The following is a 144,179-nucleotide window of genomic DNA, read 5'->3' as shown; positions in this document are numbered from 1 at the left end:
GGGTTCTCAGAGACCGTTACGCAGGTGAGTTCACGTCGCTGCAATTTTGACGTACACTGATTACTGGAGTCGACGGTTTCGTGAAACTTCGTCTGCGCTGGTAGAATATTGAAGAAATCAAGACAGAAACCAAGACGAAGAAATTATTAAAATACTTGACGAGACATGTAAGGACAGGGTACGCGTGTTCGCAACAAAAAGAAGTTTGTATCGGGGCCTTTTTTCAGTCGCTATATGTATCCAGACAACTGCGCAAGTGTTTAATAGATATAACGCAAATCTCAACCCGATCTACGCACGCACCATATGTGATGTGCTCAACCGAATATAATCTCGCGCCCACCCTGTTTACCCTTATTTGTGAAAAAGGTCTCCGTGTCAGGGCGGAAACCTCAAGTTTTTAATAATTTCTTCACCTTGGTCGCCGTCTGTTTTGTTGATATATACATTCGCTGCACCAATGCGGCACTGTAACTCAACCTAATACGAGATGTTCAAAGTGCAGCCAATCGGAACTTGTTGGATGAACTTTCTTTTACCTGTGCAAAGCAGGAATGTTCTACGAAACCGAGTTTGGACGTATACGTAACATCGCGATGCAGTGCTCCAAGTTCACTTAAGTTATTCTGGGATGTTGGCTGAGAAAGGTGCAAAGATAACATTCGCCATAGAGACAGCTAAAGCACGGCAAACGACGGTTGAAAAAAAGTCACGGGGCGATTATCGCAGCGATAAGTGATTGCTGAAAATAAAGTTGTCCCATATCCTAGTACACTGGCGCCTTCGTCACCCGGACGGACGTGCATTTAGCAAAGGCTAATTTGTTTAAGGTAATTAATTTTGCCATCCTCATCCTGAAGAGTTCGGGTGTTTATCCCTACTCCTTGTATGTATTCGCATTTAGAAACCCGCCTTATATTTTTTTCTTTTACAGTATTCTGTTCTCTGTGTACGCGCTTATGTTGTGGGGAAAAATAGAATGCGTCACTTGAACAAGATGTAAGGGTCTGACGCAATTTTGCGAAACCAACATACAAATCGACAACAGTGCGGAGATATCCCACAGGCATTACATGCTTTCTTTTTTTTTTACTATGACTAGACCAGCCAACGCAACTTTTTCTTATTCTCTCAGAAGAGATATCCGAGAAAAAGCTTTTCAGATACTCGAGGATCTCAGGTCCAGAAATTTTAGACCTTGCTGGCTATGTCACCTCAATTACCACTGCAACCACGTGACACCAGCTTGCGTCACTTTCGAAACTTGATGTGGCTCGGTTGTCGAAACTTATTTTTTAAAAGCCGCATATACGCTTAAGGCGCAGTCGTGCCTCCGGCCGCTGAGGACGTGCCGGAACGAACGTGGCATCACGCGAGGGCTCAATTAAGGGGTGTTAGGGGAAGAGGAGGAGGGCGATGTACGCAGCCTAAGCGGCAATTCCGCGCTGTTTACCTCCGTGCCATCACGGCGAACGGCATTCGATACACGAGCCGTGCCGGCCACTCACCCGTCCGTGAGTGGCACGCTCCGCAGGCGTTCTTCACTCCCACGAGGTGTCTTTCTTCTTTCTTTTCCTTTTCTTGCCTTTTTTTTTTGTACTTCTACCTTCGTGATCAGCGAAATCTGCGTATACGTACAGGCGTCTGACGCGCTGCAGCGCGTCATTTAGTTCTCTGTGAGTGAGTCACAGCTCCGCGCGAACGTGCAGAAATGCTTCTCCACTACTGCAGCTGGCCTAAAGATATAGTCGGTGAAAGACGCCGCCGGGGAAATTACCTGTCTGAACGGCCGAGACATGGCGAAACCAACTACAGAACAAGTGTTTCGCAGCTGTAATAGTCCATCAGAGCGTGAGTTACGAATGGAGAAGTCGTCAGAAAAGCGAGCTTCAGTTCCCCTGACCGGCTGTTTTCCCTTTAAAAGGCAAAAGAGCGCCCGTATGTTCGCATGCGATAAAGACGTTAGAGTGGAAATGTCGTGAAAACAAAAAGTCTGGTAGATGTTGCTCGTATGTGGCGAAGGAAGGATGGCCGCCTCGCTGATAATGGGGCGCGTGTACGTCAACGCAGTGATTTGCGTTCGTATCGTTACGCATGCAATACGCTATGCGAATTGCGGAGCGCCAGAAGCAATTTTGTTGCAAGCCTGGCGTTGTTACGACATCCAACCGGTGCCAGCAGTGTTACGAACTTGCACCGCTGCACCACGATTACGGCTTTGTGGTCCCGTAGCGCTCGTCACCCGTTTCGTGACAGAGCGTTGGTAGCGAAGACTCCGAGCCTGGCGTCGATGAGAATAACAAAAGGGACTTTATACATTATATACAGGTTATCATACAGGACATGAACGGGTCGGCACTGGGGCCGAGTGCTCACAACAAACGCGACTGTTCTCGCACGACGACGTCCGGCGAAAACGCGTGACACATCTCACCCCAGTCGGGAGCGACACTGTCTCCCGGTGGGTCGGCGGATCCTGTTTTCGAGGCGGCCTCCTCGCCGCTTTATAATCCCCGAGAACCATTGTCACTCAAACGGCCCAATACAAAGTCAGCACACGACGGTCGTCCGAGGGGTCCAACCAGCGACCGCGCTGGCCACCCGGTTCAAAGTTCGCGCGCGCGGTGACCTCCAGGCAAAGGGAGGTGCGGCGCCGGGCTGTCTGGCACACGCGGACACGTCCGAACACGCTGCTCGCCGAGGCTTCTCCCGCAGGACACCGCTGCCTGACGGCTCAGCATCTTGCCTTTTCAAGGGAGAATTTGGGCGCTCGCAGGATAGATTCTGCATCTTGCAGATTCGGAATCCGGGCTTGTGGTAATGGCACAACAGCATCCCCGCCCTCAGATAAGGCGCCGGGAAGACGAGCTGCCTCCACGTGGCTCGGATGCCGGGCGCGCACGTTCGTCAGGCTCGTCCAAGTTCACGTCCAGTGTCGGGACGCCAGGTAACTTCACGTGCCCAGGTCCGACTCGCCAGGACAGGAGCTCTGCTCACCGCGTCGTCGCCAAGGCACCTTGACCAGCTCCGCTCGGGTCGTTCCTAAGACCTTGCTTCTCGCCACTGGTCCCGCTTGGTCGTTCTGCAGCTTGCAAAACCGACCGGCAAAAGGCAACACCCAACACGAACAAGTGCCCTCTGTCTCCCGTCAAACACCAGACAAGGCCATAATTCAAATCATTCTAACTAAATTGCTATCCCTCTTTTTGCTCCCGCTGCAACAAGAGGCAGGTGTACGATCTGGTACACAAGGATCAAACAACCAGTTTTCAAATCAACAACACACCAAAATAGAAACAATTATTAATCAGCAATAATAATTACAAATAGAATGGTCCCCTTGAAATCACTTGGACCGAAAACATACTTCTGAGGAAGCAAATGAGGTCATTCATTTTTCCCGGCGATATTTTCGCGGAATCCGAAGCTGCTTATATTTGCGACCCTGCTTATCCGTGTAGCGGCGGTACAATAAGCCAGATTCCTTGCCAAATGAAACCCCTTTTTTTTTCACTCCCCGTTTGATGCTCTTCCTCAGATCGGCTAGTGAACAATCTTCCTGTTGCTCGCGAATCAGACTTTCTCTTTCAACTGCAGCCTGCTCCTGCCGGCTGGCGGAAACCGGAGCGAGTGTGGAGCCCGCGTCGCCTAATTGCGGCGTCGAGTCTATATCGCGGCTAGCACTGCACGCGTCACTCCCACTCACTTCCAGGACCCGCTCGTCTAGGCCAGCCTCCGAGCTCTGCCTCTCCCGTGACTGCTCGCAACTCAAGTTACCTTGATCGGTCCGGGTGCCGCACCGCCTTTCGCTCACCGACGCAAAGTCAAGTTCTCTCGACAGCGGGCGCGCTTTGGATCGCGTGAGCGCCATGTACGCCACGTCGGCAAAGAATGACTTGCCCTGATCCCTCAGCAGCTGCTCCGAGTTATTTGAGAAGAGGTAGGAAAATTGCTCCGGGAGGGCGGCTGACACAGCGGCTTCGGTGTTAAGTTTCCCAAACTCTCCTTCAATGATAACCGTTTCGATCGGTAAACAGACACTCTCCTTCTCGGCCACTTGCCGTATCCTAACGCACTCTCCAGTAAAATCACTCGAGGAGACGAAAGACGGGTGAACAACGTCCATAGTTGCTGCAGAGTCCCGCAGTGCTCGGCACTTCTTGCCGTTTACCTTAATTTCCTGCACATAGGGCTCCAATAGACGTATGTTCTTGTGAGTTTCCTGTATCGTTGCAAAAGCAATTCTCTCTGGGCAGCTTGCAGCGATGTGCCCTTGCTTTTTGCAATTGTAGCAGGTTAACGGTTTCCGTTTTTCGAAAGAACGCGTCGTATCGTTTCGCTGTTTCGGACCATCGTCATCATTTTGAGATGCATTCTGTCCTTCCCTTACAGTTTCTTTGGGAAGGGACTCGTCGTCCCGAAACTCGCGACGCGTGATTTCCTTCCGTTCGTCGGGCTTCCCGTAAAACCCATCTCTTTTATCTGCTTTTTCTACACGCACTGCCTTGCTGTGTAAGCTGCGGCGGGTGTAATACTCTTCCGCTAACTCTGCTGCCTTGTTTAGCTTAACCTCCTTTAGCCTATCTTGCAGCCAGAGCCGGACATCCTCATCAATGCAACGGTAGAACTGCTCCAACGCGATGCATTCGACAATTTTGTCGCGGTCGTCGTAAACCTCTTCGCCCTTCAGCCATTCCACCAAGTCGGCTTTTAGACGAAACGCGAAGTCAACATTCGACTCCTTGCCCGTTTTTGCATACCGGAACCTCTGCCGGAAAGCTTCGGGCGACAATTTGTACTTCCGCAGTAGCGCTTCCTTCACATCACTGTAGCTCTCAAACGCCTCTTTCGATAAGCAAGTTATTACGTCTGATGCCTCCCCAGGAAGCAAGGCTAACAGATTCTGTGCCCAAAGGGATCGCTCAATGCTATTCCGTTCACACACGTGCTCAAATTTCACGAGGTATTTGGCCATATCCTCTCCGACGACAAAGGGTGGAAGTTGATCGCGTATTCTTGGAACATTAGAAGTGAGACTAGGCGCTGGCGAGCTATTTCGGGTCTCCAACTCTTTCATTTTAAGCTCGTGCTCACGAATCTCTCTCCTTTCCTCCTTTTCCTCTTCGCGACGTTCCTGTTCTCTCCTTTCCTCCCTTTCCCGACGTTCATGTTCTCTCCTTTCCTCCCTTTCCCGACGTTCATTGATACCCGCCAAGGCCTCTGCGGCTTCCTCAGCCGTTACGTCCCCAGTCCTCATGACCTCAAGGATCGCATTCTTTCTTTTGGTTGAGCCCAACTCAATGCCCAACTCCTCACAAATTTCGAGAAGTTCCTTCACATTGTACTTCTCCATCGTTCACACTGTCCTCCTGCTGTTTACCCTTTTTGAATATACCTGCCGTACGCTACTATAACACTACTAGTAAGACATATGCAAGTATATCACACACTGCCCTGTTTACCCGCTCAGCATCCCCTGGTTTTCAAAACACTCTTACTAGGCTTGAAACACACAAGGTTATCACAATGCAACGCCAAATCCTTCCCTAAGCTACTATAACCTGTGTTATAGAAAGTCTGGTGTTTGAGGTAAACTTCAGGCACTCACCGCGCCGAGGTAGCTGATGCCGGTCAATCCCGTAGCTGCCATCCAGTGTTACGACATCCAACCGGTGCCAGCAGTGTTACGAACTTGCACCGCTGCACCACGATTACGGCTTTGTGGTCCCGTAGCGCTCGTCACCCGTTTCGTGACAGAGCGTTGGTAGCGAAGACTCCGAGCCTGGCGTCGAGGAGAATAACAAAAGGGACTTTATACATTATATACAGGTTATCATACAGGACATGAACGGGTCGGCACTGGGGCCGAGTGCTCACAACAAACGCGACTGTTCTCGCACGACGACGTCCGGCGAAAACGCGTGACACATCTCACCCCAGTCGGGAGCGACACTGTCTCCCGGTGGGTCGGCGGATCCTGTTTTCGAGGCGGCCTCCTCGCCGCTTTATAATCCCCGAGAACCATTGTCACTCAACGGCCCAATACAAAGTCAGCACACGACGGTCGTCCGAGGGGTCCAACCAGCGACCGCGCTGGCCACCCGGTTCAAAGTTCGCGCGCGCGGTGACCTCCAGGCAAAGGGAGGTGCGGCGCCGGGCTGTCTGGCACACGCGGACACGTCCGAACACGCTGCTCGCCGAGGCTTCTCCCGCAGGACACCGCTGCCTGACGGCTCAGCATCTTGCCTTTTCAAGGGAGAATTTGGGCGCTCGCAGGATAGATTCTGCATCTTGCAGATTCGGAATCCGGGCTTGTGGTAATGGCACAACAGCGTGCTACGAGGAAGACAGCGAATATATATTACACCTAATGTCCAATGAGCGTGCAACCGCCACTGCTTCAATGGATCGGTGCCGTGACTTGTTTATTTCTGTAAGCTTCTTCGATGGGGAGAGCCATACATGCACTTACAAGAATGCCTTGAAATGTATGGATACACGATTGCGCAAAATTTCGCCTCAGTCAGCGATGATAATTATTCCATCAGCTGCGTATGTGTGTTATTAACCCACAGCGCCAGAATCTCAGACGAGCGCCGATGGAATCGGTCCACTCGTCTATTTAAACAGAGTTCTGAAACCTCGCAGAGTGCTTCGGTAGCATGCATGACGTTGTCTACAGCGTACATTCCTAATTGATATTCGCTTCATTGTTCATTTAACCTGCAGATTACAATCTATAGACTCTTCGCTGAAGCGTCAGCAGTCAAGAACTCAGCTACGGTGGTCGTACTGCGAAGGGCGTTTGGATTCGAGTGAGAACGACGAAGACTCGCTGCCACAGAGAGGAGTGGCCTCTCGATTTTTCAGTGCCGAAGCTTCGCGGGGCGCGATTGTTCATTGATGTGCGGCTAATGGAACGAGCCATGGTTATTGCTCTCGGCCTGCTTGCTAGGTAGCATGGAAGCCTTCGTGCTCCGGTCCTTCGATTACGGAACTGGGATACCGCCTTCTCTCGTGGCGTCAGCTTCAGAGGTGCTTCTTCTAACCGCAGTGTGCGTGTGTGCGAGCGCTTCCACCGTGCAATCTACTTGGAACAATCGTCTTCCCACGGGAAGTGCGCGCTTTGCCACAACGGGGCGCTCGCATCGCAAAAAAAGAAAAGAAAAGAAAAACTCGTCCTCCAAGGTAACGTCGTGAGCTTCCCGGCTCTGTGTTCTGTGTACCACGGCACGCGGCAGGTCAATGTCGTCGCTCCGCCACACCATCGAGAGTCGACTGAGGAGGGAGAGAGGATGAGGGGGAGGGGGAGGGAGAGATGTGTAGGGCGGGCTCTCGAAGTTTGCCGTGTAGCGCGTCCCAGTTATTAGAGGCTGGTCCACGGCGTCCATGCCTTCAACGTCGGCAAGGGTTCATATATACGTCCATGCACGACGCGCATACTTATCGGAGAGGACGGGTCGAACGAACCCGCACTCATCTACCTATTCGTGCCGTGCCCCCGCGATCGGGTCAACCTCTGTGAAGCGTTTAGCTTTTGAGGCGCTTGTTCTGGGGAGGGGAAAAAAATCAATCGAGCAAGCTGTTTTCCCTTCCGGTTCACTGACTGAGCAAGGCGGTACATTGTGCCGTAGTGGGACGCAACGGACTAAACGCTCGTCGGTGGTGTCGAAAGCGAAATTCGACGCTGGACAGCGGAGCGAATCATGAAGTGTAGGGCGGACAAGTACGAAAAATATGGCGTCTGCGATGAGCTGCGAGCGCTTTCACACGCCCTGATGTGTGCAGCACCCATTCGCGTGTATATGCGCTCTCGCCTCGGGGTCCCTTTGCGTAAGAGGTGAAATTACCGTTTGACATCTTTCTTCAATTGCAGTTCGGCGTCTGCCGCATATCCACCGAGCGTTGCCTCTGGATAAGTGGCTCTTATAGAAGCATTCGGCTTCCGAGGTCATCACGGTGGTAAACACTCGGCAGGCCGATATCAGGGCTGACGAGGTAGCGAAAGTTTCTTGTGAGAACGCCGCGGCTTGTGGCTCCGGTACATCTCTGTTCTCAATTCGCTCTCCAATAATCAAAACGACAGAGAGCCCAAATTACAATATGCAGCGTCGGCTTAATGAGCTTACAGCGTCCTATAGTGCTGTTGGCAAAGTCTACTGTTCGCTCATTACTAACATGGAAGAGGCAGAAAGAACGAGAGAGAGAGATAGAGATAAGAGAGAGAGAAAAGCAACAAGGTTGGACAAAGCGTTACTCAGCATTTATTGCTTCGTATGCTTTTTCCAATTCCTGGTTGGCTGGCCGTGTACAGCATTTGTCAGAACAAAAGAAGACATTGCGCGCACAATCGCACACCTCACTTTGTCACGACCAGTCGGCTAGCTGCCACTGCATATGAACTGCTGTAAAACTCTGCGGAGGGAGGCGAACTCTCATCCTCGCCTCCCACGGTTTTCTATGGCGAGGAGTTAGACACGCGCAGAATGATGCAGCCGAGAACTGTATTCTCTCCCGAGCACTCTCGGTGGTACTTTATTTTCTCACGCGACGCAGTGTTTAGCAGTTCGTCTGTCTGGAACGACGGGACCACCGTCAATGTACTCAAGAGCCCACAGCCCAAAACAAAACAAAACAACTTTGATGAGAGATTTGCCAGTCCATTCGTCACACCCAGTTCCGCTTGCTTTAGCCATTCACCGCACAGAGAAAGTGATGTCCCCGAAACAGACCGAGAGAGAATATGGCGCAGGACTCGGCACTTGCACGTTCCTCGAAGTTTCGTTTTCTTCTCGACATAGGGGGGGGGGGGGGGGGCGGCAGTATGCATAAACAACGCCAAACTCAGTGTCGCGCGCTTCCGTCTCGGGGCGCCGCGTGCGACCTCACCGAGAAGCCAGCCTTATTTACGGTAGCTCGTTTCGCGTGCCTCAGACCCGTCGCTGCCTTCCGCTTCGAAGGCTTCGCGGGCGCCGAGCCCTTGCTCCTGGTTCCACGTAGGAAGGACGAGCACCCGGCGGTGGCATCCAGCGGCCCGGTTCCCGCGCGTCCCGCTTCCGCGCGGCCATACATGCATTCAGTATACGTACTATACGCTCGCGCTGGGGCTAATTCACGGCGGCGGCCGTTCCCGTTCCACGTTCGGCGCGTATAGTCGGCGTGAGAGCCACTTTTCTGGTGCTCTCACGTTTTCCTTCCTCTTTTTTTTTTCTTCCTTCCTACCTCCGTTCGCCCTGTACTCGCGTTCGGCTTCCCTGCGCGGCTCGGTCGAGGTCGCGAGACGGCGTCGCCTGGGTCAAAGCAGGTGCCGGCGCAAAAACACTTTCTTCTTGTTCGTGCTCTGCGCGCACTTCCCACGTCTTCTCCGGGTCTATGTATGCGCGTGTTTGTGTACGTACACGTTGTCCCGTTTGCTCCGAACGTCTTTCTTTCTTTCTTTCTTTCTTTCTTTCTTTCTTTCTTTCTTTCTTTCTTTCTTTCTTTCTTTCTTTCTTTCTTTCTTTTCTGTACCGCGCCGCCCTCTGACTCGGGCGCCGCGTTCGGCGCCGAACTTGGATTGATCGACATCCGCGCGAGGCGTGCGGTGACATTCAATTAATGCGGCGTGCATGGCGCGAGCACATCAGAGCTTGTGGAGACGCCGAACCCTGCATATGCAGAAAGCGTCCCGCGAGAGTGATTAATGAGGGGATGCGCTGCGGCGTCTCGGGCGCGCAGCGACAGCAGAAAGACGCCGTGCTCCCCTCTGTACTAAGTAAAATGCCGAGCAGACCTAAAAACAGTGCAGCGCGGCACGTGGTCTTTACTTTTTTTTTCCTTCTTTTTTGTCGCTTCGCGCGGGTGGTCCGGATAGCTACATAGTGGAGGCCTGCTATTTTTCTCTCGTCACCCGTTGTGACCTCGTCCTACCAATCGACCTTCTCTTGCCAGAATCAGCGTTCTTACTTGGTGGTGAAGAAAGGGTATTAGAGGACGTTGGATTCGGTTCGTCGCGCTGTGGCGCGACGCTTCGGGAAAGCTGATTCGCCTCGTGGTAAAAGACGGGCTCCTTTTGCCTACGGCGTTATTTATCAAGCCTGCGTTGCAGATACGTATAGCGCCGCGGGGGAACGAAGCCGGGAATGCGCCGCAATTAGTGCGAAATTAATCGCGGCACGCAATCTCATTCACGCGTGACAACTGCGGTCTACAGGGCTGGCTTGTTACCTTGTGTCTGCCGGGAATAGAAGGGTAGTTGAAAGCGAGAACCACTTATATACTCGTTTATTTTCGGGCGCCCGACACTAAAAGAAGCACCGAATATGCGTGTAAAACTGAGAGCGCCGCGGTAAATTGTGGCGGCGGGTGGTTTTATTCTGGAACCTTGTTTAAGTATGTTCCGGGTGCGAGATTCACGCCGAGGCAGAGACGGGGTGTCATGCCAGCATTTCCTCGGCTTTCTATCTGCGTTCTCAACGTAAAGCAGCTGTGGGTGGGCGACACATCCTTTAGGACTGTATGTGCGGATAAGCGCATATCCTTGGCCGTAAGGCGCGAGCTTTGCTTTTGCCGTTCGCAGTCGCGAGAAAGGAAAAAAAAGAAAGAAACTTACTCTTAATATTTAGGACACCCTCGGCGTCCACTACGCGTTTTATTTCTTTCGCAGTTCAGCGATGTAGACTAAAACAGGAAGGTGTCGTTAGGTTGTCCTATTCCTGGTGTAGCTATGCTCTTGTAGTTAAGTGATTGACATTTCAATGTTGCCTGCGTTTGCTTTTCTAGGCTTCAGTCGCTTGACGCGGACTTACGGGCCACAGCCTGAAACTCTTGTTTAACGGCTGAATAGCGGACATCTGTTCGTGCTTCACTTTTGCTCATGTATATAGTTCACACAAAAACAGCAAAAATTTACTGGGCTTCGGAAACGCCAACTGTCCAGTCCACAAACGAGATGTGCGCTGATATGAGCCATTCCAAATGCTTTTCCTGCACCCTTTCGTGCAAGATCGGCCGATGTAATCTGCGAGATGCGGTGCCGACGCGCGAAGCTAATGTAGGCCACGGGAGCGGAAATTACTTTGAACATGCACATTTGCGGGCAGCCGCGTAATTAGTTTGCTGCGAATGGCCGAATCTAACATCTCTAGACTGCTTTTGTTTCGTTTGTGCTTTTGTAAGCGCATTTTGATTTCATCGCTTTGAATGAGCTTTCACGGGAGAGGTAATGAACATATTTATTATGTGAATGCAGCTTTGGAGAGGCGTCCTCATTACAGAATGCCTTGAGCTCGGTCCGTGTCCCGGGCCCTCGCGATCAACCATTGCAGATTGTTGAGGTCGGAGCTATCCATCTAAGGCTCTCTCCCAATGCTCGTTAGTGTGATAAGGGTTTGGAGGTTTTAGTGGTGCCTGCCCGCAACCAGCTACTATATCTCTAAGGAAACCGGGTTCTCCGCAGAAGCGGCATTGCGGAGACAGAGATATAAAAAGAATGCAGGGATGTTAACCAGTCAAGAATCTGGGTGGCTACCCTGCGCTGGGGGAAGGGAAATGAGGAATAGAAAGAAGGGAGAGAGAGGATTGTGTAGGGGCTATGAGGTGATTTCTAGTTGGGCGGGATAATGGAAACGGCGCTGCAGGCCGGATGAGGATATGCCAAGAGAGACACGTAACCACCAGTGGTTATACACTACTGAGCTGTGCTGCAGATGTTACTCGACCTGATGTGACACGCGTTGTGCTGCTCTATACTTTAACTTGTATCCGTATTAAGTTTACTTGTGAGTCAGCGCTCGTATGTGCCAGGTTGTTCTTCGTGTCTTCTCGCATATAAACACAGCTTCCATCTAAAAAGTATCCGAAGATAACCTTGGTATACCACTTCTACGTGCAGGACAACATGCTATACTTGTTATTTCGTTTGTCGTCTGCTTGACCAATCAGATTTAAGTTCGAAACCTGCCGTTGAGCGATAAGAGAAGCAGCCGTGCAAGGCTCCGGATGATTTCAACCACTGCAATATTTTGTTTTTCTATTCACTCCAGGTTTTGCGTTCTGTCCCAGTCAAAGTGCGGCAAAACACTGGAAAAGAATCATACACACGTCCGATTGTATGAAATTCTCATGCAGATAACTGTGCGCTATTGAGCAGAACGCCAGGGCCGTTAGTCCACCAGGTGGTTGTTTTCATGGACATTGTGCTGGTTACTTGCATTCAATGTCTCTCAGAAATTTTGAAACCACACAATAAACTAGAACACCACAAACACTGGATATATGAGTGTTCAAAAGTGTGAAGTGCAATGCCCCTCGTGAGCTCTGGGGCTTTGGAGCTGATAATATTCTATAGTAGTCCCAATATAAGCTGTCACAAAAAGTTCAAGCATGAGTGCCATGGCGTCAAAACTTGAGCATGGCAAAGTATGTGCTGTGCCTGTGCGTTCACAAACTGCCTATACGTATTGAAAACGCGTTTGTTTGTTTGTTTATTTCTTTCGTTGTTTTCTTTCTTCTTCGGGTAGATTTATTTTGTTAGCTGCTGTTCGGCATTACCGGTTTCAGCGGGGTTAATTTGTCCATCACGGGCCAGGAAATAACCAGCAACATCATTGCGCGTTTCCTTGGTCGAGCGACTGAGACCCTGACGCGCGAGTTCATTTGCATCCGCGCAGCCCACCCATGAGGATCTCCGCCAGAGCATCAACTCTCCGATGCCGTACGGCTTCAAGTACGAGGCGTACGGCGACGACGGCGGCGGCCACACGCGCGAGGAGTCGGCCGACGAAAGCGGCCGCGTGGTCGGCTCGTACACCATCTTCAGCCCGGAGGGCTACCTCAGGCGCGTCTTCTACGAGGCCGACGAGAACGGGTTCCGCGCCCGCGTCGAGACCAACGAACCAGGCACCAAGACGTCCAACCCGGCCGACGTCACCATCGTGTCCACGGCCTCCGGCGGACCAGTCGGCGGCGGACCAGTCGGGGGTGGACCAGTCGGCGGTGGCGGAACGCGGGACGCACCCCTGCCCGGCGCAGCCACGACGAGGCCCGTCAAGACCACGTCACCGGCTGCCGGGGGCACGACCGTGAGTACGCTTTGGTCTCGCGTATGCGTCATGTACGTTGCGGCTGCTTGCTTGCAATTCGCCTCGGCGCGAAGGATATGCAAGCGTATGGTAAACGGATGGGCGCCGCTTTGAAAGGCGATTCGAAATGCTTCTTCGGTGCGGAGCGAGCGGCGGGAAGCCTCTGCGGCTAGCCTCGTGCGCGCGAGGGAATCGGGGTAAATCCTGGATTCTGGAAAACGAGTTCAGGGCTGAGTGGTGTATTCTGTCTACGTCCATCACGCCGCCCGTCCCTTTTCGACTTTTCCCCGAGACGACTCGTTTAAAGCCAAAGAGGTTTCGCTAGGTTCCGTCCGCCGTGACAGCACCAGTGAGATCAGCCACCGGATAGGAACGTGGGTCTTATGCTGCCAGACGCTTTCAGTGTGGCGAAACTGAGATGTATCCAAGATGTGAAAGTTAACAAGCCAAACGGGCGTCGTGATGCAAGCACGTATTCTTTATTGTAGTTGGACAGCCGCTGTCAAAGTGTATTCGTCTTAGTTTACAGTAGCTTAAGCTTGACGTTTCTTGGCGTGTTAGCTTTTCGTATAAACGTCTACAATATTTAACTTCGCGGCCTGCTTAAGGCGTCTGACAGATAACTGTTAGTGAAGGGAGACAATGTCTTCCGACACATGCAAACGTAATGTAGAACGTAAGAAGAAATGCAGTTGAACCAGAAGAGTTAGCTGTTTCTATACTACTGGAGGGTAAATGTTGAAGAGACGTGTTCACCGAACACTCGCACAAGCAATAAAGAGTTCTTAAAGCATGACAGTGCAGCGTACGCTGCACATTTTCCGAAAAAAGAAAACCCATCCTAGCAGCGTTTGTCAGCTGTAGAGCTCCCGTTTAGCTCTATCTCGCAAAATGCTTGTCGCTAAAGTGTTGTAAACACATCAGGATGATATAAGTTTGGATGCAAGGATGCAGTATCGTTCATTATGAAAGGCCGCACAACTAACAGTCTCTTATGCATAGCTGAATCACACCAAGAACGTTAACTGAACCGCATTGTAAGTTACCGGGCGATTGTTTGTTCTCTAAAAAAATGAAAGGAGTTCTAGGGATAACGAGGACTAAGCGTAGCAGCTCTATTGGCAAACAGTTCTCCAGGCATTCGTAGTTATCGGTTCGCACTTCCATTGTGGTTTGTTGTCTTATCCCATAAAAAGAATCTCCTATACTGCGACATCCTCTATCCTTGTGTTGAGCCAATGTGTTAATGCGCACATACAAGAAAACCCATCTCACGGCGATTGTAGACGGTAGACGTTAATTAAAGCAATGTAGCGGTGTACCGTATTGCCACCGCCGAAACGCGTCATGTATGAGCCGTGTACTCCAGCCGGGTTCCCCTCTCGCGCTTGCTTCTGGACACACTTCGTCATCTGGCGGCGCAACCGCAAAGTCCACACGGAGTATCCCTCATTTTGCTTGACTACCGAGGTGTGTGTGGCACCGGTGGGTGTTAACGCTGACAATAAAACCCTCACTGGCCGTGGCGCATCTAAAAAAATGGCTGTGGCTTAGGTAAGGTTAAGCCCAGGATGCGAAGCATACTAGCCTTTATTTTAGTTGTTGAACCACTGTTTAGCCTGGTGAACTGCTGTTGCTTGGCTATATTTGGTTCGGCTAGACGAAGAAACAACTCATGCATTACTTCTTCGCCTTCAAGAGTGGAACGCGACAGCGTTCCCGTCGACCCGCCAAGGGGTGTAAGACAATGGGCTACAGGGCAGCGACTACGCGCCCCGCATTGGACGCGGTGAGCGTCGAGCAAAGCAGCGTTCGGCGCGGCAACGAAATGTGCGCCTGAGCAAGAGACGCATGCCTTAGAAACAGCTCGTTTCTAAGGCAACACCGCATTCACTAGAGGCGCTTTTGTACCGCTTTGAAGCGTCGTACTCGTGGCTCAGTGGTAGCGTCTCCGTCCCACACTCCGGAGACCCTGGTTCGATTCCCACCCAGCCCGTCTTGCAAGAGTTGAGCCAAAGGCACTTCTCCTCTGTCGTGACGTCACGGTGTCACGTGATTTCATGGCGACACCGCCGCGCCTGAGGAGCTGGGTTGAGCTCTCGTAATATGCTTCGCATAAAAAAAATCATTTTCATACGGGCCATCATCATCATTTTTACTAATGTGTTCATACACATTAAATGTTTGTATGCGCTCATACACGAGCTAAGCACTTTTATAGCATGTATAAGAAAAGTCATTTGCGTATGGTGTCAAATGTCACAAGCGGTTAATAAGGCTCAAGCACGTGTATTTTACAGCAGTGCGACAAACCTATCCCGGAGCCCCCTGGAGTCTCTATTAGAACTTCTACAGAGTCGGACTCTTTCTCTCTGCTTATTTATTTCTTATTTTCAATGTTTTTTTTTTTTTTGCTTCACGCAGAACGAAGTGCCTGAAACGACCACCGGCTTGCCTCCCGGATACGTGCTCCCTGAACGTTACCGACCCAACGCATCCCGACGGCCCTCAGGCGCCGAACTGCTGACGTCGCGGATCTTGACCCTAGACCAGCCGGTCGACGGTGATCAGCTCTACCCGGGACGTCCCGGGTTTGATTCGGACCCCAACTCCCTGAATCCGCCACCACCTGGTATTCACACGGGATCTCCACCTACTGGAATTGTGCCCGTAGGTCCCGTACAGGTGACTCGTGTTCCATCACGACCTGGTGCAGCGCCGGGTCCCAGGCCTCGCCCTCACATCAACTACGTGCCTTCTAAAGACGCTTTCGGGCAGTTCGACGGTGGCCTTGCACAGAGTGGTGGGCCATATCGCCCTTCGTTTGATGGATCGTTTAGGATACCAGCTGGTTCTACCGGCGGCATATTTTCACCGTCCCAAGTGGCACCTAAAGCAGGCGTTTCCGGGCCTCAAGATCTCGGCCCATCTTCAGGTCAAGGTGGTGGGGTTGAAGACGGTAGCTCGGGGATCTCGGGTTTCGGCTCGAAGCCGGCTTTCCCCAACGCAGGCACTCCACAAGGTGCGGGACCACATCAGTTCGGACCCCACAGGCCTACTCCAAACTACCCGGGTGTCTTCCGCGGAGATTCCGGTACAGGACAGAGTGGGTCATCCGGGCCAGCCTACCAAGGCGGGGCCGGGCAGCAATATCAGCCCCCAACGCTCGGGGCTCCGCTGTTCACGCGAGTCACGCAAGGCTCTGGAAAGTTCCCTGGGCGAGTAGACTATGGTTCCCAGCCAGGATTCTCCGGACCTGTTCAACCAGGGGTTCCAGGTGCGCCCGGCGTCTTCGCGAGACCGGCTGATGGAGGAAGACCGTCTTTTGGCGGTAGAGCGCCCTTCGGAGGTCCACGTTTTGGTCCCGGTGGCAGCTTTTCGAGAGTTCCTGTAAACCAGTTTGATACCAACGAACCTGGCAATAAGCGCTTTCAGGGCCCTGCACAGCCATCGTTTGCAGGTGAGAATCTGACCCCCCCGACTTCCTATAATAATCTCCCAGTTCCTATAATGCAAAAGTGGGAGATTTTCGCGTAATAATTTCGTAATAATTTCGTCGTATGAGCATAATTTTCAGGCAATGCTTTCTTGATGACAACAATGCCGTTACCTATCTTCACATGCTAAAAGGAGTTTTCAGCGATCTGTTATGAAAGTCCCACAACATTGGCGTCCCTTTTGCTAAATTGCTGGTCGCAGAGAACACCATCATAGTGGTGGAGACTTTCATGACAAAAGTGGGACATTTTTCGCGGTGTGAGCAACACCGGTGGTTCATTTTAGCCTCGAAGTTTAAAAAACTTTCAAAGTGATTACATCATGGTAATAAGCCGTATAACGCTCCTACAAGACTGCGATGCACGTTCTGTAAAGACTTAAGCTCAGCCATACTTGCCGAGTTGTTGAGGAGCCATATTAAAATCAAGTTACATCCGAGTGGTTGAGGAGCCATATGGCTCCTCAACAACTTAGATGTAACTTGACATATGGCTCCTCAACAACTCAGATGTAACTTGATTCTAACTGCAACCCCCGGATAGAACATTCTGCCACCCTCGTATGCGGTGCCAATCCTATAAAGCTGCGCTGAGAAACCGTGGTGTTCATGTGTACGAAAGCAGGCATGGAAGACAGTCAGGCGGATGTCCTTGACGTCATTATTTCAGAACTCGATCTGAAACCTCGTCGTTCACACGGGGTGCGCACCGGATGTGCTTTGATATAGCAGGAGCTGCGGAAGCACGTGGACGATGATAACAGACGCAATAACGGTTTAATTCGTCGGCCTGCTCGTTCTGTGCGTGAAAGCCGACGCCTTGCGTGTCTCTTTAAAGGAATGTAGTACGTCACGATTTCGTGCACGCTGCTCCCCTTTTCTTTTTCTTTTTTTTACTGCACGCTGCTGGGGTGCCAGCCTAAGACTTACTATCGCGTCTTGTGCACGCGTGACGTTTGTTACGTTCCCAGCAAGGCGTAGTTCACGCTGAAAACCGAGCCATTTGCTAACGATGTCATTTATATAACATCACGTAACTAAGCGTAAGTACGAGAGCTGGAATAGAAACTTGTGCCAGCCGTAATTAATTGGCGCTAGTGCGAATTGCATGGTACAGAGGGAAGTGTTCGTCTTCATTACCAGCAAGCGTGATTATAACGCACTTATAATATTGCTGTTGTTTTTCTTACGTAAAACCGCTACACTCTTGAAGGCATATAACTTTTTAAAAGAAAGTTATCATTGAAAGAATCATAGCACCTCTTGATCAAAATTCGTTCGAAAGTTCGTGGAGGTCCTCTCCAATGTGAAGCACTACTCCTCGTTCAAGATTCTCAAGAGTGATTGTAAAAGCTGCTGACATCTCATCCTGAAAGGGATAAATTGTCATCCACATGTTCGTAGCACAAAACTACAACTCTCATGCGAACGTGGATCTCGCGTGACGAAATTCAACTAAAACCTGTTCAACGTCCGAACTTCTGGCTGTGTCTGTGTAATCGGTGGGCATAGGGCAGGGGCTGGATTGGATGAGCACCTTTTTTGCTCGTATAAATACAAGGCGTTTCCCTTCTTGTGTTCGAATGCGTGTTTCGTAACTAACTAATGCAGCGTTTCTTTTTCTTTTCCTTCTTTCTTTTTTGTCTCCCTGAAAACATCGCCCATGCTTCGTTCTCGATTCAGGTGGTCAAACGGGCAACCAAGGATCTCAACGTGGAGCAGGAGGTGTCATTGGAGCTGATGTTGATGGCGGAAACAGCGCTGTAAGCATGATCTCATTCGCATGTGGTGCGTTCGATAAGCGCAATAAAATACTTGCGTACGTTAACTAAGCAGGTAGCTCTGTTATAAGGCAGCAAATTTTACAGAGCACCTTATTATGTGCCAATACATGTGACCTGTATAAAGAGTAATGTGGGCGCATCGCAGCTCAGACAACTGAGATACGCGCCAACACTTAGGCATTTCCAACGCAATAACAAAGCAGAAAAAAAGCCAAACAAAAAAAGAAAAGTGAGGTACATTCTAGGTACAAGTACTTTGGCCTGTAAACAACTTCTAAGACTGACGGTGTTTCGGAATGTAAGGAGTTAGAATATCCGACGTACACTTATTAAGCATACTACTACGTGGTAAATGCTGCTGATTTTACACGATAGCTGAAATACAATATACGTTAGTTGGATGAATGGGTGTCCAGGAATATGTCAATTTTCAATCATAGTGTATTCAAGTGTAACATAGTCACGACATTGGTTTATCTCATAATATTGAAGAGATTACGAAGTATAGATGTAGTTTTGTAGGGAGCTGTAGGAAGCGCGTATTTTTTTAACGCTTTTTGTCTTCAGTTCCACCTGAAATCACCCAAGCACCCAAGTGCATCTTCATAAACACAAAACAGTGATTGAGAATGTATGACTGATGAAACGTTTTTGGAATAGCTAAATAAGAGCCTAACGTAATCAAAATTATAGTCTATGCAATAACCTTGACGCATCCGTCGTTTTCTTCGCGCCTGTTCTTCTGTGTGCTTTTGAAGTGCTGCAGTTCTAATGCGTGTTGAGTGTAGACAGTTCGCTAGATACAGCGAAAATAAGACGCTTCAAATGTGTCTACAGCCAGACGGCAACTATGTAGGGTCAATGTAGTTACGTATTCGCTCTGACCAGTTGTATATGTGTTTACAACCATGTAAGGATAACGGTGGTGAATTAAATTATACTGTGTCTCTTCTTGTCGTGTCGATCTCATCCAGTTGATCTGTACCTTACAAGACACGACACTGAATTGTTTTGAACCGCAGAGTGTACAGAAAACGTTTTCTAACACTTATGAAACATATTACTACATGGCAACTATTTCTGATCTTGCACAATTGCTGAAATACAATATACGTTAGTTGGATGAATGCGTGTCCAAGAAGATGTAAGTATTCAATCATAGTGTATTCAAGTGTAACATAGACGCGACATTGGTTCGTCTCACAATAGTAGAAGAGATTACGAACTATATCGCAGACGACATTCGTCTGCGATACAGTACAACTAGCATCTCATCTCGTGTGAGGAACACGTAGTGGAACTGTGGGCTTCTTCGAACGTGAACCTCAAATCTGTTTTGTTTTTGAGACTGATTTATACACACTACAGTACTACGCTTGCTCGCTAAAGCAGTATTGCAATGTCTCCGTTTTTAGTAGCACTTTTCCCATCAAGCGTTTTGTCCCGGGTTCTTGCTAAGACTCCATTTTTAGCAGCGCCTTTCCCATCATGAAACGTGCCACGAAGGCACCCAATTATTATGCCTCCTTTCTTATGTTTCAAAATTGGGAATCAACTTATACAGTTCTGTCAGTTCATTTCATGTCTCTCCACAGCCGCAGAAAGCTGTCTTGCTACAGACCGCACTTTTCTGTATTTCGGTAGTGCACCTTGTCGCAATCGTGTATTATGGGGTTCCATATCCGGCACCGTGCGCTTTACACTGCACGGCTGCAAGAGAACACAATGGGCGAGGAGATGGGCGTCTTGTAAATAATCAATGCGTGTTTTAGACGGCCCTTACTGTGCTGCCTGTCGGATAACATGAGGCAGTTAAAACATTTTCATTTCCTTTTCTTTCTATCAGGATTCAAGCAACGAGGATGGCTTCGCACCAAACGACCCTCGGAGGCCGTTCCTCTTCAGGAACGAAGACCAACGACCGGCGACTCCCTTCGGTACTTCGACTCGTGGTGGCGCTGGCCAGGAAGACGGCGCGTATGCCATCCATGCCGACAACGGAAAAATTCAGTCAATCGACTTCCGCCCGGGTAGCAGGCCCTTCCAGCCTGCGGGTCCGGGCAACCGTTTTGAGGGCAACCGGGGCAACGTACCGCGGGGACCTTTCCGGCGGCCGGGATTCGGAGGAACCCGTCGTGACGACCCATTCAGACCCTACAAGCCTCCTCCTCTTGAGGTACTGCTTTAGTTTAGTTCTGTGAGCGTAGAGCTTGAAAGACTGCCGGATGAACAAAAGGAAACACACTTTGTCTGCTGCAGTATACAACAGGACTGTGTTGAGGCTTTGAAGTATTTCGGAATAATACGGAGCAGCAACAAAGTACTCAAAATGTCATCAACGGCAATGCTTTGCAAGTGTCATATGCATGAGCAGTGAATATGTTTTTTTTTGTGTGTGTGTGTGTCGGATCATAAAATGTTTATGAACTCAGGATTCGGATTCAGGTTTATTTGAGAAGATTTCATGAGATATTACAAAGTTTACATGAACAGTAGGAGGTCCTGTGGTTCAAGAATTATGGGCAGAAGCTCCTTTCAGAATGAAAAAGGAAAATAAAACCAGCCCATTAGCGATAAAATGTTGCAAGTGTGAAAATACAAATGAGAATAACATGACATTGACAAGAAATAACAGGCTAAACAACGAGAAAGAACTATTAACGAGATAAGTCGATTTCAATTTAGTCTTAAACAATTTAATAGATTTAGCTTCTTTCACATTAGTGCCTATAGAATTCCAAGAGGTTATAGAAGAAAAAAATACTGTTTGTATACCATGAGTACTTATATTTTGCAAAAGAAGATTGTGCTTCGCGGAAAAGCTAGTATTGTTAGGACTATAACGCAAGTCAGTTGGAATAATATCTAAAGTAAGTAGGCGTTGTCAAAGTTTAAGTAATAGTATACCATGAGTCGTAGAGATATGTTTTGGGTAGGGGCATAATTTTAGGTTGACGCAAACAAATAGGAAGAAACGATGACAGCCAAGACCCGTAAGTAAGGATTTGAACTGTTTGTTTTTCTCATTTATATAATGGCCAAGTGTGATTAAAACACGAATTTCCGTAATATATAATACTAATAATTAACGTGGCTGTGCACAAGAGCACAATATAACACGGTGAGGGTGTACGCCATGAAAAATGACCTAGCTTTGAGAAGGGCTCCTATCTCAAAGGAAGCCTTTCTAACTGATGTAGCATGATCGTGAAGTTTTAAGTGAGAGTCGACAATGACACCCAAAAACAGTGTATTGGAACGGATTGAAAACAATACCAAAAAACGAGAAAGAAAACAATATTTTCGACCGGAACGATAACGTAACCCAAACATTATTTATTATTTTGTTTCGGAGGGAAACCGAAAGATTTTTTATCGGGTTTCGGTTCAAGGGGAAATATAATAATTATGGGGTTTTACGTGCCAAAACCACTTTCTGATTATGAAGCACGCCGTAGTGGAGGACTCCGGAAATTTTGACCACCTGGGGTTCTTTAACGTGCACCTAAATCTAAGTACACGGGTGTTTTCGCGTTTTGCCCCCATAGAAATGCGGCCGCCGGGGCCGGGATTCGATCCCGCGACCTCGTGCTCAGCAGCCCAACGCCATAGCCACTGAGCAACCACGGCGGGTTCAAGGGGAAAGTCGGTAATCCGAAACAACCGATATGGTCACGCAACGTCAGCGTTAGCGCGCACCTCAGGCAGGCATAGCGCGAGTGATGGCTGGTCGAGCGCTCCACTAATCTAAACTTGCCGCTCGGTGCACTAGCAGAACGACACCGTAGCGAAACCCAGAGCTGGCACGCTGAATATCTTATTGTTTCGTTTTCTACGGGTACAACGTTTTGTAACCGAAATTTCATCATTAGTTTAAAGTTCGTTTTATGGAAGCAACGCTCTCGCATTTCGGCGCGTACGCTCGATGACGTGCTGCTTCTGAGATCATGCTCTGTGCTTTGACTCAACGCACTGAGCATGATCTCAGAGCTCGTAATTCGCCTATTGAGAAAAAAATATATACTATATTTTTATCGTTACTTTGCTTCTAAAAATTTCTCATGCGAAACAGAACCATTACGAACCGTTGCGGATCATCTCTTTTTTTGGTTGCGGAGTAGAACCGGAACTGAACTTTATTTTAGTGGAGCGAAACTAACGAGAGAACGAAAAACATTTCGCTCCAACACCCTGCCTAAAAATAATTATTGTCCCTGTATTCGTATTTATTCTTCATTTACGTGATGCATCTCAGTGACGTCTATTTTTATTTTTCAGGAAATGGAAGGTTCTACAGCTACTATTAGAAGCATTTATATACACCTAATTTTACGCAATCCATTGATGGAGCGAAATCAGGTTTTTTTTGCAAGTGTGACATAATTGTTGTGATGAAAGAGTGCCACAAAAGAATTGTAGTGTCGCCGGAATAAAGAATACACGAATAATGCAATAGACGAGGTGGCAGATCACTTAAGCACAATAAAAATAATCAAGGACCCAGGATCGAACCTTGGCACATCCCTTTGTTAAGAGGAAGCTTCAGCTCGGGCCCAACTCCGACGCGGCCTATTCGAATACATGTAAAACGCAGAAACGTTTTCCTGAGATAACCCATCGACCGACTTTAATGAAACTCGTTGCATTTGAAAGGAAAAGTTAAATTCTAGTGACCGTTGCAAGCGGAATTTCCATTTAGGACCTGAATTTTGTTAAAAATATTTTCAAATATTCGACCGTTTGGAAAAAATAGAAGGACGAAGTTTCCAAATTCATAGCTCTGCATCAACAACAGATATCGCGGTTCTGTAAACGGTATCCAGTAGATCATTCAAAGCGGACAAATCGGATATGTCATTTTACATCTTACGTGAATTTGTTACGTTGGTTACAAAGGTTCTGCAAAAGTTGTATTTGCATGTTACTAAATTTTTTATGTTCATGTGCGTATTAGATGCAATTCACATTTTTTTTCCTTTTTCGTTGTTGAGTTACAATGTTGTAAAGTTGATAGTTTCGTTTTCTGAAATTTTTCGATTTTTGCCGATTTGTACTAAAAAATTCACAACCTAACTCAAAATTCGAAACCAGGAGTCACTAGATTTTATGTTTTTCTTTTCAATGCAACAAACCTCGTCAAATTTGGTGCAGTGGTTGACGAGAAAAATGAATTCTCCTTTTACATATATTTAGATAGGAGCACTCGAGCTAAAGCTTCCTCTTGACAGCTGCAGCATGGGAGGTGAAGTTCTTAACAAATACTACTTGGGGCCTGTTATATAGAAAGCTTGTTAGTGACGTGAGGCTTGAAGGCTGTTATACCACGCCACTCAAACTACCAAAATAGAATGTTACGGTCAATGCACTGAAAATCTTTTGAAAAGTCAATAAAAAGTAAACCAAAAATATTACCATTGTCAATGCAGCATTTAGCTTTATCAATAAAACAAGCATTCGCTAAATCCGTTGAAAGACCCGGCCTAAATCCAAGCTGATTAGGTGTTCGTAAGTTAACCTTTTTTAGGTACCCTGAAAGCGTGACATCAAGTAGTTTTTCAATTACGTTAACCATGAACGATAGCACAGAAATCGGTCTGTAATTGCCCATGTTATTTAAGTGGCCTTGTTTAAGTATGGAGCACAGGAATTAACTTTGCGGCTTGAAACCTTTTTAGAGAATATGCCTGTTTAAAAAAAATACGATTGAAAATGCAACTTAAGACTGGGGAAATAATAAAGATACCAATTTTAATACGTTTGCTGTGGATATTGCCAAGCCGTGGGTTAGTTGGTTTTGAGTTCGAAATAACAGGCTTAATTTCCTCTGAGAAGGTTGGAAAAGAATAGATATATTCATAACTAAAAGAAAAATGAGAAAAATGGGCAATAGCTTTAGACTATCCAGTATTAGAAACGAAATTCCTACTGCAGGAACTAGCAACGTGCAATGGGGCACTTCAAGAGATGCTGCTCAAAATAGACTTCACAGTATTGAGGATCAGAGGCATTGAGAAGTTGGGGAAGTAGTCGTCACTCTTTTTTCGTGTCGTTACCACATAGTTTCAGTTGAAATTTATGATAATCGCAGTTCATGAAATTCATAATAATCAGGGTGTTTGCTTGAGTCTATTTGATGTACAATAACGTAATGTTTCCATACGAATGGCTAGGAAACTAAAAAATACCTTGAAAATTTCTTGTTCCAACATAAATGTATCATGCTGTCTACCTCACAGATAACTTTGTTTCTTATGATAGAAGTTGATAGCTCAATTGCAATAATGCTGTAAGTGCGTCAGAAAAGCCTGAAAACGCAGCGAGATATTAGGCCTCATTCAAGACGTATTGGAAGCAACAGATCTTTGTAGCAGTGCCTTTGTGAGTACACCATTCGCTGTTGCGTAGAAGCATTGAGAAGTTCAAAAGTCACTACCTACAAATAGCTGTATTTCTTTCACGCAGAGCGGCCACAGGGAGCCCGTCTTCGTGCCACAGAGCTTTTCTGGATCAGGCAGCCCTACTACTTCATTTGATGGCAGGGACCCACAGCGCATCGATGGTTTCAAGTCTCCGCAGCAGACCCCAGGCTTCGGCGGGTCGAACTCTCCTGGTGGTTTCTCCGGCAACTACCCGTACCGCAACACATTTTCTTCCGGTGGTCGGCAGCCTCCATCCGGACAGCAAGACCGGTATTCTGGAATGCCGCAACAGCCTTTCTCTCCATTCGCACATGGAAGGCCCGTGCCACCCGTACCCGCTGTAGCCAATGTGGCCAACATGCCCAACCCTCGGAACCATTTCGCTAATCGGCTGTTCGATCGCACTCCTGCCGGAACCCGGGGCCGACCGGTTGGACATCCTCCCGGACTTAACCCTCCGTCTTTAGTTAGCATGGAAGTCGTCAGTTACGGCCCACAGGGTCCGCAAGTTCACCAATTCAACGGTAGTGCATTGCCCGGCACGTTAGCACCTCCGGAAAACCAGCAGTTTGGTGACCCGTTTAGACCGACGGGATTTCCCGGCAGCCCTCAGAGCATACCGTTTCTGGCTAACAGGCGTGTGCCTCGGCCCCCGTTGCCAAGCAGAGGTAACGCGAACCGTGTCTTGTACAGTGAATCGCCCCAGCAGGCGACTTTTCCGAGAAGACTAGGCGCACCAAAGGGCAACGAAGAAGACTTCGGTGGCGCTTTCGAAGGTTTGATCAGAGACGAGCGTCCAGACCTTTTGGAGCTGAAGCGAAAGCAGAAGCCGTCTGGTTCTGCATCATCACAGCCTGGAGGCAACCTTGACTTCCTGGACGATCTGCTACCGTTTTACGAGAAAGACTTAGACATTGCGAATAAAGCTAACGACGCCGCAGATGGAGTAGACAAAAAACCAGTAATTCACCAACCGATAGTGCCGGAGCATCGAGATTTACTTTGCGATGACGATGACCCAATATTCTCGGACCCAAGACAACCATCTCCTGACGGTCTTGTGAGAAGACCTGAATGTATAAAGACGCGCACACAGGAAGGTGGTAGTTCCAGTGAAGGAGCGGAACCTGATAAAAGAAAGGTTGAAGCGCCAGTGAACGATGATGAAGAATTTTTGAATTACAGGAATCCGTTTTCCGGAGTTCTCCCATCTCCTGACCGTAGCGGTCCAGAAAAGGTTGACAAGGACAGCAAGGAATTCCAACGCCCATTCCTAGACAAAGACAAGAAAGTTATTCCAGTGCTAATTGATCAAAATCGACCTGCTACAGGCGTACTGGATGGAACCATCGGAGTCAACAAAAACGGACTTGGCCCTAGTACTGGTGAATCTGACATTCCGGAAAGGTCTGCTCCTGAACTCGGTGCTGGCAGCCCCGTTGAAGGAAGACGAGCATTGGACAACAATGGAGTCTTTCGAACGGGCTTTGGAGCGTTTCCCGGTTCTTTCAATGAGCAATTCGGTCCTCGTGGTCCCAGTCCCGTGCAAGGCTTCGGTGGGCCAGGCACCGGCAAAGGTAGTCCATTTCCCACGCGACCTCAAGACGGGAACTTCCTGAGGTTTCCAAATGGTCCGAACCGCGGCATAAACGATTTGAGAAATGCTCAAGACCCTTTCAATCGAAACTTTGGACAACCCTTTGGACAACAACCTTTCCAACCAACACTGCCGCAGCAAACGCTACGATTTGGACAAAGATTGAGTGGTGTGAGAAATCCAAATTCCCTCGTTCCTTCTCAACGACCACCGAGAGTACAAACTCGGATACAGCAACAACCAGAAAGCCGGATTGTTTTTCCCCCACCACCACTACACCGAAAAGCCGTACTTTCTCCTCCAGATGGTGCAGACAGCCCCGGGAACTCATTTAATGGTCGGGTGCCCTTTAGTTCCCCTCAGAATCAAGGCGCGTCTCGCATAGGACAACCAACAGTCGGATTCGTCCAACCCCGTGCCGGAGGGCTGGGAAATGTCGGAGCCGCACCGCCACAATTTGGTTTCGTCGACTCTAGGCGGTTTCAATTAGGTGCAGGAAAAGGGCCTGGGAAAGACGTCGCCTCGGGAAGGGAGGACGCGGGCCCTGACGTGGCTACCGAGCCGAAGTTTGTAAACGATAACAGCCCACCGCCAGCATCGTTCACCTTTTCAGACGCTAAGAAGTCGCCCCTAGTTCCTAGTCGCCCGCCACTGAGCGCTGGAAGAAGAAAAACCATCAAGGGTTCACCCGACGACGCAGGCAAGCAAGGACAAGGTCAAGTTGAGCCGGAAACGCCTGTGAGTGCACCAGGACCGGAGACCGCTAACCTATTGCGAAAGCCACTCCTTGAGGGCAATGCACGCGTCCCCGAGGAACTGGAAAGGAGAGCACCGAATGCCGTGCCAGGACCTTTTAATTTCGTAGACAGGCGCATCCCATTGGACATTGCTCGGCAGGGGGTCATCCAGCGTAGACCAGAGGTTTTCGATTCAGGGCGTGAGCCCGATAGTCGACCTGCGCGAGTGGAAGGACTCGCTCTGCAAGGTGTTCCTGTAGACGGCAACTTGAATAGTGGCCGGCAAAGCGGTTTCCTCGGGGCGCCGAAAGATAGAACGAGACAGCTTTTGCCGACGAGCCGGCCGACTGGTGTTGCAAATGGAGCTGACGAAGGCCCAGCGGTCCTAATCCCTCGAAGGGGTCCTGTGCGTCAGCCAGTTCGGGTGAGCACCTTTTGTTTAATTCACTGTTCTACGAGCCTAATACCCAGCCTTCTCGCTGCATAAACCGTTAAATTCTTGATATAGTGCAGTCGTAGTATGTTATCAGCATGCCTATTCATGCGGGGCATAATATTTGACTTTGCGGAAATTATTGTACCCTCATACAAATACGAGTTTACTTCTCTATCTCAAGTGCATTTCTCGATAGAAAAAGGAAATGCTAGATGGCAGCCTAAAAGAACCTCTAAAGTGCTGTGTGACTTTTTGTGAATGTCGTCACGTTATTCTACGCATTTTAACAGCAGGGTATCACGATATTTTTTTTGTAATGTATACCTGATTTTATTTTGTAGACGTGCTTTGCTTGTCTGTTATATCTTTATGTCCACATGTTTTAACGCAGTACTACCTCACTAATTCCTATCCTCGCCCGTGCTGTCACGCCCAGCTAGGTGGGCGGCGGGCAGCACTGCTTAACCAGGACCTCGCGACTCAAGATTCATGCGCGATAAGTTAGCCGAATTGACAGTCATATCGAATCTCAATCGCTAAACGCTCTCTCAGGCTGCATCTACGCTTTAGGCGCAGTGGACGATTTGGTCCAAATGATAGCCACTATATATTCGTCAACGGGACTGTGTGTCCAGCTTTGTATTCGAGTGAGTTCGCTTTATGATACAGTGACGTACAAATTAACTCCAACAACGTTTCAATTTTCCAGACTACCCAGCCCATTCTTCTGAATGTAGAGAGGGTGCCGCTTGGAAGAACTGCCGTCGCTGACCAACTGATAGCTGACAAGAACCCACAAGATATTCAGGTATAATACCCTCGATTTTGGGCCGGTTACAATATTGAGCACGGTAGCATCGACTACAAAGCGGCTACATAAGTCTGAAGCAAGAAGAGCCTGCCTCCGGCTTAGAAACTCTTGGAAAGGTTTTTTTACAAACTCCTTGCAGCTACCTTGGGCAGATGTTTTTAAGATATGGAGCTGAAAGTAATGGTATATACCAAGGAACGTTCGGTATGCCGCTATTGGTCTTGCTTAGGAAGAGCGATACCTTGGAAACAAGCGGTCACCCACTAATTACCGGCTTGAGGTTCCAGCAAATGAAACAAGGTATTTATTATATGAAGTGTACAGCGAAACACTGCTGTACTTTCTGCTGGTATTAGCCAAACACGCATTTGCCGCACTTAAAAGTCCCGCTAGTTTGTGCAGTGCGCTCCCGTGTCAACGGGCGCTGATAGGTTTATCAGGATATAAAGGAGCGCACTTAGCAGCAGCAAAGATGTAGATCTTTTTGTCGTTAAAGACTTCGCGGGCGAAGCTAAACCGAAAGTGAAAGCATATTGCACAATGGGTTTGTCGTGAGCCAAATGCCTAGTGCGTCAACAGTGCGAAATGAGCACGGAAGCTCCCAGGTATCTTGTGTTTACGCCAAGCAACAACCAAAGGACACCTTGTTTTCTACACTTGCACTGTAGTGGTTGGCTAGTTCACCAGGTCATATCACGCCACCTGGGTTCATTATTCCGGAACTGCAAAAGGAAATTAAAGTCAAGAAGTGTTGCGGCTGGAAACATGCAGCGATTCGGTTTCAAATCAGCCAAAAAAGGAGAAAGAAGCCCGGTGGGACGGCGAGAGGTGATAATGATGATGACGACCCCTTATTTAGTGGCATAACCTTACTGTGCGGGATAGCCTCGCACTGTGTGCCCAGCCTTGGCCCTCCGGCTTATTCATCTAATAAACACGAGATAAAGACGTGCTGTCTCTATGCTCCCTTAAACCAAAAAAAGAGCAAAGCACGAAAAACAAGAGCAATGGTATTGCGGAGCACTTAGATAAGTACTGCAACGAAAGCGGGTGCCGACCCTGTTGTGATAACCGAATTTTGTACCGTGATACCGATCAGTGTGCTGGGTGTGGTCAACCGGTGGGATATGCGGCTGACTATAGAAACTGCTCGGCTAGAGCTAACGAAATTCAGGTACTCGAGGTAATTGACAGGCGACCATGTTCGCGGCGAGAAGCTATTGAAGTCGTCAAGGAAAGAGCCTTTGGATACGCTGGCGTCACTGCGAGGCAATCTACTTTACATGAAGACAACTTGTCGAAACTCATTGAATCGGCCGTAGAAAAGCAATGACAAAGGCTATGCAACATATTGTCACAAGTGTTACCGAATGTCTTTCCCAAGTGTTTACTGCGCAGATGACACAGCTGTTGCAAACAGCTGCAACACCAATCACCAAATCGATTGCTTGTGCTGCAGAACAGGTAGCCAGTTCAGTCCTAGTGCCGAGTACCTCATCGGACCCAACATTTGTAGGATCCGATCCTTGTTCTTCGCGTCAGTCAGACTCGCAGGTCGACATGGAAACAAATCATGATACCAGGCCGCAAAAGCGAACTGGGTCTCCAGTAACTGTTTCTTGTCCATATACCAAAAACAAAAAGGGTAATCCAATTTCTCATTCTGGCATCCAAGCAAGTTCATTGCGACGGTAGTCGCTGAAGTAATTATATGAATTAGATCATCACCATAGCTTCTTTAAAAGTGCTACAGTGGAAGTGTCCTTCCTTGTTTTCTGCTTCAACAAACTTAAATTGCTTAACAACTCACCTTAATCCTGACGTCATAATCTTACAAGAAACCTGGCTTACTCCTGAGAAAAAGTTTCATTTTAAAGATTTTCGATCTTTTCTATAAGATCGCCTTTCACTAGGAGGTGATTTAATGATTTTGTTGTCATCTAAATTCTGTCATAAGGCGAAAATAGCTTTCAAGTTAATGTCTCCGGAATGTGAAATTTTGGCAGTGCACCTTAGCATCCCAGGCTAGCGCTCATTTTCGATTATAGATGCTTATTTCCCTACGGGCGTGCACAGTACATACCAAATGGATAGTGCGCTTGCCAGCTGCAAAAGTGAAGTCATCCTTACAGGTTACTTCAACTCGCATCACGTGTCATGAGGTTACAAAACAGATTCATGTGGGACACGTCTGTGGGACTGGACCATAGATAAAAATCTTTCATGCCTTAATATCAGACGACCTACATTTGTCCATGGACAATCTCGCTCAGTGTTAGATTTGACGTTTTCTAGGACAAGTGTCGCTGTGACATCTTGGACGATTGATTTCTGTACAAACAGTGATCATCTCCCGGTATACTTTGAAATTGCATGCCCTTTAACGTCAGTTCAACGACACGGCAGAATATTTGTGAATTGCAAAAAATTTAAAGAATGCATGCGCTCCACCATTGCGGCACTAACTAATAGTAATGACGAAGAAATTGGCTTGAATATTTGTTCAGCGTTACAGATGTCCCGACAAAAGTCTGAATTTGTAATTCAGGCAGCCAAGCGTTCCTCATCTAGTCCCTGGTGGAACAGTGAGTGCACACGAGTTTATAGAAGAAGGAAAGCTGCTTGGAAAAAACTTCTACCTAATCAGAGCCCACAAAATTGGAAAGATTATCAATTTATTTCAGCAACCTTCAAACGTACTATTAAACATGCAAAATATGAGTACGATAAAAACCATTTTGATTATCTATCGAAATCCAAAAACAAACGGGCCTTACTTAATTACCTTCGTTTTAGAAACAAATTCCCAATGAGCCTTAATGTAGACTCAATCGTCTATACCTCACAGGAAATGCTGGAGTCCTTAGAACTTCAGCTAAACGACTGGAGAGCCGATTCGCAACGCGCCTTCCAACTTCTGTTTTTTCTCCTGCATTCTCGGGCTACAAGGAGATATCCAATTCGGAAGTAGCACAGGTTATGTTACAGTTGCCAACTACAGCGCCTGGCCCGGACGACATAACAAATGCAATGTTAAGGATTTTCCTTCAAGATGCTCCACGTGAGCGTCTGAAGTTGCTAAACTACTCTGTTAGTAATGCATGGATTCCACAAGAATGGAAGATCGCAAACATTATTCCGTTACTTAAAAAACAAGGAGCAGGGTATACTATCGACAAATCAGACCGATTGCGTTGACATCAAATATAGTGAAACTTATTGAAAGGGTGTTTCTCGGACATATAATAGAGTTTATTGACGACAATCGATTATTGAGTCCGTGTCAAATAGGATTTCGATCTGGCTTATTCAATATGGCACGCGCTTGTAGACCTTGAGATTCGCATTAACATCGCCAGACAGAAAAAACAATACGCAGCTCTAGTTACCTTAGATATATGTAAAGCTTATGACAGCATTGAACATACAATTTTAACGAATCGGTTAGAGAGCTATTGCTTTCCAGGCTATATTGAAGCATGGGTGCATCAATTTTTAAAAGACAGGGAGTTCTATTGTTTTCGAAGCGGCTATTCTTCTTGTAAACATAAGTAAACAAGAGGTGTGCCCCAGGGATCGGTACTTTCACCAGTATTATTTAATATTTTAGTGAGCAGAATCCCCGTTCACCCAAATGTCAGTACATACGTTTATGCTGATGACATTGCCTTTTTTGGTATGGCTAGTGACATATACTCTCTTTACGAAATACTGCAGTCGTATCTAACGGAACTGGAAGGCTGGCTGGATAGCTTACACTTAAACCTGAATGCTAATAAGTGTGCTATCCTTGTTTTTCCCGTTAAAGACTCAGTATACATATCGCTTAATTATCATCTCGAAGATATCCCACAAGTAGAGTCACTCAAATACCTTGGAGTTATTTACAACGGAAATCTTGACTGGCGGCCGCATATCGAATATATTGCAACAAAAGGAGCTCGTTCAGTAGGCATCTTGCGCAAGTTGAGCAATCGAAGAACAGGTATGCGAAGAAAATCCCTCTTGTTGGTATATAACATGTATGTTCGTCCGGTGTTAGAATTTGGATGTGTTTTATTCTCAGGTGTTCCATCATACAAGCTTCGGCCACTAGTTTTGTTGGAATGAGAGGCGCTACGTTGGTGCTTAGGCCTCCCAAAATACGTTTCGAATGCCGTATTATACCTGGAGGCAAGAATCCCACCCATATTATGCCGATTTCACCTTCTGACCGTTCAGACTTTGTTAAGGCTATATGAATCAACATTAAACCATCCTCAAATTATTTTCCTCTCTGATCGAGAATTATTTTTTCCTATTCATCGGCCCAGGTTTCATAAAACACAGATTATATTTGTGCAAACATTACTTGAACCCCTAAATGTTCAAATTCGCGAGATGCTTCCTAATAATACGCATTCAAATTACCCAGAGATCAGGTTCGTTGACATTTTCCCAAACCATGCGAAACTACTCCCTTACAGCATCTTAAACGTCATTTTGCAAGACCACCTAAGCGCTGTAGAAACAAACAGAGCGAGGAAAAAGCTGGCATTGGAATATTTTGTCCTGCACTCGACTGGTCTTTTTCTTTAAAATTGCCTGATTTTGTGCCTATTTTTCTGGCCGAGTTTTCAGCAGTAATCCTAGCTTTACGTAAACTAGATAAAATGATTACAACGGCTGCTATTCTTACTGACTCCCTTTCTGTACGCTCTTGCCTTACCGCTACTAATGGGTCACCCATGCTAAAACTCTTCCACTTACTAGTTCCTGCCCATGTGCAATGTGTTCATTTGATTTGGGTGCCTGGTCATAAAGGTTTGTTTTTTAAACTGCCGATTCACTGGCAAATGCATCGCTATCCGGCCCTGTTCTTCCTATTCTACCAGTGATAGCACAGATCACGGAGGCAAGATTTCGGATGCGATCAATAAGATTAGCCTTATCAAACACACATTTTACTGCTTCTCCAGAGTATAAGCACCTGGCATTTCCCTGGCATAGCGAATCCTGTGACACAAAGATGCTTGAGGTCTGCCTCACCAAATTACGCTGCCGCATTCCCTCGCTGAATTTCTATTTACACAGGTCGGGTTTGGTTCCCTCCCCCCTCTATTCTTTTTGTAATGAGGAAGAGACGATACAGCACTTTCTTCTATCTTGTCGCCGCGTTACTGCGGTGAGAAAAAGATGGTTGGAACTACCTTTTCGAAGAATTGGCCTGGACTTGACAGAACCTGCAATTCTTTCTTTCGGAGCGTCCACTTTGGGATTCAGCCACAGGGATGCATGCTTCGTGGTCCAAACATTCCTTACAGAATCTAAACGAACGCCTTGCTAAATTCTTTTCTTTTTGTTTTGCTTTTAAATTAATTATTACTCATTCAATATGACCTCCCTGATATTATTTCACAGGTAATTCTGCACTATTCAATGCTATTTCAATAGCTATTAGGAAATTTATGCTCCATATTAATTTCAAATAATCCACCCATTTGTTGCCCAATCCCCCATCGTGGGTAGGAGCCACATGCATCACAGGCTACAACAACAACAACATAGGCGCCGGCGAAGTGCAACGTTGGCGAGGTTGTACGTTATAAAGGCAAATCAACCCACCAACCGACATTGTCAAATGTGCCTTGGGAATCACTCGGAAAAGAAAGGGGCGAGATTTCTGGGCGGTGTTGCGTACTCCAGGGTAGCGTATCGTACTGCTCCCGAGTTGTAGCGACGCCTGCCTATTGAAGCTCGACCGACGTTACTTAATAGGTCGCGTGGCGTTGTCGGCGGGCTGCAGGCATCCGGTAGATCATGGCGACCAAGCAAAGGCGAAACGATTTCTAGTGCGAAACTTGTACGGTTTATTCAAAGGTAGATTAAAGAAAATGAGAAGAGCATGAAGTGATCAAAAGCACATTTTGGAGCCCCTTAAATAGGCTCTCTACAATCGTGGGCGGGATCTTGCTTCCGTCGACGACACATGACCGGCACAGAAAGAGGGCCCCTACTCCTCTGGTTATACCGAGCCTGCTGAAAGGAAGATATTGGCCCGCCTCCTGGAACTGTAGACGCCTGTACACCTCTCCTGCGCGTTGCGGGTACGCGGAAGTTCTCCTCTAGGTCCGATTCGAGAAAAGGGTCTCTCTAAACTCGCACACCCACACACACATACACACACAAAAGAGGCCTGTACACTGCGGGGCTCCCGGCAGACAGGCAGACGCTCGATATGTTCATGGCGAATTAGGAAGTCACGCTTCATTTCGACGAGGCCTGGTGGAAGAAGGTCGGGTGAGAAAGAGTTCTTTCTGCACGTGTGCGGGACGCCAACAATAGCAGGCGAAGTCACGCCTCATTTCGACGAGGCAGGGTGAGATGGTCGGTTGAAATTCCTTTCAACACGTGGTGCCAGACGCCAACCCTAACAGCGGTTCATACTCGAGTGCTTGTTGCTTTACCTGCTAGCACGTTAAGTCTGAATTTCTTTGGTTACGCGGTTCGTACGTCTTTGCGCTATTTATGTGAAGTTTCTCACAATAGTAACAGTGGGAAGTTAACGCCCCTGTCGCTTGTCTGTTGCCTTTACCTTCACGTATATTTTACACTGCCTGTAGGCACGATTCCCTGCCAACTATCGGTCGGCCGTAGTGCTGACAGCTTACTTCCTTGTATAAGCCCACGAGATGTCCGGACGATCAGCCTCACGCTATTGCACCTCGTGGTTTACTGGCAATATTAAATATCTCAAAAGACATTTAAATTATTCCTTGCATTCATCTTAACTGGATAGACTTTTCGTCGCAGTGTCCTTTTTTTTTAATGCGAGGATAAATGCCTCAGGGCATACAAGGGTATGGGATGGGGGTGAACAAGGATGATTAAATGAATGAAAATAGATTTGCTGACCTAATGAAGTCCAAGAGGGATCGATAATGCGGTCCCTGCGTCCAAGCAGTGTAATGGCTGAGATTATGCGGCGAGAGTCCCGCTGCTGCGAGGTGCCGGAGCCTCGTCGGTTTCAGAGCAGGGCAAACCCACAGCAGGTGGTGTCCTTTTTAACATTTGCAGAAATTCTAAAACACTGGCGTTCTCTTGCAATGCCCCCATTGCAGTGTGTTCGTCCCGAAAGAAATCCGAGCCAAGCGCCAAAGGCTCGGAGGCACTGCGGCGAGTAGGATTAAATGAAGAGAGGCGTTGCACAAGGCTTTTTGTAGGAATTTAATATGGGACAAGTAATCCTGTGCCCAGCTGCGAACAACCTGGCGCGAAGAGAAAGTCCCACGAAGTCCGTGACCACGAGCTGACTGCATTAAATTTTGTTAACCGGCGTCCATCACGCCCGCCTGCTCATCGTGGCACTCTTTCTGCCCTGAACGCCATCATCTCGAAACGCAGACAGTGACGGCGGCTGACGTCACATATGTTCTCTCGAGCTCGCTCGAGTGCAGGGCAAAGCGCACAAGCGGCCCTCGTCGTCGGGATTGTCCAAGTTCACCACATCGACCACCACGGCGATTGGCGTTATGGCGACTTGTTGCGAACCTTGTCGCGAAACACGACCTGAGCGGCGGCGATCCAGGTAGTGATTTGAGCGGCGATCCTGTTGGGGACACGCGTAGCGATCCATCTGTTGGCCTGAATAGCGATCACGACTGGCACAACGTCCTGGCATTACTTGAGGAGGGCCGCGCTCCTCGTACTCGTAGTACGAGCCCTCTTGACTCTCGGACAAGCTTTGGCCGTCGAGGATGAGCTGACGCTGACTCGTCGAGCTTATTCGTCGCTCGATTCGCTGCTGCATCGGCGCAGCCCTTCCGTCGTTCTGCCGGCGCGACTGCTGGCGGGTGGGCGGCGCATTCGTGTAGTACGTGTGTCCCCGCTGGTGTGTCACTCCCCTGCGTGGGGTTCTTTCTACAACGTTCATAGCGGAAGGGCGACGCTCGTACACCTGCACCTCGACGTAGTTACGCGCCTCGTCGTCGTCCTCGTACTCGTCGTTGAAGTATCGCTCGGCGTACACGGGACCCGTGTCGGCCATGGCCCTGCGCATCGTCTCCGACGGCCCTGGAGCCATGTAGGGGCTTGTCGACTTGTCCTTGGAGCGCTTCTCGATGCTCTTTTTGGACTCGGCGGAAGCCACGGAGACATCGCTCTTTTCGGAGGCCTCGCTCTTCTTGGACTTCTCGGATTTTTCAGATTTTTCAGATTTTTCGGATTTTTCTTCCTTGGGCGGGCGCGCCGAAGCAGGTGTCTTGGGCGGGGTTCCCTTAGCGGAACCCTTACCCGAACCCTTGCCCGAAGGTTTGCCGCTCTTGGGGCACTTGTCGTCCTTGCCCTTGTCCTTCTTGTCGTCCTTGCCTTTGTCCTTCTTGTCATCCTTGCCTTTGACCTTCTTGTCATCCTTGCCTTTGTCCTTCTTGTCGTCCTTGCCTTTGTCCTTCTTAGCGTCGTCCTTGCCGCCCTTCTTTGCGTCGTCGTCGTCCTCGGGCATGGTGGCGGCTGGTCCCCGGGGTGGCGGTGGTCTAGGATGGAAGCCCGACGGACGAGGAAAGAGCTGCGGCGAGGTCCCGGGAACCAACTGGCCGCTTCCGGTGTTCGAGCGCCCCCCGCGTGCAGGCGCCCGCCGCCGTCTCGCGCCTCGTCGCCTTCCTCTTCTACGAGCGCTCGCCTTCCTCGAGCTTCTCGTTTCGTTTCATTTCGTTTGGCTTCCCAAACACTGGCGCATACCCACTATGGAGGATCGGTCAAGAAGCAGGCGGTTTTCCGTATGGTTAAAATTAAAGCAAAACTAGATTTGAACAGTGGAGCGTGGGACTAAAGAACTGTGATTTAGTAGTGCAGTGAAAATATTGTTAAGAATTTTGATAAGATAAGCTAAAATAAAGAATTGAAATAATAGAAATAATTGATGATTTTAGAAATTCAGCAAGGTAATCTTTTTGTCTCTGTAATAAAACTTTAAACTGCAAGAAAAGCATCCCTGTGGCTGGATCCCAGTGAAGTGGCCCCAAAAGAAAGAATGGTTGGCGAGGTTATCAAGAGGCCAAGTTTGGTAAATGAGTATTCTAATAGTTTTCTTTGTCTTAGAAAGCGACGGCACGAGAGGAAGTAATGTACGATAGATTCAGGTGCACTGCAAAAACAACGTGCAGGGGACATAGCACGAACAGACCTGTGTCGGTAAAAATTTAGACGCGGTATAGGGCATCTCAATTTTGTAAAAGATACTTCTAATTGCCTTGATGGACACCAATTATTATAATTCCGTGGGGAGCCAAGATGGATATCGCAGAGTTTTGTGATATAGAGAAATTTCTGCACCTAGCCGCGGTGATATAAGCTGCTGTTGGCAAAACACATATGATAGGGCCATGGAGGGATGCTCGTGCGAGCGTATCAGCCATTTCGTTCGTTCAAGTGCAACCCACGATGTCCCGGTATCTAAAGCAAACATACTTTTTGTAAGTACGGAGGTACCATCTAACGAAATGTTCATTGAATTCTTGAATTTAAAGATGCAGTAAGTGCTGTGCATACATATAGCGAGTCGGTCATAATAACAGCTAATGGATAATTTGGGAGGGTTTTGGTAATGCTAATATAATCGCTCATAATTCGGCCTGAGGTATGGGTGTGAAGTCGGGAAGGTGAAGGAAGTAAGACCATTGAAGAGATTCACAGAAGATCCCCCTCCTGCCTTCTCTTTGCGCACAGAAGCGTCAGTAGCTTTTAGATTGTCAGTGTTTGGCTGGTGTAGGTTTTCGCCGTGTGGGATATTAAATAAATGTCTGCTTGTTGATAGTTTAGCATGATTTGGAAATATGTCCTCGAACTCACTTTGGAGGTCTGGTATGGCATCATTCGAATGGCAAACTTGGCGTATGAACACATTCAATTTTTGTAACTGTGCTTGCAGAAATATTATCTGTGACTGTGTAATCTCGACCATGGTATTTGAAAAAACCATAAATACATATTGCTCACGTCCTTTCAAAAAGTCATGAAATTTTAAAAATGTCTGAACCGTAAGCATGCGGAATCTGCAATATAAGGTGGGTATATGAGCTTCCTTATGTAAAACCGTGTTGGCAACAAATCTAGGTAGCCCGAGGCATAATCGTAGAGCTTCCCTTTCTAAGAGTATGAGAGGTTAAATTTTGTAGGCGGGACCACCGGAAAATGTTACACAGCCGAATTCTAATATAGGGGGAACATACATTTTATATATCATCATAGAATCATCCCAGCGTAGTCCAGAGCGACGGTGGCTGAGCCGGCGGAGAGTAGCTACGGTACGTTTTGCCTTTGTTTTAATATGATCAATGTGACGGCGCCAGACGAGTTTTCCATCGTAAATAACACCAAGGTACTTGACTTCGTCAACTTTAGGAATGATTTCCTGTCGGTATTGTAAAGATATATGCACCTGTGCAGTTAACGGGAATACTAATACCCCACTTTTGCTAATATTTAACGACATACATAACCCCTCTAGCCATGTTTCCAGCATTCCTAAGTAATTCTGCAACGACTAGTGCAGCGAATGTATATTATTTGCGGACATAAAAAATGCGATATCGTCCGCATAAACATAAACATGTACTTCCGAATACAAATGAATTGTACTTAGCAAAATGTTAGATAATATAGGGGAAAGAACAGAATCCTGTAGTACATATCTTGTCTGCTGGTGTTTAGACGTCGAAATACCATGTTGGTAACAATAAAACTCTCTATCCCTCATAAATTCATAGATCCAAGCGGTTATATACTTCGGGAAATCCGCAGACTGAAGCTTATTGAATAGAATAAAATATTCTAGAGAGTCGTATGCTTTTGCTACATCTAGCGTCACCAAAGCTGCGTACTCTCGCTTGCGGCGAGCAAGGTTAATGCGGCTCTCTAAATCTACATAGGCGCACCATATGGCGTAGCCGGCACGAAATCCAATCTTACAAGGACTGAGAAGGGTATCATCCTCCATAATATTTGTGATACGGCGGTGAACAACCCTTTCTATTATTATGACGACATTGGAAACAAGAGAAATTAGTCTTATGTTGTCTAAGGCAAGTCCAGTTGCTTTTTTCTTCAATAGTGGAATAATTTTAGCTACTCTCCACTCTCTTGGAACCCATGAATTTTTGAGAGAGAAATTTATTATATTGAGCAGGTCCTGAGGCGCGTAATCAATGAAAACTTTTAGCACTCCTGTTGTAATGCCATCTGAACGTGGGGCTGACGCCGGTAACAAACTAATAATGCCCTCAAGCTCTGTCGCTATTACTTTTAAAAAGTCATCTCCCAAGGGAGGTTTCGTTAGTTCTATCGGCAATTTATGCTTGAAACGTTGCGCAAGTCCTTGAGCACTTTGCTCAAGTGATTCTAATGATTCTTTTGTTGAGAGAACGACAGAGTCGATATTCACGGGCGCCGGTATGACTTCATGGGATCGAAGAAATTTAAACAGGGCCATTTTATTGCTAGACTTCGAAAGATATGTGTAGTGCTTGGAATCATAATCCTCCTTAGCTTTTGAGACTGTTCGTTTAAATATAGTAGCCATATATGTATAATCAGCCCAATTAACAAGGCATTGGTTGTATGAAAGTGTTTTTTTTTTCACGCAGCATTTCTACGTTTAAAATCTCGCTCGCAGTCAGAATTCTACCAGGAACAATATGATCCACCTTTAGTAGATTGCACAACAAATTGAACATTTTATGGGAATTGTTTTAGAATTGAACACTGGCTCATTGCTTTAATGTCCCTCTTCATGCCCTTCTGAGCGTTCAAAGTTGATTTTAGCGCATTTTTAAATTTTGCGTAATTAACAAGAGTGCGCACATGACTATCTAAACTGCTTAACGGGGTACGAAGTTCAAAAATTATAGGGAGGTGATCACTGTTACCTCCGGAATCAACAGTCTTCCAGGAGGTATCGGACATGGTCGAGGTAGCACACATGAGATCTAGGGCGACAGTTCCACTGAATTACTGTTAAAGTTCCTATCGTGAATAAATCCGAGTAGCAGAGACTGCTTGGTATAAAGCGCTCTCTTTTAAGAAGTCCTTCTTAGTTGGAATCTCTCTAACGTACTTTTTTGCCTTGGAATTGGTGGGAGATCTAACCTTTTTCTCTATCGGCGACCTTGTTCGTTTAAGAGGTCAGGGGTCCATATATACATTTTGATTTTCCATTCCATCTATGTCGGAGAGACAGATGTGGTCAACTTTCTCATACGCTGCTGGCTTTGATGAATCGTTTTTAGTCAATGCCTGCGCCAATATTGAAGTCAATATTTCAATAGGTGGATTACGCGGTAGACCCCACACCTGATCCGCAATGTTCGTTTTATTGGTTAGGTGAAGCCACGGAGCTAGTTGTGAGCACAGCACCTCAACAAGGGAGTCGGTGAGATTTGTCACAATGCGCTCCGTTGTTTTCTGCAGCGCCTTTTTTATGAAATATGCCACAGCCTGAGAGATCGAGTTTTCCATACACTATGTTTGACGGGTTGTTATACTAGCATACCCTTGAGTCCTGCTCTAAATTTATCCAATGGCCTCACGACGAGAGCATCGACTTCTGTCAATTACTTCGAGGATTTGCACTTCTTTTGACCTCGCAGGGCAGTTAGGCTCATCTGCAGGGTGAGAACCACTGCAAAGGCCGTAGGACTCATTTCGGCAAGAACAGTCATTTCAATTATGGCCTTCTCCACAAATCCGGCATCGTGTGTTAGACTTGCAACCTTTTATAAGGTGCCCGAACTGCCAGCACTTTAGACACTGAAGGACGCGGGGGGATAGAGGCTCAACTCGGTACATAAGTGCCCATGCCTTGATTTCCGATGGGCGATTCTTTCCAGAAAATGTAGCAATGACTGTTTCTATGGGCATGCGCTTATTAACAACGACACGGCTGCAACGATACACTGAAATCACGCCTGCCACTGAAAACATTTCCAAACTTTCTGCAGGACATAGACTTATGTCGACACCGCAGACTGGGCCTTTGGTACATGCAAGGTGATGAGGAAGGAAACTGCTCACCGGATGTGTCGCAAGAACATCGCACTTCAGTAAACCTTGAACACAAGTCTGGTCTCACGAACAGCAAAGAATGCCCCCTTAGCCAACCTGTCGAACCTCGGTGATTTGTTGAAAATTAGCCTTGGCCATTCGGAGTTCGGTTTAAATTGCCTTAGGATTCTTCATGCGAACCATTCCGCCATCACTCGGAACCAAAGGAATAGGTGCGCTGCTCGTTCCACTGCGCAAGAAAAGCTCCACCGGCAAATCAGAGCAAGGAATGGAAGCCGACCAGGTGGAGGACGCCTCCTGGCCTGGCCATGAGAGAAACAATGGAGAGAAATAGGCAATTACTCTGGAAAGTTAACAGATATTGGAACAAAAGACTCAAAAACATTTGGTAAAAGACACAGAGCAAAAACACACCCTTAGCTACTTGACCAGAACAAGCGTCGTGTGCTTCTCCAGCGTATAAAATTTTATCTTCCTCTGGGCTCAACATTTACAGTAAAAGCTCGTTAATTCGAACCGCAAGGGGAAGCCGCTTCAGTTCGAATTAACGAAAGTTCGAACTAACGAAAGTGAAGGAGGGCAACGGTACACTGCAATTTGGAAGCAGTAGGGCATGTCAGAACTTTGGCGTGTCAGAAAGTGATCAAGTCGAAGCTCTGGGTCCGACTGTGCCACACCACCGATGTCCACCGAAACGAACGTTCGCCGAGGCTTAACACCATCACAATGAATCGCGACGGCCGATACCTCCTAAGCTGAAAACAGAGGTGCAGAGCTGATGAAGACTGCCGAGACAAAGAGAGAGAGAGAGAGAGAGAAGGGAAGACGGAAAGGCAGGGAGGTTAACTAGACTGAGTCCAGTTTGCTACCCTACGCGTGGGGAGGGGAATGGGGAGTGAAAGAGAAAGAGAGAGAACTTAAGTGTAGGTTGTCTATAGTCGGGCACTCAAGTGCCGAGACAAAGACGCTGAACATGTGAAGGCGGCGAAGGCCCTGATTCGTTGGTTCTTGATTGCAAGCGCAGCTGCGACGCACTTGATTCTCTGTGTTTTGGAGCTTGCCGTGCCATCTCCGCACAACATTAGCAGCTGTACAAGATTTGCAAAGCCTCCGAGATTCGCAACGGGCAAGAAGTCTCGGAGGTTACGCAAACCGGAGAGGCGGCAGCCGCCGCTGCCTTCTGGCTGACCCTGCGCCGGTTAGATTTTTTTCCGATTTTGCCTTCTCTCGCCGTTCTCTCCGTTTCGGAGGCAATACAGCCTTGTGTGTAGGCAGTAGGCTCGTTTCTCTGGCCGGGTGCCAGGCGAGCGTAGTTCGAATTATCCGTGAGGGAACGTTCTCGCGTTCGAATTAACGGACTTTTTTATACATAGACTTCTGTGGAGCTTGGCCGGACCAAATCGTGCAGTTCGAATTATCCATAAATTCGAATTATTGAAGTTCGAATTAACGAGCTTTCACTGTACTAGTCATATTTTTTTTTCTTTTTTTGCAACACCGTTCCTTCTCGTTCCCCAGAATGCCCTCTAATCGATTTAAAATGATAAGCATCCATAAATGTTTACTTTCATTGACCTCAAACACGTTTATATTTGTCATCGTTCAATTCAGCATAGTACGCAAACCATTCCCGCTATATAATATACTATGACGAGTTCTCACCGTTTCTATGATGGAGATACTGTTTGTAGTGCGCTAGTTCTTTCTGAACCTGCTCACAATTTTCTTTTCTGTCCTGGGAAGAGAATTAAAGATAATTCTATGAACTTATATACTTTTTTCTTTTTATTTTTCCTTCTCGCACGTCTTTTCGCGCTCATTCTCTTCGAGCAGTTTCGTTCCTGGGTATGTGAAGTATTTTGATGGCAAAAGACAGCACCAATAACATCCGAAACCATCAGACATCAGAGCCGTGGACAGATATGAAGTCTTCGTTAAGTGGTTTGGCGATACGAATAAAGAATCTCGTGAGGAACTAGATGGCTTGGTGCCAGCAGATTTAAGACGCCCGCTTGTAGGCAAAGAATCCATGTATTGAAGAAACAAGTGCTGTAGGACCGCAGAACATTCCTGTGCTTGCTTTAGTTTGCCCGAAACACATATTTATTGTTAGAAATTGTATGAGTTTATTTGTCACTGTCCCACCGTGGGCACATCGCTGTACAAAGATAAGAAAAAGATGTTGAAGTTAATAAGTTTGTTGCATAAGAATCAAGTTTGTTGCAGTTCGCGGACGTAATTAGTCGATTCCAGGATCTTTTACGCGTAAGCGAATATTACCAATAATGGCTCTGAAATTAAACTTTAGAAGAAAGTCTTTGGCGTCTCTGTCATCAGTGCGATTCGTAGCCGCATGATCAGGTCGTTGGTGGTAGTAATAGGCTTCGCGGTGTCTATCTTACCGAAAATCATCGTCGCGTCCACATATATCGTCGTTTGCTCCGAATGCTGATACCTTGAATGCCTCGGCGGGCTAGAAGTTGGATAGCTAAAACCTGCTATTCTGTAGGGCTTTATTAACACCAAAATGAACGCTTTGATGGCTGGGTTAGAATACAGCTAGCAAGAAATTTTGGGGCACCTTAATTGGAGATGCTTCTTTTATAAGCATTCGGGAGAGTTCTTGGAGAGCTTTGTTAAATAGGGCGGAAGTTTTTTTTTTTCAGAAAAAAAGAAGCCGTGAATTCAGAATTTCAGAATTCAGAAGCCGTGAATATGAGCGAGACAATTATAATTCCATCGCGATTATCATAAATATTTGCATAATTAAATTTTGGCAAGTTAATGTTTGCCGTTACGTGTAGGAGCTACACCCTGAATGAAATTCTGAAGTACCGATAATTGTTGTGCTGTGTTTCATGGTAAGTGGATGATGTACAGTTCAGCTGAAAACACGTAGAAGACAACCGCCACCAGAGGAACTCGCCAGAGCTGAGAGTTGATCTCTCTTTTTTTTTCGTTCCTTCACATTTGCAGGCTTTTCAGCATGGTCCCGAACAGAAACTCGGCCAGGACATCTCCAGTCAAGAGTTGCTGCGTCGAGGGGTGAATTCGGCGGGAGTCAGTGATGATGGAGGCCGAGATGAGGTATGACTGAGAGCTATATGCAAATTTCTGAAAATCGGACTGGCCCATCTTATCCATTTGTAGGCGACCCGTGTGACATTACAATGCGTAATCTTGTTCTGTACACCTGGGCTCTCATTCGTTAGTATTCAAAGGCCGTGTGACGAATGACTGCCACAAGTTATTGATAACTCTGCTTAAATCTCAGTGATGAGTCTTCAATGTAGTGAATTTTCGGAGAGAAATCGGAACATCTGCTTTTGTCAACTCTTGCAGCTGCAAATTACAGTGCCAGTCTGTTCATATAAGTTTTTGTGTTAGCGAGAAAGGCCAGATGGATTAGTAACAGTCTACAGAAAGAAACTTTTCACTACCACAGGAGTCATAGTATCGTGACGACACAGAATATTTGTTTCTTCAAATGAGGCGCTACAGCCTCCCTCTTTGCAATTGACCACCATAGCTAAATGTTTAGAATACACCTGTTTTGGTCTTCTACGAATGACTCTCACAGATTTTAGTTTCTCTTTCTAGTGTGTAAATCCGCTTTCTAATTTCACTGGCCGCGTCCGCCATAGTTCCTCTTGTGCTAAAGGTGATCCAACGGCCCACTTATTATTCCACGACTAAATCAATGTTGCAGATGATGATTGATGACAATGATAAAGATGACGCTGAAAAAAATGACACACACACACACACACACACACACACACACACACACACACACACACACACACACACACACACACACACACACACGCACACACGCACACACGCACACACAAAACTGCAGAACTTGCAGCTGGGATGCCAGGAGCTGTGACGTTGTTTCACTTCCACCGTCTTCACTCTCGCCCTTGTTCTCTTCTGATACTGCCCGTCTTAATTATTTGCAGGACGGCGAGCAGCAGAGGGTGAACCCTTACTCGTTCGGCTACTCTTCGTACGATGGCCTCGGCAGCAAGATGTCGCGGCACGAGACGAAAGACGACACGGGGCGCGTCACCGGCTACTACATCGTGGAGGACGTGGACGGCCGGAAGCGCACCGTGCACTACGTAGCCGACAAGGACGGCTTCCGGGCGACCGTGCACACGAACGAGCAGGGCACTGACAACCAGGACCCCGCGAGCGTCAAGATGCACGTTGAAAACAGGATGCCCCACCCTCAGCCAACTCCGGAGTCTCCGTCGCCTGAGAAGACGTCAACGTCGCCAGCGCTAGGCGACAATGTAGACGTTCCGGTTCTGGACGCGGTGGACCAAAGTGTGAAGAAGAGCTAATGGTCGCTCGCCACTACTTGGCAGTCGGAGTCCACGCAATTCGTACAACCCCTTGTTCGCGGGACTACTCCCGTCCTTGCACAGCTGCCAACGCAGTTCTGAGACAGGCGTGTTGCGTCTTTAGCCGGCTTAAGGTCCAACGTAAGGTTTTGGGACAATGCAACGACGTCCGCAAGGAGACACGCGTTCGCTTAATGTAAAGACATGAACCTCGTTCGCCACCAGCGGAAACTATCATCGACACGCGTTTCCTGTGCATTTAAACGGCGTGGATTGTAGCTTTCAGGCGTGTTATCGCTTGCAAAGGCAGCACAAAGGAATAAAAAACACGTCTTGTTTGTTAAGACCTCTTAGACTGTTCGCGTAGACTAGAAACTCGTCGTGACGTCCGATCTACATGAATGTGTTTTTGTCACACGGGGATGGAGGCGTGATTTGTAGTTGCAAGGACATATGTGATACGCAGCTATACGTACGCGAATATTTCGGGACAAGCCATATTTACCGGTTAGTGCCGCAGAAAAGTACACGGGCGTGTACATGTGAGAAATAGCTGAGATTCCGCTCGAAAAAATTCTTGATACAAGAAGTCTTCCACTTGTGTCTCTCAGGTGTTGTCAGACAAGCGATAGAGGGTAACGTTTAGAGTTGGTAAATATGTACTATTTGCTCGAAGGTAAATGTAATCAACCATAATAAACACGGTTGCTCACTGCCACTCGTCATCAACGGTTTTAGGCGCCTTACGTAGTGTTTTCACCAGAACTTACTTGAGTGCTGGAAATGTTACTGAGCATCGCAGTCGTGATGTAGCACCATCGACGCGGGAAAGTTCTCAAAAGCTCAAGACGAGAGAGTGCGCAGCACGCTTCAAAACATTGGCTCTCTGCTGGTATAATAGTGGCCTATAGCAGCAGGTCTGGGGGTATGGGTGCGTGTGAGGGATGTTTTTGGGCAGCCTTTGTAGCTTCTTTTAAACATTTTTATTGTTGTTTTGTTTTCACCATTTGCACCTTTTGCGTTTTACAAGTTAGAAAACACAAAACTTAAATAAAACTCGCGTGTGTCATCTTTTTCAGGGCATTCACTTCTTTCTTGGTTCAGTGACATGTCCATATGCTGGATGAGACAACCTTAGTGGTCTTGAGACTACTTCATTGCAACTCATGCTATAATAAGTTGCTACGAGGCTCTAAAGTGCGTTCGACTGCTTACAATTAGTTTCTAATACTATGCACCGGAATGACCTAAATATCACTGCGTGCGTGATCTGCGAAGATGTTATTGCTGCGTTTGACACCCTTTATTGTATGTATGTGTGTATGTGTGTGAAACAGTCATAACGCTTTTACAATTGATCTTAGTGATTACTTATTCAGACATGGGATGAGCAGTATTAGGCATAATAACTGCAAATAGCTTCAAACAATGTCATATTTTCATGCTAATGTCATGCCTTCTCGCGAGCCTCGGAGTCATACTCCGCGTACGCTGTCTAGGTTTTGCTCATCGCTGTATTTATAGATTTATCAGAATGGCATCTGGTTTCCATTGCTTCAGTCGATCCAAAACAAATTTTCGACTCACAGATCTTTCATTTATGAGTATATGGCTACACATTCAGCTCTATATTGGCAAGTTTATGTATAGTCATTCATCGGTGGCATTCAAGGCTGTCTCATATGTGCTGAGATTGATGAAGTGAGCTTATTGCCTTATTTATGCCATCATTGCAGTGCCTTTTTGTCATCACGGAATTCTGCCATCTAAGCAACTGTCTTTCTTTGTAAGTTTTACATACGCAAGTTTTTTTTCACTGAGCCACAAAATAAACACATGTTTGAAACATATGTCTCTGCGTGGTGCTTGTAACTAACTACCTGATGGGCATATCCCCCATTATTCTTACGACCATAGTTTCTATTGAGTACGCTTCACTACATCTACGATGAAGTACAATGTATGACCCTGCCGAGTAGGTGGGCTAAAAAGAGGCATAGCTCTGAAACCAGGAGAAGTTCTATAAAAAAAGGAAATCCAGTGAGCAGAGGCTGTGCTTTGGGAAAACACCTTCACCAGGCTTCAAGGCAAAAGGCAAGAGATCCTTCCACACAACACTGGAATTATCTATGTGGACGCTTTCACGAGGTATAAAACTGACATGAAAACAGTGAATTCTGAATGCAGCAGCTTCATTAACCGTGGGCGGCCTAATTTGAGTTTCATTATATGTTGACTGCTGTGCTTACGAATGTAATAGAATTTTTATGAAGCTGCTTTATATTTAGAACTTTCGTTGAGACTATCCTCACGCGAGCATTAAGTGAAAAATTTGTGATGATACTGCGAGCGAAATTTATTTTGTTTGTTTCTTTATTCTTTACTATCGTTAATTAACATTTGTGGGCAGCTTCACTACCCCTTAAGTGTAGACAGAAAGATATGCCCGGGACAATTATTCTTAAATTATGAAAAAAAATTCAGCTGCTCACAGTACCAGCCAATGCTTCTTGGAGAATGACTATGTATTTTGAGTGTATTAATAGCATTTTTTGAGACCGAATCAAAAAAGAATCGAATAGTGCCAGAAGCCAATGGAATATTGAATACCTTTGGAAGAATTTGTGAATAATTTAGAGTCTTTTTATTTTTAATATTGAACAATTTTTAACCGTGCTAGTTTTCGCAACAATCGCATTTTCCTGTCATTACACTGCGTATTATAAGGAACGCTTTAATAGAAGCACAGAGGAAGCATCAGGAACAACTAAGCAGGTTGTTCAAAAACTCGTACGTTATCATGTAAAGTTTATGAAGGTGACTCTGTGGACCAAATCATATTTGTGTATACCATTCGCCAGACATGCGTATGACCTGCGGTGACGACAGAATGAAAAAGAAAGGAAAGCACCTTTTCTTTTGTTCCACTTGGCGCGGCAACTGGTGGCACTATTGGCACCATGTGCTGCAGTGAAATGTATTTCGATTTAATCCGATGGGAGGACACAGGTGCTGCGTCTATATATAGTAACAAAGAATACCCACTGCCTAATGACGGGTCCAAACGTTTTATTTCTAGCGATCGTGTTTCGCCGGGAAAGTATGGCCGGCTGAACGACGCAGCGTGCTCTAGCATGTTATGTAAACTGCTGGATGGAACGAAATGCACAACAAAAGGGTGTTCTAACTGAGCTAGTTGGTTCATTCGTCGAGGATTGTAGCAGCAGAACTTGTGGAACACAGACAAAGAAAGGAACGAATAGACGCAGACGCAGCTGCGTCTACGTTTATTCGTTCCTTTAATGTGTCCGTGTTCAGCGAGTTCTGCTGCTACAATCCTCGATGAAATGCGTCGCGTATTTGCTTCAATGTCATGTTTGATAGTGTGCAGTCGGCGGCGTAGCGCATATGGAAAATATTCGTATTTTCAAGTAGCGACCATTTGATTCGGCACCTAATCGAGTCAAGACTATTCGATTCGGTTCGATCAGTCATTCGATGGTTTCGGATATTCGCATGCCCCTACTGTATATAGAGTTAGAATAGGTGTTTCGATGCGTCACGGAGTGCAGGATGTCGTGTTGCTTATAGTGTGTTGTATATAGCGGGATCACTATGTTATACTTGAAGAATCTGTTACAACCGAGTCGCCAACGTTTGACTCGTTGAGGCTCTCGGAAAACTGCGGTCAGAGGTGAGTAAATAGTGCCGGCATAAAGGAGTGAAATGTGTAAAAATAAGTTCTGTAATATGACAGAAAAGGCAAACGGAATATTTTACCGAATCTATTGAAAAATGGGAAACGAAAGAAAAGAAAGCAGAAGAGTTATGTCGCTACAGTTGCCATAATTTCCCTGAATTTTTTACCAGATGTACGGTTTTTTTTTTGGTGTAACAGCCACCCAAATAAAAGAATATAGAATGTACCAGCGCACTTACTGGAACTTAATCTGAGAGCACATTGTCAGGTTCAATTGAAATTCTGTGAGCGATTTGATACAGCAACTAAAATATAAGTACTTAGAGAAAGCTTAATTCAAATTTTAATCATATGTTTAGCGCCAATGCAATTCAATCCTTACTAAAACACCTAAAATTTTTTTGTGAGGGTCTGCTTATATGAAGAAAGAGAAAGGAAAATGTAAATAGAACACGCTTCGATATTACGCTAATATACAGAAAACAATAATAACAGTGAAGGAAAACACTTGTAGCTTCACAGCCTGCTCCTTACGCCTCGCAACTGAAAAGTTTTAAATGAGCTTCGAACTCACGTAACACGCCGATTTTTCCATTCATAATAAATTTTAGATTAGGCGGATGATGTGAAAAAGCAGGGCCTAACCTAACCTAAGCTTGATGGGCCCAACGGGGCGAACATTCCTCAATGGGCGAGTATTCACCCGAAATTAGCGTCAATAACATGCGGCAAGTGGTTTTCTTTGAGTGACGCTTACTCGTGCTTGCGTCAACGAGAGGAAGCTACCGGCCTCGAAACGGAGTGTGAGAGAAGTGCACACTGTAGCTATAATGATGACTGATGTTGTGTGAATGCCCGTTGAGTACTGACGCGGCATTTTCGACGTTCTTTCTTTTTTGCGTTAAATCAAGGTCCTGATACTTGAAAGCCCAGAATAGCCATTAACACGACTTAGAGCAGTCTAAATAATTTATAATGCTTCCCTTTCTACGGGACAGTTTTGGTTTCGTTTACCGAACGACGTATGTGTCATGACGTCATGACACGTACATCTCCTGGGAAACGATGCCGATACTGCCTGTAAAAAAGCCAATATAGTAAAGTATATAGGGCACCCTGAGGCTTCCAAAATATTTTTTTTATTGCTTAGAGACACGGAACCTTCACCCACCAAAAAAAAACAAATTAAAAGGGAGAAATGTCACTTATGCGCACTCCTTTAAGCGCACTTCACAATGTAAAATTTTCGCGAGCCTGTATTGTTTTCCTGCGTTTAACGCCCCGTGAAGGCAACAATCAGCTGCTATTCTCTGTAACTGCCCCAGATCCCTCGTGCAGATGCTTCACGAAGAATGTAAGACAGACTTCGCCTTGCAGCCGCGGGATGGCGCACCTTGTCCACGTGTACCCGGATTGTCTTACACTGGCAATTACCATGGCAAGTACACTGTAGTCAAACGTGAAATCAAAGCTCAAGGCGTCCGTTGCCGATAAAAGGCAATCCGGTTACACGTGGACAGGCTGCGCCATCCCACGGCTGCAAGGCGAAGTCTGTCTTACATTCTTCGTGAAGCATCCGCACGAGGGATCTGGAGCAGTTACAGGGCGTTGTTGTTTCCGAGCGTTTTTTTCGCGCTGCGCATTAAACGCGGGAAAAATCCGCAGTGACTGGTGCGACAAGGGCGCAGCAGAAAAAAGGTGCCCTGAATGTCTACTTTCACCTATGACGTCACGTCTACTGTAACTCATGATGTCACATCCGTCCTTCTCCGTGGCGTGTGTCTTTCGGGACCGGTTGCTCTGCAAAGCGGTCCGTATTCCGTGTCCGCTTACAGCGTGAGTAATTCATATTTCCACGCTATATGCGTGTAATAAAGGCTTGGGGCTGTCAGCTGTTTGATGCGTTACCGTTTCAAAGTTGAAAGTTACAATGAAATGGTCTCAAGACCACTAAGGTTGTCTCATCCAGCATATGGAAATGTCACTGACCCAAGAAAGAAGTGAATGCCCTGAAAAAGCTGACGCGCGCGAGTTTTATGTAAGTTTATTGTTCCCTAACCTGTAAAACGCGAACGGTGCCAACGGTGTTGAAATCGTAAAAAACAATAATAATTTTTTTTTTAAAAGCTACAAAGGCTGCCCAAAAAAATCCGTCACACGCTACCACACTACCTGACCTGCTGCTATAGGCCACTATTGTACCAGCAGTGAGCCAAAGTTTAGAAGCCTGCTACGCGCTCTCGTTTTGAGCTTTCGAGAGCTTCCCGCGCCTGTGGTGCTATATCACGACTTCGATGCTCAGTAGCATTTCCGGCACTCAAGTAAGTTCTGGTGAAAACACTACACTCTAAGAACAGTTTACACCCTTTGGCTTGCCCCTTCTGCCACACAAAAATAATCGTCATCTGCCTTGATGCGTTTCCTTTCTTTATCGCTGTGAGCCCAGAACTTTCCAGTAACGAACGGCACGCGCGTTATCAGCATAGAACAGTTCACACCCTTTGGAGTGCCTCTTCTGATAACGCGCGTGCTGTTCGTCACTGGAAAGTTCCGGGCTTGCAGCGATAAAGAAAGGAAACGCATCAAGGCAGATGACGATTATTTTTGTGTGGCAGAAGGGGCAAGCCAAAGGGTGTAAACTGTTCTTAGAGTGTACGTAAGGCCCCTAAAACCGTTGATGACGAGTGGCAGCGAGCAACCGTGTTTATTATGGTTAATTACATTTACCTTCGAGCAAATAGTACATATTTACCAACTCTAAACGTTACCCTCTATCGCTTGTCTGACAACACCTGAGAGACACAAGTGGAAGACTTCTTGTATCAAGAATTTTTTCGAGCGGAGTCTCAGCTATTTCTCACATGTACACGCCCTTATACTTTTCTGCGACACTGACCGGTAAATATGGCTTGTCCCGAAATATTCGCGTACGTATAGCTGCGTATCACATATGTCCTTGCAACTATAAGTCACGCCTCCATCCCCGTGTGACAAAAACACATTCATGTAGATCGGACGTGACGACGAGTTTCTAGTCTACGCGAACAGTCTAAGAGGTCTCAACAAACAAGAGGTGTTTTTTATTCCTTTGTGCTGCCTTTGCAAGTGATAACACGCCTGAAAGCTACAATTAACACCGTTTAAATGCACAGGAAACGCGTGTCGATGATAGTTTCCGCTGATCGCGAACAAGGTTCACGTCTTTACATTAAGCGAACGCGTGTCTCCTTGCGGACGTCGTTGCATTGTCCCAAAACCTTGCGTTGGGCCTTAAGCCGGCTAAAGAAGCAACACGCCTGTCTCAGAACTGCGTTGGCAGCTGTGCACTTGTATGCAAGGACGGGAGTAGTCCCGCGGACATGGGGTCGTACGAATTGCGTGGACTCCAACTGCCAAGTAGTGGCGAGCGACCATTAGCTCTTCTTCACACTTTGGTCCACCGCGTCCAGAACCGGAACGTCTACATTGTCGCCTAGCACTGGCGACGGTGACGTCTTCTCAGGAGACGGAGACAGCGGAATTGGCTGAGGGTGGGGCATCCTGTTTTCAACGTGCATCTTGACGCTCGCGGGGTCCTGGTTGTCAGTGCCCTGCTCGTTCGTGTGCACGGTCGCCCGGAAGCCGTCCTTGTCGGCTACGTAGTGCACGGTGCGCTTCCGGCCGTCCACGTCCTCCACGATGTAGTAGCCGGTGACGCGCCCCGTGTCGTGTTTCGTCTCGTGCCGCGACATCTTGCTGCCGAGGCCATCGTACGAAGAGTAGCCGTACGAGTAAGGGTTCACCCGCTGCTGCTCGCCATCCTGTAAATAATTAAGACGGGCAGAATGAGAAGAGAACAGGGGCGAGAGTGAAGACGATGGAAGTTAAACAATGTCACAGCTCCTGGCATCCCAGCTGCAAGTTCTGCTTCTCAACGTTCTCAATTTGGTGACTCTGAGGAGGAGGAGGAAAGAACTTTATTGTGTGCCCTGCGAGTTGGTGGGGAGGGCCAAAGGGCCCGCCTAGGTGACGGCCAGGAGTTCTTGGGTCCTGGCGGCATCCTCGGCCCGCTGGACGGCCCATAATTGATCTTCGAGGGCGGGGCTGAGCAGCGCGGCTTCCCAGCGCGTGCGAAGGCTGCTGCTAGAGGCCGCGTTTTCTTTATTGCTATTTAGCCCTCGGCATTCCCATAATATATGCTCCAGAGTGGCTCTGGATTCACATGTTCTGCATTTGTCCGTAGGATATACATCCGGATATATGATGTGCGAGAGCGCAGGATTCGGGTACGTCCTAGTTTGTAACTGCCGCCATGCGACAGACTGCTTTTTTGTCAATTTTGCGTGAGGTCGCGGGAATATGCACCTGTGTAACCTATAATGTTTCGTAATGTCATTATATTTATTTATTTATTTATTTTCAATACTGCCAGTCCCATCAGGGACCATAGCAGGTGGACATACAGAAATGAAAGACATGGTAATACACGTGCACATACAAATTGCGTGTCAATAAGCCAAACAAGGAACGTAAAGGAACAAGGTAAGAATACATAAAAGAAACAAATATAGATAACACATTTCTAGGAGACATGCGCAGCAATACAGATAATACATCATGAAAAAAAACAGCAAACGGGAACAAAAATAACAGTAAACACCCTCACGATAATCAGCATGACTTACAAGAATTACAAAGCATATTATGTGAATGAGACTGCGTTACTGATTACTAGATGTGGATTCTAACCGTGATGCGAACTGAGATAATGAGTCTGCAGAAATGACTGACGGATCGAGGCGATTCCATTCCCTTATCACGAGGGGGAAATAAGAGTACATGAATGTGTCATTATGGCATGAATATTCTGTTAAAGCGTGTGCATGTTTATGTCTCGATGATCGTGACTGCGAAAAACATATGTATTTTGTTAGGTCAATCTTATAATAATTGTGAATCAAGTTAAATAAAAATTTTAGCCGTGCTTGCTTCGCCCTTGATGAGAGCGTCCCTAAACCCGATATAGCCGCAAGGTTAGTGGGTGAATCTGTACGCTTATACTTGTTGTGAATAAACCGCAGCGCTTTTCGCTGTACTTTTTCCAGTTTCGTTATGTTAGTTACTGAGTGGGGAAACCAAACTGTGTTAGCGTACTCCAAAACCGGTCTAACGAAAGTAGTATACGCGAGAAGCTTAGTCGACGTTGGTGCAAGGCGGAGACATCTTCGGAGATAAAATAGCTTGCGTAATGCCTTCGAGGTCACGTTGGCAATGTGCGCGTCCCATCTCAGGTCAGAAGTTAGAGTGATGCCTAAGTATTTATGCTGGTGAACTTTCGTTAGCATTGTGCCGTTAATAAAGTATGGAAAGTCGTAAGGTTGTTTTTTTCTTGTTACCGTCATGCAAACTGATTTAGTTGTGTTTATCGTCATTTGCCATTTTTTGCACCATTCATTTAGCTGGTCTAGTGAGTTGCTAAGCGAAACATGATCTTCGTAGGTGTTAATTGTTTGGTAAAGGATGCAGTCATCAGCAAACAGTTTGATGTTACAGTCAATATTTCTGGTTATGTCGTTAATGAAAATTAAAAATAACAGTGGCCCCAACACGGATCCTTGGGGGACGCCTGATGTGACAGGCACTGTCGCAGATTCCACATGCTGAAATAGTACGAATTGTGTCCGGTTTGTTAAGAAATCTGTTACCCAGTCTAAAATTTCCCCATCCCCAATAAAACCTCGCAATTTTGTTAATAATTTACTGTGACATACGCGATCAAATGCTTTGGAAAGGTCTAATAATATTATATCAGTCTGGCTACAGTTATTGATGTTAAATGCGAGGTCATGCACAACTTCCGTAAGCTGCGTGACGGTTGACAATCCATGGCGGAATCCGTGCTGGTGTGGCGTTAATAAGTTGTGAGTGTCAAGAAAGTTTGTTAGGTGTTTAAGGATGATATGCTCGAGCATCTTGCAGGCGGTGCTAGTAAGAGATATTGGTCGATAATTAGAGGGCAATGAGGTGTCTCCTGTTTTGTGTATTGGGATGATTTTCGCATTTTTCCAGTCGTCGGGTAAGGATGATTGTGATAGGGATTTTCGAAATATGAGGCCCAAGTATCGGCTGCACCACTCTGCGTATCTTTTTAGAAAATGGTTTGGAATTTCATCTGGCCCGCATGATTTTTTAGGGTCAAGGGTGAGCAACATGTTAAGGATACCCGCGTCAGATATGATTAAAGGATCGATGCGCGATGTTGAACTGCTACTCAAGTCTGACAGGTTACCGTCATCTTTTGTGAAGTTCGAGTGAAAATAGTTATTGTACGCATTAGCGTTGTTAGTTTTTTCCTCATATGTTGTCATTCTGTCCTCCCACTCCCACTCATTTACCACACCGTCACGTCCGGAGGGTGTCGGGGCGTCACTTGCGACTGCGGCTCGGTCCGTAAGCCCTCGAGCCGCGTCATGTGCCGCCTCGTTGTTGCCGTCCTCCGCGAGGGTGTGAGCGGGTGTCCAGGTGATATATATCTTTCTTTTGTAATTTTGCCCTCCTGCAAGAAGAATTCGTAGTGCCTCCGGGGAGATTCGGCCGTTGGCAAAGTTTCGTATTGCCGTCTGAGAGTCGCTGACTATCACGGTTGCGTTAGTCTGAGCTGCTGCGAGCGCTATGGCTACTTCTTCAGCTATCTCGTTACTTGTGGTGCGTATCGTCGCGCATGTCTTGCACCGTTTATCCCTATCGATTACGGCTGCCGTAAATCCCCGTCTGCGACTGTATCGAGCCGCGTCTACGAACACTGCGTCCTTGTCGCTGCCGAATTTCCTCTGTATTTGCATCGCTCTGTTCTTTCTTCTGTCCTCATTGTGTTCTGGGTGCATGTTCTTTGGTAAGGGAGGTATCACCAATCTTTCCTTTGTATCTCTGGGGATGTCCACCTTGACACCATGCTGTTTGTGGTAACCTATGTCTAATCTCTCTAGGATGTGTCTGCCTACTCTAGTCTTAGAGAGGCGTTCATATTGTGCCGTACATTGCGCTTCAATGAGCTCGTCTATAGTGTTGTGTAGGCCTAATTGCAGCAACTTGTCCGTGCTGGTGCTGATCGGTAGTCCTATGGCTAGTTTGTATATTTTCCGAATGAGGCATTCTAGTTTTATCTTTTCCGCGACCTGCCATTTTAAGTACGGCGCTACGTACACTATTCTACTTATTACGAAGGCCTGTATTAACCTGATCGTATTTTCCTCTTTCATCCCGCTATGTTTATTTGTTATCCTTCTGATTAGCCTCATGATTTGCGCTACAGTTCCCTCCAGTCTTCTGAGGGTTTCTCCGTTGTTGCCCTTGGCTTCAATGAGGAGCCCCAATACCCTGATCCTATCGACCTTGGGTATGGGTTTCCCATCGGCCGTCTTTAACTGTATCTCCTCTCTATGAGTGAGCTCTTCCCTGTAGTTGCCTGGTTTGCGACCTCTGCGAGTCGGTCTGTACAGTAACAGCTCCGATTTCTCTGCCGAGCATGTTAGCCCTGTCCCCTCTAGATATTTTTCGATTGTTTCGACCGCTGTTTGAAGCGTTTGTTCTATCTGCCCGTCACTTCCGTTTCTCACCCATAGGGTGATATCGTCTGCGTATAAGGTATGATTTAGACCCTCGATTTCTTGTAGCTTGGCTGGCAGCCCGATAAGCGCCAGATTGAATAGCATCGGTGATAAGACCGAGCCCTGTGGCGTACCTGCGCTGCCTATCTCGATATCCTCCGAAACTAGGTCCGCTATCGTGATCTTTGCCTTTCTGCCCGTTAGAAAATTGCGTACATAATCGTACGTGCGTTTTCCCAGTCCTAGTTCGCCTACTCTATCCAGTATCGTTGCATGTGTTAGGTTATCGAAGGCCTTTTTTAGGTCCAACCCGAGAATTGCCTTTGTCGATCTGCCCGAATCGTCTATGATCTGATGTTTAAGTTGTAACAGAGCGTCCTGTGCTGAGAGGTTTCTCCTGAATCCTATCATCGTGGGCGGGAGCGCGTCGCAGTCTTCGAGGTAGGTGGTCATCCTAGCTAGGACCACGTGCTCCATGAGTTTCCCCACGCAAGAATTGAGAGATATGGGTCTCAAGTTCTCAATTTGCAGTCGCTTGCCCGGTTTAGGTATTAACACGATTTGTGCCGTCTTCCATTGCTGCGGAATCTGCCCTGCCTCCCAGCATTCGTTAATATATTCGGTTAACTTAGCTATAGACTCATCGTCCAAGTTCCTTAGCGTTTTATTCGTTACACCGTCTAGTCCGGGTGCCGACTTGGTATTGAGTTTCTGCAGGGCTGCCCTGACCTCTGACTCGCCGATTTTGCTGTCTAATTCGTCATTTACCTGCCCTGTGTAGTCAGGGTGTACGACGGGCAGCACTTGCGAGATGTATCTTTTCTCGATTTCCTTGAGGAAGTCCTGCTCTGTCCCTCGGTACGTTTGTATTAGCCGATTTATATTTTGCCTATGTGCCGACTTTGTCCCGTCCGGGTCTAACAAATATCGAAGGATGTTCCACGTTTTTGCCATTCCTATCTGACTGTCCATGTTGTTGCATTTTTCCTCCCACTGTTGTTTGCATAGCTGTTGGGCGTACTTTTCTATGTCCCTGTTCAATTTGGCTATCTTTCTACGAAGCGTCCGGTTGTGTTTTTGGTTTTTCCATTTCCGTTGCAACCCTGCCTTAGCTTCCCACATGTGTAGAAGCTTACTGTCTACGTTCTCTAGATGCGCCTCCGGCGGGACCATTTTCGTAGCTGCCGCCACATCTCCCTTTAGTTTTTCGGTCCATTCCTCAATACCTTGTGTCGTGTCGTCGGCCTCCTCCCTTATTTTCCTGAATTTGTCCCAGTCGACAATCTTAAGTGGTCTACCCTTTGTCTTGCGCGGTCCTGCCCTTACCGTTATTTCTAGTATATTGTGATCGCTCCCAAAGTCGTGTTGCGTATTTGTCCACTGCGCGTCCCGTATGTTCTTGGTGAATGTTAGATCTGGCGTAGTATCCGCGCAAACGCTGGTACCTATTCTCGTGGGAACAGATGGGTCGGTCACGAGGGTCAGACCTTCCTGCTGCGCGTCTAGCCATAGGTTCCTGCCTTTTTGAGTTTCGATTTTGTAACCCCACGCCGCGTGTTGGGCGTTAAAATCGCCTCCGATCACTACCGCTCGGTTGTCCGCTATGGCTAGGGTTTTTTTAAAGAGCGATCGAAATTTATGGTGTCTGCACTTTGGACTGCTATAAATATTTAATACAAAGAGGCTGTCCTTCGTTTTCCGCATGGGTATTAGTTCTAATAGAATGTGATCGATTGACTTAACTTCCGTGTCGTGTTGAACGACCGAGTGATTTCGCTTTACCAATGTCGTTAGCGCCTTCGTCTCCCCTTCGGCTCTACCAAAGGACTTGTAACCCGACAATTTTGCCAGCCCATTTGTTTCCTGCATCATTATAATATCCGGGTTTTCTTTGTCTTTAAGGTGTTGTTGCAAAATGTATCGTTTTCGATCGTATCCTCTACAATTCCATTGCCAAATCGTGTATCTAGTTCGTCTGTCCATGGCGGCGTTACAGGTTCTCCAATCCCTCGGCGGGTACGGGGGGCCGCCGAGGGATTGCCGCCGTGTACGGCTTAATGGCCGTCTTAACCGGTCCCCCCCTACTTGTTTGCGGTCCCCATATTGCTAGTTTGGCTTCGAAGTCAGCCATCATTTGTTGCACTTGCTGTAGTATCGCCTTTCCTAGCGCCTCCATCTTTGCCTCTATCTTCGCCTCAAGCCTCACTTCCAGTTGTTCTAGTTTAGTTCTCAAATTTTGTTTCGTTGTGTTTGATGCTGGTTTCGATTTTCTGTTCAAATTCCTCCTGTCTTCTTTGGAGCGTCGTGGCTGACTTGGGTTTCTTTACTCCGGTTTCAATCGGAGCGTTCTCGGTCTTACGTTTAATGGCGGTGAGGGCTACGTCCTCTTCCATTGCTGTCTCTTTTTCCGCCCTTATAACTCGCGAGCTTTCCTCGTTGCGTGGCACTTTCCCGCTCCTCAAACGGTCGTTCTCTTGCCTGAGTTTTTTAATTTCATCCATGAACGCAACATTGCTCTGCCTGATTTGCGCCAATTCTTTCTCTAGCGTCTTAACTCTATTTTGAAAAGCAGCCTCTGCCTCCGCACGCGCCCCGGAAGCCGCGTCCGCCCAGCTCACCTGTAAGGGTCCTGCGGCGTCGTTGACGTTGCTCTTTCCTTTTGGGCTCTGCGATCTTCCTCCCCCCTGTGCTCTGGTAGATTCGGTATTAGTGGTCTTGGGTCTGGATCTCGATCTGGACCGCGATCTCGATCTGGTTCTATTCGACGTCGAGCGGCCCCTTTCCCTTGCCTGGAGCTTGGGGAAATCTTCTAGTCCAGATCCGTCCTTTGTCCGATATTCCGACCGCTGTCTCCAGTCTTCCCGTCCTGGCCTGTACAGTCTTTCAGCTTCCCTTTCGTGGTACATCGTTTCTTCTTCCTCTCGTCTGACTCGCTCCCAGCGGCGCCTCTTTACCAAATACGGTAACTTGTATCTGGCATTACACCGGCGATCCGCCGTAGGATGGTCTTTGCCGCAGAGCTGGCACTTCGCTTCGCACTCGTGGTCCTGTGGCGGGTTCTCCAAGCCGCAGCCTCTGCATATCCTGCTGTTCGGGTTCGGGCAGCCATCGGCTCTGTGACCAAGGCGTCCGCACTGGTAGCATATGTCTATTTGCTTCCGGTATAGTGAACACTTGACCAGTGCTCTTCCGTATCTCACGTAGTTTGGGACGTGATGGCCGTCGAAAAGGATGATGACATTCGTGGTGTTTCCCATCCTTTTGGCCATGAGGACCGTCGGATTCTTTGGTGTTACAAGCATCTCCACTATTTCTCTAGGAGACACCTCGTGCGTTACTCCTCTTATCACTCCCTTAGATGTATCCTCCGGAGCCGACTCGTACGCGTTGGCTTCGAACTCGTTGTCTCCCATCCTCAGTCGAGTGATAGTCCTGTATTTTTCGGCGCGCTCCTCCGATGGCGTGCTGATCACTAGAATGTTCTGTTTGTAGTTGGCACACACCGTGTCATCTTCTGATTCCTTTCTGGGGATTCCCGCGGCGTTGGCGACGCAGCATTCTAGGCGATTGATCCCATAGTTGGTGACGTTGAAGCTGTCACGTGGGCGCACTATTATCTTGTACTCCGCCTTCGGCAAACTGGGCATCCTGCTTGCTGCCATGATTTGTCTTGCTTTTTGTCCCTTGTTCCACCTATTACTGAATGCGTTCTTGCTGGAGAAGCGCGCTGCCTGATCCTGGGTTCCGTGAGATTTTGTCCGCTCACTGGCACATCCTCCTCTCTTCACAACACGCCAACCTGCTTCGTCCTCATACTCTTCTCTCGGTATATCATCCCCTTCGACGCTCACCGTTGCCATCTTGCAGCTCTAACCCGAAAAGAGACGGGGCTCCAGCCACCGGGGCTCCAGCCACCAGCTTCGTTGGGTCAGGCTTAGCGGCCGTGTCGGCGTGGCGCTATATAAAGTGGTCGATGTGCCGAAAATAAACGGTCCACCTACTTGAGAATGATATCAGGGTGGTCCGTGGAACTTGCACTTCCTTCTCGATAATAAGGCGTCGGTGAATTCTTCGAATGTACGCCGAGAATCATTCAAAATCTGCGGAGCCGACGCGACACAGATCCGCACTTTGCGTCTTCTTCTTCTTCCTCCTGGTGACTCTGACCGAAATTTATATACCCACCACATTCTGTTTGCTTACTCCTTCAGATTGTTGGCCCACACCAACCTATGCGCGCGCGCGCGCGCGCGCGCGTGTGTTTGTGTGTGTGTGTGTGTGTCATTTTTTTTCAGCGTCATCTTTATCATTGTCATCAATCATCATATACACCATTGATTTAATCGTGGAATATTCAATGGGCCGTTGGATTACCTTTAGCACACGAGGAACTACGGCGGACGCGGCCAATGAAATTAGAAAGTGGGTTTCCTCACTAAACAGAGAAACTAAAATCTGCGAGGATCATTGGTAGAAGACGAAAACAGGTGTATTCCAAACACTTAGCTATGGTGGTCAATTGCAAAGAGTGAGGCTGTAGCGCCTCATTTGAAGAAACAAACATTCTGTCTCGTCACAATATTATGACTGCTCTGGTAGTGAAAAGTTTCTTTCTGTAGACTGTTACTAATTCATTTTACCTTTCTCGCTAACAGAAAAACTTATATGAACAGACTGGCACTCTAATTTAAAGCTGCAAGAGATGGCAAAAGCAGATGTTCCAATTTCTCTCCGAAAATTCACTACATTGAAGACTCATCACTGAAAGCAGAGTTATCAATAACTTGTGGCAGTCAGTGGTCATACGGCCTTTGAATACTAATGAATGAGAGCCCAGGTGTACAGAACAAGATTGTGCATTATAATGTCACACGGGTCGCCCACAAATAGATATGATGGACCAGACAGACTTTTAGAAAATTTCATATAGCTCTCAGTCATACCTCATCTCGGCCTCCATCATCACTGACTCCCGCCGAATTCACCCCTCGACGCAGCAACTCTTTACTGGAGATGTCCTGGCCGAGTTTCTGTTCGGGACCTTGCTGGAAAGCCTGCAAATGTGAAGGAACAAAAAAGAAAAAGAGAGATCAACTCTCAGCTCTGGCGAGTTCCTCTGGAGGAGGTTGTCTTCTATGTGTTTTCAGCTGAACTGTACATCATCCACTTACCATGAAACACAGCACAAAAATTATCGGTACCTTACTTCAGAATTTCATTCAGTGTGTAGCACCTACACGTGGCGGCAAACATTAACTTGACAAAATTTAATTATGCAAATATTTATGATAATCGCGATGGAATTATAATTGTCTCGCTCGTATTCCCGGGTTTTGAATCAACCAAAAACAAAATAAAGTCAACTTCCGCCCTATTTAACAAAGCTCTCCAAGAACTCTCCCGAATGCTTATAAAAGAAGCAATTCCAATTAAAGTGTAGCAAAATTTTTTGGTAGGTGTATTCTAACAAAGCCATCAAAACGCTCATTTTGGTGGTAATAAAGCCCTACACAATAGCAGGTTTTAGCTATCCAGCTTCTAGCCCGCCGAGTGACTCAAGGTCTCAGCATTCGGAGCAAACGACGATATATGTGGACGCGACGATGATTTTCGGTAAGATAGACAACGCGAAGCCTATTACTACCAACAACGACCTGACCATGCGGATACAAATGGCACTGATGACAGAGACGCCAAAGACTTTCTTGTAAAGTTTAATTTCAGAGCCATTATTGGTAATACTCGCTTGCGCGTGAAAGATCCTGGAAGCGACTAATTACGTCCGCGAACTGCAATAAACTTGATTCTTATGCAACAAACGTATTAACTTCAACATCTTTTTCTTATCGTTCTACAGTGATGCCATGTACCCGTGATTGGACAGTGGCAGATAAACTCGTACAATTTCTAACAATAAATATCTGTTTAGGGCAAACTAAAGCAAGCACAGGAATGTTCTGGGGTCCTACAGCAATTGTTGCTTCAATACATGGATTCTGTGCCTACAAGCGGGCGTCTTAAATCTTCTGACACCAAGCCATCTAGTTCCTCACGAGATTCTTTATTGTATTGCCCAACCACTTAACGAAGACTTCATATCTGCCCGCGGCTCTGATGTATGATGGTTTCGGATGTTATTGGTGCTGCTTTCTTGCCATCAAAATACTACACATACCCAGGAAGGAAACTTACTGAAGAGAATGAACGCGAAAGGACGAGCGAGAAAAAAAAAGAAAAAGATCAAAAGTACATAAGTTCATAGAATAATTCTTAATTCTCTTCCCAGTAAAGAAAAGAACATTGTGAGCAGGTTCAGAAAGAACTAGCGCACTACAAACAGTATCTTCATCATCGCAACGGCGAGAACGCGTCACAGTTTATTCATATAGCGGGAATAGTTTGCGTACCATGCTGAATTTAACGATGGCAAATATCAACGTGTTTGAGGTCAATGAAAGTAAAGCTCTATGGATGTTCATCATTAGGGAGTACCCTGGGAAGTGAAAAGGAAGGGTGTTGAAAAAAAGAAAAAAAAACGACTAGTAAATGATGAGCCCAGAGAAAGATAAAATTGTGTACGCACGAGAAGCTCGAGGAAGGCGAGCGCTCGTAGCAGAGGAAGGCGACGAGGCGCGAGACGGCGGCGGGCGCCTGCACGCGGGGGGCGCTCGAACACCGGAAGCGGCCAGTCGGTTCCTGGGACATCGCCGCAGCTCTTTCCTCGTCCGTCGGGCTTCCATCCTAGACCGCCGCCACCCCGGGGACCAGCCGCCACCATGCCCGAGGAGGACGACGGCGATAAGAAGGGCGGCAAGGACGACGGAAAGAAGGACAAAGGCAAGGACGACAAGAAGGGCAAGGATGACAAGGACAAAGGCAAGCAGTCCAAGAGCCCCAAGGGCGGCAAGGGTTCAGGCAAAGGCTCCGCTAAGGGAGCCTTGCCCAAGGCGCCTCAGCGCACCCGCCCAAGGAAGAGAAGTCCGAAAAATCCGAAAAATCCGAGAAGTCCAAGAAGAGCGAGGCCTCCGAAAAGACCGACGTCTCCGAGGCTTCCGCCGAGTCCAAAAAGAGCGTCGAGAAGCGCTTCAACGCCAAGAAGTCGTCGGGCCCCTACAAGGCTCCAGGGCCGTCGGAGACGATGTGCAGGGCCATGGCCTACGCAGGTCCCGTGTACGCCGAGCGATACTTCAACGACGAGTACGAGGACGACGACGAGACGCGAAACTACGTCGAGGTGCAGGTGTACGAGCGCTGCCCTTCCGGTATGAACGTTGGAAAAAGAACCCCAAGCAGGGGATTGCAACACCAGCGGGGACACACGTACTACACGAATGCACCGCCGACCCGCCACCAATCGCGCCTGCACAACGACGGCAGGCCACCGGCGATGCAGCAGCGAATCGAGCGACGCATAAGCTCGACGAGTCAGCGTCAGCTCATCTTCTGCGGCCAAAACGTGTCCGAGACCCAGGAAGGCTCGTACTGCGAATACGAGGAGCGCAGCCCACCTCGTACTCACCAAAGAAGCTAGCTCTATTGAACTGTTTAAGTTTAAATTGAAATCGACTTAGTTGATTTATAGTTCTTTCTCGTTTTTAGCCCCTTATTTCCTGTTAAGGTCATATGTTATTCTCCATTGTATTTTCACACTTGCCAAGATTTTATCGCTAATGTGCTGTTTTTATTTTCCTTTTTCATTCGTAAAGTAGGTCCCGCATATGGTTCTTGAACCCCAGGACCTCCTTCTATTCTTGTAAACCTTATAATATTTCATGCAATCTTATCAAATAAATCTGAATCTGAATCCTGAGTTCATAAACATTCTATGATCACACACACACAAAAAAAAAAAGACGGATTCACAGCTCATCCACACGACTCTTAACGCATTGCCGCTGATGAGTTTTGGAGTACTTTGTTGCTGCGCCTTATTTTTCCGAAATACTTAAAGACCTCGACACAGCCCGGTTGTGTATTGCTCTAGGCATGTGTTCTTTTTGTCAATCCGGCAGTCTTTCGCGCTCTGCGCTCACAGAACTAAACTAAAACAGTAGCTCAAGAGAAGGAGGCTTGTAGGGTCTGAATGGGTCGTCGCGACGGGTAGCTCCAAATCCCGGCCACCGGAAAGGTACCCACGTTGCCCCGGTTGCCCGCAAAACGGTTGCTCGGACCCACCGGCTCGAACGGCCTGCTGCCCGGACGGAAGTCGATTGAGTGAATTTTTCCGTTGTCCGCCTGGATGGCATACACGCCGTCTTCCTGGCCAGCGCCACCACGAGTCGAAGTACCGACTGGAATCATCGGTCGTTGGTCTTCGTTCCTGAAGAGGAACGGCCTCCGAGAGTCGTGTGGTGCGAAGCCATCCTCGTTGTTTGAATCCTGATAGAAAGAAAAGGAAATGAAAATGCTTTCAACTGCCTCGTGTTATCCGACAGGCAGCACAGTAAGGGCCGTCTAAAACACGCCTTGATTATTTACAAGACGCCCATCTCCTCGCCCAATGTGTTCTCTTGCAGCCGTGCAGTGCAAAGCGCACGGTGCCGGATATGGAACCCTATAACACACGATTGCGACAAGGTGCACTACCGAAATACAGAAAAGTCAGGTCTGTAGCTAGACAGCTTTCTGCGGCTGTGGAGAGACTCGAAATGAACTGACAGAACTGTATAAGTTAATTCCCAATTGGCAAGCATGAAAAAGGTGGCAGATAAATTGGCTGCGTCTGTGGTACGTTCATGACGGAAGAAGCAGGGCCGTGCGAATATTTGAAATCTTCGTATGACAGATCGAACCGAATCGAATAGTCTTTAATCGATTAGGTCCTCGAATCGAATGGTCACTACTTGAAAATACGAATATTTTTCATACATTTTACGCTGTCGACTGTACACGATCAAACAGGAAATTGGAGCAAAAATCCGACGCATTTCGTCGAGGATTGTAGCAGCAGAACTCACGGAACACAGACACATTAAAGGAACGAATAAACATAGGCACAGCTGCGTCTACATGTATTCGCTCCTTTCTGTGTGTGTTCCACAAGCAGAGTTATCAATTAATTTGTGGCAGTTATTGCTCACACGGCCTTTGAATGCTGATGAATCAGAACGCAGGCCTACAGAAAAATTATGATTAATTGTAATGGCAAGCAGCTCGCCTGCAAATGGATAAGATGGGTCAGTCAGATTTTTTGAAAATTGCATATAGCTCTCAGTCATACCTCATTTCGGCCTCCATCATCACTGACTCCCGCTGAATTCGCCCCTCGACGCAGCAAGTCCTCAATGGAGACGTCCTGGCCGAGTTTCTGATCGGGACCTGGCTCAAAAGCCTGCAAATCTGAAGGAGCAAAAAACAATGAGATCAACTCTCAGCTCTAGCGAGCTCCTCTGGTGGCGGCTGTCTTCTGCATGTTTTCAGCTGAACTGTACATCATCTAATTACCATGAAACGCAGCACAAAAGTTATCTGTAATTTATTCCAAAATATCATTGAGGATGTAGCACCTACACGTAACGGCAAACATCTACTTGACAAAATTTAATCATGCAAATATTTATGATAATGGCGATGCAACTATTTTTCTTTTGCTCATATTCACGGCTTTTGAATCAGCCAAAATGCAAAATAACATCAACTTCCACACTATTTAACAATGCTCTCCAAGAAATCTCCAGAATGCCTTAAAAAAAGCAATTTGAATTAAAGCGCCCCAAAATTTGTTGCTAGCTGTATTCAAAAACAGCCATCAAAGTGCTCATTTTGGGGTTAGGAAAGTCCTACATAATAGGAGGTTCTAGCTATTCACCTTCTAGCCCGCCGAGGCATTCAAGGTATCAGCATTAGGAGCAAACGACGATATATATGGACGGGGCCATGATTTTTGGTAAAGTAGACACCGCGAAGCCTATTACTAACACCAACGACCTGATCATGCGGATACAAATGGCACTGATGACACAGGCGCCACCGACATTCATCATCATCATCAGCATCATCATCATCCTGGTTACGCCCACTGCAGAGCAAAGGCCTCTCCCATACTTCTTCAACTACCCCGGTCGTGTACTAATTGTGGCCATGTTGTCCCTGCATACTTAATCTCATCCGCCCACCTAACTTTCTGACGCCCTCTGCTACGCTTTCCTTCCCTTTTAATCCATTCCGTAACTCTTAATGACCATCGGTTATCTTCCCTCCTCATTACGTGTCCTGCCCATGCCCATTTCTTTTTCTTGATTTCAACTAAGATGTCATTAACTCGAGTTTGTTCCCTCTACCAATCTGCTCGTTTCTTATCCCTTAACGTTACACCTATCATTCTTCTTTCCATAGCTCGTTGCGTCATCCTCAATTTGAGTAGAACCCTTTTCGTAAGCCTCCAGGTTTCTGCCCCGTAGGTGAGTACTGGTAAGACACAGCTATTATACACTTTTCTCTTGAGGGATAGTGGCAACCTGCTGTTCATGATCTGAGAATAACTGCCAAACGCACCCCAGCCCATTCTTATTCTTCTGATTATTTCAGTCTCATGATCCGGATCCGCGGTCACTACCTGTCCTAAGTAAATGTATTCCCTTACAAATTCAGTGCCCCGCTGCCTATCGTAAACTGCTGTTCTCTTCCGAGACTGTTAAACATTACTTTAGATTTCTGCAGATTAATTTTGAGACCCACGCTTCTGCTTTGCCTCACCAGGTCAGTGAGCATGCATTGCAATTGGTCCCCTGAGTTACTAAGCAAGGAATTATCATCAGCGAATCGCAAGTTACTAAGGTATTCTCCATTAACTCTTATCCCCAATTCTTCCCAATCCGGGTCTCTGAATACCTCCTGTAAACATGCTGTGAATAGCATTGGAGAGATCGTATCTCCCTGCCTGACACCTTTCTTTATTGGGATTTTGTTGCTTGCTTTATGGAGGACTACGGTGGCTGTGGAGCCGCTATAGATATCTTTCAGTATTTGTACATACTGCTCGTCTACACCCTAATTCCGCAATGCCTCCATGACTGCTGAGGTTTCGACTGAATCAAACGCTTTCTCGTAATCAATGAAAGCTATATATAAAGGTTGGTTATACTCCGCACATTTTTCTATCACCTGATTGATAGTGTGAGTATGGTCTATTGTTGAGTAGCCTTTACAGAATCCTGCCTGGTCCTTTGGTTGACGGAAGTTTAAGGTGTTCCTGATTCTGTTTGCAATTACCTTAATAAATACTTTGTAGGCAACGGACAGTAAGCTGATCGGTCTGTAATTTTTCAAGTCTTTGGCGTCCCCTTTCTTATGGATTAGGATTATGTTAGCATTTTTCCAAGATTCCGGTCCGCTCGAAGTCATGAGGCATTGCGTATACAGGGTGGCCAGTTTCTCTAGAACAATCTGACCACCATCCTTCAACAAATCTGCTGTTACCTGATCCTCCCCAGCTGGCTTCCCCCTTTGCATATCTCCCAAGGCTTTCTTTACTTCTTCAGGCGTTACCTTTGGGATTTCGAATTGCTCTAGACTATTTTCTCTTCCATTATCGTCGTGGGTGCCACTGGTACTGTATAAATCTCTATAGAACTCCTTAGCCACTTGAACTATCTCATCCATATTAGTAATGATATTGCCGGCGTTGTCTCTTAACGCATGCATGTGATTCTTGCCAATTCCTAGTTTCTTTTTCACTGCTTTTAGGCTTCCACCGTTCCTGAGAGCATGTTCGATTCTATCCATACTATACTTCCTTATATCAGCTGTCTTACGTTTGTTGATCAACTTCGAAAGTTCTGCCAGTTCTATTCTAGCTGTAGGGTTAGAGGCTTTGATACATTGGCGTTTCTTCATTAGATATTTCGTCTCCTGCGATAGCTTACTGGTATCCGGTCTATCGGAGTTACCACCGACTTCCATTGCACACTCCTTAACGATGCCCACAAGACAGTCATACATTGCTTCAACACTAAGGTCCTCTTTCTGAGTTAAAGCCGAATACCTGTTCCGTAGCTTGATCTCGAATTCCTCTATTTTCCCTCTTAGCGCTAACTCATTTATCGGCTTCTTATGTACCAGTTTCTTCCGTTCCCTCCTCAGGTCTAGGCTAATTCGAGTTCTTACCATCCTATGGTCACTGCAGCGCACCTTGCTGAGCACGTTCACAGCTTGTATGATACCAGGATTAGCGCAGAGTATGATGTCTATTTATTTATTTATTTACAAATACTGCAGGCCCTATTCGGGCCCAAGCAGGAGTGGTTACATCAATAGTAACAAACAGGGCTAGAAATAATAACAAAAAAAACAGAATACAGAACAATAATAAAGATATATAGAATATAATATACAGGAACATCAGCCTTTGAAATTTAGACCTATGAACATGAATACGATATAGGAACAACAGTTGTAGTTTGCAACTCAACAACAAGTACTGACAAACCATGTACACACAACAGGTCACTCAATTCAGCATGTTCACCTAATTTATTACAAAACACAGACAATGATTAATTAATTTCTTTCCCTATGTGCATGCTATTAATCAAAAGAAAAACCATTCACAAGGTGAACAAACGATTGTGTGGTATTAGCACTAACTATTTCTTGTGGTAATTTATTCCACAATGAAATAGCATGAGGAAACAGGGAGTATTGATGCATGCTAAGGTGACTGAATGGTTGCCTAACTGTTTTGTTGTGTTGTGTACGGGCAAAGCGTATTGGCGGCTCGGTTATGTGACGTTCGCGCTGTATGTTAAAGTGACCATGGTAAAGCTGATAAATAAATTTTAATCTGGATACCATTCTGCGATGATCGAGTTTTTTCAGCTTCGCTTTGTCTCGAAGAACTGATACGCTGGAGAAGCGCGAATAGGTAGAATAAATGAACCTCAATGCCATGTTCTGCACCCTTTCTATTTTTTTAATTAAATATTGCTGATACGGACTCCAGATTAGGTCCGCATATTCTAATTTTGGCCTAATGAGAGCTTTGTATGCTGTTAACTTTACAGCAGGTGACGCATGACGTAGTTTTCGTTTTAAAAATGCCAGCTTTTTCAGTGCGTTACTGCAAACATTATCTATATGAGGTTCCCAACTCAAATTACTTGTGAGTGTAACACCCAAATACTTCACCTGGTTAGTTTTTCTAATATAAGCATTTTTAATGGTGTAAGCAAATTGTAAAGGTTCTTTTTTGTTACTAAATGTTATGCTTGCCGTTTTCGAAGTATTGAGTTTCAAGCCCCATTTATCACACCATGCACTGATTGATTGCAATGCATCATTTAGTCTGACTTGATCAGCGTGTTGATTTATGCTGGAATAAAGGACACAATCGTCCGCAAACAGTCGGATCTTTACAGGAGGTTGCACTGAAAAATAGATGTCGTTGATATAGACCAGAAACAACAATGGACCGAGCACCGACCCCTGTGGTACTCCTGAGTGTACATCTAGTGTATCAGAGATGCAGTCGTTAACGGCCACGTATTGTTTCCTTGAAGCTAAGTAACCTGCTATCCAGCGAACAATGTTGTCTTCAATACCAATAGCATGCAGTTTCGTTACTAAATCATCATGTGGAACAACGTCGAACGCTTTTGAAAAGTCTAAAAACACTGCGTCAATCTGACCCTTCAAATTTAGGGAATTTACGAAATCATCGGTTATCTCGGCTAGCTGAGTTGCAGTGGACAGACCGGACCTAAAGCCATGTTGATTGTCATGAAGCAGTTGGTTATTTTCTAGATGTATCATAATCGCCTTAAATATAACATGTTCTAACATCTTACAAATTGTGGATGTTAGGGAAACTGGTCTGTAGTTGTTTAATTCTAATGGTGATCCAGTCTTGTGAATTGGGACTATCCTTGCGGAGCGCCAGTCATCGGGTATCACACAAGATTCTAACGACACTGTATATATTTTATACAAATACTCTGCTACCCAGGTCGCATATCTGTTAAGAAACACGTTTGATATTTCGTCAGGACCGGGTGATTTTTTTATATCAAGTGTACGCAAAAGGTGAAAGGTTTATATCAAGTGTACGAAAGGTCATTTCTAGTCTCGCCGTTCGGGCTCCTCCACGTCCACTTTCGGCTATCCCGCTTGCGGAAGAAGGTATTCATTATCCGCATATTATTCTGTTCCGCAAACTCTACTAATAGCTCTCCCCTGCTATTCCTAGTGCCTATGCCATATTCCCCCACTGCCTTGTCTCCAGCCTGCTTCTTGCCTACCTTGGCATTGAAGTCACCCATCAGTATAGTGTATTTTGTCTTTTGACTTTACCCATCGCCGATTCCACGTCTTCATTGAAGCTTTCGACTTCCTGGTAATCATAACTGGATGTAGGGGTGTAGACCTGTACAACCTTCATTTTATACCTCTTATTACATTCGTCTTACGTTTAATTCCAGAGCCATTAGTGGTAATATTCGCTTGTGCGTGAAGGAGCCTGCAATCGACTTTGACGTCCGCGAATTGCTATAAACCTGAAGCTAATGCAACAAACATATTAACTTCATCATCTTTTTTGTCTTTCTGCAGTGATGGCATGTACCTCTGGTTAGACGGTGACAAATAAACTCGTACACTTTCTAACAAGGAGTATGTGTTGAGGGCACACTAAAGAAAGCATAGGAATGTTCTGCGGTCCTTTGTGATCTTTCTACAGCAGCACTTGTTTGTTCAATACATGCATTCTTTGCCTACAATCGTGCGTCTTACATCTGCTGGCACCAAGCCATCCGTTTGTTCATGATATTCTTGATTTGTATTGCCCAACCACTTAAAGAAAGCTTCATATCTGAACACGGCTTTGATGTATGATAGTTTCGGACGGTAGTGTGCTGCTGTTGCGCCATCAAAATACTGCACGTACCAGGAACGAAACTGACCGAAGAGAATGAGCGCGAAAAGACGTGCCAGAAGGAAAAAGAAGAAAAAATGTACATAAGTTCATAGAATAATCTTTAATTCTCTTCCCAGGACAGAACAGAAAATTGTGAGCAGGTTCATAAAGAACTAGCGCACTACAAACAATGTCTGCACCATCACAACGGCGAGAACTCGTCAAAGTATACTTACATAGCGGAAATGATTGTTGTAGCATGCTGAATTGAACGATGGCAAATATCAACGTGTTTGAGGTCAATGAAAGTAAACGTCTATGGATGCTCATCATTTCAAAGAAATTAGGGAGCATTCCGGAGAGCGAGGAGGAAGGGTGTTGCAAAAAAATGAAAAAATAACGACTAGAAAATGATGAACCCAGAGGAAGATAAAATTTTATATGCTCGAGAAGCTCGAGGAAGGCGAGCGCTCGTAGCAGAGGAAGGCGACGAGGCGCGAGACGGCGGCGGGCGCCTGCACGCGGGGGGCGCTCGAACACCGGAAGGGGCCAGTTGGTTCCCGGGACCTCGCCGCAGCTCTTTCCTCGTCCGTCGGGCTTCCATCCTAGACCACCGCCACCCCGGGGACCAGCCGCCACCATGCCCGAGGACTACGACGACGCAAAGAAGGGCGGCAAGGACGACGCTAAGAAGGACAAAGGCAAGGACGACAAGAAGGACAAAGGCAAGGATGACAAGAAGGTCAAAGGCAAGGATGACAAGAAGGACAAAGGCAAGGACGACAAGAAGGACAAGGGCAAGGACGACAAGTGCCCCAAGAGCGGCAAAGCTTCGGGCAAGGGTTCGGGTAAGGGTTCCGCTAAGGGAACCCCGACCAAGGCACTTGCCTCGGCGCGCCCGCCCAAGGAAGAAAAGTCCGAAAAATCCGAAAAATCTGAAAAATCCGAGAAGTCCAAGAAAAGCGAGGCCTCCGAAAAGAGCGATGTCTCCGTGGCTTCCGCCGAGTCCAAAAAGAGCATCGAGAAGCGCTCCAAGGACAAGTCGACAAGCCCCTACATGGCTCCAGGGCCGTCGGAGACGATGCGCAGGGCCATGGCCGACACGGGTCCCGTGTACGCCGAGCGATACTTCAACGACGAGTACGAGGACGACGACGAGGCGCGTAACTACGTCGAGGTGCAGGTGTACGAGCGTCGCCCTCCCGCTATGAACGTTGTAGAAAGAACCCCACGCAGGGGAGTGACACACCAGCGGGGACACACGTACTACACGAATGCGCCGCCGACCCGCCAGCAGTCGCGCCGGCAGAACGACGGAAGGGCTGCGCCGATGCAGCAGCGAATCGAGCGACGAATAAGCTCGACGAGTCAGCGTGAGCTCATCTTCGACGGCCAAAGCTTGTCCGAGAGCCAAGAGGCCTCTTACTGCGAGTACGAGGAGCGCGGCCCTCCTCAAGTAATGCCAGGGCTTCGTGCCAGTCGCGATCGTTACTCGGGCGAACAGATGGATGGTTACGCGTGTCCCCAACAGTATCGCCGCTCGAACCACCACCTAGATCGCCGCCAATCAGGTGAGCGCATGGACTCCTGCTCACGTAGGGTTTCGCCACAAGGTTCGCAACAACTCGTCATAACGCCAATCGCCGTGGTGGTCGACCTGACGAACTTGGAGAACCCCGGCGACGACGGTCCGTTGCGCGCTTTCGCTTGCGCTCAAGTGAGCTCGAGAGAACGTATGTGACGTCAACCGGGGTCACTGTCTGCGTTTCGAGATGACGGCGTTCAGGGCGGAAAGAGCGCCACGACGAACAGCCAGACGTGGTGGACGCCGGTTAACAAAATTTATTTCAGTCAGCTCGTGGTCACGGACTTCGTGGAACTTCCCCTTCGCACCAGGTTATTCGCAGCTCGGCACAAAAAACTTCTCCCATATTAAATTCCTACGAAAAGCCTTGCGCAACGCTTGTCTTCATTTAATTCTACTCGCTGCAGTGCTTCTGAGCCTTGGGCGCTTGGCTGGGATCCCTTTCGGACGAGCGCACTCTAATGCGGGACATCGCAAGAGAACGCTAGCGTTTTGAAATTCCTGTAAATGTTAAAAGGGACATTGCGACGAAAAGCTTATCTAGTTAAGACGGATGCAAGGAAGAGGTTAACTGTCTTGAGATGTATAACAAATCCAGTACCTGCAATATTGCCAGTAAATCACTAGATGCAGTAGCGTGAGTGAACTTTCGGTCATCTCGTGGGCTTATACAAGGAAGTCAGCTGTCAGCCCTATGGCCGACCGATAGTTGGCATGGAACCATGACTGCAGTCGGTGTAAAAGGGACGTGAAGGCAAAGGCAAGAGGCAAGCGGCACAGGCTTTGACTTCTCACTGTTGTTGTTGTTTTCCTGAGTGACTGTGGCACATACCTGTTGTTAATGTGAGAAACTCTACATAAACAGCGCAAAAAGAGATGGACCGCGTAACCTGAGAAACTCAGACTTCACATGCTAGCACGCAAAGCAACAAGCACTAAAGTATGGAGTGGCCAGAAACCTCGCCCGTTTCTTTTCCGAGTGATGCCCAAGGCACACTTGACAATTTCGGTTGGTCGGTTTATTTGCCTTTATAACGTCGCCAACGCTACACTTCGCCGCACACACTACACCGCTTGGTATCACGGTACAAAATCACAACAGGGCCGGCACCCAGTTTCGTTGCAGTACTTATATAAGTGCTCCACCACACATTTGCTAATCTTGTTTTCGTGCTTTCTTGGATGGTCATTCGCGCAGAGTTTGCTTTAAAGGAGCATAGAGACAGCACGTCTTCATCCCACGTTTATTCAATGAAGAAGCCGGATGGCCAAGGCAGGACCCACAGCGCGAGACTATCCCGCACTATGGGTTAGTGTCATTAAATAAGGGATCATCGTTATCATCACCACCCGTCGTACTGCCGGGCTTCTTTCTCCTTTTAATTCCTGATTCGAAACCGAATCGCTCCATGTTTCCTGCCACAACACTTCCTGACGTTAATTTCCTTTTGGAGCTCCGGAATCAAGAACCCAGGTGACGTGAAGTAGCCAACCACTACTACGCAATGGTAGAAAACAATGTGTCCTTTGGTTGTTGGTTGGTGAAAACACAAAGGCCCTGGCAGCTTCCGTCCTTGTTTCGTCAATGTTCACGCACTAGGCGTTTGGCTCACGACAAACGAATGGTGCAATATGCTTTCACTTTCTTTCGTTTTAGCTTCGTCCACGAAGTCTTTGGCGACAAAAAGGTCTCCATGTCTGCCGCTAAGTGCACCTCCTTTGTATTCTGGTAAATCTATCAGAGCTCGTCGACACGGGAGCACGCTGCACAAACTAGCGGGACGTTTAAGGGCGACAAATGCGTGTTTGGCTAATACCAGCAGAAAGTAATTCAGTGTTTCGCTGTACATTTCGTATAATAAATAACTTGTTTCATTTGCTGGAACCTCAAGCCGGTAATTAGCGGGTGACCTCTTGTTTCCAAGGTATCTCTCTTCTAAGCATGCCCAAGAGTGGCATACCGAACGTTCCTTGGTATATACCTTTATTTCTAGCTCCATATCTTAAATACCTCTGCCAAGGTAACTGCAAGGAGCTTGTAAAAATAACTTTCCAAGAGTTTCCATGCCGGAGGCAGGCTCTTCTTGCTTCAGACTTATTTTCCCGCTTTGTAGTCCATGCTACCGTGCTCAATATTGCAACCGGCGCAAAAATGAGAGTATTATATTTATTTATTTATTTATTTATTTCGTGTACCCTCAAGGCCAGGGAGAATAAAGAGGGTAGTGGTTACATCAAATACAGAAAAAAAGTACAGTGCAGCAAAATTTTTAATAGTACAGAAATAGATTGGGGGGCGGGGGTGCTCTCGGCTATACAATGTTATCTGAGTGTTCTTGGGGGGCTGATTAATAAAATGAAATACTGTGCATGCAGTGCAGTAATACAGTGTTCCGGTAATACAAAAACAGTGATACAGTCGGTAGTGCAAAAACATTAATGCAATGCTCCTCTTTATACAATGCTATCTAATACTGCCATGAAGTGCTGATGGTCAACAATAGTAGCGGTTGAGGTGGGTAGGCGATTCCACTCAGTAGATATACGCGGAAGGAATGAATGAGACATGACATTGGGTTGGCATAATGGAGTTCCAACTTTGTTATTGTGATCTAACATTGATGAAATGTATTGAGGAGGGGAGATAAGTTGATCGCGAAGAGAAGGATGATGAAATATCTTATGAAAAAGTGAAAGCCTAAGGCCTTTACGGCGACAAACTAAAGATGGCAAGTCAAGGTTTAATTTCATTACAGAAGTGCTGGCAGTTCGGCTATAATTACAAAAAACCAAACGAGCAAAGTTATTTTGTACCATTTCTAATGAGTTAATTAGGTTTTTCTGAAAGGGATCCCAAACTGCTCCGGCGTACTCAAGCTTTGAGCGGACTATTGACTTGCATAGCATTAATTTTAGGGAAGACGGTGCCTTAGTGAAATAGTGTTTTAGGTATCCCAGCATGCGGTTAGCGTTTTAAATTACGTAAAAAGCATGCAAGGACCACGAGAGGTCTCTAGTTATATGGATACCATGATATTTGTAGTATGAAACAGGGTTTAAAGGGAGATTATTAACGCAGTAAGAAGGAAGCTGGTTAGAAGTTCTGGACACGCGCATAAATTTACATTTGTTTATATTTAATTCCATGGTCATAATTGGCACCAAGTAGAAAAAGCGTTAAGGTCGAATTGAAGAGAAGATATATCAGTGTCGCATGTTATTTCCCTGACCATTGCGCAATCATCGGCGAATACATGAATATTAGAGGAAACACAAGAGGGTAGATCATTTATGTAAATTAAAAGAAGGAGGGGACCAAGTACCGGCCCTTGAGGTACGCCGGACTGTACTCTGCTTGGTTGTGAGTTTGAGTCATTAGCAAAGACAAACTGTGAATGGTTAGAAAAAAAAAAACACTCAAGCCATGCAAGCAGTCTGGGATCAATGTTAATTCGATGCAGCTTAAACATTAGAAGGTTATGGCACACTTTGTCAAACACTTTTGAAAAGTCTAAAAATATACAGTCGGCAGTTGAAGAGCGGTCAAGAGTGACGTTTAGCTTATGCGTAAATAAAACTAGTTGTGTTTCACATGAATATATCTTGCGGAAGCCAAGTTGTGATGGGGAAAAGAATGAATTAGTTTCAAGAAAGCTAGCGAGATTGCCTCGCTAGCTAGCGAGGCAAGTATATGTCCTAACATCTTACATGGAATGGAAGTGAGCGAGAGAGGGCGGTAGTTATATGGAGAATGCTTATCACCCGACTTATGGAGTGGGATCACCTTTTCGATCTTCCATTCAGCAGGTAAAGAACCCTTATCTAGCGATTGTAGGAATATCATTGCTGGAAAAATTGAAGAGTAATAGCTAGTGCTTTTCAAAAATTTCGCGTTTATTAAATCGTGTCCTGGAGCCGAAGACAGTTTTAAAGATGAGATAATTGGTACGATGCCTGCTGGTTCAATCATTATGGGAAACATTGCTTCGTAATCGTAGTCGTGCGTGCATGGAAGAGTAATGTGTGTAGTTGATGAAAATTAGGTTGTGCATGAAAACATCATTAAGTGGGGATGCACATTCAATAGTTGGAATAACATTTCCAGAGCTGTTGATTAATGTTATCATGTCATCCGTGCCAGAATTTCTTGGTGTCGGTTTTAAGCATTGATGGCAAGGTATTGCCAAGAAAGTGATCCTTGGCTTGTTTAAGTGCGGCTACATACTCATCTGCCGCCAGTTTGTATTTGGTCCAGCGGTTTACGCTAGGTGAACGTGTGGCTAATTTGTGCAGGCGTTTCTTTTTATTAAACAGGCGCTTGACACGGATGTTATACCATGGGGCGTTTAGATTACATGCAAAGGTGTGCAGTGGGATGTATTTGTTTGTTAGTTCAGCACTTTTTGTAGCAAACATATTCCAGTTGGTCTGAAGTTGTTTAAAAAGAAGTCTAGAAAAGCAGATAATTCGGCGTTGATGGCTTCAAAATTTCATTTCGCGTAATCTTGAAAAGATTAGAATTTTTTACCGGCTTTTGGTCGCAAAATATTTATGTCAAACGAAAGTGCCGAATGGTCGCTCAAGCCGGGTAAGTAGGTGATGTCGGAAATTAGGTCAGGCCGCGATGTTAATACAAGGTCAAGTGTGTTCTCAATGGATTCCGTAGTTCGTGTGGCTTGCGTAACAAGTTGCGAAAGTGAAAAGACAGCACATGTCTAAGAACTCATTGGCTGATAAAGAAAAAGGGTGTAAAGTTGGAGGTTCAGTGTTCCATATTATGTTCGGTAGATTAAAATCGCCAAGCAAAAATAAAAGTAATGTAGGATGACGGGATGTAACAATGTTAATGATATCATGCATCTCGTTTACGAAATTAGATGAATAAGTGGGGGGGGGGGGCGGTAACAAACACCAATGGTTATCTCCTGGCGATTTATTTCAATGACGGCCCAAACCGTTTCGAGGTCAGTATTGACATGAATGCACTGAGGTGGGAAATCTTTAGAAATGGCTAAGAGAACGCCGCCTCCCTGACGCATTGTACGGTCACAACGATACAGTGAAAAATGGTGTGCAGTTTGAGAAAATTCGTTATCTTGAATATGTGAATGTAGCCACGTTTCGGTAAGCACAAAAACGTCGGCAGTGCAAGCCTCCAAGACAGATGCTAAGGAAGTGCGCTTATTCATGATGCTTCGAATATGAGTAAAGAACACAGATACGATGCATGATTCTCGTCCACATCCCCTCACGTTTTCCTAACTGGGCATGTGCTGGGAATTTACATACCGGCCGTTATCTTGTGGTTCATATGGCGCATGCTCGTTGATGGTGTCTGTTGCCGGGTCATAGACGAACTGTTTTTTATTCATTATTAGTTCGGTGTACCTTAACTGGAAAAGGCGTGGATGGGGCTGGCTTTTAGCGTACTCAATTAGTTTTTTACGGACGTGACGGGTAGCGGGCGAAAAATCTTCGGAGATATAAATATCCTTTTCTTTAAGCTGTGCGCGCATGGAAAGTACTTTGTCTTTTATTTTCGTGCTGGTGAATTTAACTACAATTGGGCGACACTTACTAGGCGTGTAGTGACTAATGCGATGAGCACGTTCGATTGCCGTGTCAGGCAGGCTGTCGATTACGTCGGTTAGTGCGTTTCTTATGCGTGATTCGGACTGCTCCCATGATCCGCGAGAGTCACGGATGCCATGAAATACGAGGTTATTGCGTCGCGATCTGTCCTCAAGTTCGTCAACGCATAGAAGTAGAGAGTCAAGCCGAGTTGTTTGGGCTTGAGCCCTGCCTGAATTCCAGTCATTTCTTCATCGAGATGGTCTAAAACATTTGTTTTTTCTTCAAGGTTGTCCAATCTTTTCTGGATACATTCCATCTTGGTCTCGATGTTCTTTTGACCGACCTTAATAGCCTTGACGTCATTAACCAACTCGGCCTGGCCCTTAGCAGATTGTACAGAACGAGCCTGAAGGTCTTTTAACAGTCGGAAAAGAACTTCCCTCTGCTCAGAAGCATTTGAGGGGAAATTCTGCAGCTCAAGTAATGCCTCAGTACGCGTAGTAGGACCCGGATTCCGTGCTACACCCATGTTGAAAGGGTGGTGTCTGTGTTATATCCATATAGGAAGGGTTTCGTTTCTTTTGCAGCCATGTCTTAAAGTGTGCTTTTTATTTAACACCCATAGGCAAGGTGTCTTCATTTTAACACCATTTCCTTTGTGGGGTGTTACTAAGCACGCTTTGTTTGAGGTGCAGCAGTACACCCAGAAAGCGTGCCACCCATGGGACAAGTCATTTCCACCCTTAAGGATGTTAACAATTTTGAATGTATTCTTCTGTCGTTCTCCATTGCGTTTCTCTTCTCTTGGTAACCATTCTGTAATCCTAATGGTCCAATGGTTATCTAACAAGCGCATTACATAACTTGCCCAGCTCCATTTATTTCTCTTGATGTCAATTAGAGTATCGGCTATACCCGTTTGCTCTCTGATCCAAACCACTCTCTTTCTGTCTCTTAACGTTATGCCTGGCAATATTTGTTCTAGCGCTCTTTGCGCGGTCCTTAACTTGTTCTCAAGCTTCTTTGTCAGTCTCCAAGTCTCTGCCCCATATGTCAGCACTGGTAAAATGCACTGATTGTACAACTTCCTTTTCAATGATAATTAATGAGAAAGGGGGTTAACCGAGGGGCCCGATTTTTAATAGTCATGATAAGACGCCAATAAACACTGACACCAAGGACAACATAGGGGACATAACTTGTGCTTAATAAATGAAATAAAGAAACGATAAATTAATGGAAATTAAAGTGGATGAAAAAACAACTTGCCGCAGGTGGGAACCGAACCCACAACCTTCGCATATCGCGTGCGATGCTCTACCAATTGAGCTACAGTGGCATCGTTTCCCCATCCACTTTCTTGAGTATTTATGTACTCTAGTAGAACCCTGGGAGTGTTAGCCAGCGCCACCACTCACAGACCTTGGCGGCGGACGTGGAACGTCCTCTTGGCCGCAGGCATCATGAGAACGTGACGCCTGCGGCCAAAATTTCATTCATTAAGCACAAGTAATTTCCCCTATGTTGGCCTTGGTGTCAGTGTTTGTTGGCGTCTTATCATATGATTTTTCAATGATAATGTAGGAGGGAGGGAAGAGAAAAGTAGAAGGCAGGGAGGTTAACCAGAATAACGTCCGGTTGGCTAACCTACACCGGGGAAATTGGAAAGGGGAAAACAATGTATTATAAGCTTCCAGTCAGGAGCTGGCAATGTCTGCCTCATGCGATCCAACCCATTTTTATTCTTCTGTGAATTTCCTTCTCGTGACCAGGGTTCCCTGTGATTAATTGACCTAGGTAAACGTACTCCTTCACAGACTCTACAGGCCGACTGGCGATCCTGAACTCCTGTCCTTTTGCCCGGGTATTTATCATTATCTTTGTGTTCTGCATCTTTGTCCTCAATCATTTGTTGTAACTCGTCTGCATTGTTGCTGAATAGAACAATGTCATCGGCAAACCGAAGGTTGCTGAGATATTCGCAGTCGATCTTTACTCCTAAGCCTTCCCAGTTTAATAGTTTGAATGCTTCTTCCAAACACGAAATGAATAGCATTGGAGAGATTGTGTCTCCCTGTCTGACCCCTTTCTTTATAGGTATCTTCCTGCTTTTCTTGTGTAGAAGCAAGATAGCTGTAAAACCTCTGTAAATATTTTCCCAGGTATTTACGCAAGCATCCTGTACTCCTTGATTACGTAATGCCGCTATGGCTTTTGGTATCTCCACTGAATCAAATTCCTTCTCTCTCTCTCTCTCTATCTCTCTCTATCTCTCTCGTAATGAGCATGAGTATGGAGAGAGGCACGTAAGCAATCCAAAAGCTTCAGCCTCGTTAGAGAGGAAATGAAAAGCCTCGCTTTTATTTCTTTGTTTCTTTCTAGTTTATCTCACTTGAACAACGCTAAAAATTGCGTCTAAAACATTTCGGAAGCAGGGCGCGAAATCAGCAAAACTGAATGCACAGTGCCCATGTCTTTACTGTTATTGCGCAAAAATTTAAATTCACGAGTCCACGCTTTCTCCAACACCGTCCTCTTCGCTAGCATTGTTTGTGACGGTTTTCGGTGACGCCGTGCAAACAAATGGTTGATGTATTCATCGAGTGGCCAGTATTTACTCCACCCGCCGTGGTTGTCCCGTATAGCTCGCGTATAGCGCTGCTGAGGTCGAGGTCGTGGGGTCGATCCCGGACGCGGCGGCTGCATTTCGATGGGCGCGAAATTTTTGACTACCTGGGGTTCTGGGGACCACCAGACCACCTGGACCACCTGGGGACCACCTGGGCTTCGAATTAATTTTGACCACCTGGGGTTCTTTATCTTTTACCCAAAGCACGGTACACGGGCGTTTTTCCATTTCGCGCCCATCGAAATGCGGTCACCGTGGTCGGGATTTGATCCCGCGACCTCGTGCTTAGCCGCGCAACACCATCACCGCTACGCCACCACGGCGGTGAGCAAACAAGTACTTTCTTCGCATGCAAAGTACTCTTCAGAGAGTTCGAATGACCGCTGCATAGCCTGTAAAGTATGGCTACCTAAGCGACATAGCCTGCTCCACTACGCAGGTGCTCACGTTTTGCATCTACGTATGCCCGCGAGGGTGAAAATTTACCTTACTTTCGCTCCAATATTGTGTTTCATTAGGCGCAGTTGACGTTTGAGATATTTGAAAAGTATTCGAAAAATATTCGTGTTTACAGGTAATGTCTGTTCGATTCGAAGGTCGATTCGGATATGATAGTATTCGATTCGTTATTCGAAATTTTCGAATATTCACACGGCCCTCAGTATTTGCGATTATAGGTCTGCCTAGAGCTAGTGACACAGTTCTTTCTCCTCATCATTGTAATCACAATCCCGACGGCACAACAAGCTTGTGTGTTCGCACGCTTGTGTTTTGGTATGCTAGATTTACCATAACACCATGGTTAGCATGATTACTGCGTAATATTATTATGTCTACATCTCTCGAGCGCCTACCACGATGCAATCCATCTTAAATGCGTTTTCCGTTTGCCGCCTTTATGGGTCTCGCTCGCGTCGCGAACTTGCGCACTAAGGCTTTATTGCATTGTACAAATTCGATGGACCTGCTTAAATGTAAAGCAACTTTTTTTTAGTTACCGTGAAATGGGGATCCCACGACACACATTGCACCAAAGCAACCGCTTCTTTGTATCGGTTTCCTTTTCCTGTCCTGCAGAATTAGCCGACCTGCTGCATCGAGCCCGTTGACTCACGTGCCACATCCGCGATCTCCCGATGGTAATGTGGAATTATAGTGCGCATTTTAACACGCAGGCCCTTTTTTTTTTTCGCTCGAAGGTGCGTGCTCTGCGCTCCCAGAATACTTCCGGTTCAAGTACATGGCTCATGATTTTGGGAAGAGAACAATGTGCTTCGTGTTGTATCTACTTATGGCGCTAGCGTTTTTGCCTTCTATGACATAAAATGGGCCTGTTATAAGCGCAAGTCTTTTGTTTATCCTACTGGGAGCTTTTCGCGTCAAGAACTACATTGAAAAACTGAACGATTGGCGTTGAGAAAATGCCGTCACGAGGAGCAGCCGGCACAAATGTGTCGCTGCGGAGGGCCGTGTCATTTTCCAACGGGATAAATTTAGCGGATATCTTTGTCGGGCGAGACCGGAAGTCGCCCGGGAGTTTCGTTTGCAGAGCACGTAAGTGTTACAGCACATGGGAGCGTGAGGGCACTAAATAATTCCGGCCGCGAAAAAAAAAAAATCCTATCTTGTTATTTTTGGCGCTTTGTATTGCGAATAGGAGACGGGCGCAGACGTAACGCACTTTTACTGGAACTAAAATTACGAACGTATTGCGTAATCTTCTAGAAAAAATAATCTGAACAAGAGTGCCGAATCCGTACATCTCACCGCGGAAATTCAACGTCAGCAGGATGGTTTAACCTTTCCTCTTCTTTCTTTCTTTTTTTTTTTGCTGCAAACAGCTGAAGTAAAAAAAAATATGCAGGCACAGTGCACATGCTGTAATCTAGGTGAAGCGATGTTCTGGTGCAGCGCTTAATTAAATGCTACGCAACTGAATGCCATGCGTACAATGCCACTCACTAGGGAAGTAGCCCCAATATTGTCACGTGGTAGTGACGGTTGAGAAGGCAGCAAAACTGTGATTAACGAAACGAGCGTTTTATTGGGTGAACTTGTGCCCTCAAAAACAGGCTACACTCAAAGAAGGATAGTAGCGGCGAACACGATCGGCGGTCGTCGAAAATCGGATGAGCGGGTCAAGCGCGTCGGCTTTTATACATCTGTCGTCGAATGTTCAAGAGCAATCGCTGGGACACGCGTGCCTTCCACAAAGTTCCACATTATTCGCGTCGCGCACACATGCAATCAGATAACAGAAGTTGCGGTGAAAGGCAGTGGATGGAACCATCGATAACATCTCGGAAACTTCTTTTACATGCAGGCGCGTCCTGCGCTGTGCGATAACATTTGTTAGGCGGCGAGAAGTGGTCGCCCGATAAAGATAAAGAAGTACACGTGTCAATATAAACAAAAAAACATGAAAGTCGAAGAAAATGTCGAATATAAAGGGCTATTCGACTGACAGGTTTGTGCGCTTTAAGGCTCAACCAGACGTACGCGTTCCCATGCGTCCGCACACGCCGCGCTGACTCGACGTCGCGTCGCGCCCGATGGAGGAAGAGGGCGCGCACCCAAACGATGCACGAGTTGCCGCGCGTAGCCGCGCGTCTCGTCGCGGCGGCGCAGTGTTGCTAGCTTGCCATGTTCAAGGCAGCCTAGCCTTCGCTTAACGGCCATATGCTAAGCAATGTGTTACATATTGCAAAAAAACACAATAATTTTAGCTTAAAATTTATTTTTATATTTCAGAAACATATTTTACGACTCCTTGTGGGTCATTCAGCTCAACTGTGACCTAATAAGAGTATTGTGAGCCCGGTGAAACCTGCAGCAGCATCGGCATAGCATCACCAGGTACTGAAGCAGCTTGCCCGGGCTAGGGTGGCTAGCCACCCTACCCGGGCTTGCCTGAACGTCGCGCGAAGAGTCGTTCCGGAAGTGACGTTGGCTTGCCGTGGTCATGTGAGGTGCGTCATGCTACTGACGTGAGCGGCAGCTTCCGGCGCGGGCGCAAAAATCCTAGCGGTTGTAGGTCTCCACGCCGCCGCGCGCCGACACGCGAAACAGCCTCCGCGCCTGACGCCGTACGCGCCCAGGCGTGGTGCGGCGCGTGCGGGCGCATTGGAACGCGTACGTTTGGTTGAGCCTTTAGAGATACCCATGAACTTCATCAAAACTGGGAGTTGGGAGAGCTGGTGTGGTTCCACCTTAACAAAAAAGTGCGCATGGTGCTTAAAAAAGAAAGAACGAGAGAAATAATGGAAGCTTTTTACATGTTTTTTGGAAGGTTACGCATGCATCAGTCAACCTTCGATGCTTTGTCGCAGGCAGAAGTGCCTACCTACGGGAGTGTTTTCGAATTAGTTCTTGATTAGCCAGTCTTAGGGTCGCCAAGTGTATGATACTTTCCTTTTCGTGCACGCATGAGAGGGTGTCTGTTATCCTTTCCGTGTGTTTTTCTACTTACTCTGTTTCTTTGGAAATAAACTGTTGCGACTGAGCGCCCGTGTTCGTCGTATCTCGCTCGTTCACGTTTTTTTCGCGCAGTGTTTCTTTTTTTGTTGTTGTTGTTGTTAAGGTGATACTTATGAAGCTGCATTGTATGTACAGGTTTTATGCCGTGATGTGCAGTCCAACAATTCTTTAACCGCATACCACGCGAGCATCGACTGGCCAGCGGCTCCGCGCCTTCTATAACATCGCGAAGCGGCGAGATCCGCAGGAGTAGCGCATGCGCACCAAGTTCACTAGAATCACAAGTTTCGTCTGCTAGGCTCTGCCCACCAGCACGGCACAGCCCCTGGCACGATTAACTCGGTGCAAGCCTCCCGGCTTGTCGGGAATAACGGCTTCCAGTGAGCTTGGTGCGCGTGCGCTACTCTTGCTGACGTCGTCGCTTCGCGCTGTTAGAAGGCGTTGACCCGCCGGCCAGTCTCAGCTCGCGTGGTACTGTTTAAGGATCGGTCTACTTAGCTGCTTGATTACGTATAACCAACGTGGGCCACTGGCACCCATTCATCGGTCAAAATTCCGTGCTGTATAGACTAGAGCAATAGATGACAATCTCATGCCCAGAAATGCAGTAGCTCGCACGATATTTAATGAAATAGAGAAAGTTCTTGAATGGCATGCGTAATTACACTAAGATGAGTGTGCGCTTTAGAGGCAGCCGACATTTTACGTACAGGCTTTGTGTCGTTGATTTATTGTCTCTCTACGCAGAACAGAGAGAGAGAGAGAGAGAGAGAAGGGAAGACGGAAAGGCAGGGAGGTTAACCAGACTGAGTCCAGTTTGCTACCCTACACGTGGTGAGGGGAATGGGGAGTGAAAGAGGAAGAGAGAGAACTTAAGTGTAGGATGTCTATAGTCGGGCACTCAAGTCTGTTGCCCTCAGGTAGCGAAAAAGCGCTCGAACTGCTTTCTGGGCCAATGAACTGTGAGGCCAGGCTCCCAAGATCTTCGCTTCCGGAAATGGCCTGTCATCCAGTCTATTTAAGGCACACTGGAGAGTCTCACGTTGATTATCGAAGCGAGAACAGTGGCACAGAAGGTGACTGATGGTCTCTTCACACTTGCACTTAGCGCACATTGGTGAATCCGCCATTCCAATACGATAGCTGTAGGAGTTGGTGAATGCTACTCCTACCCACAGCCGACACAGCAGTGTTGCGTCACGTCGTGGAAGGTTCGCTGGTAATGTAAGTTTCAGTGATGGGTCGAGGCTGTGTAAACGACACTTAGAGTTCTATGGTGTATGCCAGCAACCTAACGTGATTGCACGAGCGAGACTGCGAAGCTCTCTTGCAGCGTCGACTCTGGATAAAGGTATAAGGACTGTCGGTGAGCCAACCTGGGCACGTCGGGCAGCGTCATCGGCGAGGTGATCACCAACGATGCCACAGTGTCCCGGCAGCCACTGAAATATGATATCATGTCCTCTTTCAGATGCGCAATGGCAGGTTTCGTTGATGTGTGCTTACTGGCGCTACACTGTCGTTTCTGGGCCGTGCCTGCAGTGCCTGTCAGGCGAGAAACTGACGACGGAAGGCCGCACGTTCATGCAACACCAGAGGTAGGTAGGCACAGAAGGCTTCGGCTTAATAAGTATCTTTCGGTAGGTTAAGTGCATTTAGTCACCCACTACCACGCTTAGATTCTTACAATGTGAACGTATGATGAATGTTTCGATGGAAGTTTTGCTTTTTAACCGCACTTCTTTAACAGGGGGTGGCAAACGCAAAGCTGCACGGGATGCATCTTTTTTTATCAGAACTCTCAACGCTGGGCTACAAATTAGCTGGACCAAGCTGATTAGCTGAAGCGAACTTTCGTGAAGTGTCTTCCATGACTATCTAATCCCGGGTCGCGTGAAGTATGAATTGTTTCGAATATGCTGTTTCTTTGAAATTCCAGTTTTGTTGTGGTCTCTTGAGAGACGAGTGCCTTTAAGTGGCACCGGCTGCTCGTTTTATCGCAGAATTACTCTACACACTGAAAATGAAAGCACTGGGACCAATTGCAAAAGGAAAGTCACAGAACGAAAATTCTCACAAAACAGTCTGAATCTTAATGTGAACGACAGTGGTCGAACAAAGAGATTTCTGCTGAGCTGGTATTTCGATGAAGCGACTTTTCTTTGTCACAGCCCCGATGAAGACAAGTTGAAACGTATACAGGGTGCCTTCACACGTTCAAGCGCAGGGCATGCGTACGAAGCCTTCCTAGTTGAAACGTTGACTACACAGACATCTGTTACTGATTCTTTCAACTCTCAATTTTCCTGTGCACTTCTATCTTCGGATTTCTAGAGCTCAAAGTTGAATAATGCAAACGCGCGAAAGACAGGCAGGTCTTTAGATCCAACTAGTGTGCATTAAGCTCTGCGCACGTAGTCTAGGTTGGGCCTGAGCAGACGCCAACCAGAAGTTTACTGCGCACTCTGCTTTAAAGTTCCGGTTGGCGTAACTTCTCGCTCATTAATCTACCTTCGCCATAAGCAGACCCAAAAATAATCGTGGCCTTAATTGCTAACCCTTGTCAAACTCGTAGACACAAATAAAACGAAAAAAAAAATAGTCGAATGGAGATGGCGCTTGCTCGTCCTTGCACGATCGTGAAATACGGCCTGCTCTTCCACATGATGGCAAGGGGCGTAAATAACCGTTTCAGAATTGGCTGCGAACGCAAACAAGCTGAGTGTTTCATGGCCCAACGTGACCCCTTTCTAGCGCAGCCCCAGGTGTTGGAGCGCGTGCTACGGGGTCTATCAAGGATGTTCGATTAATTGCGCTCCTCTGATGAACGCTGAGCTTGGAGAAGCATCCATTGCATATACGCGTTACGAGCACATAGAAAACGAAAATAAAAAGGAGTTGTGTCGCCGGTGCTTTACCATCAGGACTTCAATGCGCTTTTACATCATTTTCATTATGCTACAACCGCATGGCTACGTACTAGTACGAGGTTAAGCGAATGTTAAGGACACGTAGGACATGAACGTTATACGGCTTATGCGAATCGCACAGAATGGTATCGAGTGAATAAAAAATGACTTGCCTGAAGGTTAGTCAGGAGAGCCTTTTCTTACTGAGCGTTTACACTGTCATACTGCATCTTTTACGTTGAGCTGAAAGGCATTAGCGCCGATCACGTGGTACCTACTCCAAGCGGGCAACAGACTAGCACCAAAGCGATAGTTTGTAGGCTTGACACCCGAGTGTTATGGAGCCGCGTCGTAACCACGGCCTTCTGAAAAAAAAAACGCCGCGTTTATTAAATCCACATATACAACCGAAAGTAAACACACAGCGCACTGCTACGAAGTGTTGTTCCTTCATCCAGAACTAGCTTTGGATGCCCAGAGATCGTTAAACCCTTGCACCAGCCCATATTGGAAGGTAGAGAAAGGAGACAAAATGCAGGGAGGTTGACCTCAGGCTTGAAATACTGCGTGCGCTAAAGGAGAGAAAGACGTTTTAGCCTGCTGTGTCAGATCAATCTCTTGAAACATTAACTGCACTTCAACAAAAAAAAAATTCAGTGTGTCACGTAGTAGTGACGGTGAATAGCACAGCGGCAAATCTGTGAATGACGAAAGCAACATTTATTGGGTGAACTTGGGCCCACAAAAACAAGTTGTCAAAGCACAGCGATAGCGGCGAACACGGTCGGCGATCATCGAAATCTGATCCACCGGTCAATCGCGTCGGCTTTTATAAACGAGCCAACGAGCGTTCCAGAGTAATCGCTGGTGTCCGGGTGTCTTCCAGAAAGTTCTACACCATTCATGTCACGCATAAATGCAATCAGATTACACAAGGTTCGGTGACAACAGACAGCGGATAGAACCATCGATAACATTCCAGAAACTTCTGATATATGCAGGCGCGTCCCGCGCTGAGCGATAACGTTTGTTAGGCGGTGAAAAGCGCTCACCCGAAAAAGGTAAACAAGTTCACGTGTCAAGTGAATGCTAAATTTCTGTTCTTGAACCCTACGTTCTAACGGCTGCACCCATGCAGTCAGGTTTTTCTACCAAATTTTATTATTTTTGCTCATTTGCGATTTTTCATTGAAGGAACAAGTAGCAATAGCGTGAATTTTTGTTTATTTAGGAATGTCTCACAGTAATTTATATTCATAAGCACTTATGTAGTTGCGAGACGAGATTTTTCTTCTTTTTATTTTTTTCGCATTCTAGGCACATATATATAGGCCTTCAAAAATGTCGTTCCACCGAACGTAACTGCAGGGCAAGTAAGCTGAAGATAACCTCGTAGTTGTGCTTGTCATCTTCCTGATATATATATACGTGTGTGTGTGTCTTTAGGAAACAGATTTTGATGTCTCATGGCAGAACGCGGTATGCAACTTAAGAAAGAAATAAAACTTGGGCACCAATAATACGCTACGTATCACGAATTTATTTGCTGCCTGACCAAAGCGGCACTACGTCCTTCTCCCCCGTTCCCTACTGTAGGGTAGTATTTTCCCATCTAGTTATTCCCCCTCCCTGCCTTTCTCTATCGCTTATATATATATGCCTAAAGAGGATAACTTCTATAAGCCACATCTGCGTTTGTTTTATGAGGCCGACCTGCTGCCATCGCACGCGTTTGTGGCAACCCGTTAGAATAAAAGAGCACGCTCGGGGGGTAAGCTCCAATGGCGAAGCTTTCGGAGCGAACGCAACCGGATAACGGCACAGTTGCGCATGCATCCTTGAATGCTAAGCGGCACTCTTTCATGTCCGAGTTTTTGCGCACGACTGGCAAAGTAAATCTTACGCCGGAGGGGGGCGAGCCAATCGAATGCCGATCCACTCGTTGGGCACATCCGACTCCTCCGCCCCCCTCGGTCCTGATGTTAGCCAAAGTAATTATCGCTCGCCGGTGAAAAGGCGCACGGGAAGCTGGAATCCACGAAACAGAGGTGCGTGGAAGGGGTCACCTGCAGGAATGCGCGAGAAGACGTCGGCCGTGCGTAAGACGCGTCGCCACGTCGATTACGGAGCGGTGATTGCACATCTCGATGCAGGCACGTCGATTACGGAACGCTCGTACGCGAAACTGCGCTTTAATTGTCGCGCGCACGTGGTGGGCCAGCGGTGGGCCGCAGTCCAGGCCACCCCGCTTTCTCCTTTCCGCGGAGTTCGCCAGGCGTTATGCCTCTCGGGGCGCGGAGGTGCAATCGGCAGCCCATTCCGTGAGGTCCCGTGTGCATACCGTGACGGCAAGTGCCACGACGATTTGTATAAATCGGACGTGAGCGCCCGCGGCCCATATCGCCCGCGAACGTGGTCGTGAGCTGTCTTTCAATGCGATTGCTCGATTATTTGGTGCCCCGTTGAAAATCGACGCGAGCTTTCCTTAAGCCATTCATCCACGAAAGTAGCAATGCAAAGCGCGGGCGCCTCGGGTTATCGAAAGGCCGTCCACGACCCGCGGTATGTTAAAATACGAACTGGCGGCCGCCACGTGAGGTCACGATGACCGTTTTTTTCTTTTTTTCTTCTTTTCATTTGGTCGAATAATCCGGCGACCCTCGCGCGTGTAAATCGGTTGATGGCAACTGCGAGAAACGCTGTTCCTCCCAGCAATCGCTCTTTGACGGATCGCGTAACGACCACGTTCGCCTCCAAGCAGGATGAGGTCTCTTAAACACAAGGGCAAACAGATCAGCTTGCTCTAGAACTTGGCTTGCGCTTTGATTATATTAGAGAGATTGCACGAATCATGGAGTGATCAACAGAGGGCGAACGAGGGAAACTTCGGCCTGTAGCCAATGCTTCGCGATGGGGATCCGCTTCCGCCATGGCAATACCCATATTACCAATATACCCATAGAAAATTTACAGTGCGCATGTCGGTCATAAAAAATTCCGGTGAGTGACATAGTCCAAGCCTCGACTGAGTTAATGCTACGTCTCTTCTTCTTGTTCCTTAATGTCTCGAGACCGAGGCAGTCAAGTAGTAGCTGCGTGACCATGGGACGGGCGCCGCGCGAACTTCATATCAACGGCGATGAAGATTCATCAGGTTGTCTTGCTTCATCGTCGCCTACGTCAAAAAAAAAGAAGAAATACCAAAGCTGACTGCTGACTTCCCGTCTTTCTGAAGCGACGTGCAACTTCGACGTCCACCTACTATTATTATGGGCGCCAAACTGAATACGTTTCGCTCTAACTCTCCCATGCCCTCACTCACACCTGAACCCTTAGTTCCAATAATTTGAAAGTTCGCTGAGATGGACTAAGAGGCGCGAGAAATATGCTACCCGCGGCTTTGGTCGCCAAACCCAGCTGAAGGCTTCAGAGCGGAGAGTGGCTCTGATGCCCTTTGGAGTTTCATCACTGCTGTTTCTTTTGTTTGTTTGCATACGCGAGAATCACGCAAATGTACAAAAAAAACGAAAGAAAAACGAAAGAAAGGAAATAGGGAAAACATACAGTTTTGACTACGCTGTCATGGCATCACATTAAAACTGTTCTCTGTAAAAAGCGTTAACCACACGCTACACATTTCTTGTTCAGTAGCAACCGCTGCGCCGGGCTCAGACATTATAAAAGACTGGCTTTCTTTACGACACTGCTCTACTGTATCGGCACTTCAATTCAGCATCGTCAGCTTCCATTGTGCGAGCGAACCCTGTCTGAGGCCCGAACGGCAGCTCTCCGGAAAAAAAGAACGCGATGCGTCTGTGCTGGCAGGCGAAAGAGAAAGAAGCTCGAGAGCTGCATCGCGTGTGGCCACGGATGTCGCGTCACGTCAGCGAGACAGAAAAGACAAGTCAGCAACACACAGCCGACCGCGTCAGGGAAGCCACGTGTTCCGTAACTCCTGGCAGGAGGAGCGACCTCTGAGTAATCGAGTTGAACCTCGGATCCGCAAGTTCCGCTTTACCCTTTCGCCTCGTACACCGGGTACACGCGTCGTGTGCCTGCAGTTCCGTACAACAGAGCGGACTCTGCCGTGAGCCTGGTTGGCTCGAAGATAGCGTGCGCGCTACTCTTCCGCGCCTTCCCAAAGCTGTGCTACAGTGCTGGCTGTTTGTGGTACTTCACCCAACTTTTGTGGGGCCCGTTTTAGGTATTGTCGTCATGTTTGTCACGCTTTGTTCGCACAAGAAGCTGTAGCATTAGAAAACAAGGATTCCAAACCTGGTCTGCGACGCGTAAGCGTCCTTCTCTCGGGGTGATGTTACCATCGTCGTCTTGGCCGTCGTAGTCGTTTCGTCTTCGTTGTTCTTTTAATCGTCGTCATCATCGGCGTCATTCCCTCGTCACCGTTGTTATCACCGTCGTGGCGTCATCACCGTCATCCCCTCGAGGGCGCTGTCATCGTTCCTTTGTCGCCATTATCTTATTGTATTTCTTGGTTCAGCCACCACTGTTCCCGTGACATTTGAGGCTTTTATCGGTGTAGCACGACCAGGTCATCGTTAAGTCTGCTCAATGCTCGGCCAGTGGATATTCTCCTCCACGCACCCGACGTTTCCTCCAGGAGTGGAATTTTGCATCGAAAACAGAGACAGTGAAAAAAAGCAGGAATGCTTGGCTGAAGAGCCACCGATATATTAGTGACGCTCCTTGTCTATAGGCAGGGATCGTTATTGTGGTGTTGCACAAAAGCATTTTTCTTTCGCAGTATCGTTTTCACTGTGCACCTAAACTGCCGTTAAAGAGCGGCGGTGACAGCAGTGCGTTTCGGTTCGCAAGAAGACCAAATAAACTCCTGCTGTGAACCCCGAGAGACCATTAGTGGCCAATGGATGTTCTTTCAACTGGAAGGAATGGGCCACGAGCTTCTTTGAGTGCTTTGACCAGTCTGCGCCTCGACGAACCGTAGTATATGACCAGTCCGGCAACGTGGAGAGTATTGCGTACTAAATTACACAAGGAAGAGAAGAATAGACGCTCACCGACCAGCGGAAGTCGCTGTCATACACTTTCCCGCTACAGTCCGGCACTAAGGCGCAAAGAGAGCAGTAAGCCACTAGTGAGAATATGGGGCAGTCGACAGAATGTGGTAGACAAAAACGAGCAACGCGAAGTATACCCACAAGCCGCACAACATTTACACCGATAATTGATTTACACCGACAGAGGAGCTCTTCGACGTACCCGAGAATACGCTGTATAGGTTCGTGTATTCGTACGGCCGCACATTCGTATTCATAGGTTCGTATGGTCTCAAGCAGGTATCTCGTATAAATCCAATCTACAATCGCGATGTTCGTATCAGCTCTTTGCGCTAAAGTCTATAAATAATTTTTTCTTTGCGGGTCACGCTTGTTCGTTGCCCTTAGTCATGTTTCCACGCGAATTAGATGTTTAACTTTATGACTATAGGGCTTCAGTGTAGTCATCCCGTCATAATCCTTAAGCGAACGTTGGCTTTTCGACTTCCGCCTGAAATAAGCCAAAACCGCAAAATGTGACATTTGTCAAGTGCAGCTTTACTCACGAGAAAAATTTAGATTAAAAAAAGGTCAAATTTTGGGGTCTTACGTGTTGAAACCCACAATATAATTAAGGGACACGCCGTAGTGAGACACTATGGATCGATTTCGACCACCTGGGGTTCTTTAACGCGCACCCAATGCGCGGTACACGGGCCTTCTAGCATTCCGCCACGATCGAACTGGGGCCGGCGTGGCCTGAATTGTATCCCATGCCCTCGGGTTTAGTAGCGCAGCACCAAAGCCATTATGCAACCGTGTCGGGTGAAGGAAAAATCTACTATGACAAAGCGATAGTGTTATGGGCGCCGTGCCGCAGAAAATCCGGCGCCGGTGTCAGCGTCCCGCGTCCGGCGCCGCACGTTTAATCGGCAAAAGGAATTTCGAACGTAACTACGAACCGCGCATACTCAAGCATTCTTCTACCGCCAAAGTTGCTCATACCATGTTTTTCATTCTTTACAAAGTTATTCCTCGGGATTTTGAGAACGGCAATCAACAAACAAGTTTATAGAAAAAATACACCGACAGCGCATATTCTTTATGTTCGCTCTTCTCAGAGTGAAACATTAAAAGCGCGAAACATTATAGCAGGAGATAGAACCAGGCAAGAGGTCGCGTTTCTAGCGGAAAGCTTGCCTTCGTGCATAGCGTTCGCCGCCAGCGTTTCCCGGTAAACGTTAAGGTTACATAATCTGCATTTGCCGGGACGCTTCAAAAGCAGTCGGGGGATCTTTGAATGCTGTCGCGTTCCACTCATAAAGGCGAAGCTTAAGCGTCCTCCAATTTTTCCGGATTAAGGGACACATACAAAACAAAAAAAAGTCGCATTTTCTACCCCGGAAAATTGGCTATGCAACGTCTAATACGACGAACTACTAACGATTTATAACCGAAAAATGATTAATTCTATGTCATATTTTTTTCCAAGATTTACTTTTTCTTTTCCGAAGCAACCATAGCAGCAACAATCCAGAGAAATTTGTAATGAAAAAAAAATGGTTGTAGGAATTTCATGAAGTTGAGTCATGCTTTGCGTAAATGTGCACACTGTGGTTTAGGAAGCCATGCAAAATATGAAGTTAAATGTCATCGTTCTCTAGACCACGTAATCACCATCGGACGAGTCACCACCGGCTTGTGACGTTACTCGAGCGCTTGCTGTCTGGCTTCAGCCAATCACAAGAGCGTATGAAATGATAACGATGCTGGCCAACGCCAAATGTTTGCTATCGAACGACAAAAATTGTTGTAGATCCGTCCGTGAAACTAACGCTCCCGTGATAGTTTCCTCACCTACGCTTCACGTAACATCACGGCGCCTATGAAGGCCGGCGTGGATTGTATGCGACGTCCTTCCTACCTTGGATATACATTGGCTGCTGGCCTTCTTGCATGATGTCAGGTCACGTGATTCGCAGGCCTGCCGTTTAATCAAGGCAGGATCGAGTAGCTGGTGAAACAGATTGTTGGGTACAGAGTGCTAAAATAGAAGCACACACACACACACACACACACACACACACACACACACACACACACACACACACACACACACACACACACACACACACACACACACACACACACGCACACACACACACACACACACACACACACATATATATATATATATATATATATATATATATATATATATATATATATATATATATATATATATATATAGAGAGAGAGAGAGAGAGAGAGAGAGAGAGAGAGAGAGAGAGAGAGAGAGAGAGAGAGAGAGATTTTAAGCAGCCGTGCTTTTTCTCCTTCGCGTTTCAAGTCTACTACAGTCATGGAATATACATTATAGTCTGCTGTTCTTTCCGGCTTTCATTTCCCCTTCCCCCAGTGCAGGGTAGCACACCATAATCTCATTATCTCTCTCTTTTTATAGCCCGCTCTAAAGCCTTGCATCCGAGATATCAACATTGCCTTTCACTGTTTGGAGCGGCGCCTTGTAAACATAAGGGACAGGATGAAATTCCCACTGCACTGAATACTGAACAAGAAACGTCGTTTTCCCTAGGCGCATCCAGCTTTTACGCAGGCTGCACTCAACTGAGCGCATGGTCTCGGCGTCCGCGGCATCCGCGGCATCCGCGGCCGGAACCGACTGGCGTCGGCGTTCGCCGCGTGCCGCACCGAAGAAGGTCGCCGTCCCACTTCGGCGCGCTGACAATCCGCGACGCGCTCGCCGCCCGTGTGCGCGCTTTCTGCGGCGGCGGGCGCGGGCACGTGCTAAGTACGGATCCATCTCGCGCCCAGAGACTTCCGCTTTGTGAAGCCATAACCGCGTCCGACAGCTCAGCGAAGGTGTTGTGGATACCGAGGGCCGCTAACTTCTCGTTTGAGGTGGTGACAGGGAGACCCAGGGCCGTTTTGTACGCGCCTCTGATGATGGCATCGCATCTGGTTATGGCTTCGCAAAAGGCCAGACTGCAGAACACGGCGGCGGGCAGAGCCATCCTCCACCGGACCGGAACGGCAACGGAGCTCCGTGCCCTCGATGGGCAACGATCACTCCCGCCTGAGGTCAGAGGCAAGATCAAGGCGAATCCGGTACCGAAGCACATGAGTCACGAACTCCATAAAGGACGACGCAAGGCTCGCGTCGACAGACAGCGCCGACAATTCAAGGGTGACCCGTACGTGACGTACGTGGACGTGGCGGCGTACCCTGTGGGGGGCCTCTTCGCGGTAGCCGCCGTGAACGGGAGAGACAACTCCTTGACTCTCGCGGCCTCCGTGAGGGCAGAGACCCCAGCTGCGGCTGAGACCATAGCCGCGGCGCTGGTAATAAAGCAAGAAGACAGGGTAGGCAGGGAAGTCCATGTCGTTACCGACTCGCAACAGGCCTGCCGTAACTTTACGAACGGACGAACACCGCTGCTGGCAGCTCAGATTCTTGGCCCGAGGCTGCAAGAATACCATCAAATCACGTGGACGCCGGGTCACGCGGGTCTGGAGGGGAACGAAAGGGCGAACGCCCTAGCTCGAGCGCTAATCAACCGAGCGGGGCAAGACCAATCGTCTCATCAATCCCCACCCTTTACCTTCATGCCCCTGCCATCCAATTATTGCGACCGACTGGAGATCCAGCGACTCAACCGCAGGATTTATCCCCCGCCTCACAAAAATCTCAGCACTGAAGATGCCGTAGCTCTCCGACTTATACAGACCAACACATTTCCAAACCTACACAGATACAGTAAAATGTTCCCAAATACATATCGCGACATCTGCCCCTGGTGCGGCGACACACGCCCTACACTTTTTCACATCTCTTGGGGGTGCGAGGGCAAACCTCAACACTTAAAGACGCCTAGCACGTCATTTGAGCGGTGGGAGGTACAGCTGACCGGCGATACCCTGGCGGGACAAGAAGCTCTCGTCCAGCAAGTACGTCGAGCAGCCACGGCCAGTGGAGTCCTGGAATGAGGACCCCACCCACTCGACCTCAAGAGCAACCACCTCGGTGGTCCAAATAAATGTTTTTTCTCTCTCTCTCTCTCCGCTTTGTGACCCCCGCGCCGTCTCTCTTCCTAGCGCGCCGTTCGCCCCGGGAAGCCGCGCCGCATTGCCGCCCGAGCGCGCGCGGCGCTGAGGTTTCCGCAAACTTGGTCGACTCGGCGAAGTGAGATCTCCGCACGCTGACTGGAACTGCTGGCCGTGCGACTTTGAGTGCGACTGAACAAACGCGTGGCGAAGCGTACGCAGACGAGCAATGTCCGTGGTGTGGCGAAATGCCTACGTTGCCCCAGAAGACCTCCGCAAGCGAACACGCGCAAATTTACAAAACAAGACCTTCAAAGGCAGTGGGAGGCATGGCTTGCGGGCGAGGAACAGGACAGCCAGCTGGCTCCCCAGGACAAAGCCCAGCGAGCTGCTCAAGCCAGTGGGGCCCTGGCTAGGGGTTCCACCCAAATTTTCCTTTTTTTGCCTCTTCTCAATAAAGCTTTACTCTCTCTCTCTCTCTCTCTCTCTCTCTCTTTCTCTCGCTATGAGAAATTCAGCATTGTCCGTTATAGATACACCACTAACGTTGTTATTCTTCTGGATTATAATTCAGAAAAAGCTATTAGGCCAGCATCCTTCATAAGCGCAAATGTCAGCCAATCCTGTTGTTGACATGCCATTAGCTGAACAGCCTGCCAATGGCTAAGAACCTTTATGCCAAATTGATTCTACCCAATCCCGCAAGGTGAAGGAACGTGAATGACAGGAAAAATTGTCATCTAAACAAATGAGCCCGAAGAGAGAGAGAGAGAGGGGGGGAGAGAGAGGGGGGGAGGGAGAGAGGAATTATAAGTGAAAGGCATGCTACGAAGGAAACCCATACGGGTTCATCAGAAAGAAAGCTTCGCAGTTGAGTAAAGATCCCGGACTAGGACGAAATTTTCCTCAGTGTTCCTGTGCTTCCAGTTGTTGATAAATTCGCCATCGCGGTGCGATCTGCTAGCCTCCCGGTTAGTTCAGATGGCAGATAGACTACCCCGGAAGGGCGTTGGTTCCAGGTTCGTATCGTGGACGAGCCCGAATTTTTTCTTCAACTGGAAACCTTGCTTTCTCAGAAACGCGTACGGGTTTTCCTTGTAGCTGCGCGCTGCATTCAGATGCGTGACAGCATCGCCTTTCAAGAGCACTTCTGAAAAAAAAAAATAAAGAAAACTGTGTGAATTCCTCTTTGTAAAAATTGTTTCTAGTCCGCACTCGTTTTGCATTGATTGATTGTTTGATTGAGACGTTGAAGTGAAAGGGTTTTGGGAAAATTTTGAGATCCTGTTGCTTCTTGACATGCATCTAAAGCCCGGTACATGAGCGTTACTACATTTCGCCGTAATCTAAACGTGGCAGCCATTCTAGGGTGTCGAACCCACGAACCCACGACCTCATGAACCCACGACCTCAAGAAAACTTCACTCCTGAGCCACCGCTGTAGGTCGTTTGTCTTATATAAACTTTGTTCCGTTTATTCGCACTGTTCGTTCTTGAGCCAGCAATGCGCCGAGCGGCCTATTTCAGCCCTCTTTCGAGCCAAGAAGACCCAGAAGCGCGATATTTTCCTGCGGCGCGATCACTTATGGATGACACATTAACGGATGATTTCAGCAACACTGCAGCATATTCGCTGCAGCACCCGCAGCACGGATGCCCTCCCCGATGCCGACAAGCAGGCCCCCCGCGAGGCGCCGACATGATCAGCGCTCGATATCGTGTTTCGGGCCGGGTTAACGCGATACACCGTTTCATTGTGGCGCGTTGTTATCCCGCAGCTCGCGTTTCAAGTGCACTGCCAGGAAGCAATTAGTTTCTCGGCTGGAGATCGCGGTCCGGTCTGTGCCGTTCCCCGTTCCGCTGTCCGAGCTCGCGGCTCGTATCTCATTGTGGTCGCCGGTGCCGGCGCACATCCCCCCGTCACGACTTTGACTTTTCGCCTTCAAGTTACGAGAGGCTCAGCTGCGCGTTGTAAAAGGCTCCGAAGCAGAGAAACAAAACGCCGCCGCGCGAGGAGGCGCCGGCGGTGCGTGATTTGTGACACGATAAGTACGCGCGTAAAGCGCGCTTCTCCTTAGCGCGCTTAGGCATCCTGGCGGAAATGGGCTCGCGCGCATTAATCATTCGCACAGCTCCTGCGAAAGCAACGGATGAAAAGCTACGGAAGGTTCGCAACTGTGTGGCTGCGCTTCTGACGCAATCTCGACGTCCGATGGAAGCACGTATTACTTTCTTCGCTGTTTTGCACAATCCACCGAATGAACATCGGTGCGTTTCGCAAATATGCGCGTCCTGCTAGTGTGCGCGCTTCGGTTGTGCTTTCATATGTGTCGCACTCAAATAGCTATGCTCCAATGGCGTAGCCAGACATTTATTTCAACTGGGGGGTGGGGCGAGGGGGTATGGGGGAGGGGGTATTGGGGAGGGGGGGGCTGGGCAGGCTCTATACTAACATAAAATTTTCGGAGGTACAGACATTCATGCCCGGCGTGCCACCCCTTGGCTACGCCACTGCTATGCTCTTTAATATGCATATTTTGATACTACTTCTTGTCATTGCAGCGTAGCAAACTGGACGTGCGTATATTTAATCTCTCCACCTTTCCTTTTCTCTCTCTCATCAATTAATTATTTTTATTGGCAGCGTGAATCCAAAACATTGGCAATGTAAAACTAAAATGAAATGAGTATATAGCCAGCATCGTCCTAGATGTCAACGTCTCCAAAACATACATTCAGTTTTAAAAAGTGCCTCGTGAATGTTGGCGCAAACCTTATGAACCTACCGAGAAAATCGGGCCAAAATGCAGCAGTGTCTGAGGCGTTGTTTTGAAGGTGTTGCACGAAAGGCTCTCCAAGTTTCTTCCAATGTCGTTTTACCAGTTACGTGCTGTAATTGTGGTCGAGGTGAAGTTTGTTACTGTGCTTCTCCCAGCTCTCATTTCTTTCTGCACAATTTCATGAATTCGCGCCTTCTTAAGGCATCTTTTTTCTTTCTTACGTTATCACTTTTGCTTCTCAGTAAGATTCTACTTTCTGAATTAATTTCAGTATCTTGAGATATAACCACCGATCGTTGTTTTTAGTAAATAGATAACTTTTTATTGTTGCCACGCTACTAATTCTATGACATTTCTCTTCGCATTTCCAAACTCACAAGAATTAGCAGGCACTGTTTTAGACGCAATGACCAACAATAGCCGTTCTTTGTTAAAAGGCCTGGCACTCTACTATTTCCACCCTATTGCGTGTTATCGGCTGTCTATCTTCTCCTCCCTGCTAGGCGCAGTTCTCGTTCATTCGAACCATCTGGCACCGTAAGGCAAAGAAAATAATTCTCAAGGCATCCATGCCATCGAGTATGTCTACCCTAAAGTCCGTGCATCAGTGCAAGCTGCGTGCTAAATAGTTCATTTCACAGGGTTAATTCTGCCAGAAATTCCCCTGTCTTGAACAGGCAAGCTGTATTTATTATATTTAAAAATATCCCCTCGCCAAATGTAATTTATGATGTGAGACTTAGGATACCCTTGCCAATGTCGTTATCAACAGGATCCTGCGCGCTGGCACACTGCGCAACACAACGCAGACGGACAACAGCTGCATACAGTTTCTCATGCCTCAGAAATTTGTCACCAAAGCCGGCGTCATCTATGACATTGTCATTGCTATACCGAACGCGGACCTCCCGATGCTTATAAAGCAAGCTACCGAAGGTGTTCACATCATTCGCGTCGGTCGGCCCGGGAACCGAGGCTGTTTAAGGGAGAGAATTGGACAAGTTGGAATTGGGGCAACGATATGCCCCTAGCGCATAAGAAAAGAAAAAAAAAAGGCAGAGATAGAAGGACGACGGAAAAAGTAGAGTGCCGGACCTAAACACAAGCTATGTCAAGGTCATATTTAAAGGGCGCCTCGCCAGGTCTGGCCATTTTCAACTGACAAGTACGGTACATACAATGCGCGCTAATGAACGTGTCTCCTAAATATCACATCTGTACGCACGACGGAAAGAGCTCAAATTTCAAACCAAACGCCGTTTGCCCTTCTCGTCGCGGGTGTCACGCTCGCAGTCGGAGAATCCACATCAATCGCACAAGTGCGCCTACGTACATGGAAGTGCTGTGACGTCATTCTCAGTGGCATTTGGCTTCGATAATTATTCGAGGCTACATCAGTTATTTGTTTAATCTGTTGTTTCAGTAAATGAATTAAATATTAGAAAAATAATAAAATATGCAAACCTAATGTCGGCGAGTTTTCGTCTTACTTTGAACCGTAGCAAGGAAAATGTACTTCCGTTTCGTTTGCTTGTTCCCACCTCGTGCAGTCGCGCCCGCGGACAACGAAACTATGTCATTTTCCGCGTTCCAGCGCCGCGATCATGCTCTTTCATCCTCTCGCTCCTGCCTCAGTGCTCGTGATCGTGGCACTGGCATACCGCTAATCAGGTGTTCTCGTGCGGAGCGCGCAAAAGCGGTCGCTGCGCAAAACGAGACAAACGCCGCAGCTCGAGCACGACAGAGAGAAAGGAAAAAAAAAAAGAAGGCGGGCCAGTGACGTATTCGTCACGCGCTCCTACGGCTCCGTTTTGGGAGAACGCAGGGAAGAAATTTCGCTTGCGGAGGCTCGACGGATCAAGTGGAGAGAGTGTCTATGTTGGTTGTGACACCCTCTTCCATAAATCATGGCTTCACAGCACTTCAAATATTTCTGTCTCTGTTATTATTGAACTAATTTGAAAAATTATTGCTGTAGAGCACTCCCTAGAAGGCACGTAACAACTTCCAACGTATAGCCAAAATTTGCTATGTGGCCTGGTGAGGGGCCCTTTAGGGGCGGCTGCATCGCCGCTTATGTTATAGTCGGCCACTCCCCAACATATTTTGCTCACGTATTCCAAAATCACTAAAGTGCCACAAGCTCCTTAAGGTTAGGCAGGTGAAAGTCGTGTGTATACAAGTTCTGTTGTGTGTTCCCTGTGTGCTTGAAAGCGCGCAGAAGACACCTGCCGTGAAACCTTTTGCTGGTGCGCGAACTACCATGTTCCTCATGATCCCACTTCCAAAGATTACGCATCAATGAAGAATCCAGTTCGCTAATTTCGATGGAGCGGTCAGAAAAATTTTGACCCACAGGGAGACCACTGAAATTTTCCAGCGCCGTCGACGCCTGCATTGACGGTCTTCAAGGCAGGCTATATAACATCCAACGCATTTGCTGCCTCACTGGTGCGGCGTTCAGCCGAAGTTGACGACAAGATGGAGATAGAAGCCGGCAAGCCTCACTGTTCAAATTAGGAGTGGCCTACATTGCTGCATGCACAGATTGGCGAGGAGTCGCAGTATGCGGCCCCTACCCTGACACGCATACACCTGCTGATCAGGTTCCAGTTACAGACAGACAAGTCACATCAATGCTTGGTAATTAACGGTCGTCATCCGTGGATTTTCCAACAACCAGCACAGTGCGTCTGTTCAAAGTGTAATACATATATACTCGGTAAACTGCAAGCATCGACTGAGTCAATGAATGTTTCAGGGTACCATCGTTTCGTGTCAAAAGCCGCCTCACTGTTTGTCGCCACATAAAGTACTGCGCTTTCTTTGAACTACTGCCTCTGCGAACGACTACACACTTCAAGGTATGTTTTTTTTTAGAGCGCAGCTCTTTGGCGTCCGTTCCTGGGTTTCGCGTCGTCGTCGGCGTTGTCGGCGTTGTCGTCGGCCTCGTAACCAGCTCGCCGACGAATCTGCTCCGCCGCCGCCGCGCATGCGCGCTGTCGGCTCTCCGGGCGAGGGAGGATGATGGAAGGGAGGAGGAGAGACTGTGGAGGAGGGCTGGCTACACAAATGGCTCTTTGGCGTCCGTTCCTGGGTTTCGCGTCGTCGTCGGCGTTGTCGTCGGCCTCGTAACCAGCTCGCCGACGAATCTGCTCCGCCGCCGCGCATGCGCGCTGTCGGCTCTCCGGGCGAGGGAGGATGATGGAAGGGAGGAGGAGAGACTGTGGAGGAGGGCTGGCTACACAAATGGCTCTTTGGCGTCCGTTCCTGGGTTTCGCGTCGGCGTTGTCGTCGGCCTCGTAACCAGCTCCGCCCCCCTTTCATCCCCCCAGCGCTAGCAGCGACCGACTGATACCGCTTTCGTGAGTCCGCTACCGCACTCACGAAAGACGTCGTGCACTTCCTGCAACTCGAATTAACCGTCCATCGATGCACACCGATGTTAGTAGTGGGGGACTTTAATGTTGACATAAAGACAAACAGCAATTTCCTAACACTTATGCGGGAGAACATCCCGTTCCTCTCGCTCGTAACGCGTCCCACGGCTGTGACAACCTCGCGAGGCACTTGTATAGATCTCGTCTTTGAGAATCAAGCATTGGTGTACCAAGTCGAACATATATCAGTCTATTTCTCCGACCACAAAGCTTCCTTCATGACTGTCAAGAACTGTTAGTGGAGTCTTTGTTAAAGGAATACGTGTGAAAAATAAAAAAAAATTCTGTGATAGCGCATACATGTGTTGCTCGATTTCTTTGCCTCAATCTATCGAAAAGGTGAAACAGCTTATTTGCTGCGCTCAAATTTCGCATTAGGAAGTAACGTAATCGTCGGTAATTTTTTTTATTTCGCACCCTTGTTGAGCTCGCCCTCATGTCGTACTCCCTCTCTTTCCTCATCATTTACTCTTCCTTTTTATTTCTCTCCAGCGCAGGGTAGCAAACCGGATATTGCCATCTGAATGGCCTCCTTGCTTTTCCAGTACTTTTTTTTTCTCCAGCTTTCGCAGGTACCTCTATTCGCCGCTGTATACATAAACTCCTGTTCACAAAGCCGAAACTCTTGCATTGTATGAGTCCCATAGTGTATACAACCTTGAGCCTTAGCAGTAATACAGATTGTCGACAGGTACGATGCAAAGCACATGCGTATTTGTGAACATTGTGCAAGTTTCGCTCGCATGTCCCAAGGGCTAGATTTCTGCGATTCCCGGGGGGGGCGTCGTCATGGGCTGATCGCTGGGCGAAATTTCGAACACGCATTTCGTTCTGCGAAAACGCGCGATCGCTTCTCGTTATTCCTAATCGTGCGCAGATGCGCAAAAGGTTTCGACAGCGCGAGCGCCGTTCATTCTCGAATCCCTGGCCTACATGCCGCCTTTCCAGCACAACGAATTCGACCCAACTCCCCGCTGCATTTATTTTTAATGTTCTTATCTGCACTCGACTCGTCTCACCACTTCCAGTTTTCCGCGGCCACTTCACAGACTGACCCCGCGGAAAGGTCGAACAGCAGCCGAGCACATTGAGACTGAGGGGCTTCCTATGCGTGCAATTGAGAAATAAATAAAAAAATAGCACGCCGCCATTGGTTTGAGAAAGTAAGAGAGCTCAATACTCGCATCTCAATCCGTTGTTAGACGGGTTTCTCCACTCGGTGTTTCAATTACTAGTTGCTAATCCACTTACCCAAATTCATCTACTTGTATGGATGAGTCTTAGGACGTTACTAGCGGCCGGCATGCGTCGGCAAGAGTGGCGGTTGGTTCGTTTTGCTATCGCCAAGATCGCGCCAGGTGTAGGTGTGACATGGATATGGGCCTCACACGTGCCCATGCACAGATATGGAGGACGAGGACACGCAAGCACGCACGCACGCACGCACGCACGCACGCACACACGCACGCACACACACACACACACACACACACACACACACACACACACACACACAAACACGCGCGCGCGCGCGTGCGCACGCACGCACGCACACAAACACACACAAATAAACACTCGCAAACATACATACGCACCCGCGCACGCGCACACTCACGCACAGGCACGAATGCAAAGGGACACAAAAACACTCACGCGGTCAGTGGTAATATGCGCGCAATGACACGCACTCCAACGCGGACACATATGCATGTAGTGAATTCGCTGCTACTTCGGACCACCTTCAATCCCGCATAATTTTTCTCCGGACTAGCACGTGCTTGGATCGCGGCGAACGTTAAACATCTGCACCACCGATGTGTGCGCAATCGTTGCGAAAAGCGCACCGCCGGGTGTCCACAGCCGCGGTGCACGCGTCCTCCTCCGGCATGCCGGGGAATCTGCTCCCAACCCGCACTCGCCGAGGGGCACGCGCGTCCGACGGAGCCTCGCTTCCCGTAACGAGGATAATCGGCCGCCATTAGGCGTCCTTGCGGCTGCGGTGGCCGCGGGATTAACGCGCCGCCTTAATTTTGGACCAACGAGGCCGAACGTGTGCGCTCGGATGCCGTCGGCTCGATGCGTATTTAGCAGGAATTAAGGCCCTGTTTCAACGCGCAAAGAATATGTCATGTCTTGGAAACTCTAATCTTCCATCTCTTCTGAAAACGGACAAATTCCAGAGGGTTGCTCCTGGGTATAGCTTGAATCGGATGTTTGCTGTTTGTTTCAGTGTTCTCTATATTTCTTTTCTCTCCAGTTGTTGCTGCTATGCAGTAGTATCTCGTTCGACACTTGCGCTCTACCAGTTGCTCGAGTGTCGTGGGTGAATACCGATGGATAATTTCAATTTTGTTTCACTTAGGAAACGCAGAGTGCCGTCGTCCGTGGAAACGGAATTTTATCTCTCCGATAATGCTGACTTTGCGAAGCGGCCACTTGAGATGGTGATTGGTGGCAAGATTGTACGCCAGACATTGAAGTTACCATGACTCGCATGTCACGCATATTCCTGAAGCTGATGTGAAACCGGCTACTTGTAAAGCTGCAAATAGGTCTGGCTTTTCCTTTCTTTGTTATTTCTTTTTCTTTCTTTTTTGCTCAGCGCCTCGAATACATTATTTTAGCTCATCTGGCGTCGTTATGCATGCAAAAACGCTTGAAGAACAGCTAAACGTACAGTGCTATTATAGCCGACTCACAACAACATGGGGTTAGACGGACACCACATGTCGCATAATGTTGCCGACAATTTAGTAAACAAATTAACGCGAGCATGCAAATGAAGAGGAAAAACGTACTTTTTTGAACGCTCGCAAAATAAATGACGGGGTTAAACTGCTGTCAAGGACTTTATGAAATTGCGCCTAACTTGTTTACTGCATCTGCTTGAGAATATCCCCATCTACACACCAGGGAAGAAAGTCCGCAGAATATTATGCATTCAAGAATACCAGTATATTAAGCTGGCTACCTGGTTGGCTTGTGGCTTGGTTGACTTGCTTGCTGGCTGGCTGACTAACTGTGAGATAAATGACTAACGCAAAGATGCATTTCTTCGCTACACATCATTCATGTACGTAGCGCAAAAGTTCCGTTTTGAATATGGAACTTCCCCTAAGCATTTGACCTCGCTCTGTCATTTTCCTCGCGCTTGTGTACTGACATATAGGAAAACAGTCTGCTACGCGCCGTCTATAATTCTTTTTTCTCTCAGTTAAAAAAAGTAAAAATAAAATAAAGAATTTCGGCTGTGCTTCCGATGCCGGCGCAGAAACAAAACGGGGACCCGAAGACGGAGTGGAGAGAGACGGCCGGGGTATCTCGAGACGAGGAAGCAATGCGCCGGCAGCTTCTCAAACCTGTTCATTCGTCTCCGAAGCCAGACGGGTCAGCGGATTCTCCTGGGGCGTCCGGTCGGTCGGACACACACGATCCCGACGACGACTCGAGACAAAAGAAGAAGAAGAAGAAAAAAAAAAGCTGCGCCGCACGGAGGTCTTCAATGAAAGTTGTTTGGTGAACCTGGTTTCTTTATTGTTCGTGCGTAGCTTAGCCATTCTCCGCAGCCTCCTTCCTCCGTCTTCGCTGCTCGCTTCCTGTGACTGCGATGCCCGCTCTTTACAACCTGCACGCTAGCTTCGCGACGATTCGCGTTAGCAAAACCACGCCCCCTCCCCTTGTGTCGTTGCTTTCGAGCGCGCAAGGATCGAGCATGCTGTGGCGACGATGGACGCTTGCGAAGAGTGCCACAAATTGTTTTGTATGTGCCGTCTTCACCATTAGTTCTTTCCTGACATTTTATGGTCTCTACTTCTCACTCGTGTAAGTAGAATGCGACGGCTGAAAGCCTGGCCGAGTCGGAATAATAGCGAGCCGGCTTTCGCACAGGCTACGCGTGATTTTCGAAACACGGCGAGACTCAAGGTTTCCGCTGTTTGGCTCACGCCTGCGGTTTGTACAGAACGTTGGAGTTAATCTCGGAGGTCGTCTTCTCCACGATACACGCATGTCTGCTCTTTTGCTTCGCGTCCGCATTCGCGAGTGTGAACAGGCGCTAAGCATTTACACTTGTCTCCACTGTCTGACGCGAACGTGGCTCGCAGGTCCGCAAGATACCGGAGAGTCGTGTCTGCGGCCACTTCTTGTTCACCGCGACTCAAAGCTGGTATCACAGATAGTCAACGTGAAGAGCCGAAGGCGTAGCTGTGCTGTTGCTTCTTGCTGATGAGAACGCCGTTTGTTGTTTTGTGTACACCTTGTTCTACACGTTGATTCAACGAAATTATGTTCGCCCCTTCTTTCTTAGTACTCCCGGCGCATGCGCAACGCGTAAAGTTTACGGCGGCAAAGGCTCGGTCTCTGCTAACTGCCAGCCGTTAACTCAACCAGGCTTCTAGCGAAGTTCTAGCGAACTTGAAGCTCCCATATAACTGTATCGATGAGAGAGAGAAGACACTGACTAAATTAAAAGGTCCGGCGTAGCGACCATCCCCCTGCGCGCCCCCTTTATCCTCCCCGACTTCTTACAAGACAGGACAACGCTGGCATCCTCCCAGACAGGCTCGACGCGCCAGACCTGTGCGACGACCTCGGCCGCTTAGTAACCGTACACACACGCGCGCGCACGCCAACTCTACAGGCGTCCGGAAAAGGCGCGACGTTTCGGGCCACGGCGGACGGGGCGACCCCGCTCCGGCTGCACAGCGCTCCTGGGCGCTTGCTCATCTTCTCGGTTCCCGTGCCGCCGCTCGCTGCCTGCGATCCGCCGTGCGCTGCGCACGGCCGGGTAAAATTGGTCTCGCCGCCCGCACGAAGGACAACGGGCGGCGAGCTCGGACGCACCGCTCTCGGGGGTGGCAGGAGAAGGGAGGAGAAGAATACGAGACCGGGGACGGAGGCAGGGCCACGCTCGTTCATTATGGTTGTGTGCGCGCGCGTGCGTGTGTTTGCGGCAGCGTTGCTTTGGGGTCGCGCGGCGCTCGCGCACATCGCGTTGCGGCTCAGGGACAAGGCGAGACCGCGGGAGTGTATCGCCGCGCGCTCGCTCCAACACTCGGGCGCGGAATTCTGGGTCAGCCCTCCGACGACGTCGACGAGGAGACGTGGGTGTATGGGAGTAGACCCTCGACGAGCGCGCGCTTCTTTTTCTCTGCCGCTCTTAGCTATGCTTTCTCGCTGTTGTTCTCGTTTCGTTCTGTTGTTGTCGTTCGTTCCTTCCTGTCGCGCCTCCTTATACTGGCCTGCGGCAGGCCGGCGCGTTGTTAGCGACGTTGCGGGCGCGCAGCTTCTTGCTGCGACCGAACGCGATTAGCCGCCGCGCTATATGGCCGGGAGGGACAGGCGATGGGGGAGGGCGGATGAATGGCGGTGCGCGTGTACACGATGATCGAAACTTCGCCCGCGGTCACGTGCTTTGTGGAAAGCGAGCGTAAAGCGAAGCAAGCGGCTTCTTCCGACGAGACGGAGAGATTTTAGAGCGCGCGCAGCTCGCCCACCAGCGTGGCGGCTCAGCCGGTCAAGAGCAGCATGCAAAGTAACGCTTTCCCGTATGAAGCCTCCATTGCTTTGTCTGAACGACAACTACCGCAGCCAAAAACAACGACATCAACAGCAACAACCGGAATATCGCAAGAGAAAAGTTCCACACGAGAATCAAAACAACAATACAATATACTGCTGTCGCAGTGTTGTATTTATTGTATTGAACAACGTAAACAAGAAAAAAAATGAAATCAGCACACTCACGTTTCTATAATGATGGTTAATTTTCAGAGCCAAGTTTTCTCCCGGATTCGGTGCGGCTGCGGCTGTTGCCGTCTACGACTTGATCGGTCGGTGTGTCGGTCGATATATCGAATCGGGTGTATATGCGAACTTCAAAGGGGCGCTAAATTCAAAAGCACCAGTAAACAGGGCTATATAACACCTGTGTGCTGACAGGCAGCTATAGTGACATTGAGAACGCTCTGTCCTGCGTGATCAAGAAAACAAACACCTACGTTAAGCCAAGGCATATAATGTCGGCTCATGGATATCTCTATAGCACACGGACCTTTCAATGGAATAACATGCTATATTCGACGCCTTTATTGATTTGCTTGAATTTCGTTGATTTAGTCATTCGGTGTGTGCGACTGGGTTTGTACCCATTCTTGGCCTATGTGACAATGCGACACACGCCTTGTTGTGACGTTGAAACTTCCAGAAGCTGAAAAAAATATCCACAGTACGCTATAGGAGCAAAGCTTCTCATGCTCCAGCAAGTGCATGGGCTTCGGAATGGTTACGTAGTCGTACTCATGGGCTGTTATATGTCAAATGACAGCTCGAGTGCAGCTTTCAATATTCCTGCATATTAATCAGACAGAAGTTACCGACCATACCATGAGACATCGTATACGGTAGCAGAGCTCTGGGACATTGATTGATTAATGGTGTTTCTCGGCGCAAGAACCAGGGATAGTCAAAGAGCGTCATATCTGGAATATGGTGTACTCCGATTTAAAAAAAAAAAGCCCTGTAGAAGCGATACAGGAATTTTGTCTTGACGCAGATGAGTCCCATGATCTGTAAAATTATTTAAACATTGACCATCGCTTCTGTTGCTGGTCATCAGGTCTGTTTTCAGTGTCTGCCCAGCCACGTTGGAATCCTTCGCATTAGGTGGCAGACAGATCAGTCTACTACAACACACGCAAACTGACGTCCACGACAATTTCTGCACCAGATGACAAGATATTCTTCGCACCCTGCTGCACAATCTTCGCAAGGACACGTGGTTCGACGAACAAGCGAAGCCTCTACTCATGTACAGAGTCGATCGATTCCTGGGGTTTTAGCTGAACCAAAAGATCTATCGCATGTTCGAAACGCTTCTGCCTCGTCTGCGCTCGGACCGTAGCCAACATGCCTCACTTCTTGTGTCGCATCGATAGAAGAGCGTCGCCACATTGTAGCTTCCGACTAATGATAATTCCTACTCTTCAGTGGAGCATATTATTAAAAAATGTCATCAATATTGCCAAAATGCGGATTCGATCATTTCAACATCCTTGACGAACGTCCCCGCACAGTAAGCAGAGTTCTCGGAACGTAATCACACCTAAATAAGTAGAGGCGTGCTGCGAGTGCCCTTCGCGATGTTTTAGAAAGCCCTAATCTTGTGATCAACCTATAAGTGGCATTACATGTTTTATCGTCTCTACATTCTGTTTCTTTTTAACGTACTGAGGTCGCGACCGTGTAGTTATATAAGTATAGTTGAAAAGACTGGTGCGGACTGTTTCACTCCTGTTAATGGGTGACCGTACTATAAGTACTGGACGGCGCTTTCGGTGCTGGTGCCCGTAGAGAAACTCATAGTGTGCTTGAGCTTGGGTGGGCATAAGTGCTCGTTGATATTTTCTTATTACTTTTTTTTATTGTTTCTTGAGTAAGGATCTTCGAATAGCCGGTTCTAAGTAGCCTATCTTTCAGTGTTTCTAAGTCTTAAAAAACAAAGAAGAAGAAACAGTGGTACGAAACTCTTCAATATAGCGAGATTTGCACCATATTTTTCTATGCATGCGTATACACCTGTCATTGCCATTATTCCCTCGACAAGCATCATACGTTCATCAAGTTCATTCTCGTGGCATCGCTGCGAAGTCGTCTCATCCCCCGCATTCGTCTGATTCGGCGTTTTCACAGCTTGGCAGAGAGGTAGTGCATAGTCATATAAATTGTATTAGATTGAAGTTTTGACCTTTGTGACATCGCACCTCGAGCAGGATGAAAGTTAAAACATTTGTACGCACTACGGTTAGTTAGTTCTATAACAGTTATTTAACCACTTCTTTAAATATTCGCTTCACATTCGTTTGAACATGTCATACGGCTTTGAGTTATTATACTGCATAACATGATTAGAACCGAGAATGTGTATACAGTTCGCGCATTTCGGGAATCTTGCGGTGGGGCTCCTCTCTGTCACAATAACACCGCGGCTACACCGCACAGCGTGGAACGGATGCGGCAACGCTTGCCGCGCGCCCCAACGCCGAAAATGCGTATGACAGGCGTTCCATGTGGTTACGACGATGTCGCGACCCCTACCCGACGCGACCGCGGGGCCACCGCTGTGAAAGGGTGGTCGTGACTGGTCACCTTCTATTGGAGGATTGCACGTACCGCGAAGCCTAAGTCCTCCTGCTGCCGTGGCTTGAGGATGGTGGCAAGAAAGGCGGACGCAATTACTTGCGACCTCGCGACCCGTTCGACGGGAAATGTCGATGGCGCACGATTTCACTTCGGTCTCCCGTCTTACGACAGACCAGTGGAGCGTGTGTAGGCAAGGTGTACCACGTTACTGGGAGAAACAGCTCCCGCGTCCTGAAAAACAGGCCGCTGCAGTGGGAGTTTGCCACCTTTTCCTTTTTTCTCACTGCATGTTGCTCACGAATTGAGCGCCGGTCATTAATTAGGTGCCCATAGCTATAACATGAAGATGGTAATAACGAGCCCCACGGCGTTTTCGCGAGGCCGTTAAGGTCAACGAAGCGGCAGCGCGAGAATTTATGGGCTATGCTTTGCGCACCGTGTTACAATTAATCTAGCTTTCTGCGACATGTCGCCGAGGCTAGGCGCAGCCGCACTTACCTCGGCGGAATTCTGAAATATACCGTAACATTTTTATTCCGATTTCATACTTTATCACTTCCAGAGCCATCGTAGAAGCCCCGCACTGTCAGTAAGATATTGTTCACGCACACACGTGTTCGTGTGTGTGCACCGTACGCATGCGCGCAAGCTGTAGTGCAACTTCCTCCAGATTGCTCAAAGAATCCCACACAAAGATACGGCTAGTCAAACGATAACCGCAGGCGTATGATCTGGCCTCGCAAAGTTTCTTTCTGTTTTCGTTCTCCCGTCAGTAATCGCACACACACACACCGCATCCCTGGCCATCTTTCTTCAACCGCCTTTCCCAGCTGCCAGGAACGCTTCACACCGGAACGTTCTTAGCTCTATTGCCTGAACAGACCCCGTGGGCTGAGCGCAACCGCGTTCATCGTGCAGCTTGTGCAACCCTGCTCCTGCCTTGCACATAGTTTTTTTTTTTTTTTGCTCCACTCCGGAAGCCCACACGCACGTATTGCACGCGGGCACGCTCTCGGAAAGTCGTGGGAAAACAAGAAGCGCGCGGGAAAGGTCAGCAGAAGCAGCAGCAGCCGCCGCCGCGCTGGTGGCGCGAAATTGATGCGCCTCCACCATCTCGTCGCCTGTAGCCTCTCCGGCCAGTAAAACCAGTTCCTCAAAAACAAAGTCGACCCGCGGACGCTGGCGCATCGGCATGTCATCCCGTTCGGTTTATATGCTTTCTGAACGCATTTTTCTCATCAATTCGGTCCCGATGCGCCACCCACCGATGTGGCTCGATATCTATCGAAAATCCGTTCCATGGCGTATTGGCTAGAGATAAGTAAAAGTACCGTCGGCCACAGCTTTCATCAGTGGCGTTGAGCTGTCGTGTTCCGTATACTTGCAGCAGAACGCGAGCTAGTGGCCGTACGGTACGTATTCGAGTCTCCAAGAAAGCATCGCAAGAGCTGACTGCCCGCGTGATCCGCATTAAGCTATCCTCGGTTATCTCTGCTGACGTCATCGTCGCGGCTGTCGATGTTGTTGTTTATTCCGCCGATCCATTCAGCCCCGCGGTCGTCTCGCCTCCAATGTGGCAAAGCTGGCGAAAAGCGCCGCAGTGTCGTGATGGATGGTCTCATTCTTTTAACGGGGCGCTCGCGCGGGGGTTCGCAAGGTTATCGCGCGCAGTGCGCTCCCCGCTGCGACGGCAATTCCATCGCGAGTGCAGAAGCGCCGTTGCATAAGCGAGTGCGTATACGCGCCGCGTCCGATGATGAATGCGCGGGGCACATTCCTCGGTTTGTACGCAACCTGTTTCCGGCGAGTATATATTTCGATGCCTCTTGGCCTTTGCATACAGCGTTTGCATTGCTTCAGCTTAGCACTGCGTGTGTAATTGTTAAATTGCCCACTCATGTTTTTAATTGCTGGTTGCAATGACGTAATATTAAGCGAGCCCGTAGATATACGCTTACGTCTTGCTGGTAAGCTTCCCATATCTTGCATGGATGCGAGGTGGAGTCAGATACTGGTTTATGCGGGCGTTTCTTGCGTTTCCTGTCGTAGTACGGCCACGCTGCAGTTCGTGGGACGTATAGACAAATTCGTGTGGGACTGAGAATGTCTTGAACACTGTTGCGCAGACGCCGCATCCATTTCGTTTCTTCCTACGACTTCCCGAGCCATTCCTCCGGAAGCGCCGCCCTACTACGCGATGCGGACCGCACAAAAGCGTAGACGGGTTTTCGGCGTGAATTCTCAAAAAAAAAAAAGAAAAAAACATTCGTTTTCTTCACGGTCCCACGTCTGTCGGAAGACAAATGTCTCACGAGGCACTTCTGAAGTTCTCGTAGGACGCGAGCTGATTTCTTTTTTTTTTGATCCATAACTGAAACGCGTTTGCGGATTTTATCTGTCGCGGTAAAGACGTATACAATTGCCGTCACTGAGTCAGCATTTTTTTTTTTTTGCGCCCTCAGTTCACGCAGAGCAGATCAGACAAGGTGATTCGTAGTCGGTGGAGCTTGCAATTTATTGTTGATATGCTTTTATGGGCCACTACTACGCCAGCACTCTAAATCAGATGCAGTGGTGATAGGGCTCCGGTTGATACTTCGACTATAACGTGCACAACAGTCTGACCACAAGGATGTTTTAAAGCAAATAGCCTTCTTTGCCTCTTTCAGCTGTTTTCCTGGTGGTCGGTGGTCGGTGGCCGGACTCAGTAAAAAAAAAAAAAAACGCTCGTTCGTTCGTTCGTTTGTTAGTTTGTTAGTTTGTTCGTTCTGCTAAACCGCATTGATCATAATTCTGAATGGTTTCTGCACAATTTTGTTTTCTGCTAGCACCCTCTCCGTCTAAATAAGGCCGGTGACAGAAGTCGTTACGCGCTGTATAGCTTCGGACTTTAGAACAAACACTGTACCATCGCAGATGAACGCAACACAGACGAAAGGGTATAAATTAGGCGGCCCCGTACGAGTGGCCACTCGAGAGTGCCATTCTGAAGAGCTATGCGTATCCGTCAGCTAAAGTTAATGAAAGCGTTAACCAAGCATACGCTAACCGAAATCGACAGCACGCGAAGTGGCAAAAGTTGAAGCGAAATGGTGCATTCTGGTCGCCTTTACTCGATCGTATTTTATTTGACGACGATAAGTGACGCATGTACATTTCTGCTGCTCATGCAGACTAGCGCGTAGTTTCTAAATTTAAACCTATTCCTTTTGGTTCAGACGATTCAGCAGGCACCCAGCCTACTTCATTCTTCATTTTGCACAGCGTAATGTTTTTCAGCATGCAATCTTTTTCTCCTTATTCTTATTTTTCCACTAGTGTTTTGCAGCATAGTCTCCTTCTTTCCTTTACAGAGTGTGGTGTCTTGCAGTGTAGTCTTCATCCTCCATTTGCACAGTGCAGTGCCTTGCAGCACGCAATATTCTTGCACAGTGTAGTGGTGATGATGATGATGGTGGTGATGATGATGATGACGACGACGACGACGATGACGACGACGATGACGACTTTAATGTCATTAGCATATACAGTGTAGTGTTTCGCAGTGCACGATCTTTTTACTTTTTCAAAAGGCAATGCTTTGCGGCACACGTACTGTTTCTTTTTACTCCTTTTGTACGGTAGGACAATATTCTGCAACACATCGTCTCTTTTTCTTCGCCATTCGCGGAGTGTTGTTGTTCTTGTGCTTCGTGCCACGGTGATGACTTGGCTGCACGCTATTCAATGCGTAGCTTACCCAACTACCACCTGTACCAAGCAATTTTCAGCGCCTTCTACAACGTTGGTGGTCCACCGATTGTTCTTCCCATCGCTCCGTCTGTACGGACCCGCTTCTCCCGGTTTCTCATAGGTGAACGTAACGCTCTCACCTTTGTTCAAACGCTCTCGTTCGCATTTCCCCGCAGGCTTAAGTGGTTCGATGATTGTGGAAAAGGTACTGCGCAAGCACCACAGTACGTCAAACATTGCAGGGCAAAAGATGTATCTAACTTCTGCTCTGATCGGTTCAACGTAACACTGAAAAGTTATTATTTAAGGAAAGGCGAAGTGGTGGCTGCACCTTTAGTAATGAAAAAAAATCTTATATAGATAGTCATTCTTTAGAAACGAGAGAAGCAGTGTACACTTTTTTTTCAATGGAAGGACAAAATTAACGACTGGGTTACAAATATGGCCGAACAAAGCTGATGTAAAAGCCGGTCTGACCTGCGAAATCCGAGCCTAGTACACCATCATGTTGCCTGTTGCTGCGTACGAGCTTGCGGGCGGTTTCAGAGGACAAGGAGGACACGCAGAAGCAGGCAGACACGACGATCAACAGAAGCTTTGTGATCATTTTGACGTCTTTCTGCCTGTCACTTTTGTTCTCTGGCACCGTTTGCAAAACCATGACAAGCCAGCTAACCCAACAACATATCTTGTACAACTTGACTGTGTGTTGTACTAAATAAGTTAGGGCCGGAGCGGTCCGATTGCTGCTTGCATGATCACCGCACAAATACGTAACCAAGGTTTTCCCTCTTTCAGAAGCAAATTAAATTTCTATGTTTAACTCATTACAGGAATTTCCTTTTCCCTTGGCTCTCAGATGTTCATAGGTGAAGTCAGCTTGCAGAAATTTGAATACGCTCGTGGTATTCACGAACGGCGCTTAAACATGAAAGTCCAGTGTTACGTACAACTGACACAACTATGAATGTATGAAAACTAAAGCTCCGTGAACATTTCTTAACGTCTTTAAAGCAGGCTGATCACGAGAACGCCGCTGTACGCCCACTCTGGTTCATCGGCGCTCCGGGCTGATAATGAGCTGGTGTCCAAAAAAGGCACCGCAAGCGAGAGCCCGTATTCACAAAAAGCCCTTATACTAGAAGTCATACTAAGCGCCAATACCAGCCGATTCTGATGCTGGGCATATTGTTAGGGAAGGCGACCAGACAGTGGCGAAAAGTAGTTGTGTGACTATCTTGTTCGTGGTCAGAATGTAATAAGGCTGAGTGTGAGAAAACGGTTCCCTTGAAATTATGCGATGCTTAGTTAACAAAGCACGTAGTCTGCTCGTCTGCATTATGGGCGTCAGCGAGTGTTCAAACAAGGGGCAACGTGATCAAGGCTGCTATTCACTGTACTAAGAGAACATCTCATGGCCGCTGATTCAAATGGCGCTTGACGGCGTCTCTCTTCATCTCGTTGCACGCTCTTCACCGTTCTGTAACTCTATATAACGCTGTTGCAGGTAATACACATCGATACGCTCAGTTAAACCGTGCACGCCAAGTTGTGCAGTTTCAGTACTTGTGACACCACGAAAGCTGTGCCTGTCTACAACACTCATGTCTGTGGCCACGCTTTTACTAAAGCAGACGCATGATTAGCGTTGTCCATCTGGCGAACGCTGGCGCCGCAACACAAAGCAGAGATATTAAAGTAGAAAATAAAGTCGAAGTTTTTCGCATAGCTTAAGTCACGAGGCAGTGTTACAGGGAAAATGTGGCACGGATTGAGTGCACTGAAATATACTCAACCTCACGCAAGTACGACGCCACTCTTGTTTAGTTTTTCCCCGTTTATTTGGATATGACTGCATGATTCCTAGTGGTAAAAAATGGAAGCAACGGAGGATGATCGTAGAGCCGTTCTTATCATGATTCAGGACCTAAAGCTTTTTAGGATGATTCACTCGGCAACAATGGAAGAACGCACTTAGGTCTGGAGCGCTGACATTCTCATGTACAAGAATACGGCTAATAGGCCTGAAATTTTGACTGAACCATCTATTTAGTACAATCTAAATGATACTAAACCATCTAGCACCGATTTTCCAAAACCCAGATGATGTGAAAATTTGGTATTCGATTTTCTTACCACGGTTTTCCGTTCAGTGACACCGGACACGGCTAGCTATATTAGCTATATAGTCAATGGCTGCAAATTGGAAGCTGTGACTTCATGCTCTGGGGTGAGCGCCTATATATCCGAATGGTAGTTCAAGAAAGCGAGCAACACGCCCCCCCCCCTCCCCCTCCTCCCCGCCCCCTTACAACTTTCTTGCTTTCTTCAACGCGCCCTTTACATACGATATAAAAATCGGCCAACTAACATCACGTCTAGGCATCGCGAGTTACCAGGATTTTTGTCTCCCAAGGAGGTGTTAGGCCAGCTGCTCTCCACCGCCGTCTCCTTTTCACCGTGGCGTCAACGCAAGCGTCGCTGTAGTTGTTCATTGCGCAAGCGACGGATAAGACGCTGCGTCAGTCGTCATCGTCGAAAAAAAAAAAAAAGATTCCGTACCGGGCCGAGCACTTCCTTTTGGCGCTAGCTTCTGGCGTTGGCGACGTGGCAGCGCGTCAGGAGTGGTCACAGTGGCCGTTGAAGTTCATTAGGGCCCGGCGGTGCACACGCGCCGATCTCGCGCGTCGCACCTGTCCCGGCGTCGGCACGACGTGCGAGCACGCGACATATACGCCGAGAGGGCGCCAACCGGGAAGCGACGTGGTCGTCAGGGCTCTCTACACCGTGCCGCTGATCTGCCAACCGGGCGAAGAGAAAGGCTGCCCTCACCGCGTTAAATTAGCAGTGTTCGCGTGGTGGCTGGGCGGCAGCTAAACTCGTGCACGACTTTCATGTACATTCATGTAAAGTTGTTATTTTTTTTTGTCGTAAATAAATGCAAGAATCGGTATACTTACACAGAAGAAAGACCCGCGTGGCACATGGCTGAAAGCCGACCTCCTTTTAGAAATTAGGTGGACGTAAGTACAACGACAACAACAACAAAAAAGAAAGGCAACATAAAAAGCATCGCGGAATTAGTTGTAACAGTGGGAACACAGCAAGTATACGTAAGTAATCTGCACCATAAGAATATGAACACAATTAACAATGGAAAAGCTGACGTTCAGACGTTCGTATACATCCTAAAACTGCGCATCACATTCTGAGCAGGACATTATGCATGTGGTTTGTTTCATTGGGTGTTTCAGAAGTAGTCCCTCGAGCTAGATAACCGGGGGCATCGAAGTCGCTTTCAATATGAGGATATCTATAGGGGCTTGTTGGTGTGGCATATATGATATCCTTGTTCAGCTTGCGTTACAACAGAATAATATAGATGCGCTTTCAAGAGATCGCTGTGGCACAACGCACGTGCCCTGCATAAATGTATTCGAGTGGGCTAAATATTCAACAACATTCAACTATAGAACTCTGCTTGCTAGATATTCATATGCCAAGTTCGAATCCACACTTCACGAGTAATTGTTTGTTAAAACCGAATTGCGTGATTCCTTTTATATTGCTCAGGGCTGAACGAAACTGAAGGGTAAGAAACAAAAACACAGTCAACCACTTCTTTCATTTTATTTCGTGTTCGTTGCCATGCCTATATTTTGATCAAAGGTTTATGCGCGCGAAGCTGGATCATCTATAGTTAACACTTTTGTATCGTTAACCGCGCACTGCTATTTGGAAGCAGCTATCAGGATGGAACTGGGAAACTGGGAACTGGGAAACGAAACTGCCCACGCCTACCGGTTGGCTAACACAACTACAACAGTTTGTCATTGAGGCGTGCACGCTCTTCTTCGCTCAAAGAATGCTTCAATGGTGTCAATGCCGAATACGTGATGCACAAACCACTGTCTTTTTTTTTCTTCTTCTTCTTTTATTCAGTTTCCACGTGCAGCGCTTCTGGAACAACGTTTTGCGAACAGCGGTGGTTGGGGAGCGCGCCAACTGTGCTGCCGACGTGTTTGCCGCCCAAGCTATCCCACCGCGTCTCGCGGGAATGCCCCTCGCCGAGCTGTCAGACTCATGGACTCTCCCATATGCAGGACGCTGGCCACACCTGCAAGGGCGCGCAAGTTTCCTCGCACCCAGGGCGTGCACGCTTATATAGGGGGACGCGTCACCGAGAATACATTACGGGTCGGGTCCAGTTCGCTGCCGCTCGGCGCACTCTCCAAGGCACGCATTCCGCGCGTCTTCTGGCTGACCCCTTGATCACCTGGGTCATCAAAGTGTGTCCTTCGCAAGAAACCATGGCTTCAAAAACTTTGCTCTTGCTTTTCCATACTTGCGACTCGAACATACACGCTTGTTGGTTTACGTACACGGCGATGTATACGATGCCATGCGTACGGGACCGAGATCATTGAGATACCAATAACCATAATGGCTATGAACACTAAATTCACTCTCTGTATGACGAGCATCATTTCGCAATAACGTCGAAGCATGCGTGTCAGTATCGTAAGATACTCGTTTCAATATTTAATATAAAAGTGTCGGGACCGACAGATTGACAGCTCCAAACCTACTTCTCGGTCGTTGTGGACACGCGGTCAACTACGCCAACACACAACGTTTAAATACTTTAATGGATAGATGTGCGCCGGGAACAGGCGTTAAACACTGTGCGGTAACAGCTGCCGCTTACGAAACAACCCAGAGGCGGGAAGCATAAATAGCTTTTCTGTATTAGGAAAAGCAAGGTTAGGGCAGGCAGCAGGCTAGGTCATACAATCGGCATCTATCTCGCCTTTGCCAAGAGCAGTGGGCAGCGGCTATCTTTTACCTACGTAAGGAATGATTAATTGGTTACTCGCGTCGCACGAGCTGATAAGCGAGCGAACATAACGGGCTCTGGCCGTTAACTTCCGCATTCCAGAGTTGTCATCTTGAGTGAGGAGGTGAAACGTTGACGGCGTGACACAAGAACCGAAAGTCATCGCTGCCTTTGATGTAGCTCCGAAGAAGGCAGCAGATTGGCACACGGCCTATGCATTTTTCCCATCGCGGCAGAGGCGCTGGTTCGACTAATTGGAGAAAAACGAACGGTCGCCTGCATTCCAAGCGACAACTCCATGGCAGTGTCAAAACGACCTGGCATCCGCGAACACATGGTAGCGCTAATTGACACCGCTGCAGATGTTAATTACTCACGAGTGGCTCTGTCGCGCGCGCCGAAGCGCGAACTTTCTGTTCAGCGCGGTGCGTCATTTCTCTCGTTCTTTCTTCTTCTTCTTTTTCTTTTACACGCAGTTCACCGTTTTGTTTTATCCACAGCGTGCGGCTAATCGTTCGTTCTTGAGACGTGTCCAAATCGACAGCAGTTGTTCCGGGTAGACGCCGCGACCTTGCAAGCCTCAAAAGAGAAACGTGACTTTCCTACCAAGAGCGGTGAGCATAAACAACACGTCGACGATGACACGCACTTCCTTGACAAAAGGAGCACCACTTGTTACACGCGAGTGAGAGCTGTTTGTGTGCTGCGCCTTCTATCACGGAGGTTCTTTCACTGACCGCCCAGCGGAGCTCGACACCACGCCGAGACGAAAGCAAACATGTACGCACGTAAGAGCATTGTTCACGCGTCCACGACTCGCGCACAAAGACAGAACGCGGAGTGTGCTATACAAGCAGCGCCCGTACTTTCAAGTTTCGTATACAAAGACTCTGAGGATGACCTCAACGTGTGCGAGGCGAGGATCGTGCACTCTCGTACGCTTGTCTCTATGTTGACCGTTGCGTGGTACTTTGCTCTTTCTGTTGTTGCTTCTTTTATTATGCTTTTCCCATCATTGATGGAAGGCTAACGAAGTTGTCACCTTCTTGTAAAGTAAAAAAAAAAGGCCTCTTCTAAGAGCTACGACAGCGTCGAACGCTTTGACAGCGTCATTAGCCCTCGTGGGGAGCCCACGTCCGCACGTTTTTGCGACGATGTCCGATGAAATTAGGACGACACGCGAGAAGCGAGCAGGAACTTAGCGCCCTCCCTCTCCAGCCATTATGTAAGCCCCTTTGCTGGACACTTGTGCAATTTTGCGAGCCATTACACCAGCGGCATGCCAGGCGTTCCTTATCAGTGCGGCTATTGCAAGCACCGATGTATTGCCTGACTTTCAGTTCTGTTTCTTTTTTTTTTCCTCTGGCAATTTCCTCGAAGGCAAATAAAATAGTGAGCAGCTGCTAGAAAAAGGGGTAGGTTTTACAACATGATGGAAAATACTAAATTTAGTTAGCGCTAGGTCACGCATAAACTAGAAAATATATATATAGTGCTGATTCTATGCAGGTTATACGCAGGCTTCGAGCCCGCGAGAGCGGAGACCTGGTATAATGTAGCGATTGCTTCAGCTCGATTCTATGCCACTCTCATCATCCGCCGTTCACGTCCCGCTGATTTCATTGATAACGGAGGTGAAGCGCCACTTTAACCCCTTACGATGACCGAAAGGAATTGCATTGGAATAGAACGGTTACATTATCCCGGCGAAGATTATTGCCACCAGTTGCTTACTAATAGAAGCAGCAGGAAAGAACTCCTTGAAAGCAATATGTTCATCGCTGCATCTGATACCATGTCTCTATCACCTTTTAATGATCACGCATTCAATCCTTCGAGCTTAACATTAGTATTACTTTTTTGACCGTCGTGGGTAGAAAATTATTTATACAGACGTCGTACTTGTTGCGTACGCGCAAGCTATAATATACCGCAATTGTAGATGCGTTGCATTAACTGCCGAGCTGATGCAATTCAAATTTAAGAAATGAGAAATCAACAAGTTTTCAAGAACTTTTGAAATGTATGCTTGCGCGATCAGAATGAATAGAGCGGAACTGCTGGATATCTTCTAGGGACTGCTCTCAAGTGCGTATCCCTAATGATACAAGTGCATAAATATCAAGAACGCATAGATATCAAGCAGATGATGGACGCGAACTCAAACAAAGAGATTTAGTCAAACCACAGAAAACACGCTCTGCCGAAGCAAACCACGAAGAAGAAAAAACCGGGAAGTGCTAAAAGTTGTTGCTTTGTATCTGCAGGTGGAGGCCGCTACGACGTTATGGTAATAGGAAACGCGTATTCCGGCGCTGTTACCGGCAGCGCAGTCATTATGGGCGTCAATATTGGCACGATTCACTCTGCAAACATATAATCTCCGCACACGAGAAGCTCTTCCAAGACCAACGCGAGAGACCTTTCTTTGACGTCCCCCCTCCTTCCCCTCCCTCCCCTGCTTGTTCGGTAAACCTTTACACCTCGCTAATGGTGGCGCAAAAAGAAGCAATCTCTCATTCGCTTTGACTTGTTTATCCTTGGGTGATAGTTTAGTCAGCAAATGTTCAGCGAGCGGCGAGAAAATAACTTGACATCGCTCTCTCTCTCTCTCTCCTCTCACCAATACCCTGTCTCCCTACCCTCACCCCAAGCTGGATTAAAAATATGAAAGAAGTGTGTTTCATTTCTGTGCTGTTAATACGTTTCACGTGTTAGAGTTGGTCAACAATAACGTTACTGCAAAGTTTATGGTCTTCATTTGAATTTCTGCCGGTTTATACAAAGCACAAAAATTTAGTGCGCGTGAATTGTCGGTTGAGAATAAGGCTATAACACTCCTGAAAATCGCCGCGAAGTACCAAGTCAAGCATGGCTTATTGCAAGCACTGATTTCCTAAAACGCGCCACACAGAAAGAGCATTCGGAGACTATGAAAATTTAAACAGCAAGGGCTTAAAAAGAAAGAAAATGTACGCATCAAGGAGCAATCAGTTATATGTTTATACGAGCAGATCTGAAGAAATCGTGGTGTTATAAGAATCAGTTCCAAATCTGCACGTGCGAGCGTTACATGTCCGTACTCAAGTTTTCTTTTTTTATTTGTTGCTTTACTGCTAGAACCTTTTTCAATACCAACTCAAGTTATCATCAATTAACCATTTAACAAATTATTGTTCGTGGAGAAGCCGTAGACGCAGTAGCTGTCAATATTCCAAATTTTATTGACTAAAATCACCCGAGCTCACACCGGTGTTTGGCTCATCTTGAAGGCCTCGACAAGAACGCAGCCGGAGATACCGGTAAAGCCAATACACACTAACAGGCATTCATTCATGAAGTCAATTATTTGAACATCAATGGCATACCTGTATTGCTGCGTGGTAATCCCCAAACATGTTGGCGTCAAACTGAGCAACATTGTGCTTGCGCTGTGAAAAGCCGGTGTGTGCTGTCTTCGTAAGCATGTGGGGAGGCCATAAGACGCGGTGGGCTAGGCTACAATACACTGTAGCTAGGCTGTACTTAAGCGATCAGTGGAAGCCGCCTATACCGGACTCATTATGGCATTGCAGAGACAAGGGAAACTGCGTCGGCAAATCTCGTAAGGTGACTGTTGTTCTATTCTAGCAACCTGCTGCGCCTTCGTATACATCCATGACTTACCCTCAATGATTACTTGGGGCACCAGCTACTGCCAGCTTATAGGCTTTCGACGGCTCCCACTATGTCTGCGTGCGCCGGCTATCTGCTCTTGCCTCCGAAATACGTTCGCACACGACGCCGCTCTCCGAGGCTGCGTCAAGCACGTTTCGTAGACCCGGACTGTTAAGTGGGCAGCTTACGTAACGTTGCAGTGGTTAGCGCATCCGGTTCCCAGGCACAGCTTGCAGCAGCGGAATGGGCTCGATGGTAAGCGGCGCCGGAGAGCAAAGCTTTATTTGTGTTAGCCGTGTGGTGAAAGCGTCACGTGCGCTGCATGCTTCCAACCTTTGCCTGTAGATTCGCCTAGGTCTATCTGGATTGTCGATTTGAAAGTCGCTAGCAAAAAGCGATGATCTACATATGAGCTTATAAAGACGCAGCAGTGCAAAGCACCAAGACTTTAAACCTACTTGGTTTACTGGAAGTGCCATGAAATTTCGTTGTGGGAACGTGTTTCTTCTTTTTTTTTTTTGCACTCGACTCTCGTCAGGGTGTGGAAGCCGCGGCCGGGAGTTGTGCTCGCTGCTCGTAAGCAGAAGGCCTTTGAGTTCGTGTGCTTGAATAATATCATTTTTTAACTGAATAATAAGTGGATATATGAAGAATACGCAAGAACAGAAGTACTGGTTGGCTTCGTTTGTGACGTGCTGTAAATCTTGTTAGTGGGGGAATAGATCAACATGCTGCCACTCACGTTGTTTGTGAGTGAGGAGGAGGTGATATATTAAACCAGTTTGCAACAGTAAGACAACGGAAGCAACGTAGCACTGTAAATGCACACAACTAGGTGAACCGAGACAACCCATATGGCTTTAATTCGGGTTTGGAAATACTGGGATTTCAACTACAACGACTAAATATAACTCAGCCACGCAGCAATCTTTGTTAGCAGCGCAAACATCGCGGGCTCCAGCAAGAACACTAACCTGTGCTCACAGCTCTCTCTAGATTAAGCACTTTGTGACGAACACATTTCTTGTTGACTTTTGCTAGATCTATTGAGTTTTACGTTACCTGCCGCGGTTGCTTAGTGGCTATGGTGTTGGGCTGCTGAGCACGAGACCGCGGGATCGAATCCCGGCCATGGCGGCCGCATTTCGATAGGGGCGAAATGCGAAAACTGCCGTGCACTTAGACCAGGTGGTCCAAATTTCCAGAGTTCCACACTACAGCGTGCCTCATAATCAGACCGGGGTTTCGGCACGTAAAACCCTATATTTAATTTTAATTTAATTTACATTTACGTCGGATCTATCAAGTTATGTAAAAACAATCAATGTGAAAAGACGTTCATGCGGGAATACAGCGGCAACAACGGGAAAATGTCATTTTTCGTAAATGCTTCTCCAATAAACATCGCTGTAAATCTAGGTTAAGCTAGCAACTGGCATGCCTTTGTATGAGACGTATATACAATGTTTCACTCTTTGACGTTCATTGTTTCAGCATGTGTTTCGGCGAACGAACGAAGGTTGCCTACAATCAATCTTTTTGAACACCTGTCAGCCGATTCGGGCATATCAGGAGCATTGTTTATGATATCGGTAGGTAGCACCCGCGCTGCTTGGAGGATTTTAGTGACGTTCTTGACGTGACGAGACCCGGGAGGAGTGGTAGGGGTGGTCCCGACAACGATGAATGGTGCAGATAAGGTCATTGGCCGGAAAGGTAAGTACTAACGTTAGGCCTTCTATAATAGAGCCTTTTTCATTGTGGAGATATCAGGTACACAGAAACCAAGGGTGTCACTGGCCCATATGCATGCGTTGAACCGACACGAAGCATTCACCTCGTCAAATCAGACTGTCCACCGTGCTGTAGGATGAATCATCAAATGAGTCTGGAAATAGGCACATATTTTTCTTGTTTTCTTTCTTTTCTTCTTGTTCTTTTTTTTTTTTTGCGCTATCGACCACCACTGCATCCATCTGCTGTGCTTGCCCTGATGACTCGACGTGTTTAGAGAGGGCAATTGGACGGCTTGCTGCTTTAGGGCGTTTTGTGCCGCGGTATTGTAGTGATGCCTTTCTCGACGCTTTTGATTTCAACACTTTTCAGGCGACGTCGGTGGTCAGAGTGACGTCCCGCCCGCGTTATCAATGGAACCAGCCAGGCGTGAATGGCATAGAATGAAGCGGGCGGCATCGCTACAAAATCGCTGCTCTGAATTCACCAGTGTAAACAACTGAACAGTTGCAGCGCGCAGCTATTTGCACCATACCTGAAAACTTATGTATATTAAACATATTATTTTTTATATTGACTACTTTTTAATATTGTGGAAGGACTAAAACCTACGCTTTTCTGAATACGGAGCAAAAAAAAAAGAAAGAAAGAAACAATCCCACATGCTAAATGGCACGCAATTCAGAGGAAAAGAAAACAACAAACTACAGAGAGACAATAAAAGAAAAGCAATGAAGATTACATAAAACAGGAAAATAAAATAAACATAACGAATCACTTACTGCAGAAAGGAGAAAAATGAAGAAACTTCAAAATCGTCCGTTAAAGGTCATTCTTATATGGTTAAAATGTTTGCCCTCTTAATCACTTATTATCCCGAATAGACGGCCTTCCTCTATATATTCCATAATGAGTTCCATGATAAAAGGTCAGCCTTATAATATTTTATTCCGTAAGGTCACAATAGACTACAGCTGGTCGCATTGTGCGACCAAGAGACGTGTTTCACGCCCCATCAAGTGTAAGTGTCCATTATGAACCTGGTCGTTTTCTCTGCCCAAATCGTGTGACAACACCGAGACGTGTTTGAAATTTCTTCCTGTGGTATTTTACGCGCGATTCGCTGCGTGCCTGCACTCTGATGACACAAACTAGTCAGCATTGATATGTTGGTTTTATCAAGAGTAAGTCAGGACGTGAAAGGTTGCACGGGTTTCTCAGTGCATCGTAACACGTTTACGTATACAGAAAGCTTTACGCGAAATCAGTGCACCACAACAAAAGCCATCTGCTCGTATTTGTAGTTTCTCTTTGAACCCAAGAGGCCACCGAGATTACGCCCAAAATTCTTTCGCCTGCTCCGCTTTCAAGGCAGACCGATTTCCGAGCTTCGTTTCCCAAGGCCGCAGCACACATTCCTTCAACTCAGCGTGACGTGCAGTCAGCTGCGAAATATACGTGCACGGGTCTGACAAGGGCCGTGCACGCGCTGTCATTCACTCGAGGGGCGCGCATGGCGGAGATGGCTCGTTGAAAGAATGGGTCCCCCTCCTTGCGACGCATCGGCGCAGTGAGCAGCGAGCGTTGACGAGACCCATGACTAGCAAGCAACAGCTTTACCCACGTGCCTGTCCAGCTCGAGTGATTCGCCTCATCACGACCTGCGTGGCTTTGGATCTTCTTTACAATCAACCCTTCTTGTTTGTTCATCACGTCACTCTCTCTCTCTCTCTCTTTGTATTAGCCTTTCTCGGTTGATGACAGTAGTTCATGACGCTAGCAAGATGACCGGGTTCATAGTGATCAAGAGTGTATAGAAGCATATTAACACTTCCGTGTATGACAGAGAGAGAGAGAGAGAGAGAGAGAAAAGGCAAGACAGGGAGGTGAACCAGAGGTCGTCTCCGGTTGGCTGCCCTGTTCCAGGGAATGGGGAAACGGGTGCTTAAGAAGTGAAAGATAAAATAAAAGAAACAGGAGTACAGCAGACATTCCGCGCAGACTATCTTAGAGCGCCGGCTGATGCGATTTTCACAGCAGAAGGTGATGAAGGCACTACTGAAGTTCCTCCGGCCAAGTGACCTCTTCAAACGACTGTGCACTCCCGAGTTCCTTCGGGTGTGTGTGTGTGTGCGTGTGTGTGCGCGTGTGTGCGCGTGTGTGCGTGTGCGTTTTGTTTCTTTTTATGTGACCTCCCTTTCTTTCTGTGTATGTGTATTTTTCTTTATCTTTCTGTCTCCCCTTACCTCTTCCCAGTGCAGGGTAGCAAACTGAATATTTATCTTCCGATTAACCTCCGTGCCTTTCGTATATATATATATATATATATATATATATATATATATATATATATATATATATATATATAACGGTGCACAGTCACAACTTGTTCCACAGGAATATTATATGTATGTCACATATGTGATATATATTCTAGGAACTTCTACGACAGGAATATTGTATCTGTGCTGAAGCTAGTGATCTCGAGGCATTCGTTGAAGTGGAGGCAGGGAGCGAAATGGCCACGTGCCTCCCACTTTGCTAGCAACAGCTTTTCTACGAGCAGCTCTTACTATACTACGTTTCAGAATAATCTGGTACGGGAGCGAAAACTATTAGCTATATTCTGGCAATCTAAGGCGAGCAGATGACACTCTGACATGCGTAACCACATTACTGCGCTAGAGGCACCTCACGCATGCTGTAGCATCGCCTACATGCTATGCTAACTGGTCATTTCACGGAATGTAGATAACAATAACTTATGCTATGTGCCCCCACAAATAAAGCGCATATCTCTCTCTGCGGAGTCCACCAAATGTACGACGTTTCCCCATGCCACGGCACACCTGCTGCACGGCCGCAGGGCCACGTTCACTTATTCACATCTTATCACGGTGCTTCGTCTGACCCTCTCGTACTTACTCTGTGAAGGGGCTATGGAACGCATACGCCATGATACCGCTGTACTTACAATCGCACGTAGCAGTTGCATGGACAAAAGGTCGTGCTCTTGACGCTCTTGACGCTCTTATCCACCGACAGAGGAAGCTCAATGTCTACAATTTTCCCGAGTGTTTGCCGACACGACAGTCGCCGATGCACGAGGCCTGCGCTCGCCTGGAATGTCTTCCTGTTTGTCTGCCCTTTGCTCATCAGGAGTCTGAAGACGCTCGTTCGCAACTACAATACTCCCGAAAGCCACCGACCGGAACCCATCGAGAGTAATAGCTTGTCGTCAAGGGCTGATGCAACATTTGCGGTCTCCTTAATCATCGGCATTTGACGGGGCTAATAACAGGCGCCATGTCTCGCATAACGATCGGTTTCCACGGAGACCCGAGCGACGGAAAACGCGTGGCCAAATGAAAGCGTTCACAAACCCTGCCTTCTCGTCAGAGGAGTGCACAACAACCTTGTGCCACGGCTCAGGACAGGCGTTGTTCTAGTCGAACGGAAACGGACGACGACGTCGTATTCGTCTGTTCATGCCCCGTCCCATAGGTCGGCCTCAAAGGGCATTGTCGCTAACTGCCAGCTAACTGCAAGCCCGACTCAAAGGCGGAGCCCGGCAAAGTCTGCCTTCAAAGCCATCAAAGCGCAATCCGGCAATAATGCGTCGATTCGCCGCCCACGCAGTGTTGTGTAACGCCAAAAATAGGCGACGCCTGAGTGATCCCAGCGGTTTCATACCCACTGCGGCCACAGAGGCGCCCTTAAATACAGCGATTGCTGGACCAAAAACAGCGCCCTGTCACTGCTATTTTTATGTTTACGCTCCATTTCCTTAACTCCACCTAGGCGACGTCGTATGCGTGTTCCTTTCCTACACGTCGGGTCAAATTTTCTGATTCGCGGACGCAGCGCCTCTAGCGTGTGCGCTGACGCGCCGCTTACCCCGGGCAACACGAGAAGAGTCATGTCTCCGAAATTTATTGTTTCGCCGGCAATAGTAGGCTTTAATATAGCGGTTCAGTTATTAATAGACAGCCAGCGGGGTGCCGTGCGTTGAGCTTGTATAGAGAAAAGGTTGGTGGACGTATGAGGCTTCGTGGTCCGCACACCAGACAGCAGAAACAAAACAAAGCGGGGCCTGCATGCCAAACGGTGTTGCCTCTCGCGTCCGAGTACACGCGGACGAAAGTACCGACAAGAGATCATATTCCGTGTTTCTTTCTTTTCCCTTCTTCTTTTTGCCGCCGCCTAGGAGAAAAGGCGGCCGGATGCCCGCCCATGCGAACAAAGCAGCAGGCGCGCATATGTACAGTGGAGCCCGCGAGCACAACACTGTTCGAAAGCGAGCGAGCGAGCTTGTGTGTGTGCGTGTGTGTGTGTGTGATGCGCGGAGAAAGGGATCGAGAAGGAACGAGAAGCATCCCGTTTCGCTCTTCTTTCTCTTTGCCGCCGTCACGCCGCAGCGCGGGGATCAGGCGGGGTTGACCCCCCGGCGGGGCCTTCGTGTCGATCCGGCAAAGCAGCAGGCGGCGGCACGCAAGCGCTGTCTGGCGCGATCCCCGTCTGACCCACACACGAGGGAATGCCGATCCGCGGCTCTCGCCGGCGTTTCTGGCTGGCCCGATGAGCCGCGACGACGCGCTGTTGCGACGCGTCGCATCGCGTCCAGCTGATGAAGGGGATCAGGTTGTTTTCACTCGCGAATTCTGCGACTAGGAGCCTCGATGCGTTTTCGTTTTCGTTAGCTTGTAATATCCTTACTTCTCGCTGTCACGACCGGTGTATTCACGATGACTAGGCTGTGGATCGACGGGTTTAAGGAAGCGTTTAAGGAAGCGAGGCGTAAGCAGGGTCTCTGAGTATTCTACTACAGAAACATTAGGAGGTAAAACAATTAGTGCGTGTGCGTGTGTGCGTGCGTGCGCGTGTGTGTTAATTTTTTTTTTTTTTGTCTCCGTCTGGCTGTATTCGCCGAATATGAGGTTAGGATTCGAACGAAGGGTTTACGCTAGCGGAGTATGCAAGCGTTTCTTTGTTATGAATAAGAGGCTCTTGTCAAATATTTCGCTTTTTTGGTTTTTTTGTTGATTTGCTTAATTTCAAAATAATACAAATATATAGAGGGTGGCTGGGTGATGACGGGAGTCACTGTTCTTGCATTGTGATCAGTAGCCTGATTTACTAACAGGGCATGTCAGGCAATAAACGAACCTAGCTTTTTGAAAACAGCCATACATGTTTGAAATGAAGGTGCGCTCTTTCCGAGGTACTTCAACTCAGTATGAATGTTTACCAAGATAGATATTTGCGGTAATTTATGCGTGTGCGTTTTAATCTCTCTCTCTCTCTCTCTCTCTCTCTTTCTGCGCTTTTCTTCTTTATCTTTCTGTCTACCCTTACTCCTCCCCTATTGCAGGGTAGCAGACTGGATATTTATCTTCCGGTTAACCTCACAGCCTTCATTTATATCCCTCTCTCTTTCACTCTCTCATACATTGAACATTTCGTGCTGTTTATTGCTGCTACACGCGCGTTTCTCAGGACAATGAATAGGAGCGCGACGACATGACCATTGACCTTGTTACCTGGTCGTTGCAGTGACATACATAGATCGGTTCGTGTTCCAGATTCTCGATAATGCGTTTGGCTTGCGAGGTCGAGCATCTTCCCCGACGTTCTCATCGATTATGAGCCGCTCACTGTGAATAACTTTAATACCGCTACAATGCGCTCCTCTTCTTCTAGCACTGTAAAGGTTCTTGCATAGGTCGTCATTGTGTTTAGGACTCGGGTCCCTCAAGGTAGTTTTGCTTCTTAAAGCGTAAACAAACACAAGCAATGCTGAAATTTGATATGCGCAAGTTCTATATACTGTCAACTTTCTCTCGGGATAATAAGGATGGAATAATTGAATGACATTTTGCTTTAAGAACTGTTGGCGTGATCAGAACTGTTAGTCACGGTGTTGGTATAGTCGTAACATCTGAAGCACGTACGCCTTGCCATGCACGCGACAATAGGCAGACGGCGGGTGATATTCGGTCAAAGTTTGCGTTTAATTTTTCTTTTTCCTAGCTTTTTTTTTTTTTCGTATCACGCAGGGTGCGATCAACCTTAAAAGGAACATATGGGCGCTGAACACTTGCGAATCTTACTTTCTGGCAAGTGCGCGAAAGCCGGGCTTTGCAGCAGATGGCTTGTGGTTGGTGGCGCTGGCACCTTTTTCACACCCTTGTGCATAACAACGCAGCTTCAGCCGGCTGTAGCAGCTGGAAGGCCAGCAAAGTGAGAATCTCCCATTAGAGTGTTCCCTTGAAGAGTGGACTGCGTTGCACACGTTGCGCCTTGTACAGTAGCCGAATCGACTGGCAAATATCTGCACTGCAACATCTGCAATCTCTGCATGGCATCATTGTTAATAGCAATGATACCATGATAAAACAAATACTATTCGATGCCAGGCACTTATTCCAGTATGGGCCGTTCCACGGGCACCCGCCGCGGTTGCTCAGTGGCTATGGTGTTGGGCTGCTGAGCACGAGGTCGCGGGATCGAATCCCGGCCACGGCGGCCGCATTTCGATGGGGGCGAAATGCGAAAACACCCGTGTACTTAGATTTAGGTGCACGTTAAAGAACCCCAGGTGGTCGAAATTTCCGGAGTCCTCCACTACGGCGTGCCTCATAATCAGAAAGTGGTTTTGGCACGTAAAACCCCATAATTTTTTTTTTCCACGGTATTTGACAATAGGTGTATGAAAGCCTAATGAGAAAGAGAGAGAGCAAATAAGAAGTGGAAGGCAGAGAGGTTAACCAGGTTTGCGGCCCGGTTGGCTACTCGTAGAAAAAAATAGAAAAGATGAGGAGAAATTGAAGGAAGATATGAAGATAACCTTTCCGTACTAGCGCAGAGAAGGCTACTGACGACGACTGGAGCTTTTTATTGAGTCCTGGGGCGTTTAAAAAAGATTACACTAGCGCTTTTAGAGCAACTCTGGCTGACATTGGCTGTGACCAAGTTCCAAGAATTCTGTTTTCCTTTAAGGGGACGGTTGTCAAGCTTGTCGAGCGTGCTGCAGAGCGCTTTCCCTTGTCCACCGAAATGAGGACTATCCCACAGCGGGAGCACAGTCGTCTCTCTGCACCCACAGTCTCCACATTCCGGACTTCTGGCCAGTCCGACAGGCTAATCAAAGAGCTGTGAAGAGGAGGCAGGTAGGAATGTGAGAAGATGCACTACATTGTCAGGGCTCAGCGCACCGACCTGCGAAGGTAAGGAACGACGGCAGAGCTTCCGGTTTTGCTTCTGAAAAGCTTTCGACAATGTTGGCCCCACGTTCTTCTTTCGACGTCGGTGACCGGAAAGGCCAGTGGGCCGACTGAGACGTGCATCTTCGTCGTGGGAGATCATGTGACCTGTTTGGACGAATAATAGCGGACCTCATGCGAGTCGCGTGGCGGGTATGTAGTGACACAAAGGGTTTTCAAATGACGAACACTAGTAGAACAAGGAATGTCGCTGGAGGCAACTTTTCGACAACGGGACTCGTCTTGTTCAGGGTGCCAAGAGCTGCTGCATAAAGTTCTCAGAGTCCTTTAAAGCTCTCCTGGTTTCAGAAACAGAAACGTCGCTCATTCTGCATGTTAAAAAGTAAAGCATTCCCTGCCAGTGCCACATAAGAACTTTCTTCATATTGCTGAACGCGATTTTATAAGAAGCCAAGTAAGCAGAGACAAGGATTGCGCAAGTGCGACGGATATTGCCCGCAATGATGTGGCATAGCATGTGATTCAACATTTATTACACTGGTCAGTCTTAAAGTCAGCAGTGACGTGCTTCTTTTATGACGATGGACACCCACCGCTTAAGTCGAAATTACGCCGAAGATTCGTGTTCTGGAATTCTCTAATATTCGCGGGTGTTGCTTTTTCAGATGTCTGACCTAATAAGTAAACTCTATCGCAAGACGTGACTCCACATGCAGAGTTGTTCACAACGTTCTAGCGATGGGCTACACATTTTCTAGGCTGTTCATTTTGTAAATGAGCAAGTAGGGCAGACGACACCTGACAGCAATGTGGAGTCAGTAGGTGATAAAGTGAGATTTGCTTCAGGGTGAACTTGAGAATCCCATCATCGCTCAAAGAGTCGACTTCGCTGGAGCACTGATCTAGTAAGTGCGTATTACGTTCGTGTTCTGGGCGTAAGGATTTAAGGCAGGGGAGCGCGAACTTTCAGAGGCTGATGAAATGAAAGACCTCACGACTGGTATTCCTAACAAACATGGGCGTCGTGCCACTTGGCTCGTAAAATAACATATTCGTAAGCACTGCTTTTGCTCTCCGTTGACTCTAGGTGATTTGATAGAAGACCATTGAATGAAAAAGCCTCTGCGTTGACACATATAGCCATTAAAATAAAATAAAACATTTGGCGATTTTTCGCGCAAAGCCCACGATATGATTATGAGGGACGTCGTAGTTGGGGGATTCCGAATTAATTTTGACCATATGATACTACGCTCTCGGTCTTGGAAGCGCACTAAACTGCAGCTTGACCATGGATACCGACGTCACTGAAGTTATACAGAAGCTAGTGAAGTGTTAACAGACAATACTGCCGTGCTTCAGTTCTCGCTGAAAGTGCAACACTTGACGTAATACTGTGTTTAGGACTTCGAGCAGAAGGTTTCGCCAACAGGCACACGCTAGCCAGACTTCGGAGCTCGCCAGTCCAGCTGTGCCTCTGCTGAGCGCTTTCCACACCAGGCGAACAAACCTAACGTCGTCGCCTTGTTCGTTCCGCGTTACTGCGAGTGGCATTCCTGTCAACGGCCACGCGTTAGCGCGTTAGCTCGCTTATCTGTGGAATAACACCTTTTTTTGTTGCATATGCGCACGTTGCCAGTGGCCTGCCTTGGCGCCTCATTATGCGGCGCTTATTAATAATTCAGCACCTCGGTCAGGCATGCCCGGTGGTAATAACCCTTGCACGCCTCGTATCAACAGATGGCACGGGGCCGTTACGATAAGGCCAGCTGGACGTTAGGCACGGTGCTAAACGGCAAGCGCGGCCCGCAGCCACTGGCTACACGGACCGCGCCGGAACTGCGGGTCGCGTTCCACGGTAATAACGCGATTTCTCGTGTGCCGCCTGCAGTCGTCTCACCTTTTGCACCTTCACCCGTCACAGCCCACTTTTGCGGTGTTACAACTCAGTCCCCTGCATTGGACCGCCCTCGACATTACGTAACACCGCGACCTGTGGAATCGAACAGGTGCGAGTATTGCCTAGTAGGTACGAAGCTTCAATGGACGCGCCACGAGTAGTGGAAAGATGCGCCTGGGCCTCTCTCTCTCTCTCTCTCTCTACGGAATTCTGCGCCTTCACAGCGCAACCCCCGCCTCCTCCTTTTGGTCGCGGATTCGGAGTTGCGCGCTATTGATTTCCCTACGCAGAAAAGGCCGGCCGGGGTCCCGGCGCACCGGGTTAGTAGTGCCAAGTGGTTTACCTTGACGGGCCTTGATGGTTTTCCCCCTGGCCCCGCTGTAACGCGCGCCCGCGCGCTTCAGCTCTAGTAAGCGCGCCGGGACTGGCGCGGTGTTTATTTCTGATGCCCAAGGCTGAACGCGCGCGCGTGTGTGCACGCGCGCTTCTTTTGACTCGAAGAAGAGCCCGCCAGCGATCTCTCTATCTCCTTCTCTCTCTTTCTCTCTCTCCCTGTCTCTCGCCCACAAACCTTGCGTGCGCAGCTGCGATGTGGCCCGTCTAATTACGAACCGGGAGAAGTGTCGTGTGACTCCTCCGCGGGATGGATGATGATGGACGGTCGATCCAGCGATAGCCGAACGCTGTAGTGATAGCTCGAGTATGTTACAGTATGCCCAATGGCGCCCGAGGCGGTTTCAAAGCTTGCTCAGTGAACCTCCCCGGCCCGATCCGTCTTCCTGCCGCCACGCGTAATGGGCGTCGTTTGTTAGGATATTTAACCAATCTTGTGTCTCGCGTGCCGCTGCTTGAACGCGTATATAGGCTCTAATGAGAGTGGTAGAATAGAATAATCTTCACCATGTTTAGTACCTTCTAAACACAGGAGCCGTTTGGGATGCATTGTGAATCAGTACTCCCATCTGTTACAAAAAAAAAAAAAAACTTGCACAAGTTCAAAGTTGGGGACAGAACTCTGGTCACACAACAATCAAGGTCATGATTTCATCATATTGCATGATTATTATTTTTTCAATTCTTGCAAGAGATAAATAAGTCGATCGATGGTCAGAATAAGAAAAAAAAACGTCTTATTTGTCAAATGTGTGTGTAGCTATCGCAGTGACGTCAGCGTTATCAGCTGCGTTGCAGAAAAATCCTTATAGCTGAGAAAAGTTCGGCAAGACTGCTTACGTATATATGGGAATGGGAAAGCATCACACCGTTTGTAGACATCTGAATGTCATGAATGTGCTCATGAAACCAAGGACAAGATACACCTCTAGAGTTCGTAATTGAAGAACCGTCACAGGCATGGTCAATCTTCTCCGACTCCAAGCCCGCTCTCCAGTGCATTACATCGCCATTTCATCATGGACCGAATGAGCACTTAGTCACTGACATAAGACTTCTCCACCACCACGCAAGATAGAAAAAACGCAGCATAGCATATCAGTGGATACCGGGCCATTTCGGTATCTACAGAAACGACGGTGCAGATGAGGCCACCCGATCTGCTCATGATGGTCCCCACTGTGTAGCTACACCGTTATCCAAAAAAGACGCAGCTGCAGGGCTTCGTTCGCTCTCGCGTGAACTTACACTTGCACAGTGGAACTCGACGGAATTTACCAACGCTCGTCTCCACAACTTGGATCCGAATCTAAGGCTCTGGCTTCCATCAAAACTGCCTAGAGCTTAGGAGACGATTCTCTGCCGCTTGTGGCTTGGCGTGACATTCAGGAATGCGTACTCGTTTCGGATAGGAATTGCCGACAGCCCTACATGCGATAACTATAGCTGCGAGGAAACGATTGCCCACCTTCTCTGTGAGTGTCCCCGCTTAAGTGCGCGTAGGAAAGAACTCTCAAGAGTGCTAGATAGTCTTGACAAACGCCCTTTGTCGGAGGAAAAGGTCCTGGCACACTGGCCGAGACCGTCCTCAGCACAGAAGACATTGAAAGCGTTGTTGCGCTTCTTGTGGAGGACTGGTCTTAGAGACAGACTTTAAGCAGTGCCGTATTCTCCTTCTCTTTTTCTCTTTTCTTTTTGCTCTTTCCCTCCCTCTTTTCTTTTTGTAACATCTCTTTTCTATCATCTTTTATTCCCCTTACACCTTTTCCCCAGCACAGGGTAGCCAGTCGGTCGGAAGACTGATTAACCTCTACGTCTTTCAGTCTATTTCTCCGCCTCCTCCTCCTACTCCTCCTCCTCCTCTAGTCAGTCAAAATTGTCGGGCCGTCGTGGCATCGGGAAAGCGTGCTCGTCTCACATCCCGAAGGCCCGAACTCGATTCCCACGCAGACCGCAATGTACCAAATTTTATTTTCAAGGCCATTAATTCACTTGGTTCACAGGAACCTGCTTGACCAATTTTACGTCAATCCGAATGTTTTATGACGTTTTCTTACTGTTTGCGCCGTCGGCGATTTTCGGTACCATCTTTCGGTCACGCCGACGGTTTTTGCGCAATGGGGCATATAATACCTTCGAAATAATAGCAACAAATCAAAGGTCGATTCCTTCACGTTCAGCGCGTACTTCTTTTATGTCATGTGCCAAATGTGCCTCGCGTTTCCATGGGATTCTAATTTGTCTTCACCACCGTCACCCGGCTTCTCCCGAAGGTGAACTTCACCGCCGTGCACGTCGGCGCGACTCGCCTTCTCCGGCGGTGCGGCGGCGGGCTCGTCCCTTAACGACGGCTCACGCTACGGCCCATTCTTCGCAACCCATTATCTTCGCGCGTACCTTATGCCTTTTACGGCCGGCCCCCCCCCGCGATAGCATCTCGCGCAGCGCACGTTACTACACGCTTCGCGTATACACGCTCGCCCCTCGACTCCGGCGTCGCCGCATCCTCGGCCTCTCGCTGGACGCCGGGAAAGAATGCGCCCGCTCCGCGTAGCGCGCTGCAACACCGCCGGCTCGAGAAAGCCGCGGTTGCGAGCAGGGACGACACGCATTCCAGGCGATGCGGCGGGCATTTGTATGCGACCGGCGACGAGACGAGCGGGCCGCTTGCGCTGGAGGCTCGCGAGCCGGACGCGGCGCGGTGGCCCCGAGCGCGCCTTTTGAATGCGCCTCGCGGCGACGCGGAGAGCGCGCGTCCCGACGTCGTGGACCGCTTCTTGCGAGCGGAGCGACGGTGATGTCGTTTGCTCGCGACGCGATCGCCTGCAAGGCCGCGGTGGGTGATAAAAGAATGAGTGGCCCCGACTCTGCAACGCAATTGCAGAACCGTGCTACTACTACTACTACTACTACTACTACTACTACTACTACTACTACTACTAGTAGTAGTATTGTTAATACTGCTAGTATTGCCATGCTAAGGCGCAGCCATGGACCACGCCTTTGTTTTCTAGTGTACGAAAACTTTTCTTGCCGGTATGCTCTAAGTTCACCTGCCTAAGAGCGCAACCGCGATGTTCTAACGCCAGGTCTCTATGTTCTTCCGTTTCTCCCAAGTTGCAGCCTTGCTTCGATGCTGCATCAGTGTCTGCTAAGCGTGTTCACTCCTTCCTGCCATGTCTCGCCTCTATGTAAATATTAAGCATTGTGCATGCCCGCAGCAATGGAGATGATTAAGGAGGAACAAAAAGCTCGTAGGTCCGACGAAAATATTGATCGCCACTCACTACGAGGCTTTAGGAACGAGTGGCTGTGAAATATGCTATAGCACCACATTCCGATGCCTGCCTAAGCTGACCGAAGAGCGCGTCACGCTCTGCACAAGTGGTATTTGCAGTCACTAAACAGCAGCATCTTTACAGTGACAAAAACAAAGCTATCCCCATTCCAGTAAAACAAAATTAAGTAATTGCCCCAAACAACTTTCGTGACCAAGGCTTGTCATCAGGTTCAGGCTTGACGTCAAGGCATATTTCGACCGTACGTCAGCCGTTTTGTGTACCCACTACATTGCGGCAAAGGCAACACTGCCCCGCCAGTGGCCCTTGGGTGCGTATCAACATCCCGCTCGTCGTTTGCCCATCGCTCGGCGCAGCTGTGGGAATCGGAGCCGCCAAAGGAAGGCGCGCGAGATCCGATCAGGGTCACTTCGCGGGCGACAATGACCCCGGGGTCGAGCTTGCAAAGGACTCGCCTTCCTCTTCTTCAGTGGTGCGTTTGCATCTCTCCTGTAATGCGGCGCCTGCTTTTAATTGCCTCGCCTCATCGCTTTTCCACCTACACTGGCGGCGCTGACCGAGTCGGCTGGACTTGTTGCAGTGAGGGGAACGGAAACCGGCGGCCGATCTTTACTGCTCGGACAGAGCTCGCTTTGGGCTCTAGGAAGGGCTGCTCGGCAACTTGTTTTCACCTTGCGATGTGCGCGTGTGTGCACGAGCGAGAGCTTTAAAAAAGCGCACGCGCGCATAGGTGATGCGGACGCATCCTTGAGTGACGCGACTTGTGCCCTCCGGCAGGCAGGGGCGAAAGCCACGCGGCTTGCGAGCTTGTTTTGGCCTCCGTTCAAAGCGGACGCAAAACGATCTGGTCACTGATAAATCGTTGACACGGGCCGATGCAGAGACGTCGTCGACTTTAATGCGACCTTTTTAGGCATGCTAATGAAGACATAACACGGTTGCGGTCCGTGGGCAATGAGAGATAAAAAGCAGGCAGGATTGTTTTTGTCGTGAGTTGCATAACAGATCGGGGCTATCGAGCAACCGGATCAAGGGTTAGTTTGCATTGTAACAAGATTAGTTTGTGCTACGACGGTGTTTCTCGTGGTCTCGTCCTGCGCAGTTTAGAAACAATGAGCTGACTCACTGCGGACGCCAAGGCGAAGTGTGAACGACTAGAATAATTCATATCTTCGCCTTTTCGTGGTCAGCCACACCCAAGCGATGAAGGTGCGGTGTTGTAGACGTATTATGACGCGTCTTAAGTGGTCGTGATTGTCGTTCCCGTTACTCAAACATTTAATTATTAATTTGTGGGGTTTAAGGTACCGAAAACTCAAATATTGCGTTTACCATACAACACCTCTCATAAAGTGCAGTCAAACGATGTTGCAGGTGCCAAAGTATTGCCGAGGAAAAGTTTCCGTTAGCTACAATAAAAACAAAAAAAATGCCGCTGTTTCACGTTAAACGAAAGACAATCCTTGCCGGCTCGTCAAATCTATGTATTGGTCACATTGGTTCTAGCAACAATGTGACGACGGAGCGCGCAAGCTCTTGTCGGCGAAGATACGCAATATCGTAGGTGAGAATGCTTGTTGCAGGCTGCTTATCATCAGGAAAGCACGGGAGCGTCCTGATGAACGTCTACTGCAGGGTGCTTTGAGTGAGATGAATATAATTAGGATTGTTTCACGCATCAATCTCACACATCCGCAATCAAACACCCGCTTTTGACTGTTGCTCATTTGAGTACAGTTCTCGATATCCTTAATACTTACGACACCCTTTTCTACTCATCCTAATGCAAGGTAGCAAACTGGAGAGAATTTTTCCTTTTCACCTTATCGTTGCATTCGACGAATGCAAAGACAAGCTATCAAAAATAAAGGAGTGCTAAAAAATGAATGAGAAACAGGGAATGGTAGGTGGTCAATTCGCAGGTGAAGCTGATTGATTGATTGATTGATTGATTGATTGATTGATTGATTGATTGATTGATTGATTGATTGATTGATTGATTGATTGATTGATTGATTGATTGATTGATTGATTGATAAGTTTAACGTCCAAAAGCAACGCGGACTATGAGGAATGCCGTTGTGAAAGGCTGCGGATCATTTTCGACCACTTCGGGTTTGACCATCTCTGCCCCCGCTGGAAAGCGACCGAAGCAACGAGGAACCGAACCCGCGACCTCGCACTTAGCGGCGAAACGTCATACGTATTGAACCTGCGTGGTATTTAGGGAGAGACTACGACAACGATGAAAAAACTCGAATGGAGAGCCATGTGGGGCCGATAGCCGCCAGCCAAAAGGTGATGAAAGTTGGCTGGCTGTCACAGTATTTCACAACATGCTACACGTTATATTTAGCGCGACTTATATGCTCGGCTTTCTGTTCGCTGCAGGCTCGCGTACGAGTTTGTTTGTGTATAAGGAATAGCCATCCCTTGGAATGAACTTGAAATCCTACAGCCTTTAACTTACAAACATGGAATTCCAATACTTTGCTGCTGGTTCATCTTTCGAACGGCATCTGAATGCGCACTAAGACAGGCAAGGAGCTTTCACCTCGTTACAAATTACTTTCTGTGTGTCGTTTCTGCTGATTAGCATGTGTTTACCGCTATGGTCTTTTTGGTCTAAAATTGGGCTTGACCATTCCTATGTCTAGCTTACTTTTAAGCTGCACTCTCTTCCTGCTATGGCGACGCCAAACTAAATATTTAGTGCCACTAAAAGGTACTATAAATTATGTCTAAATGAGGAACAAATGTTGGATGTAGAAATGCAAGACGGAATAGAGTAGCCGAGTAAAACAAAAACAGCAATGGTGTGGGGGCCTTGGATCTTTAAACTCAAGGTCTCGTTTACTTTCACCGCTCTCCTGAAGTAGCCCTCATCAGCTACACTCTCGTCAGAGCGAATCCACCGTGACGACGGGCCACACTGGTTAGCCATAGGTTGGCGGTGTCGTGCCAAGCGACGCCCCCAAAACGTCTTTTCCTCAGCCGCCGGTGCACCATTGGCTACACCACGAAGGCGTCTTTGTGTTTGGCCAAAAGGAAAGAAACATGAGAACGACGGGTGATTTCTCAAACGGATGTAGGTGTGCGCATGATCTCGTGGTTTCCATAAACAGTTGCTCGCTGCTGCGCAATATCGGATTCGAAGAGCTGTTTTACGAGTATACTTATAGCCTATAGTGTCTCTTCGGCTTAAGTGCGGCGTCGCATGGTTGGCTTTTGTTTTGATCGATATACCTTCACGGTTGCCACTCGCATTTATGTCTCCAAAATTGTTTTCATCTTTGTTATTCTCATCGAGGTTTCGGGACCTGACGTCAGCCAAGACACCATCCACTTGACTGGGTTATGTCTCTTTTTTTTTTGTATTCTTCTTTCATTGGTATGCAGCCCATCATTCACGCTAGAGAAGCCACGTGAGTTGCACAACAATCGTGCAATTACGAAAGCATACAGGTTTCGACTCGAGGAGGAAAAAAAAAGCATAATGCACGCAATGTCGAATCGAGTGGGTGGGCGGCCGTCTCCTCATCCAAGGTTGCCCTCCCCACTGCTTTGAACACAGCACGCTGGCGGCAATGGCCCATGGGAACCCTGTTCCGTAGACGAGTTCTCCTGCAGTGTGCAATGAATGAGATATCTTCCTAATTACTCTTTATGTCTTTTCATGAGCGAGAGAACCCTCGTAATCCAGCATCGTTTGGGCAGTCCTTAATTGGTTTCGTTTACGTGCTCGTTTTTTTCTCGGACAATAGACGATGCCCCGTAGGCAGCGTCGTCTCGGCTTGAACAAAAGAAGATGCTGTCTTATGTTTAATTGCAATGGGCAAGCGCGTTGTTGAGGATCATGTAGGCATAATTATGCCTTATAGGATCCGGCTGTCTAAGAGAATGGTGGTGCCATTTGCTAAGCAGCTCGTTCTACAGACCTCGGATGCATAAAGCCTCCGGCAATTTCATGACCGTATTGACATACAACTAAAAGGTGGTCGTGGTGATAAACTCTATTGAAAGGGGGAAGGGTAAAGGGGGACGTGGCTGAGGGTTTGGGCTCAAGTAAGGCCCTGGGCCTGCTTGGCCTTTTCCGCCCAGTCCACCAGTTCAAGCTGTCGGTCGGCGTCCCCGGAACTGAGCCAGGCTGTCCATTCAGTCTCGCTGCTGACGGGGGGATGAGAGAACGGTAGCGAGGTGCATTCCCCCATTATGTGTGTGAGTGTTCCTGTTTCTGAACAGAGCCTACATTGGTCACTTTCCTTGCCCCCTGCGATTTCGTTAATGTATTTTGGGTGTGGGTATTTGTTTGTCTGAAGTCGCCGAAACGCGACCGCTTGCGTTTTGTCGAGTTGCTTGGCCGGTGGTGCGAGCGCGCGACGCCTCAAGCGATACCGATGTGCTATTTCATAATAAGTCTCGCAGGGTTCCTCGTGTCTCTGCTCTGGGCCGTCCAGCGAGCCCACGATGCGCCCAGGGAGTTACAACTCCCGGTCCCAACGTGGGAGTAGCCCGCTCTATGGGACCTTGCGCCCCGTAGCTTGCAGGGCCTTTCTATAAAGTTACTCCATCCATCCATCCTCCTCATTCACGCCGTCCGCATCCGCGGACGAGGCTCGGCGCGCGAGATCTCGAGCCAAACTGTGAGCCGACGCGTTGCTGGGCACAGCCGCGTGAGCGGTGGTCCACACGAGGGTTTTCAAGCCGGTTAGGGGGCGTCGTGTGAGGACATGGTACGCCTGTTTGGAAATTCTTCCATGGACGAAATTGCCGATGGCCTGCTTGCTGTCACTGATGACGGTATTCGCTTCCGCATGCATGGCCATGGCAATCGCGGTTTCCTCCGCTTCCACCACTCGGCCAGCCATGATTGTTGTATGTTCTATCAATCCTCCGTTGTGATCCGCTACCACCGCGGTCATGAGGTCGCCGCGAGGGTGTCTGGCTGCGTCTGAGGTTTTGCGAAACAGGACCCATGTTTACAAAAAAACCTTTTAGGCGAGAATCGTTCGTAAGAGCAAGTACTAGCCAGTCCTCATGCAGGATATATATTATCGAAGGCGGCCAGCTAGTGGCAAACAGTACTTACGATTGTGAAATTCAGCCCCTGAATCTTTATTTGCTCTTATTAGAGGACTGCGAAAGCATTTGTATTTTCCTAGGAACAATACTGCGAAGTAGTTTTCTTACCTCATGTTATCCCTGGAGGCGATGATTCCCTATGGCGGTGTCTTCGTGTGAGCCTAGTTTGTACGGCTCGTAAATCTAGTGCTTTCAAGGCGTGCGTTATCTGAGAACTCAGCACAACCTTCTCTGCGAGCGTTCGTTGCCGATGCATGTTTCGTCCCGCTGCGCCGCGTTCTCGATCCTTACGATATGACCGTTCAAATAAACGCTGTTTCCTCGTTTCGACCGACACTGCACTTGCCTCCAACGCCACATTAGCGTCCCTTACTTGTGGTTGAGTAACATCCCACTAGTGGCTACAGCTGTGAGTTACCCAACAGCAAGTTAATGGTTAGCTTTTTATAAACGTGCGTGCATGACGCAATATGCGCTGAAAATCGCAAAACCCGTCGTCAGTCAACAGATGCTGCCGAGGATAACTCACTTCCTTCTGCGTTTCTGCGCTTGCATTCCCCGCTGCTCAGCGCAAGTCATTTTCCCATTCTTTACGTTGACCGAGCACCTCTTAGCCTAACGTCAGGCGGGTTGCACGCAACGTTTGGATTGGCTCCGCCGCCTGGCACAATCAATATTTGAACTGAATTGCCCGGCGTAAAGGAGACGGCGTGTGGCATTGACCCGCTACCAAACAAGGTCGTGAGCATCGTTGCAGCAGCCACTTTGTGGTTGATTCTTGCGCACTAATGCGTGGCCCTTAGCGCAGATAACTCTGTGCCTTCTTCTGCTTCAGAGGAAACGGATT

The 144,179-nt window shown here is 47.7% G+C and overlaps 2 protein-coding genes across 3 annotated transcripts in view; one reads left to right on the top strand and one right to left on the bottom strand.

The window, feature by feature from the left end:
* The window catches only part of LOC135908357 (uncharacterized), a 79,836-nt gene extending 32,258 nt beyond the window's left edge, over positions 1–47,578 (top strand). For both annotated transcript variants that reach the window (XM_065440120.1, XM_065440119.2), the window contains exons 2-10: positions 1–24; positions 12,651–13,061; positions 15,486–16,521; positions 18,241–18,320; positions 20,188–20,517; positions 24,804–27,518; positions 28,240–28,338; positions 44,353–44,463; positions 45,342–47,578. The exon at positions 1–24 is cut by the window's left edge and continues 48 nt beyond it. In XM_065440120.1, coding sequence (XP_065296192.1) covers positions 1–24; positions 12,651–13,061; positions 15,486–16,521; positions 18,241–18,320; positions 20,188–20,517; positions 24,804–27,518; positions 28,240–28,338; positions 44,353–44,463; positions 45,342–45,728 — 5,193 coding nt within the window. In that variant the 3' untranslated portion in view covers positions 45,729–47,578. The remainder of the gene's footprint in view (positions 25–12,650; positions 13,062–15,485; positions 16,522–18,240; positions 18,321–20,187; positions 20,518–24,803; positions 27,519–28,239; positions 28,339–44,352; positions 44,464–45,341) is intronic.
* Positions 47,579–52,487: 4,909 nt separating this feature from the next.
* LOC135908358 (cuticle protein 16.8-like) lies at positions 52,488–123,720 on the bottom strand. Its single transcript, XM_070539020.1, has 5 exons — positions 123,711–123,720; positions 66,235–66,353; positions 65,190–65,393; positions 61,958–62,068; positions 52,488–53,228 (listed from the first exon to the last, which is right to left on the bottom strand). Exons 3-5 carry the CDS (start codon positions 65,313–65,315, stop codon positions 52,842–52,844), a joined length of 624 nt encoding a protein of 207 aa, XP_070395121.1. The 5' UTR covers positions 65,316–65,393; positions 66,235–66,353; positions 123,711–123,720; the 3' UTR covers positions 52,488–52,841.
* Between the last annotated feature and the right edge of the window lie 20,459 nt (positions 123,721–144,179).

This window comes from Dermacentor albipictus, chromosome 5, assembly GCF_038994185.2.
Source record: "Dermacentor albipictus isolate Rhodes 1998 colony chromosome 5, USDA_Dalb.pri_finalv2, whole genome shotgun sequence".
Taxonomy (NCBI): domain Eukaryota; kingdom Metazoa; phylum Arthropoda; class Arachnida; order Ixodida; family Ixodidae; genus Dermacentor; species Dermacentor albipictus.
This window is presented reverse-complemented; position numbering and strand designations above follow the sequence as displayed.

Excerpts from the sequence above, each read along its gene's own strand:
- LOC135908358 (XM_070539020.1), bottom strand. The coding sequence starts at position 65,315 with ATGATTCCAGTCGGTACTTCGACTCGTGGTGGCGCTGGCCAGGAAGAC. Across the intron at positions 62,069-65,189 it reads GCAGCAGGCCGTTCGAGCCG|GCTTTCCAGCAAGGTCCCGA; the intron begins GTGGGTCCGAGC and ends TCACATTTGCAG. Across the intron at positions 53,229-61,957 it reads ATGATGGAGGCCGAGATGAG|GATGGCGAGCAGCAGCGGGT; the intron begins GTATGACTGAGA and ends AATTATTTACAG.